The sequence below is a fragment of the Nomascus leucogenys genome, chromosome 18 (genome assembly GCF_006542625.1).
Source record: "Nomascus leucogenys isolate Asia chromosome 18, Asia_NLE_v1, whole genome shotgun sequence".
In the NCBI taxonomy this organism is placed as follows: Eukaryota; Metazoa; Chordata; class Mammalia; order Primates; family Hylobatidae; genus Nomascus; species Nomascus leucogenys.
In genome coordinates this window covers 33,210,133-33,354,311 of record NC_044398.1, presented here as the reverse complement: position 1 = coordinate 33,354,311, position 144,179 = coordinate 33,210,133, and positions in this window count along the sequence as shown.

Here is a 144,179-nt window from a genome sequence, read left to right as displayed (position 1 = left end):
TTAAATTTAATAAATTTTTTTATATAAAAAGTAACTACAGATTTTTTTCTCATTTCTAGGAAAATCGTTAGAGATGGACTCCATGAAGCAGTGTTTAGAAAGCACTGCTGTATGTTTTTAGGAATACATACAGAATTTGGTAGGAAGATTACATAAGTACACCTGCGCCATAGTATTTTGTCATCCACTCCCTTCTGATCCTCAGCCAGGCCAGGTGAGGGTCTCACACAAGCAAGGGAATTCCATACACTCCTGTCAATGTTAAGGATAATCAGGATTTCTCAATTTACTAGGACATGCTTTAGTTTCATTCTTTGGTTGTGAGAAAGAAGTCATCTGCATTTTTTTCCCAAAAGAGGATGTTGATTTTAAGGAAATGTGTGGGCTAAAACTAAAATTGATCTGGGAATCAGAAACTCTGTTTATTTCTTGGGCCCTTACTCATGATCTTTGTACTAAAAAAAGTAAACAAAAAAAATTTTAGCATGAAAATAAAAATAAAATATATTTACCTGAAATGTTTGCTATAGAAAGAGTCCATCCATCAGATGAACTGGGCTTTCAGAATAAAAAGTACACTGTTATTCTAATGAAAAAGAAAGTTATAAATGGCCTAATCGTTGGTAGAAAAACAGAAGTTGTGACTTATAATTATTATATCTATAAAGATCGTTATGTGTTATATCTCTGATTAGGGAATCAGAAATGTATAGGAAAGGGGCTCAAGACACTATTTATTTGGGGGGATAGTATTAGATAGGGTGTTCTTGTATTTTGAGGTTTATTCCTGAATTCAAAGTATATTTTTTATGATTACACTAAATAATAAACATACTTATTCATATGGAAGACGGCAAGGTGTCAGTCATGTATTTTCATATGTTTGTTGATCTCTCTACATGTGAACTAATTCTTTCAAACTTTTTTACTTCAAATTTCTGGAAGAAAACTGTGATTAACCATATTTACTTCTTCATGTCAAGTCAAAAATCACCATCCAGGCTTTATTTTACTACTTTTGCATGAAGTGCTCATCTTTGGTTCAAATAGCTATAAAAAGTGAAGGACATGGGTTGCATAGTAAAACAAAGGCCATCTACAGGCTGAAGGACTGGTAGATTCCTTAGAAGCGGGTGTGATGAGGAAAGTAGCTTAAATACTACAGTCTAGTACAATGGTCTTAGCCTTTGTTTTCAGCCATTGGCCTAAACTCTTTCAGTCATTAAGTATTCATGAAATCCATTATACCCTTAAGCAAATAAAAAATCTGTTAACCTACACTGTCAACCTGCCCCAGGCATATTTGGAGTCTCATGGGGGTATCTGGGAAGAAGATGAGCACAAGAAAGCCTAAGTTCAGTACACACAGTAGGACTGAATCAGGTATGCTTGACAGATTACATCAGAAAGACTTTAATCAATTTCCTTAAAGCAATTTTGATTAATCTAGGCTAATCAAGGTAGTGAATGGTAAATGAAGACATAAATAAACTCAGTAAATGAGATTTTCAAAGAATATGTAAATTGAGAAGGATGTGCTAATGATGTGATGTCTGTTCACTCATGTGTCAGTAGTTGTTAAAATATACTTTTATGCTTTTTTAAATTAGGATAGTAATTATTTTATTAGGCATCACAATAAAATCTCTCCCTTGTAAATGTTGAAACTAGTTGCCATAATGTCCCACCAGTGAAATTTGTGTGAGCTCCTCTTAAAATTTTAGAAGTTTGAAGAAGCAAGTACTAAAGACTTTTATGAGTTTATGTAGGTATTGAAGAAAGAACAGTGCTGTCCAATAATATGAAGGTCATGGCCCACAAGTGTTAACTATATTGAAAGAAAATGGGCTGGGAGTGGTAGCTCAAGCTTATAATCCCAACACTTTAGGAGGCTGAGGTGGATAGATTGCTTGAGTCCAGAAGTTCGAGATCAGCCTGGGCAACAAGGCAAACTCCTGGCTCTACAAAAAATACGAAAATTAGCTGGGCATGGTAGCATGCGACTATGGTCCCAGCTTCTTGGGAGGCTGAGGTGGAAAGATTGCTTGAACCGGAAAGGTTGAGGCTGCAGTGAGCCATGATCACGCCACTGCACTCCAGCCTAGGTGACAGAGCCAGACTCTGTCTCAAACAAACAAACAAACAAACACAGAAAAAAACAAGAAAAGATAATGTGTTATGGTCTTAAGTAAATAAATATTTGAGATTGACAGCAAAGGAGGCTTTAGCATGTTTCTGGATAGCTGTGTAAACTTAGCCAAGACACTTATCCTGAGTTTCCATTTTACAAGCACTGGAAACAGAAAAAACAAACCAACAAAGCTTTTTCAGATTGAACACGTTGTATAAAGAATATTCTTACACATTCTTAAAGGGGAGAAAATGAACAAAGTACATAAATAGACAAAGAATGGGAAAATTATTAAATTATGAATTGAATTGGATAATAAAGAAATGAAAGAGGAACAAAAAAAAAAAGGAAAGGAGAGAAAAATAGAGAACTGGTACTTTATATGTATTTGACTTTTACGAGACACAAAAGAGTGGGGAAGCTCAAGTCCAGGTATCATGGGGCAGATCCAGGCTTCTGTACTCGTCAGCTTTGTGACCACAACCAAGTTCCACTGGTGCCCCTGAGACGTCAGTCATCTCATTTATAAAAATAGTAGATGAGATGATTTGCAGGGTACCTTCCGGATTTATAACTTAGCTTGATATAATTGTAAAAGGAAAGGATTTCATTTTGCTTGTCTTAAACCGCCAGATACCAACTCTGCCTCTGCAGTACTGAGAGACAAATACACCCAAAATGCTTTCATGACATAAATATGCATATGCTCATGGATTGCCTTCAATATCTCGTGCAAGCTCATTCATTAAAAAATATCAAAAATCCCGTAATTACCCAGAATTTGCTTAACTGAAAATTACATTTGCCATGAAGGTACTGCCTGGACCTAGACATCAGGTGGACTCTGTAGGCAGCACCTAAGTTCATCCTGACCAAAGCTAGACCCTTGCCCCAGCTGCTCATGGCTGAAGTGTTAAAGCAAGTTCAGTGGAGTCACATGGCTGTGCCTCCTAGAGCTTTGGGGACTTTTGTGCCATATGGAAGGTCCTCCCTGTTGCTCCTAGTGCCTGGGGCAGGCGAGCAGACTATGCATCAGCAGCAGCGCTGAGACAGCAATTTGGCACTCATAGACAGATCTGGCTCAGCCTCCAGCAAACAACATCTGTCCTGCTGTTCAATTTTATGGGGGTTACCACTTTCATGTTTGAATATCTAACATGCTCCTTATAGAGCACATGGCAGAATGGAATGGGAGCTCATTTAGGGAAAATGACTGGGTTCAAACCTTAGTCATCACTCATGAGCTGGGGGACTATGAACTAATCTCTAGACATCTCCAAACCTCTCTCTTCATCTATCAAGCGGGAGTAACAATTTTAATTGCTTGATTTGTCTTTCAGAATTCTTACGGTCACAAAAGCCTCTCCTGAGGGTAAGAAATCAGCAAAAACTCCAAATCAGCAAAGGAAACAGACTTAAAATACATGCTCATTTCCAAAATGTTTATACGGAATCAACAATCCAGCCATGGCTGACCCTGTGAACACTAACATAAGATTTATGCATTATGTTCCTTTTCTCTCTATACTTGCAGTTTTTCATTCCAGTGCTTCTTTTAGTGTCTTCAAATCCACATTTACTCTTTTGTAATTTCTATTGCCTTAAGGCCTGTGTCAGGTATGGCTGAATGTTAACTGTGCAGAAGGTGTCTATGACCTACCCAACATCATCATTATAATATAATAATAGCTGACCTTGACCAGGTCTACTGTCTGTCTGCCATTGTGGCGAACGTTCATGTGGATGGTTCCTTATTTAATTTTATTGTCATTCCCAGGAGCAGTGCTTTATTAAATTTATCCATTTATAGATGAGGAAACTTGCCTACAATCACAAGTGCCTGACAATTTCCTCAAGCCTTTATCTATTCCTCCCTTCCTGTTCACTATTATTCTTTACCTCCATGGTTCCCAGACTCCTGACTCTATTTCAGCTCTATTACTTTTTCTTCTTTTCTTTGGGTTGGTTAATATCCACAGTCTTATTTGGTTTCTTGGCTTTTCTTTCAGGTCTGACTCCATTCTTCTTTTGGCCGATTTTCAGATCCCATATAATCTTGAATAGAAAAATGATCTATACTGCATCAGAATCATGGAACCTATTGGCAACGTTTTTGCATTATGTCCCTTCAATTGTAACTTCAACCTCATTGTCTAATAAATAATAACTACCACTTTTTGAGGGATCAATGTATATCAGGCAATTTGCTGAGAGGACTTAAACCTGCACCATTTCATTCAGACATTATAATAGCGATTAAACATTGCTAGCTCCATTAGCAAGATACTATTATTTTACTGAAGCCCCTTAACTCCAGTACATCCAGTATACGACAGAGCCAGAACCTCAATCAAGGTCCGTTTGTTGACACCAGATTCTAACTATAACCTTTACAATATGTTAACTTTAACTGTGCTTATTCTGATTGCTAATTTTATACCATCCCATGGTTCCTTGGTTTTATTCTAGATCTCATCTAGAATTGAAGCCAGGCACAAAGTTGCTCCTATTTGTTGAAGTTATACTTTGTTCATTTAATACCTTCATACTAATCCTTCCACTTATGCATATTAAAACCCTAAAAAGTGCAGCTCCAAAAAGTGCCTAGTAACAAGAACAACTATTTTCTAATATTCTGCAATATGAATGATGTCCCCTTGAGTTGTGCAGCAACTCGATGGGGCAGACCTGAGAGCATAAGCAGTGTGTCTGAAGTGACACATCATAATACAGTGCTATCCTAGTGTACTAGGAATAGGAGAAAACTACATAAAAAGCTTTTATTAGGAAAATTATCAAGGTTAGGCAGCTGCCTTTCTTCGTAGAGTGAAGGAACCATCTGCTACTGCTCATGCCACCGTGTTGCCTGATGAATTCTTATTGCCCACTGGTTGCGACCTCCGGTGTTTCTGTCGTGATAGACCAAGTAAGCGTGATATATAATTTATAAAGTCTTTTAATTTGGGATAAATCCAATGGATTTTGTATTACAATGTTGCCAAAGCCAAAAATTTAACTTTTTGAACTTTTGACCTCTGAAGGTTGAGATTTGATAAAAATTTTACAACCCCCTATTAGAAAACATCAACAAACCAGACATAGGAAATATGAACTAACCTACACCCAGAAACATAATAATTAAAGTGCTTAAAACCAGTGATAAAGATGAAATCTTAAGATAAGATAGAAAAAAAGACATTTGTACACAGAGGAACAGATATAAGGATTACTGCAGATTTCTTGTCAGAAAAAAAGTGCAAGCAAGAAGACTGGGTGATGTTATTTTTAAATTATCTTTATTATCCTTTTTAGCATCATCTTTTAAAAACATCACTTTTTAAACATCATCTTTCAAAACATCTTTAAAAAAATGAACATAGAATTATATATCCAGTGAAGATGCCTTTTTTTTTTTCCCTTTGAGACAGAGTCTTGCTCTGTCACCCAGGCTGGAGTGCAGTGGCGTGATCTCTGCTCATTGCAAGCTCCGCCTCTCGGGTTCATGCCATTCTCCTGCCTCAGCCTCCTGAGTAGCTGGGACTACAGGCGACTGCCACCACGCCCGGCTAATTTTTTGTATTTTTAGTAGAGACAGGGTTTCACCGTGTTAGCCAGGAAGGTCTCGATCTCCTGACCTTGTGATCTGCCTGCCTCAGCCTCCCAAAGTGCTGGGATTACAGGGAAGATGACTTTTAAAAACAAAGATGATTATTGCACACCTATTAGAATTACTGAAATCCAAAATACTGACAATGCCAATTTTGGGTCACAATGTGGAGCAATGGATGAGACCTTCATTCATTGCTGGTGCAAATGCAAATACAGTTTGCCAGTCTTTTACAAAGCTAAACATAGTCTTGCAATATGATCCAACATCTAGGTATTTACCCAACTGATTTGAACACTTAAGTTTACCAAAAAATCTTCATGGAGATGTTGAACTTTCATAGCCCTAAAAACTGGAAACAACCAAGATGTCCTTCATTAGGTGAATGGATAAACAGTTTCACATGCCTACAATATAATATGATTCAGGGATAAATAGAAATAAGTTTTCTAGCCACACAGAGACATAGATGAATCTTAAATGCATATTGCTGGCTGGGCATGGTGGCTTCTGCCTGTAATCTCAGCGTTTTGGGAGTCTGAGGCAGGAGAATCTCTTAATGCCAAGAGTTTGAGACCAGCATGGACAACAGTGAGACCATGTTCCTCTAAAAACAGTTAAAAGAAAAAATAAGCCAGTATGAAATATTCCTAAGTGAAATAAGCTGGTATGAAAAGGCTACGTACTATATGATTGAATTTGTATGACATTCTGGAAGAAGCATAATTATAGAGATGACAAATAGCCAGGGGTATGAGGGAAGAGTTGAACAGGTAGAACACAGGATTTTAGGAAAGTAAAACTATTGTGTATAATACTGTAATTGTATATACATAATGATACACACTTGTCAAAACCCATAGATTTTTACAACAAAAAATTTAATATATATCATTAAAATGTTAATGTGAAAAAATTAATATTTCCAAATGAAATTTTATTTTTGATTTTTGATGGAATTAGCAACAAAGAAATGCATGTCCCTGCAAAACACGTGATCTCATTCCTTTTTATGGCAGCATAGTATTCCATGGTGTATACGTACCACATTTTCTTTATCCAGTCTATGGCTCTTGGCATTTAGATTGATTCCATGTCTTTGCTATTGTGAATAGTGCTGCAGTGAACACACACATGCATGTATCTTTATAACAGAATGATTTATATTCCTTTTGGTATATACTCAGTAATGGGATTGCTGGGTCAAATGGTATTTCTTCCTCTAGGTCTTGAGGAATCACCACACTGTCTTCCACAATATTGAATTTATACCCTGAGCAACAGTGCAAAACATTCCTCTTTCTTTGCAACCTTGCCAGCATCTGTTGTCCTCAACAAATTAAAACAGGAACAGAAAACCAAATACTGCATGTTTTCACTTATAAATGGGAGCCTAATGATGAGAACACATGGACACATGGGTGGAGGGGAACAACACACACTGGGGTGGGAAGAAGGAGAGCGTCAGGAAGAATAGCGAATGGATGCTGGGCTTAATGGTGATGGGATGATCTGTGCAGCAAACCACCATGGCACACGTTTACCTATGTAACAAACCTGCACATTCTGCACATGTACCACTGAACTTGAAATAAAAGTTGGAAAAAATCCAACAAAAACAACAACAACAACAAGGAAATGTCTTTTGAGAGCCTATCCTAAGAATATCCCCGACCTAAGAATATCCCTTATGTAAAGCACTACCTCAGAATTGGATTTGGCATGCAGCGTTTTCTTTTTATGAGCTCATTACAAACTTATCAGTTGACTTTAAGTTCAACAGATGAAGAAGATGATCCTGGGTGGGTCTGGCCTAATTAGGTGAGTCATTTCTTCTGTATCTACCACAGAACTTAGCAAATTGATAAATTTAAATGGTTTGCAATATGAATAAAAAATGAATAAGCATAATTCATTATTTATTAAGGATGAATTAGGTGAGTCCTTTAAAAGAAGAAGAAGCCTCAGAAAGAAATTCCCATGCTTGCATGAAGGATGAAGTAATTACCCTGTTGTGAACAGAGGGTAGCACATGGCAAGGGCCTAAGGGCAGCCTGTAGGCCCCAAGAGCAGACCCTGGTGGACAGTTAGCATGAAAATAACAACAGCAGTCATACAGACACAATTAAGTTCTGTACTATTTAAATAGTCACCTTGTTATGCATATCATAATTAATATATAGTATTCCTTCTAAGCTGGATCCAGTTCAAAATCTTCTTACTCCCAGAAACTATTATTGATTTTGCCAATTCGAAAAGTATTTTTCCCTTTGAAACCCCAAAGCACTATCTATTCTTTTATTATTTAAAAAAAAAATAGCTAACAGAGGATAAATGCTTGAGGTGATGGATGCCCCATTAACCTTGATGTGATTATTACACATTGAATGCTTGTATCAAAATATCTCAGATACCCCATAATTATATACACCCACTATTTACCCCCCAAAGTTAAAAATTTTTTAAATTTTTAAAAGTTGCTAAGTTACTTTAGGTGAAGTCATTTAAACTTCAGTTCAAATGGCAATTCCTCCATTGTGTGAATTTATTCAATTTACCAGCTTCTTTGAGCCTACTTTACTCAAAGAGTGGAAGGATGTGGAAGGGTGCAGTGAGGTAATATATGAACCATGTGACAGCCATGTTGTCTTAGTCAGCTCGGGCCACTATAACAAAATACCATAAAGTGGGTGGCTTATAAAGAACAGAGATTTATTTCTCATTGCTCTGGAAGCTGGGAAGATCAAGATCAAGGTGCTGGCAGATGCAGTGTCCAGTGAGGGCCAACTCTTGCTATTATCTCACACGGTGGAAGGGAGGAGGGAGCCCTCTGAGGTCTTTTTTTAAAAGGGCACTTATGAAAAAGTGCCCTAATAAATAAATAAAAATTCTATTTATGAGGGCTCCCTCTCATGACATAATCTCTTATCAAAGGCCTCACCTCCTAATACCATCACATAAAGGGTTAGAATTTCAACATACAAATTTTGGGAGGGGGCACAATCATTCAGTCTATAGCACATGACTATCAGAGCAAGTGTTCGGTACACATTAGTTGTTATTTCCAAAGTGGATTTTAAATGGCTGTGGGCCAGTACATTACCTTCTACTTCTGTTTCTACCATAGCACTTAGCCAATTGAGGAACTTAAATGACTCTCAATATGGATAAAATAATGAATGAACATAAGTGTATTAGTTTCCTTTCTTAGCTGTTATTAATTATCACACAGTAACTTAATACAACACAAGCTTTTTATCTTACAGTTCTGGAAGTCAGAAGTCCAAAATGGATCACATAGGGTTAAAAACCAAGACATTGGCAGGGTTATATTCTTTGTGGAGTCCCTAGGAAAGACTCCATTTTTTTGCCTTTTTAGCTTCTGGAGGCTGCTTATATTCTTGGGCTTATGGCCTCTTTCATCTTCAAAGCCACAATGGCTGACTGCGTGTTTTCACATTGTTTCACTGACCTTCTGCCCCCCTCTTCCATGTTAAAGGACCTTTGTGATTACATAAGGCCCTCCGGATAATCCAGGATAATATTAAGGGCAACTGTATTCCTGAGCAACTTCAATTCCTTCTGCAACCTTAATTCTCCCTCACCATATAACAACATATTCATAGGTTCTGAAGATTAGGTTGTGGACGTCTTTGAGGGTCATTATTCTACCTACCACAATAAGTAATGGGGCTGGGGTTTAAAGGCATTGGACCATTCCTTTCTCTCTTTTATTTTTTTTTCAATGAATAAAGAATTTGTTTTTATATTGTTAAATTGAAAAAAAAATAATAAAGGCATTGGAGATAGGAAAGTTTAGGAAGGCCACTACTGCAAGAGGGAATGCCAAAGATTCATTTAGCAATGGTGGGTAGTATAATTATGGAGCTTGCCCAGGGGTCAGAGAGGGTATTGGCCAGAGATGAAGTTGGACCAACAAATCAGAGCTGGAGCATAGGCAGATGGTAAGGTGGCCATCAACTGTTTTTGTAGAAGGATCAGATCCATGAAATAAATACATTGTTGGTATTGTAGAAAAATCATGAGTCATGGACATGTGGGCAGGGAATGTTGAAATATTTTCACAGTAAGAAATGATGAGACACAGCCTTCGGATGATGATAGCAAAAAAGGAGACAAGAAAAAGAATTTGAAAGGCTTTTTGTAGATGAATGAGCAGACACTGCTGATCCTGTCTTTATGCTTTTCATATATCTAGCTACCAAGCAACATGACTGAGATTTCCAGGAGAAGTCATTGAAGGCAGGAGCTGAGGGATGAGAAGGCTGGGACACTGAGCAGGCAGTAAAATAGCTAGCTGGTGATTATAACAGTCAGGGCTATTCTCAACTCCCACCACATCACACCTCTCCAAGCTCCACAGACAGTTCCAGAGACAACTGTCTGTTTCCTTGATTAAACCTTTGAAGTAAGGTGCTTGTCTTTTAACATATCAGAATATTTTGCTAAATGTCCATTGCATTCTGCATTCAACTGCTTTATTCCACTGTCAGATAAAAACTAAAATTAATTTTTCAGGGGCAAGAACCTAGAAAGAAGATTTTAGACATAGCTCTAATGGTCACTTAATTAGTCTGCTCAGGTTGCCATAACAAAATACCACAATAGATATTTATTTCTCAGAATTCTGGAGGGTGAAAGACCAAGGTCAAGGTCCTGGCAGGGTAGATCTGATGCGTCATCTCTTGATTTGTAGGTGACTGCCATCCCACTCTGTGCTCACATGACCTGTTCTCTGTGTGTGCATGGGGGCAGAGAGAGAATCTCTGGTGTCTCTTCTTCTAAGGGCACTAATCCCATCATAAGAACCCCACCCTCATGACCTCATCTAACCTTAACTACCTTCTAAAGACTCCATCTCCAAATACAATCACATCGGGAGTTAAAGCTTCGACATACGAATTTTTGGGGGAACACAAGCATCCAGTTACAAGTCACATTATTTTCTCATGGATTTCAAAAATTCAGAAAATGTCTCTAATTATTATCCTCACCCCTTTCCCATATATATTCACAATTTATTGTCCCAATAATTCCTCATGACCAGCTAGTTGGCAGTGGAGAGTGTACATAGACAATTTCTTTATTTGCAAGACTCATAGTGAATCCAAAGCTTTGATTAGGCCTCTCTGCATCCTCAGTTTTCTTTGTGATCAACTGATTCATCAGTTATCCAGCAGAGGCAGAATATTTCTGGTTTTAGTGACCTTGTGAGGCCTTTCATAAAGACATCAACTTTCTTGCAACAAGATGCAACTGAAGTTTAAGTACTGCAAGGCTCTCCTTTGTTGAAATGCCTGCTTGAATTTCTGGTATAATGTTAGGAAGATAAACCACTCTGTTTCTCAAAAATCATTATCTCAAAACTTTATGATGTCCTTGGATACAGAATAGAATGTATCCAGGAGGGGCCCAGTTTAGCATCTTTCCTATGACCATAATAATCACATTTGTTTTTAAAGTTATTTTGTAATTAATTAATTTTTAGAGATAGGGTCTTACTCTGTCACCCAGGCTAGAGTGCAGTGGCGATCATATTTCACTGCAGCCTCAAACTGCTGGACTCAAGCCACCTTCCTGCCTCAGCCTCCCAAGTAGCTGGGACTATAGGCAGGCACACCATGCCCAGCTAATTTTCTTTTTAATTTTTTAGAGACACGGTCTTGCTATGTTGCCCAGGCTGACCTTGAACTCCTGAGTAAAGGAGGAGAATTGCTGGGATTACAGGTGTGAGCTGCTGCAACTGGCTTCAATAACCACATCCCTTAATGGACAATTGTGGCGCTATTAGGCAAGATAAAGTTATGAGCCAACCATCGCAGCTTTACTCACAGTCAGAGAGGTTGATCTGTGTTCATCTCTTTTCCTTGCACGGTTTCAACATTTTATGGTCTCTAGCCCTCTAATTACTCCTGTTTGATGCATCTATGGTCCACATTGGCATGATCTCAAATGGATTTCTTATCATATATTTTCTTCCAACACCCAGAATTTCTGCATCAAATTTGTGATCTTATGTAAATACCATGTGACTTATAGGTAGAATATATCTTTATGTAACCTGCTTGCCCATAATGTTATTAAAACAATCCAGAAGCTTCATGTTTGGCTGAGGAAATTGGAGGATAATGGAGGTCATTTATATGTGGTAATGGTCCTAGACAGTGACTGAAACCTAGCAGGTGTGTGGTTCATGCTGGTCTCCTTTTTTCTCTGGTATTACCATCCATGTTTTCTTCAGCTAGACCCACGTGTCAATTACTATATGAAAAATAAAGTTGCACAATCTCTTGGTAAAGAATCTATTCCTATTTTTCTGGTGCTTTGATTGATTCATTAGTACGGACTCACTTTTTCATCACTTCTTACCTAAACGCTCTGGCCAAATAATACTAAATACATAGTAGTAAACACAAAATGAGCAATTCTCCCAGTTTACAGAACAAAGCCAGCTTCTGCTATGGATATTTTTGTCTGCATTTGTCATATAAGAAATTCACTTAGAGAGACCAACTAAATTGTCAAGGTCACACAGCTCCTAAGTGTTGATGCCTCCAGGATTCAGTTTTCAGGTGAAATAGTTACAATTAAAATTTCTCTCCAAAACTTGACATTTTAATAGCCACCCCTTCAAGGTGGCCCAAATGACTCACATGACACCTAGAGAAATCAAAAAGTGCCTCAGTGCTGAGCTGCAAGGAAGAAGGCAGGTATAGATTAAAGTCATTGATCAACATCATAGAATTAAGTCTGCTGGTTGCCTCCACAATGAGGGAAGAGAAATTCGCATTTCTTATTTCTAGGGCAATAATTGTCCTGCTGTCAGAATGCTGTCACATGCCTGGTACTGATTTATAATGCTGAAGCAACATGACTCTTCCGCAGCTTCTCTGCAGAGCAGAGGGTAGCCTGCCATGTGTCCACCTTTGGAGGGAAGTGAATGCCACCAAGTTGGCCATGATTTATGGCCCAGAGTCAATGCTGTGTTTCTGAAAAACTGCATATTGGAAACGGCAAGGAGGGAGAGGTCAAAGAAGCTGGTGTTCAGTGAGGGATGTGGCCACTGTTACACTTGGAATGCATGATCTGCACACCTAGTAAGGACTATCGAAAACACAGCAGTTAGGGAGAGGCTTCAGGCCACACGTGGGCTACCCAAATGCAATGAAGAGAGAGAAAACTTCAAACATAGGGCCACTGAGAACCATGCAATTAAAAAGACCAGAGCATCAACTGATCCTTTAATTGCTGCAGATGTGTTCTCTGCAGGAATCCACACCCCTTAGGAAATGGCCATGCTATAGATGCATTTGTCATTATGCTACTTTCTGTGTATATCTCTGACCAGCTTTGCTTTTAGATCTGGTTTCACTATTAAATGGGAAAAAATGAGGTGTTCCTCATACCTAACAGTAGAGACACAGTAGAAAGTGAACAGAGCCTTCCAGTATCTGAATCCTAGCCACATGGCTTCTTCAGCTTTGTAACCTTGGGTACATTCAAAAAGTCTTGGTGCTCCCATTTATCCGTACAGCAAAGATTGGTGTAATTATTATAAAAGAAAATAAAGGAAAGCGCACATTCCAACTACTTTCCTTTCAGGATTAGCAGTTATTTCAACTGTTTCACTCCTCAAGAGCCAGAGACATATCTCGTTTCTCTGTTGTTTCTTCTGGAACGCTCATCGCAGCAGAGTGACCACCAAAGAGTGGACATTCCATCAGTATTAGCATGGAGGGTGACCAGGAATCAGGCAGTAGAAGGAGCACACAGCCACACCTATTCGGCAGATCACTGCTAGCTTTTCTGTGACCATCATGGATCTTATCATGAAGCTGGGATCGGATTCTTTATTTCTTCTGTTCTATGATTCAGAACATTGGTTGATTCAAAGAAATTGATAATATTGTTTATCAGACTAAGATTGACAACATGAATCTCTTAGTAAAGCAGGACTAGAAGAAGATAAGAAAGAAGTAATCACTTAAATAAGCACATGGCAGTATTATGTAGTCAAAGAAGATTACGTTCGAAGTCCAGCTTCAATAATCTGTGAAATTTTGAGTAAGCCCAGGTAACTTCTCTCCAAGTCTGTGTCCTACCTAAAAATATGATAGCCATTTTACAATCATGTAATAATATAGGTAACAAAAGTAGATGCTAAATATAGGGTAGTATTGATATCTGTTGTTATTGTTAATATCATTATCTTGATGACTAATTGTCAAGAATCAATCTAAACATTTTGTGTACATTAGACTTCCACCTGACTGTCACTGACTCTCAACTATGACATATTATTCTCTGTCAGCAATGTTTCCTAAATCTTCATGGCAATCTCCCAACCATCCATCCATCTATCCACCCATTTATCAAATAATTATTAAACTCCTACATTATCCTGGGGGTGTTATGAGGTCTGGATGCCATGGCATCCTACACTAATGATAATATCAGACTTCCTCAAGTGCTTACTACGTGCCAGGCACAGTGCTGAGTGCTTTGTACCTGCTAACTCATTTAGTCCTAAAGCAACCCTATGAGTTCTACTCTATTTTTATTTAAACTTTATAAATAAGGCAACCAAAGTCCAGTAAGTTAAATAGCATTCCCAGTGTCACAGAGCTGACCAGCATTGGTACCAGAATTATAATGCAGGAGGCACCTGGACTAACACATCTGTGTTCTTAACCACTACACTTATTCTCATGAAGCTATAGTCTGGAGAACACAAGCAATAAACAAGTCAACAAATGCATACCTAGTACAATTTCAGTGACCATTAAATCTTAGTAGAAAATAATGGAAGAGAATAGTCTATGAATAAGGAGTAGTTGCCTAAAAATCTGAATAACAAAAAGTAAAACCGTGTGTGGATCAAATGGGAGAATTCCCCAGGCAGCATAAACCATCCGTGCATTAGTGTATCTAACACAATGAGAGGGCCAGTGTGAATATCATGGTTCAATTAGCTTTGCTGCAGAGGTAAAAACAACCCCAAATCTCCAAGGCTTGCAAAATGTAACGTGGATTCCCTGCTAATGTTACAGTTTGTTGGCTGCCCCATATTGTGGGAGAGAGAAAAGAGCACACATTACCAGAACCATAAAACGTCTCATGAAACCTCTGCGTGACACAGTTGTCATCACATCTGCTCCCTTTCTGCTGGTCCAAGAATGTCTAGTCGCCAAACCTAATGATGGAGTGGGCCGAGGCTCCTGGCCAAGTCATGTGGCCAGAGCAGAGGTGAGGTTCTAGTGGGCCAGTTCCTATTCTCAGACACAGCAGAGATTGTCTCTGGGTTCGGAAAGAATGGATCCTAGTGTAAGAGACAAGTCTTCCTTAAGCACTGGAAAAGGCAGAGGCCTGACACTAGGCTGTGCTGATACTTGTCTGTAGGATTTTTCAAACCTGGGTCCCCAAACAAAGGGCACTCCTTAGTTTTCTCTGGTGTCCAAAGACTGAGAGAGGTGGTTCTCTGATGAAGAGAGTTCTGGCTACCGGTGAATTGTGGAGGAAGCAGGGTGAGAATGGGTAAGAATATGCTGTAAATACAAGGCTACCTTTCTCTGCACTTGAATTCTAGCCCTGGTATTGCAGAAAAATTACTTAACATTGGTGAGGTTCATATATTTTATCCGTAGAATGGGGACATCAAAGCAACCTCAGTGATGATTGTTTTAACAGGCACTAGGACTGAAAATACTATTTGTATTAGTTTGGCGGGGCTGTAATAAGAAAATACCACAGACTGCATGGCTTCAGCAACAGATATTTATTCATCCACAGTTCTGGAGGCTGGAAGTCCAAGATCAAGATGTTGGTAGAGTTCATTTCTTCTGAGGCCTCTCTTCTTGGCTTGCAGATGGCCGTCTTTTCTGTGTTCTCACTTGAGCTTTTCTTTGAGCACATTCTTAGTGTCTCTTTTTGTGTACGCATTTTGTTTTCTTATAAGAAAACCCATCAGATTGAATTAGAGTCCCCATTTTAATGGCTTCATATAGTCACATTCTGAGACACTGGGGGTTAGGACTTCAACTTGTGAATTTTGAGGAGACACAGTCCAGTTCATAACATTAGGCACACAAAAAATGATCCGTAGATTTTCCTTTCTGATTATAGGATCCTCCTTTCTCTGATGTCAGATTTTTTTCTTTCTCTAGGAGAGGTAGAGTATTAGGGTGTGTGATTTGATCTTACAGAAGTTTAAGGAAGTATAAAGATAAATGATTCAGGGTAAGTTGCATTTTTCCCATGCTGTGGTTTTGCAGGCGTACCCACCACTCTAGACTTTATCACAAGTGGCACTGGCTGTGTGGTGGTCCTTCATTACATCATGAAGAAAATGGGTCTCCCACCTTTCCACTACCAGGGAATCCTGGGGTTAGCATAGCCTTAATGTAAATCAAAACAGTGAAAAAGAGGCCCAGAGAAAGACAGAACTCTTCTTGCAATAAAATGCAGGATTCCGTAATAGAAACCTCAGAGGATACCGGCAGTGATCACATTAGAAACTCACCAGGCTCGCCATCTAATATGAACTTTAAATTTTCTTCACATCCTAGCATCTGGCCAAGGGTTGTCGCAGCCCCTGCAGATACAGAAACCTCAGCAGAAAGGGCATCAGAAAGGACAAAATTGCCACTGCAGTAAAGAAAACTGCTCTGCTTTGGAGAAAGACAAAACGTTATAAAAGGAAGAGGTTCAAATGGATTTCTCCTCTAAGGCTTTGAGAGACTTGAAAATGAAAGCTAGTAGAATTATCAGGTGAGGGGGACAGAGACTATTGATCTAGAGAAGAGAGAAGGAGAAAAAAACACCCAATGAAGTCACATTAAAGAAAAAAAAAAAAAAAAACACTGGTGTAAGACAAGACAGCAGGCAATTTTAGAAGTCCAGAGAAAGAAGGAAGATAATAAAAGATAATGAATGCCTTTTGCATCACAGAGAAGAGGAATATCTAAAAAAAACAGTAGCGTAAAAAGTGGTGAAGAGAAATGTAGATGCTTATAGCAGAACACTCTTCCTTATTCGTGGTGATACAGCTGGCCAGAGAGAGGTTTCCATGTGCTGATGAAATCCTAGTTATCAATAGTAAAACAGCCATCAAAACTCTGGTCTATACTATGTGACACAGGCTGAATTATCTGCCCACATTCAGTTTTATTTCCTTACTTAAATATTGATAATTCTGTTATCTATTCAACACATTTTTTGGAAAGAGTCTATTTTGTGCTAGGCAATGTGTGATGGAATCATAACAATATGTAAGTTATCAGAGTAACAGGATTAAAAGACGTAGAGACTACTGTGCATTCACACAGAATCATAACTGAGTCATCAAGTCTATACTATATTTTGAGCATTGTTACCTTATAGTATAACCTGATTTTTACACAAAAGCACATGAAATAGGTAAATATTTTGACCCCATTATACAGATGAGAAAAGAAGAGGCTATGTAATTTGCCCAAGGTCAAATCTGATATTAACCATATCAGAGCTAGGATTTGAAATAACGCAGTTTTGCTCCACTCTCCAATCTGCACTCTGCAATCCCCCATGTCACACCATCTATGAAAGGACACAGAGATAGAACTTTAGACTCAGAATCCTCAATAATAGCATAAGAAATGTTAGTTACTTTATTTACTATTCTTCATGACCTGACGGAACATGTGGCATTCAATATAGGCAAGATCTTAATATCAGATAGCCCAACCTGGAATGCAAAGCCAAAGCACTTTTTCTCAATGAGGAGGTTAAGTAGATGAGAAAAATCTGACTTCATTCTAAATATGTAAAAAATGAATGCAAAACAATTATTTAAAACAACGTATCTGAGCACTAAAGCAAAAAATAAATAAATAAAAAGAAATGCTCAATGCTACATGAAATGGAAACTCAAATCTAAAATAATGATCAGAAAGTGGAACTTAGCTGTGCACAGCAGTAAGAGGACCAAATGTATCCTAGAAGCTGAGGTTTTGATGCCTAATAAATACCAACCATGTATAAGCCAGAGATGGAACCAAGTTCCCTTCTTAAAGGTAGGAACCTGGATATGACATTTAATTATTGAAGGGAGACACAAAAAACCTACCCTGGCCAAGTGCAGTGGCTCACGCTTGTAATCCAAGCTCTTTAGGGGGCTGAGGCAAGAGGATTGCTTGAGCCTAGGACTTTGAGACCAGCCTGGGCAACATAGTGAGACCCCATCTTTATAAAACAAAACAAAAGCATATTAGATGGATATGGTGGTATGGGCCTATAGTCCCAGCTACTTTGGAGTCTGAGGCAGGAGAATTGCTTGAGCCCAGGAGTGGGAGGCTGCAGTGAGCTGTGATGGCACCACTGCACACTAGCCTGGGTGACAGAGTAAGAAGCACTATTTCTAAAGAAAAAGCATAAAAGCCCAACACACAAGAAAAACACCCACAACTTGGGAACTCAGCAGGAAAATAAGCAACCTGCCCAGAGCATGAACAATGCACTATATGTGTGTTTACCAGAAGAAGATAGGTCAAGTTTACATCCTGTTAGGAGGAGAAATTGGCATAAAAATTGTCCCCACGTTTGCCAAACGTTTAGGGTTCCAGCACAGGCAAGTATGAAATCTTAGAGTCATTTCTCTAAACCTTCCACTCAAAGAGCTGGGATTGTACTTTCTTTTCAAGAATAAATGGGCCGGGCGCAGTGGCTCACGCCTGTAATCCCAGCACTTTGGGAGGCCGAGGTGGGTGGATCATGAGGTCAGGAGATTGAGACCATCCTGGCTAACACGGTGAAACACCGTCTCTACTAAAAATACAAAAAATTAGCCAGGTGAGGTGGCGGGCGCCTGTAGTCCCAGCTACGCGGGAGGCTGAGGCAGGAGAATGGCATGAACCCCAGGGGGCAGAGCCTGCAGTGAGCCGAGATCGCGCGCTCCAGCCTGGGTGAAAGAGCAAGACTCCGTCTCACAAAAAAAAAAAAAAAAAAAAAAAAAGAATAAATGAAACATTTTCAAAACTAAGCACACATGAGGTCATAAAAGAAATATAAATAAAAATTAATAGCAAAAAAATCATCAAATATTGACAAAACACACCTCTGGATTATAACAGGTTAAACCAAAAATGAAAACAAAGTTTTTAAAGATGTTCTCTGGCAAAAAGATGTTGGAATAGGACTTTCTAGTGCCCATCTCCTTACAGAAACATCAATTTGAACAACTGTCCACATCCGAAAATACCTTTGCAAAAGGCAAGGAATCCAGGTTAGTGGTTAAAGCACCTGGGTGGAGCACAGCAATAAGATTCATTGAAGAGGGTAGGAAAGATTTCATATGGCCTGTATCACCTGCTCCCCAATCCCAGTGTGAAGAGAGACACCATCTGCTTAGGGGAAAAAGAGGGAAGTAAGCACTACACTTCTCCAGGGATCCCAGCTCCAGGACCGCCCCAGTCAACCCCGGTACTAGGCCAGCCCCAGTGGTCCCAAGCTCCAGGCAAGCATCTGTGGACTCAGCCTCCGGGCCCACACTAGCACCAGGCCAGCTCCTGCAGACTTAGGCCCCAGGCCTGTACCAGTGCCAGGCTGCCCCAGTAGCAGGTTGACCCTCAAATCCCCAGGCTCCAGGCACACCAAAGCCAGAATAGCCCCTCTGGCCCCAGGACCTAGGCTTGCCTGTGCAGACCCAAGCTCTAGGCTCATTTCTGTGAACCCAGGCTCCATGCCCACCTTAGCATCAGGCCAGATGCTGTGGCTGCAGGCACAAGATCAGCACCCATAAAACCAGGCATCAGGCCAGCCCCTGAGGCCCTAGGCTCCGGTGGGCCCAGGGTTCAGGCCCACTCCAGCAGATTCGAGGTAAAAGCCTATTCCAGTATATCTCAGTGCTGGGCCAGTCCCTGTGAATCAGGCTTCAGAACCACCTCTACAGATCTAGGCCAGCACCTGAGAACCCAGGACACAAGCCTGTTCGTATGGACTCAGGTTTCTGGCCCTCCCCAGCACCAGGCTGGCTTTGCAGACCCAGAATTCAGGACTGTCCCCCAGACCCAGGTGCCAAGGCCACCCTGGCACCAAGTAAGCCCCTGCACAACCAGGATCCAGGACTGACCTTAACAACCCAAGATCCAGGCCCACCACTTTGCCCTCAGGCTCCAGTCCTATCTCGGTGGACCCAGGCACCAGGCCTACCCACCTGCTCACCCAGGAACAAGGCCAGCCTGCCCAGAGACTCCAGCAGCAACCACCAGCCAGCCCACCCAGAATCTCTGGATGAGTTGACCAATGAAGTGCTTTCCTTGCCAAACCCAATCTATAAAGGCTAGAAGAGATGCCTACTTCTTCTTCACTAGCTAGTAACAAGCATACACCCTGTTCCTTTAATGGTGTAGTAGAAACCACATGAAGAGTCTGTCCTTTCACCCCAACCATAAATATACTCCTTCCTATTTCTGTTATTGAGCTTTCAGAAGAGTCCTGTTGGAGAGTCGGGACGTTCATCATTGCTAGCAGTAAGAAGCTCCCACCCCTTATGGTGTCAGTGGAGACCACGTGGGGAGCTAGAACTCCCATTCCTATCAAGAAGTAAGGAAAAGTCCCCTGATTTCCTGTCTATGGAGGCTGAGTGGGGTGCCTGGACTTTAGCTTCCACCTGGCATTAATAAAGTGACCTACTTTCTTTTTGTGTTGGGCTGACATCAAGGAAATGCAGCTAAAGTAGAAATCTTACATATGATTCACAGTCTCATATAACATAAAACAAAGTGTCCAGGTTTCAATCAAGTATCATTCATCATATTAAGTATCAGGAAGAGTTTAGACTTAATGAAAAAAAGAAATACAGAGATGTCAACAATGAGATGACAGAACTGTGAGAATAATCTGGTGACAATTTTCGAAGAAATCATGCTAAAATTGCTTAAGTGAGCAATATAAATACATTTGAAACAAATGAAAAACAGAAAGCCTAACATGGAAAGAGAGTAGAAGGTGGTTACCAAGGGTAGGAAAATAAGAGAAATGGGAGATGTATATTAAAGGGCACAAAGTTGCAGTTATGTGGGACAAATAAGTCTGGAGAGTCAATGAACAGTATAAAGACTAAAGTTAATAATATTGTATTGCATACTGAAAATTTGCTAAAAGAGTAGATTTAAGTCTGGGTGCGGTGGCTCACACCTGTAATCCCAGCAATGTGAGGGGCCGAGGCGGGCGGATCATGAGATCAGAAGATTGAGACCATCTTGGCTAACATGGTTAAACCTTGTCTCTACTAAAAATACAAAAAATTAGCCCGGCATTGTGGTGGGCACCTGTAGTCCCAGCTACTCTGGAGGCTGAGGCAAGGGAATGGTGTGAATCCAGGAGGCAGAGCTTGCAGTGAGCCAAGATCGCGCCACTGCACTCCAGCCTGGGCGACAAAGCAAGACTCCATCTCCAAAAAAAAAAAAAGAGTAGATTTAAGGTGGTTTCACCATAATTGTGTGAGATGATGGATATGTTAATTTGCATGACTGTGGTAATCATATTCTTAGGTATATAAAAAATCACTTGTACACCTTAAATATATTTAATAAAAGCCACTGAATTACCAAAAAGTTATAGTTACATCAAAATGGAATTTTAAAAAAGTTCAAGTAACCCGCAGAAAATGAGAAAATAAAATGGAGAAATAAAGACAGAATAAAAAGAAAGCAGAAAATTAAATGGCAAACTTCTGGTTTTCAGTCCAGTATGTAAGGAGTTCAAAAGTGGTTACCAGAGGCTGGTAAGGATGGGTAAAGAGGGAGATGAAGAGAGGCTGATTATAAACATGCAGTTAGATAAAAGTAATAAGACCCAGTTTTCAATAGATCAGTAGGGTGACTATAGTTTACTATAATCTATTTTATATTTTGAAATAGCTAGAAGAGAGTAATTTGAATGTTTCTAGCATAAAAAAGACGAATATTTAAGGCAATGGGTATTTCAATTACACTGACTTACAAATTATATGAACATATGAAATTATCACATGTACCCTCCAAATATGTACATCCATTATATATCTATTTTACAAAATTTAAAAACTGAAAAATCATCAGCTCTTCTTAGGTCCAGAAAAAAAGTGACACCAATAAAATCAATGTCTACAGCCAGACTAAGAAAAAAAGAGAAGACAAATTAAAATAATCAGAAATGAAAGAGGAGGCATTATTACAGACACAATGGACATTAAAATAATAATAAAGGAATATTTTATGCAATTATATGCTCACCAGTTAGATAAACTAAATGAAATGGACCAACTCCTTGAAAGATACAATCTGCCAAAACTCAGATAAGAACAAATAAACAGTTCTAATAGGCCTATAACTATTAATAACCTTCAGCCACAGAGTACACACCAGGCTTGCATGGGATTACTGGGAATTCTACCAAACATTTAAGGAAGCCATTTTACCAATTCTCCATAACATTTCCCAGAACATAGAAGCAGAGGGCTACTTCCTAATTGAATCTGTGTGGTTCACATTACCCTAACACTAAAACCAAAGACATTACAAGAAAAGAAAACTACAGACCAATGTCTCTCATGAACATAGATACAAAAATCCTCATCAAAATATTAGCAAACTGAATCCTTTAAGATATAAAAAGTGTACACACCATGACTCAGTGTGATTTATCCAGGTATGTAAGGCTGGTTCAACATTAGAAAAATCAATTAGCATAATTAATATAATCCACCATATCAGCAGACTAAAGAATAATCATGCTCATATCACTAGATGAAAAATATTTGACAAAATCCAAAATGCATTCATGATAAAAACTCTCACCAAACTAGGAATAGATAGGAACTTCATCAACTTGATAAACATCTACAAAAACCCCACAGTTAACATCATACTTAATGTTAAGAAACTGGAAGCTTTACTGCTAAGATCAGAACAAGGCAAAGATGTCCCTCTCACCACTGGATTTCAAAGTCATGCTAAAAATTCTGACTAATGCCTAAGACAAGAAAGGTAAATAAAGGCTTTCAGATTGGGAAAAATAACATAAAACTGTTTTTATTAACAGATGACACACATTAAAATATGTATAGAAAATGATCACCTGTACAGAAAATCCGAAAGAACTGACAAAAAATAAATAAACAACAAATTTCTGGTACTAATAAGCAGTTATAGTAAGATTGCAGGATACCAAGTTAATATACAAAATGTTAATTGTTTCCCTGTACACCAATGATAAATGAATAGAATTTGAAAGTAAAAACACATTACCAGTTAGATGAGCATCCCTAAACATTAAATACTTAGATATAAATCCAAGAAAATATTATAGGATTTATATGAGAAAAACTAAAAATCTGATATCTGATAAAAGGTATCAAAGAAGAACCAAATATATGGGATGAATTCTATGTTTATGGATAGGTAGACTCATTATGGTCAATACGTCAGTCTTTCCAACTTGATTTATAGATTCAATACAATTCCAACCAAAATCCCATCAAGCTATTTTGTGGATGTTGACAGTGGATTCTAAAGTTTAAACAGAGAGGCAAAATATCCAGAATAGTCAACTCAATACTGAAGAATAACAAAGTTTGAGGGCTGACACTACTCTACATCAAGAGTTTTTATAAAGCTACAGTAATTAAGGTGGTGTTATTGTTGAACATCCAGACAAATAGATCAACAGAACAGAGCCTAGAAATAGACCCACATAATATAGGCTCTAAACTTTGACAAAGAAACAAAGACAGTACAATCGACCAAAGATACTGTTTTCAATAAATGGTATTAGAACATCTGTACACCACACTCTGGAAAAAAATCTAGACACAAATGTACATTCTTCATAAAAATGAATTCATAAAGTGTTATAGACTTAAATGTAAAATTTGAAACTATAAAACTCCTGGGAAATAACAGGACAAACCCTACAAGTCCGAGGGTATGGTGATACATTTTTAGATATAACACCAAAGGCATGATCTATGGAAGAAAGATTTGATAAGCTGGACTTCATTAAATTTTTTGAAAGTCCCCTCTGTGAAGGACAAAGTCAAGAGAATTAGAAGATAAGTCATCGACAGAGAAAATATTTGCAAAAGACACATCTGATAAAGAACTGTTATCTAAAATATGCAAAGAACTCTTAAAACTCAACAAGAGACTTCTGGTTCCAAAATGGCAGCATAGAAGCCAGCTGACTTCCCTTTTCCTTCAAGAAAATTAAAACGAAGCACACAATGCCAAGATGATCACCAGTATTTTCCCAGAGAAGGCCTCACTGATATTGTGATATGTAAGGAAATGCAAAAAGGAGGAGAGGGAATGAGACGTAGATTTGGGGGAAATAATTTTCTAGACTGAGGGAATGGCCAGGACAAAGGCCCTAAGTCAGGAAAATAGCTGGTATATTCAAGAATCTTTAGAAGATCTCATGTAGCTAAGAAGAATAGAGAAGTAGGGGTGGTCTTTAGGATATTTATGATTTTTTGTTTGTTTTATAAAACTGCTGCAATGGACATATCTTTGTATGTTTTCTTTTTAAAAAAGGACTGTCTTTTTTTTTTTTTAAGAAAGGTAAATCTGTAGAATTAAAGTTCCTGAGTTTCAGGGTGTGCACATTTAAAATGCTGATACATATTCACAAACTGGCCCTCCAGAATCAATGTAACAATTTTACTCACCATCACTGTTTTCCTATCTTTGTCATTACAGAATAATATCAATTTTCTCATTTTTTCCAAAAATAAGAATCACAATGATAACAACAACAGTTGGCATTTGTTGAGCACAGATTATATGCCAGGCAAGTCAACAAGGGCATTATGAATATTAATGAAGTCTTTACATAAACACTATATGTTATCAGTGTTATTTCCCCAGTTCATATCTCTAAAGACATTGAGTCATAGCAAGGAGTGAGTCAGTGTAACTCCAGAGCCTGGACCATTAACTAATTAGCTATAATCAATTTAACAAGTAAAACGATTTCCTATTTGAGTTTGTTTTTTGGGTTATTAGTGAGATTATATGAACACATTTGTAATATTTCAGTCGAATATTTGAAGCTTTTAATGACACTTTCAAGACATTTCTCATTAAGCTGTTTTGTTCATTTTATACTGACTTCTAAGTTCTATACTATTTTGATGATATTAAATGGTAGAACTATGTAATCCTAGTTGTTCATTTGTCTTTTAAGCTTGTTATAATATCCTTTGTTGAAGAGGAATATTGTTTAATATAACAAATTATACATTTTCTATCAAAAGTTATTTTATGGTCAATATTGGTAGATATGTGCCTTTACAAATGAAACAAAAGGCAGTATTTAAAAATTTCTGGTAAATAAAATTAAGGATATATATAAAATTAAAAATAATACAGAGTATTATTATTGTACATCAGGAAAATTCAAAAGGATTAATTCAAAATAATTTGTTAACTTAAAGATGCTTTCACTGAAATAAAAAAACTACATGAGTATACAAGACTGCTATGTCCAGCTTTTACTCATGATGACTCTCAAATATCCAACAGCCAGATCACCACCCCAGAAGTTTCCTTCCCAGTAACTCCCCAGTAAATGCCCTTCCCAGTAAATGCCATCCTCTTTTTAATTGTATCACCATTAGATTAGTTCTGCAGGTTGTGTGTATATGTGTTTTAATTAGGTATAACTTTCATATGGCAAAATGGACAAAAATGTATAGCTTATATGCATACACCCATGTAAACATTATTCAACTCAAGATACAGAACATTTCCATCTACCCAGAAATCTCCTTTTGTCCCTTCTCAGTCAAGACCTCTTTGCAGATAACCAATATTTTGATTTCTATTGGCCTAGATTAGTTTTGCCTGTTTTTGACCTTCATGTGAGTAGACTTATAAAGGATCTTTTATTATTCAGCATCTTTCACTCAACATGTAGTTGAGTGATAACTAGTTACTTCTCTTTGTCAATTGCAGTATTCCATTGTATGAATACGTTAATTATTTATTTCTCTCTTGATTTACATTTGAATCGTTTCCAGTTTTGTACTATTACAAATACTGCTGCTATGAACATTTGTAATAGTAAGTTCATGGGGTTGGATTCCACCAATCTAGTAGGGATTTAGCTTAATTAAAGTGTTTGATTTGCATTCAAGTTTATGACTTTAATAAAGGAGCCAAAATAAAATAGATATAACAAAGATAAAAGCATCCCATTAAATCAGCAACAATAATGAAGATTCTATTTATAATAAAATTAAATTATCTAAAATAATTAGGGCTAAACCTAATATGAGGTACACTAGATCTTTGTAAAGGGAACTATAACATTTTATTGGGATAAATAAAGAGGCAGAATTGATGGAGACAAACCACATACTTTAATATTTCAGCTAAATATTATATAAATGTTTAATATTTCTAACTTACCTTATAAAATTAGCACAACTACAACTTAAATCCAAATATAGTTTTGAATTAAATAATTCTAAAATTAATTTGGGACAAAAGTAATGAGAGATAAAGAAGGATATTTTATCAATAATAGTGGCAATTGAAGGAGGCTGATGTTACTGAATCTGAAATATATAAAACAGTGGTAGAAAACTGAGAGTTGATAAAGAAACAAACCAAAATTCTTGATACGTGATAAGGTAAGCCTTTCCAAAATTGATTAAGATAGGGATATTTAACAAACAATATTGCTTATACCTTTGGAAATTGAACAGGTTGGTCCTCAGTTGTAGCTGATAATTAGTCTCTACCTGGCAAACAAATGGTATTTACAAAGATCCATGAAGATGGTAAGGCTGATGGGGTTTACAATGAAATTATGTATTTTTGCTTCACTATGCTGACGTATGAACTGTGAAAAGCAGATCCATTGGATAGATTCATTAGAAGCAGGAGAATCTTGATAGATGTAGCACCATGAAGTTGCTACATATATTAATCAGGGTAGATTATGCTACAGGAACAAAACCACATATTTGGGTGGCTTGATGCAATAACAGCTTTCTTCCCTTGCCCTCAAACTCTGCTGCAGGTCTGAGAGGCATTCCAGAGTTTCTGTCTTTCACATGGTACATACATTTCAAGATGCTTTGATCTTGCAGTGTCTCCGTCTAAACACAAGCCTTCTTCAATCCCTGCCGCAGAGAAAAGGAACATGAATAAAAATATACCAGCTAGTACCTGCCTAGGCTCACATTTCATTGACCAGAAGTACTTATGTGACTTTGCTTCATTTTGTTTGTTTTCTATCATCCTATCTCCTGGTATGTGGCCAGGAGAAGATAATTGGGTATTGATGAAAACTCCAGCACACTAGCCTACCAAATACAGGGATACTATACTAAAGGCATGCTTCTTGACTTTGTTCTCTCCAGACTTTGCGTTATAATGCCAGAGCTAAGATGGAGCCCTGTGGCTTCAATGGGAAGATCTTCCATCCTTGTCTATAGCTCTACAGTCTCCTCAGGGATTTGTAAAACCATTCATCTTCTCTCCGCTGAGAAAGAGAAAAGCCTTCCATGGCTTACGGAAATCTTCTGATGATATTCTAATCTGCAGTGAAAAGTCGATCTCAGATTTTTATGAGCACTTGATAAAAGTTTTCCTGAGTGAGTGCCTCAGAGCAGGCTTAGAGATCAGAAAGAATCAGCCATAGAGGGTGGATGGATACATTCCTGGGAGGAATTGGCTGTCAGTCTCTGGGCCATAAACTTTTATGGTGCTTAGCATGAGTTAAATGTATCACAAAAATATAGCCGAAAAAGAACACTGATTCCTGCAGACTATGCCAGCTCAAAACAACATTATCTTTTAGGGTGTCTTCTATGCTTCCAAGTTAATGCATATGAAACAATTCTCTTTTTCTGTCACTCAACAAGAATACACACAGATACAGAAGTCTTCTGATCCTAGGGGATGTGTTCCAAAGTCCCAGTTGATGCCTGAAATCACAGATAGCACCAAGCCCTATATATATATTATACTTTTTTTCTATACATACACACTTATGATAAAGTTTAATTTATTAATTAGGCACATTAAGAGATTAACAATATCTGTTAATAAAATGGAACAACTATAACAATATGCTGTAATAAAATGAGCATGTGGTCTGTGTCTCTCTGAAATTATCTTATTGTACAGTACTTATCCTTCTTGTAATGATGTGAGATGATATAATGCCTATGTGATGAGATGAAGGGAGGTGAATGATGTAGGCATTATGATGTAAATAAAAGAATTCCGGAAATAGAGAATTTATAAGTTTTAAATTGTGCACCCTTCTGAGTATAGCATAATGAAATATAACACCATCCTGTCTGTCCTGCCTGGATTGCTGTTAGTCACTTAGTAACTGTCTCAGTTATCAGACCAATGGTGGCAGTATCACAGTGCTCGTGTTCAAGTAACACTTATTTTACCTAATAATGGCCCCAAAGTTCAATGGTAGTGATGTAGTATTTTCCATTCTTTGTTGACCAACAGTAACTAAAACTGTGGAAAATAAAATTACAAATAAGGGAGACTACCGTATATCTTATTTATTTGCTGAAATTTTTTGTTTTTGTTCATAAATTCTGAAGACAAATTGGCTCATGACTGAAACCTAAAAGTAGTATCTAAACTTTTAGATCCCTTATTACATAAAAATGTATTACATATAAATGTACCTATTAAATACAGTACAGCTGAAAATTAGCCAATATAGACATAAGATAGTTAGGTGCAGAAGGAATTAAGCCTTAATGCCAGTTATATCATGCTCTGATTCTAAGGAACTCTCAGTGTCGCACTTCCTTCCTCCGTAAAACTAACAGGCAAAGTGAGAAAGCTACTTTAGCTGAAGTGATTTTATTTAAGATCCACTTCAGCTAATCCTTAAAGACATAGACTTTAGAATTTGGTAGATAGAACTAAGTTTGAATTCAAGCTCTGCTTATTACTAATCAAGGAATAACCATGGGACCTTGAGAAAATTATTTGACTTGTCCAAATGAGTTTCATTGTTAGTAAAACAGGGATAACAATACCTCCTTCATAAGATTGTTTTGAAGAGAAATAAAATAATGCATGCCATGGTACCACAGAGATCCTGGAATATGGGAGGTTTTTAATACATATTTGTTCCTTTCCCTTTAATAAGATATATCTAATGGGGGCTTTTATATATTGCTGTTCCATTTATGTTTGGTATTTAATCTTCTATGCTTAAGCCAATAACGCTATTATAAGAATTCTTATGAAATGTACTTTGTGTATGAATGTATACAAATAAACACATGCACACACACACAGATATATGTGATTCCTTGATTCTCATTTTTCTCCTAATTTTCCAAATTCAGCTTTGTGCAATTTATTTAACTGATTGCTCTGATAGTTTAGTGCTATGTAGCAGATCACTGTAAAACTTAGTGGCCTGAAATAGGATATAGTAAACTATTGCTCATGGGCCAAATCCAGCCTACATCCTGTTTCTGTGTGTCAATACGCTAGGAATATTTTGTTGTTTTTTTACTATTCTTGAACTTTTCTAAAAAAAAAAAAAAATACAACAGAGCCAGCGTGTGGCCTGCAAAGCTTGGAAAATTTGCCATTTGGCCTTTGCAGGGAAAGTTTGTCAATCCTTGGCTTAAAACAACAACGAACATTTATTTTGTTCACAAATTGGCAACTTGGGTATGGCTTGGTGGGGAAAGCTCATTGCTTCTCCACTTAATGTCAGTGGGGAAGGTTTGACTGAAGCTAGGGGATCTGCTTCCAGGATGGCTCATGCACATGACTGGTAAGTTGGTGCTGGCTATTGACTGGGATCCCTGCTGTACTGGAGGGCCAGGGGCTTTAGTTGGTCTCCATATGGTCTGGACTTCATAGCGTAGTGGCTGGATTCTTAGGGCAAGCGTTCTAAGAGAGAGCCAGGCAGGAGCTGTATTGAATTTATGATCTAGCTTCAGTGATCACACAGGTTCAGTTTCTCCATAAGCTATAAGTCAAGCAGGCACAAAGGCCCACCAGCAGATGGTCCCAGTCTATTACCAGATGCTTAGTTGCAGATGCATACAGGCAATAGTTACATAGGAACTCACTTCCCATCATCACCTACGCATCATCCCCTCATCATCCCCCACTGGCAGCTGGTCACATGTGGCTTCTTTGATTCTCTCAAGCTCTAACTTACCTCCTCACATCAATGCTTCAGGAGGACTGATTCATGTCTTATTCTTCTGATCCCTCAACTCTGCCTTCTAGACTATCATTTCCCCACCTCCTCTCAAAAGTTTGTAAGATCTAATTCCTATGACAGTTCTCTTATCCCATAGCACTTATAGTGGCTTTGATTCTCTGATCTCTAGTTGATTCAGTTATTAGTAGCGGAAGGAGTTTGAGAGAGACAGAACCTTTGTAAACCAAAAATAAAATTCTAAGCCCCCCAACTGACTGAATGTACCCCTCCCCCTCAGCCAAAGTGGGGATTTCTGTCAGGATTCCAAAGAAACCTGAAAAATTAATTCAGGCCTTGATGGGAAGATGGCCTGAGACAAGTTTCATTATACCCTCTCCTTTTTTGTTTTTTAGATCAACTGACCAGCATTAACATTGATCCTAAGACTGAGAGAACAGACTCTTTGTAGCAATAAGATACCAATTCCAACCTAACTCTGGAATAACATCACATGACAGGTAACATACCCTAAAGGAAATCAAAGTATTTTATCCCAAAATATATTTATTTGACATATTTTAGAATAATCTTGCAAAGCCATCTCTTGTGGGGAAAACTTATATTCTATAGAGAACCCCTTTCTCTTTCCAGATCATTTCCTGATGCAGGAAAGATTTAACTAGAGTCTGATACCTTTTAAGGTCTGATAAGGGACATTTACAATCTATTCTCTCTGAAGCCTGCTACCTGGAGGCTTCATCTGTGTAACAACAATCTTGGCTACCACAACCCCCCTCATCTTAATCCCAAGCATTTCTTTCTGCTGACTTCAACTTTTTTGGCAAAGCTTAATTCTTTCAACAAATCGTCAGTCAGGAAATTTTTGCATCCACATATAACCTGGAAGCTCCTATTTTGAGATACCCTGTCTTTCTGGGCTGAACCAACGTATACCTTAGATGTATTGATTTATGTCTTTGCCTGTAACTTCAGTCTCTCTAAAATGTATAAAATCAAGCTGTAAACAAACCATCTTGAGCACATGCTCTTAGGACCTCCTGAGGCTGTGTCACAGGTCATGGTCCTCACATTTGGCTCAGAAAACCTCTTGAAATGTTTTACAGTGTTTGAGTTTTTTCATCAACATCTTAGAGATACAAATCTGGATTGGTTCTCTTTTCTGACTAGATCTAGAGGCATTAATAACCCTGATGCTGGTAGTAAACGCATTGGCAGCCCATACCATGCTATGGCAAACACTTATTTAAACTGTCATCTGTGGTCACCAGGAATTAAGTGTCAATAAAGCTTTGAATGGCCAAATATTTAATGCCATAGGACATTTTATGGAAATGGAGTATTGGAACTGTGGATTGTTTGTTTGCCTCTACATTACTGAAAAATGTGCTGAAAGAAAACTTTGAGCTCAAGACTTTTTAACTCAAGTTCTAGGCAACAAACCAGAAAAAAAAAAATGCCCTATCTCTGTTAGCCACAGGATTGCAGTTTCTAAAAAGCACACATAAAGGTTAAACCTGTGGGTGGGTGGATTGCAATGTAAATGAATTCACAATCTTTGAAGGTCTCTTTTGGTAAAGTTAGGGCATTGATTATAAAGTATTGGGGCGCTGTCACCCAGGCTAGAGTGCAGTGTGCCATCACAGTTCACTGCAGCCTCAACTTCCTGGGCTTAAGCGATCCTCTCACCTTAGCCTCCTAAATATCTGAAACTACAGGTGTGTACCTCCACACCCAGGTAATTTTATTTTATGTAGAATCAGGGTCTCTCTTTGTCACCCAGGCTGGTTTCAAACTCCTGGGCTCAAGCAATCTTCCTGCCTCAGCCTTTCAAAGTGCTAGGGTTACAGGTATCAACAACTGCACCCAGCTTCTGGGCAGATTTTTATGATAAGAACTTTGATCTTCCAAATATTGCTGAGCTGTCTTTGCCAATAGAAACAGCAGCCCCTCACCCCATCAACACCCCTTTGACAAGAAAGCAAATGGTCTCTTCTAAGGTTGTCTTAAAGGAAACTACTGATATTTCTTAACACCTACGCCAAAGACTTCTACCAGAGGTCTTGCTCTTATTATAAACAGGTTTAATTCCAAACAGATCCCGAGAGTCAAGTACAAAGTGTGACTCATAAGTGCATGCCATAATTTACTCTGCCCAATGTTTCGCAAAATTTATCTAATTTATATTTATAGAAATCTAAAGAAGGTGTCTGGAAAACAATTCTAAGGACATAGAGTAAAGGTAGAATAAATGTAGTTACCATGGCATGAATTTGTTGACTTGGGTACTCTAAGCAGAGATTCTTAATTGATTGTATAAACTGATACTGGCTCTAAAAGTGTGCTTTGTTAGTTGGCTGAAACATGAACTTAAAGGTGGCCTACAATTATTGAAGAGAAAATACCAAAATTTGCTTAGTCTAGTACAGACAATTATCCAATTTAAAGGAAGTCGAGATGCTAGACTGAAATACTATGTTAGACCTGTTCATTTACTCCCTGTGTCTCACATGATGGTGTAGAAGACACTTTTTTCATCAAGCCTTTAAAAGTACATTAGTGAGGTGAGTACTGTCATTCTCTTGTTTAATTTTTATGGGTCTATAGTGGCTATTACCTAGGCCAAAAATGACAGTGGGAGATGTTGCTATTGAATTTGGCTTCCTGAATTCAATGAGGATGATGGTAACTCAGAGTGGCAGGGGCCAAATGGTTTCACATAAACACCAGAGACCTTACCTACAAAAGTATTAAACAAACAAGTAGCAAAATTATGGACCTAGACTAAACATATATATAATTATATTAAGTGTAAATGTACTAAAAATGCAAATAGAGAGAATTTTTCAGATAAGATGAAAAAAAAGCAAAGTCCTTCAACAACATATTCTCAACAGGAGATATGGTTTAATGATACAGGCCAGAAAAATTCAAAGTGAGAGGAAAAAGATGTACTATTAATGTATGCATAATAACATTCGAGTGGCTAGATTAATATTAAATGAAATAAACTTCAAAAAAGAAGTACTTCCAGACTTTAAAAAGATACTACACAATGATAAAAGAGGCAAGCTTCAGTCTGAGCACAGTGGCTTACACCTGTAATCCCAGCACTTTGGGAAGTTGAGGTGGAAGAATCACTTGAACCCAGGATTTTGAGGCTACAGTAAGCTATGATTGCACCACTGAACTCCAGCCTCGGTGACAGAGTGAGAATTTTCTCTTTAAAAAAAAAAAAAAGGAGAAGAGGCAAACTTTAAATGCCTGAAGCAAAAATAGCAAAAGAGAGATAAGTCTATACTTATTGTTGTTGATATTAACTCTCCTCTTTTAACAATTGATTTAAATATTAAATAAAAAACATTAGGAATATATAAAATCTGTAAAAGAATATGAACAGCAACATCCCTTTCAAATACACATGGAACCTTCACAAAGAAAGTGATATAATGATGACTGAATTGGTCTCAATAATTTTTAGAATTCAAAATCTTATGATTTCTTTTCTTATTCTAATATAATAAAACTTTTAAAAAGTAAGAAACCCAGAAAAATTACATATTTTGTTATATTAATATTACCCTTCTAAATAACATGTGTATCAGAAAAGAAATATAAGAAAACTAAAACATATTTTGAACTCACTAAAAATAACAACAAAATATTTAAAAATTGGTGGATATGACTAAAACAATGTTTAGAAGAAAATTTACAGACTAAAATGCTTATACTGGAAAAATAGAATGGTTTAAAATTAGCAAACTAAGTTTCCCCTTAAGAATATAGAAAAAAGGGGACAACTTAAACGTAAAATACAGAAAATGAAGTATATAAGATAAAAGCAAAAAGATAAAATAGAAAATGCATGACAATAAAGAAAATTAAGAAAGTCCAAGCTGGTCTCTAGAAAAATTAATGCAATTGATATAACCCTAGGAAGACTAATCAGAGGATACAGACATGCATGTCTACACACACACACACACAAACACACACACACACACTTAGACACACACACAGAGAGCAATAGAGAGAGAGGCAGAAGAGAGAGGAAGAGAAAGAGACAAAGACAGAATTATCAATATCAGAAATGAAAAAAGGGGCCATCATTAGAGATCCTACAGATATTACAAGTACAATAAGTTACTACCACAAAAAATTTTATGTTAAGATCCTAAAAATTTAGCTGAAATAGCCAAATTCTGAAAACAAAAACAAGGCACAGTCTATTAGGTATGCTAATCCCAGGAAGTTCAATTTGGTGATTGCCCATCAATAAATGTATTTCCTCTTTGCAATGATTACAACAGTAACAGATAATTGAAAAGACCTACAAAGCCATAAAACATATCTATATAAAGCAAAAATTAGGGTACAGCAGAATAAAGAGGAGAAAAAGTAGGCAGAAGGGAAGAACAAGAGAAAGACTGTGCAGACAAGCAAGAGATTTCCAGGCACAGCTCCCTAGGGTCTTTCGTATTTGCACAAGGTTGTCCTTCACCTCTAGATTCAACCACTAAAATTTGAGCAGTAACACTTTGCTTCAGGAGAATTCCCTAAATTTTCCAGCAGTGTTTTGGTGCCCCTCTGGCTATATGGCCAAAGAAGACTATATATATGTTTATGCCAAGTATACATCATTCATGTATGCTTGACATTGTATTTATTTATACAAAACAATACATTTATTGTATACATCACACAATAAACATTGTTTATCACACTGTCTATATCTCAGTCAAGAGTCAGTGCCAAACTTCCAAGCATCTATGCATGTAATTATAATATCCTAATCCAGCTGTAAAATCACTTTATCCTTTATACCCATATTAACATAACAAAGAAAAACAACATTATCTTATTAATGGAGGCATAGAAAGCATTTGGAGCACGACTTTTTATCCAAAATATATACAGAATGTCTACAAATCAATACTTTGAAAACATGCAAAAAATTGCAGTGGATGTGAACATAAGCTTTCATAAAATTTGAATAAATGCCCCAAATCACATTAGAAGGGATCAATACTGTTAGTTACTGGAAAAATCAAAATTAAAACCACTGTAAGATAATTCTTCCTACCACTATAATTTCTAAAATGTAATAAGCTGACAATCCCCAGTGTTGAATAATATGTGGAATAAATTGAACACCCATACATGTCACTGATTTAGGTCAGTAAAGTGATCCAATCACTTTAAAAAACTATTTGTTTTTTATAAGGGTAAATCTACATCTATCTGTTTACCTAGTAATTCTAGAAATTTATTCAAGAGAAATGAAGACCTATAGCCACAAATAGACTTACATAAAAATGTTTAAAGTAACTTTATTCATAATGATCAACTGCTAAAGAGAAAATCCTAATGTCCATTAATGGTAGCTAAATAATAAACATAATTTTAAAAAAACATTTTGCATAAACAATTTTTGCACAAAGAAATTATGATATATTGGTACTTGAAATATTTCTTAGGACTATGAAAGATTACACCCTTGATACATGCTATAACATTGATGAATCTACAAAATATTATGCCAAGTGAAAGAGGCTATACACTAAAAAATACACACTGTACAATTCCATTTATATGAAGCTAAAGAAGAGGCAAGAGTAATCTGCATAATGTAATTGAGAGAAGTAGTTGCCTAATGTTGCATTAGGGACCTTCCTGGGGCAATACATTATTCTGTCTTGATTGAGAAGAAGATTGGTTACACATTTGACAAAATTTATTGAAATTATACATTTAAGATCTGTGCATTTCACTGGTTGCAAAATTTATCTCAATATTAAGGAGCAAACATTGTAAAAGATAATAAATTGTAATATGTTAAAAGAAATAAGACAGATACAAATAATACTTCTATGGTTCTGTTTATGTAAAGAAATACGGGAAAAGATCATGGGGGAAAGTTTCTGGAATCATAGAAACAATGTTCTATATTTTGATTGTTATGGTGGCTATATGGATAAATAGATCTGCCAGTACTCATCATAATGTCCATTTAATATATGTAGCTTTTACTTATGTTAATTTTACCACAATACAAAGAAGAAAATCTTAACCTTAAATGTATATTAGAAAAGAGAGACTTAAAAACACTGTTTTGTGTACTGATATCAAGAAGTTAAAGAGCAGCAAATTAAATTCAAATGATATAGAAGGAAGAAAGTAAAGGAGATAAGAACAGAAATTAATGATGTAGAAAACAACTTGTGGTAGAGAGAATGAACAAAATCAATAGTTGTTTTTTTTTTGTTTTTTTTTTTAGTGAAAAAAGCCATTAAAATGACAAACCCCTGCCAAAAGTAATCAAGAAATAACAAGAAAAAGAAAACGATCAGTATCAGGAAAAAAGAGTTATATTAATATTGATCCTTCAGATATAAAAAAGAATCATAAGAGCATTATCCCAATACATTTTAAATGACTCGGTGTGCTATGTCCATGTCTTGAAAATCACACAATTAAACTGCAGGTTCAGTGCACTCTTCCCTTGTATAGCAGCAGATGTTTAAAAAAGTACATTCTGGCTAGAGTACACTGAATACAACTGGGGACTTATAATTTACTGATACTTTTGTATTGTTTTCATGTGTAAAACTGTTTTATTGAAATATACCATGTACATAGAAAAAGGGCACATTTTATCATCATATTACAAGATAAATTTTTACAAAATGATCACACCTAGCTGGAGATACAATAATGAGTAAGTTATGAATATTATTCTCCGGTCTGTGATACATTATTTAAATCTGTTTTTCCCCACGAATACTTTCTTGTTCCAGTGTCCTCAAGGCTTATACTTTGGTCTTTCCTTCTAATTCTTGTAAACTCATCTACTCTAAATAAAATACCATTTTCTAGCTATCTTCCTTTTTCTATGTAATTGGAGGAAATCAGTTGGTACCACTACATTCATGACCATTTTTCTCTACTCAATGATCTCTCCTAAGATTATTTCAAGTCTTCATATTTCTCAAAATCTTGATTCTCCTGTGTTCACCTTAATTCTCAGATGGAGGTTGAGGCGGGAGATCTTTAAATGGGACTCTCATTAATGTAAGCCATCAATCTGTAAACCAATCTCTACTTGTCATCTGCACCAGTTTCTCTCTCTCTCTCTCTCTCTTTCTAGGTGTGTCTCTCTCAGCCTCTCTCTCTCTCAGGAAATATCCATCCTTCTGCATATGGCTAGTTCATTATGCGTCTTTGTTCTGAGTCTTACTCTCTTTCTTCTCAGGAAAATTATACCTATATTATCCCTTCTCTTTCTTTTATTTTCATTTTGCCACACCATGCCAGATTGTAACATAAAACCAAATCAAAGCAAATATCTCTAGACTCCACTCCTTACTTTAGCTGCAGTTCTATCTCTCTCCTTCTATTCACAGATTTCTTAAAAGACAGAGGAATGCATTTTCTGTTTCCTCTCACTCTTAAATATCTTGTATTTTATTGAAACAAATATATGCCTGCACTCCACCAATTTTTTACTTGCTAAGGACATCAGTGAAATCTGTGCCTTGATGCCAGTAGATATATTTTAGTTCTCATCTTACTTAACCACTCATAGAATTTCATAAATTGAATATGATCCATTTATTTAAATTTGTTTCCCTTAACTTGAATAACTACCCTTTTAGTCTTTCTTGAATTACTGTGGACCCTCCCCAGAAACTTAAATCAGCAGATAGGAGTTTTGAAGATTAGAGTTATTCAGGGTTAGTGTTAGGGTCTATTTTCTTGTCAGTCTACTTCCCTTCCCCGAGATTAAAGGTTTCAATTGGTAACTTGTATGGTGTTATTTCACCAAGTTTTTATCACTAGACTAAGCTTGTTTTGCTCTGAACCACTAACTCATATACCCAAATACTTTCATGACATCTTCACTTAGAGATTTAACAAGAATCTGAGCAGTGGCGGGCGCCTGTAGTCCCAGCTACTCGGGGGGCTGAGGCAGGAGAATGGCGTGAACCTGGGAGGCGGAGCTTGCAGTGAGCCGAGATTGCGCCACTGCACTCCGGGCTGGGCGAAAGAGCGAGACTCCGTCTCAAAAAAAAAAAAAAAAAAAAAAAAGAATCTGAAAGTCAACATGTTCAAAACTGAACTCAAGCTCTCATGCCCCAACTTTGGTCCATCTCCTGCATCTCCTTTCTTAGTGAATTCCATCAGTCGATCCTCCTTTCTCTCACCTCCAATATGCAAAATCTGAACAACCTTACTTCCTAAGTATCTTTGGTAGTCGCTGAATAAATGACTCCAGTGATACACTGCACTAAAAGAGCCTGTAAGATGTTTGGGGCTGAAACAGGGGAATAGAATGTTGTGAACTCTGGCTTTGATATAAGTAAACATAGATGTTTTAAACTTTATTTTAAAAATCAGCTTTGGAAATGCTTACATTTTTGTCAGTTTTTTGGTTTTTGATTTTGTTTTCTTATTGGCAATGAGGTGGTTTAGTTCCTGAATCATGATCCAGTCTTCTAAATTGCTTGGCTGCTCAGGGGGTCAGTTCTGTGGCATTGTCTTTGATTTCCCTTACCGAACTTTTAGATTTTCTCATCCTGTGGAAATACATGATATTTGACCCATATATAGAATTCTGGATCAGAAACTTCATGAACTCAAAGATAGATTGTGGTTTCCAGGCAACCACAGCATATACTTACTTTAAAAAGTAATGGTTCAATGACAACTTGAATCATCTGATAGTTGAGTAGCTTATAGGGTTCTAAAGCTCTATACTTCTAAAAGTTCTCTCAAAAGAACTATGCTCTTTGATCTAAATGCTTATGCAATTGAATCCTGCTTAATGAGGCTTTCAGGGACATCAAAATTATGTTATATTTAAATCTTATAATGGAAACCAGTTGTAACAGTTTACTAAATATGTGCACCATGACTTATTCCAACTTCAAGTAACATATGTGAGACAATGTTTGTACACTCGTGTGTGTGTATATATATATGTCATATGACATATATGACAAGATAATTAGAATTATGTTTAAAGCTATGTATAAGGTTGTAAAACTCCTGCTTCTGTTCTTCTTTTCATAGAAAAATATCTCAAAAGCTTATTAATGTTAATGGCTTTAATATAAATAATAATAGCTAACATTTAATCAAATCCTACTACATACAAGGTACTTTGCTAATGGATTCCCATATATTACTTCATTTAGTTTTCACGAAACACCTGTGAAATAGGTGCTATTAATAACTTTATTTTCCTGATGAGAAAACTGAGGCTTAGCAAGGTGAAATAATGCTTCAACATTCAAAGGCTAATACATAAGTAGAACCATGATTTAAGTTTAGGAAAATACTCTGACTTCACAGTTTACAATCTTTACCTTTAGTCTATCTTACACGCAAAGAATTGCCCATTCAAGGTGTTGCTTCCTCATCATGCTTTCTTTCTTTCTCTCCTCTCTGGTTCATATTCATATAACTCCACTAAATCTGCTGTTTTAATGTTATCAATGAACCCTGTGTTGCCAAATGCAATGTCTTCCTCAAATTCCTCAACTTTAAGATAATTTATAATAAAATTCAAGATCTCCATTTATAGAAAGTACTCTTGCTTGACTTCTGTGATACAGCATACTATTTCGTTGTTCTTTCTTCTTTGCCTACATTTCTTCCTCTTTTACCTAAATTCTAAATGTTGTAATGGCTTTCTTCTTTTTAATTCAACACTCTCTTTTGGTGACTTTAATTCATATTGCTTACATAACATCTATATTCTGATAGATCCCAATCAATATCTCAGCCTTTACCTCATCTAGACTTTCTATGGAAGTCTAAATGTGTATATCCAAGTGCCTACATGACCTTTCCACTTAGAAAAGATAGAGATCTCAAACCTGACATATGTAAGCAGAACTTTGAATTCTGCTTCTGGTCTCACCCTCACATCTGCTTCATCTGCAGCCTTCTCCATCTCAATTCGTGGTAACATTTTCTTTCAAGTTTCTCAGGCGAAAACCTAGAATCTTCCTTGACTGCTATCTTTCATTTACACCCCACATCCAAAGTGTCAAGGAATCTTACTGGATTTACATTCAGAATGTATTCAGCATCTGACAACTTATTAGCACCTCCTCTGCTATCACTCTGACCCAAGCCAACATTATCGTTGTCCTGAATTTCTGCAGTTAGTGTGTAAATTGGTTTCATGCCTCCAACCTTTCCAACACAAGATCTATTCTAAACATAGCAACTGGAGTGAATCTTGTAAAAAGTCAGTCAAATAAAGTCATTCCCTGCTCAAATTCTCCTGACATTTTTCTGTCTTACTCAGAGTATGTGACAAAGTCTTTACAATAACCCTGTAGACTTGCAACTCTCAGACTTCCCTGAACTTATCATTATTCTCTCCTTCTGACTCTCTTCAGCCACATACACGTGCTACCATGCTATTTATTGAATATATCAAGCATGCTCATGCCTTATGGTCTTTGCACTGACTGTTCACCCTTCCTGGAACTCCCCTCCAAATCCAAATGATTTTCTCTCTCTTCCTTAGAGTATTTGTTCAGATTTCATCCTGTCAAAGAGGCCTACCCAGTCACCCTAATTAAAAGTGAAGCTTGCACCCCCACTCATATCTCTTCAGCCCCATGCTGCCCTATATCCCATAACACTTTTCAATTCCTAACATATCCTATAATTTATTATGTTTATTATTTATTTTCTAATGCCCTCTGCAAAAAAAGTAAGCTCCACAGGGGCAGAAAATTGTGTCTGTTTTGTTCACTACCGTACTCCAAGTGCCTGGAATAGTGTCTGGCATATAGTAGTGTGATTACAGCTGACCCTTAAACAACACAAGTTTGCGCTGGGCAGGTCCACTTACATGTCAATTTTCTTGTGCCCCTGCCATCGCTGAGATAGCAAGACCAACAACTCTTCTTCCTCCTCTCAGCCTACTCAAAGTGAAGACGGCTGGGATGAAGACCATAATTATGATCCGCTTAATTAATAGTAAATATATTTTTTCTTCTTATGGTTTTCATAGTTACATTTTCTTTTGTCTAGCTTGCCTTATTGTAGAAACACAGTATGTAATACATATAACATATAAAATACGTTAATCAACTATTTATGTTGTCAGTAAGGCTTCCGGTCAACAGTACTCCATGTTGTTCAAGGGCCAACTGTATTCACGTACACATATACATATACATAAATGTACATGTATATTTGCAAAAATTATATATAATTTATACCCTTGTTTCCTTATGCTGTTCCAATCACGTACATATATATATACTAAATAAATAACTGAATGAACTCATAAGGTAGAAGGAGAAAAAAGTCAGGGCCAAGAAAAATAAAAGAAAAATACAAATATATCAATATTATAGGCTCAAAGAACGTATTTTACCAGTTCTAAAGCAGTGGCACTGAAGACCTCAGGTACTCATGTGTGCATTTATCCTTTGTCTATTATCAAGATGCAGCTAAAGGACCATTGGAGCTTCGGTTTGAGTAACAGTCTACCACAGCGCTGATGCAGAGTTTGGCCTAAGAGTCGGTGAATCCAGTGTGTGAATATGCCGGTAGTATTAATAAATAATTCACCTGCTGGGAAACACACACACACACACACTGCACAGATTCCCACCCATATTCATAGTTCAAATAAAGTCTCCTAGTACACCTCTAGTGAGCAGAGTCATGTCACATCTGACTTGGTAATAAACTAGCACAAGCAAGTTCACTGTTACAAGAGAATTTGGATAACGTTTTAACTCTCCTGAGCTTCAGCTTTCTCAGTATTATTATAAAAGGGCAATAACAGTGATACCAAGACCATTAGAGGTTAGGAAGATTAAAGTAAATAACATGTAGGAAACAATATTTATGATATCTTAATATGAGGAATTCTCTTTAGGCTTAGGGTATCAGGCCAGTTAAAGGCTGAAAATACACACCTCGCTTGCACTGTCATCTTCCACCCCGAATCTCTGGAGCCCGGTGCTGTTCTTACAATGCTTCTTAACACAGTGGAGATAAACTCTGGAAACAATATACTATTTATTTTACAATGTTTTCAAAAGCTGATTCTGATATAGGTATGTAATTATGAACATTAAATAGCAATTTATGCTCTCCTTTTCTTATTCTCTAGTAATAGATCAAATCATTTAGTGTCCCATCAAATTAGGAAAAAAAAAAAAAGAACATTAAGTCCAGTCAAGTAAAATGGAAGGTTTTTAAGATCATGTCTTTTGCGGGAATATGGATGGAGCTGGAGGCTATTATCCTCAGCAAGTTAACGCAGGAACAGAAAACCAAATACCACATGTTCTCACTTATAAGCAGGAGGTAAATGATGAGAACTTGTGAACATGAAGAAGGAAATGATAGATATCGAGGTTTATTGGAGGGTGGGAGGAGAGAGAGGAGCAGAAAAAATAACTATTGGCTACTAGGCTTAATTCCTGGGGGATGAAATAATCTGTACAACAAACCCCTGGGACATGAGTTTACCTATGTAATACACCTTCACATATATCCTTGAACCTAAAATAAAAGTTAAAAAAATGGAAGACTTTTTATGTCAAGTTCCACATTGTCCTGCTATGATGATAAAGCTGATGAAGGTGAACCATGGATCTCCTGGTACCAGAGAGACGAGGGTTCTATTCCTGGCTCTCTGGTTATCATCTGTCTGATTTATGTAGGCTCCTTTACTTCTCAGATTTTCAACAATTTGTTGTCCTTTCTCAAAATGAGTTTTAATAATATCTGTTTCACAAAAAGTGTTGTGGATATTAAATGAACTATTGTATGTGAAAGTGCTCAGCACCTACTGTGAGACTATGAAGTGTTGAGTCTTTCCTTCCTCTCCTCATCTCTATTCTTTTTTCACTGCCTAGTCCTTCATATTTTAATGTACCTATGCCTATGATTGTATTTCTTATTCAGAAGTTGCTTTGGAGTGTTTGCCTTCTGGTTTGATTCTCTGTTACAGTTCTAGCCTCTGCTTTGTTGTAGGGATTGAGGAAAGCTCAGCCTTCCAGCCGCCCTGGATGTTAGGCTCGCTTTATTAACTGTCAACACTGCTGAGACAGAGACCCTTTAGATACAAATTCAGCTTTTCTACCTTCTTTCACCCCAGGCTTTAATTGGGTCTCAGTTTTATCGTCCAGTCTTTGTAAGTAAATGTCTAGCATCAAAGTGCACCTTTATCTGGCAAATGGGAAAAGATGAAGTCTTAATTTCCCACTCCGTTTTGTTTTTTAGGTTCCATGGAGACAGTTATTTCATAGCAATCTGAATCTATCCTCTGAGTAGATGAATTTTTGTGCTACCTTGAGCTGGACTATTGATGTATACTTAATTTTGAAAGAACACAAATATGGAAGGAGGATATGAAACCGAGAATTATGTGTGAACGTTAAGGCCCACCAAGCAGGTGGCTGAGAGATTGAACAGAATCATACAAGTTCAGAGAAAAATCCTGAAGTTGGCAAAGAAAACCAGAATTTAGGGGCCAGGTATTAATATTTCATGTATGAAAAGTTATGGAAAAATAACCTCGAAAAACTGTTTTATCCTTTAGGTTACTTTCACTGGTTGCCCAGGTTGTGCTGTAAGCCTGGCTTAGAGGGCCAGATATGATTTAGATGGCAATGGGATTAGCAACATCTCGTGAAGACAAAGATCATGTACATTCGCTCATTCACCCCTTCGTTCATTCAGTGAAAGGAACATGATCTAAGCCCCAAGAGATCAAGGACTTGCTCTGCTTTATTTTCTCCTATCTCCCCAGCTTCTACAAGAGTGCTGGACATGTTATAAATATGTGTTTAAGAAAAGAATACTTGTCCCAGAGGATTGATATTTTGGGGTTTCATCCTAAGTACAGGGAGAACCTTCTGTATAGGACTTTACCCTCCCTACTATATCTATTCCAAAATCACACATCCTGACAAGGTTGTGCCCCTCTCAGCACCTGCCACATCTTAGACAAAAGTCTTGACCGGGAAAACAAGCACATCATCCTCATTGAAAAGGGCTGGATGCTCTGATTACACACAGTTTTGTGACATTCTGGGGATAATGAAAGGCCAGGACCTCATGGCCACTGCTCAGCCAAAGGAAAAGGGCCTTGCAGACCCTTTGTGTGTCATTGACAGTGTGGTTGAACGTTACAAATCAGAATGAAGGGTTGCAAAGCACAGCTCAGAAATTTACAGGGTCTGCCTGGAAATGAGACAGACTTTCGGCAATTTATCATGGCACTCACTATGCTTGCTTCAAGGCAGAAGGAACCATAAATACAGAGGACGAGAGCGAATCTAAAGTTTGAGCATTTTAATTCAGAACAAATAAGCATGTGGGCCTTATAGAGGCCATTGTCTTCTGGTGATTTCTTTGATTGTCTTTTGTCATCTTTCTGGCAGCTAGTGTCGAGGCACAGCGCCGAGTCTGTATAGGGGTACAGAAGCAACCTTGCTCATAAATTTCAGTTGTACAAGACGCAGGAAAAAAGATCTTTGAGATCAACTTGCCCAGCCCCTGCTTTATTCAGGTAACATTAAATCATCGAGGATATTTGGTTTTCTGCTACTCAAATGACTCAAAATTCTCCTTATTCTTTATTCCACTGTAGTTTTGTTATGCTGTGCAGAAAGTTGAATTTGATATTTAATCATGGATTCTCTTGTTTCATTATAAAGATAGTTTTTGAAGGACATCAAATAAATTGCTTAACATCTTCCTGGGAATAGAGGTAGAAAGCATACACTTTTAAAGTTAGCAGTGATGCCATCTCTTATTTTTTGGCTTTTTTTAAAAAAACAAACAAACAAACGAACAAAAAATCTTCTATTCAGTAAACATAAAACATTACCATTTTCCAGATTGTATTTAGAAGACACAGTTCCATAATGAATCCATATGGTCTGTAGGTTCACAGTTTAGCTAGTCTAACCTTTTAGGAGAAATATACACAAAATCCAATAATACCAAAACATAAAAGAGTCATAAACAGGGATCTATGGAAGGTGGGAGAAGTAAACCATTGACCACTAATCCCTGGGAGGCTAGGAAGTGGTGGAAAAGTAGCACATTTCTATACAGCCACTTCGATATAGTTGAATTAATGGGGTTGTTTTGATCTTGCCACTATTCGATTGGCCAGCCTGATGCTTCAAAATGTAAAAATATTATTAAAATATTACCAAGAGTAGTTACAACAGATGTCGCTAAATCTCATATATGCTGAGTCTATCCATGACCATATCCTCACATGCCTCCTTCAGTGGTGGATAGTGACAAGGCTATGGGGTAGAGTTTGAGGATGGGCTGCCACGCCCATGAAGAGTAAGGATTTTGTGGCTCACGCCTGTAATCCCAGCACTTTAGAAGGCAGAGGCAGGCAGATCGCGAGGTCAGGAAATCGAGACCTTCCTGGCTAACATGGTGAAACCCCGTCTCTACTAAAAATATAAAAAAATTAGCCGGGCGTGGTAGCAGGCGCCTGCAGTCCCAGCTACTGGGGAGGCTGAGGCAGGAGAATGGCGTGAACCTGGGAGGCGGAGCTTACAGTGAGCCGAGATCGTGCCGCTGCACTCCAGCCTGGGCGACAGAGTGAGACTCGTCTCAAAAAAAAAAAAAAGAGTAAGGATTTTTGTGTTGCAAGCTCTCTCTCTCTCTCTCTATATATATATATACATATATGTATATGTGTATATATACAGTTTTTTGAGAAATAATTTACTACCATAAAGTTCACCCACTTAAAGTGTTCAATTCAGTTGTATTTAATATATTTATAAAGGTGTAAAACCAACACCATAGTCTTTTACCATAATTTTATCACCATAATTTTAGAACATTTTTATCACTCCAAAAATAATTATACCCATTAATAGTCACTCCCCTATCCTCCCACCCTACACACACACACACACACACACACACACACACAAACACAACTATCCTTCACCAGCCAGTAATCTCCTTTCTCTCCTTTCTGTCTCCATAGGTTTGCCTATTCTGGACGTATTACATAACGTGAACTTTTTCAACTGGCTTCTTTTTTCACCTAGCAGAATGTTTTTGAAGTTTATCTATGTTGCTGCACGTATCAGTATGTTATTTCTTTTTATTAGCAAATAATATTCCATTTTTTGAGTATATGACATTCGTTTATCCATTACTTGGTTAGTGGATGATTTGAGTTGTTTCTAGCGTTTGTCTGTTACGAATATGAATAATAATGAGTAATGCTGCTAACTAACGTTTATATGCAAGTTTTTGTAAAGATAGTTTTTATTTCTATTGGGAGTAAGAGTCAAATTTGTAGATCATATGTTAACTCTACGTTTAACATTTGAGAAAATAAAGTTACTATAGATATATATTTTTAATGCTGAAAGTATATAGGTTTTTGTTTTTAGGGTTTACTGAAATGTCCATGTAATGCAGCCAAGTAAATAAGCTATATGCTCATTGTATTGGGTCTTACAAATAAGTAAGAATCATGTTATTCAAAGGATGAATAAGACACAGTGCTTCCAAGAGAAAGCTCGTGGCTCAGAAGGGGAGACAGATCTTGACGTTGCAAGGTGTGAGGAAGCAGAAGAGAGAAGGCAGAGGGGACGTGGGCAGGAAGGCCAAGAAAAACATCTTGAGACAGAATATTGTCAGCAGTCAGAAACTGGTGGGGAAGGGGAAGAAAGCAAGACATCATTATATGCCAAGGCATGAATTGGGTGTAAAGGTGTGGTGTATTCACAGGAAATCAAAAAGCACAACAAGAATAGGAGACTAGTGTGGAAAAAGGTGGCAACTAATGAGTCTGAATAATCTCAAGCCTAGAAACATACCTTAAGGGAACTATTTTCCACTTTTTTTTCCTTTTATCCATGAAAGGAATAAGAAATGAAAACAACTACAAAGCACTTTGAAAAAAAGAACTGCCTATGAAAAAGTTTATATTAAAGTGTTAATGGAAAAAGCAATACCGTATTTTCAATTCAAACGATATTCCTTTACTTTTTATTCTTAAAAGTCATAAATGCCTATTGTAGGAAAACTGGAAAATACTAAAGAGTATAAAATAAAAATCAATAGTAATCTTACAATCCAGAAACAATCAATTTTAACATTTTAGAATCTACCTATATTTATTTTTATATTATAGCAGCTTATACAGTTAGAACTTTAAATGCAGTTACATTTATAGAGATTAAATTATAAAAATTGTTTTAGTTGCTGTTTACAATTAATACTAGCTTACAAGCATTTTTCTGATTTACATATTATCCAAGAACAAGATTATTAAGAAAACATAGAATTTCACTACAAGAAAAATTGATGAAATCTCTTATATGTGGTCATTTATGACATTCTTTTATCTCAACATAATCTATATATGTTTTTATATCAGAAATAATTCTTGACATAGTTAATTATTCACTAAAATGATTTCCAACTATATTAATTGAAGTAAGTATTAAAAAATAAAACTATTCTTCTAAAAGAGAAAAATATTTTCTATATTTATCTGGACCTTGCAGGAAAGAGACTTTCTAGGTATACATAAAAACAGTGAAGACAGTTGCAAAGTCAATAAATAATGACTTCGATTACATTAAAAAACGTAACAACAAAACATTCACAGAAAAATTAAAAATAAAGAAGATCCAAGGAGAGTATTCACAAAATATTCTGAAGAAGTATTGGTATGAAGTGTTGCTATTCTTAGTGTGTATGTACAGAACTCGTATGTATTACAAGTAGTGGTACAGAGCCACTAACATAGTAATAAAGTGGGCAAAGTGTATGAACTGTCATTTCTCAAAGAAAGTCAAAGAACTAATAAATATTTTAAAAATTGTTTTTTACTTGGTATCAAAGCAAGCATATCAATAGAAGTGGGATCTTATTATTTTGCATATGTAATTAGCAAATTTAAAATCCAATAATTTTTTACTCAACAAGGTGCTGCTAAAATGCGTATTTCCTGCTCTCTTAGTGTAATTGCAGTGGTCCAGGCTTTCTTGTAAGCAGTTTGACGACATGCAGTACACGTCTTTAAATTGTTTATGCTCATTGATGCAATCTAAGGATGTTTTTAGCATCTGAAACCAAAGATTGATGACCAAAGATATTCAAGTCTGGCATTTGTATATCATGTATTTTCATTATCACAAAATAATTACTATAAAGAATGCAAAACAAATCATGAAATGTATACATACATATATGTAATGCTATGTTGTTTTTCTATTAAAAGTGATACTTGAAAGAATATTTTCTAACATGGGCTAATTCATATTATATATGTGAAAAGACAGAATACAAAACTACTTATAAAGTGTTATACCAATTTTTCTCTATTTCTTAAATCCTGTTCTTCATCCTGGAAAGGTAAGAAGAGCGTATACCTTGGGAGCCTTGTGCAAGGAGATGCCCATAGAGTATGTCTGGAAATATATCAGGAATGTCTCCTTAATTCTTTGCTTTTCAGTGTTTGGCAGGTCCTGAATTTGCCATGCATCCTAAATGTGAGGATTATACTTTTGTCCTGTGTTGATCCCTGCTTGGTGGGGCATCCTGTCTACTTCATGGCAGCCTATCACCTAGGGTCAGAGCTTGTCCCCATGGTTTCAGTTGATACAATCCTGCCTAATATGGATAAGTTCCTTAAGACTGGGGATAGCCCCACAAAGTGGTCTGCTATCTTCATTTCCTGCTCCAGAGTGATTGTGTAATTGGGGGATGGGAGTTGTTGTGTCATATATCTTCCTGGATTTTAATTTTCATATATCTAAAGTGAATATTTTGGGAGACGTTTCAGGGCATTGAAAAAGTGTAGTGAATTGTGAGGTAATAAAAAAGGGGGGACTGTATTACAAAAAAACTTCTTAGTGTCAGACATAGTACTAAGACTTTTTAATTTGGGGTGATAATCCTGCTAATAGGTATTATGTCCATATAGAACACTGCATTTTTCATATAAGCTGTCATTCAATGATCATTGTAAACCTGGAGGTAAATGCTAGTTTCCCAAATTGCTTCTCAGTCCCCTAATGGCTGAATCTATTTCGTAATTATCTGTATCTCTATCACCTTGCTAATGCTTAGCCCTAAGTATCTGTGAAAAGTCCCAGGGATAGTAAGTGACAGGCTGTAACTTTAATGGTAGTCTGTATAATTTCGAAAGTAAAATGTTTAGACTTTTCTGTTTGGCCAAGGGGAGGTCATTTCTCAAAAACTGCCTCCTCACTGAAGAGCAAAGGACACTGGCTTTCTAACCTAATTGTGAATTAAAATCTGAGATCTTGCCACCAGCTGGATGAGTTGGAGTCCTTAGGGGGTGGAATGAAGACAAGCAGAGGAAGGGGATCAAAGTTCTGAACTTTTAAAACATTCCCTGGTGAGGTGGCAGCAGCTGATGAAACCACTGGCAGGCCAATCTCCTTGCACTTAACTGCAAAGTGCTCTGATGTGGTGATCTGAAGGAAGACCTTCTGCTATAATTGACACATAACCAGATGGAAAATAGTATCTATGTGATTTCAGGAAAATGTAGGGACACATTTTACCTTTAGAATTGTGCTATCTAATACAAATAGAATATGTGCCACATATGTAATTGTAAATTTTCTAGTAGTTACATTAAAAAGGTGAAAATAAAAAAGCAGGTGAAATAATTATTTTTAATAATATATTTTATTTAACTCAATACATCTAAAATTTTATCATTTCAACATGTAGTTGGTATAAAAATTATTGATGAATAATTTTACATTTTTTTCAGAGGAAGTATTTGGAATCTTGTGTGTGTTTTACACTTACGGTGCATCTCACTTTGAACCAGGCACATTTCAGGTGCTCCTATGTGGCAAGTGGCTCCTGTATTGTATGGTACAGATCAAGATTCCATGAATTTGCTCTTGAAATCTAAAGCCTGGGGCTCAGACTTGCTTGGGAACACAATATAGTTTGGGCTGTGAAAAAGCCCTCTATGGATGATGTACATTTTTGTGCTTTTAAACTTTGAAGTTCAAAAAGCTTTTTCATATACACTATGTCATTTAATCATCAGTCATTTAATCAGCCGTCAACTAAGTTTGTATTAGTTTCTTGGGGCTGCTGTAAAAAAGTTCTACAAACTGAATTGCTTAAAAAACAGCAATATAGTGTCTCGTAGTTCTGGAGGTCAGGAGTCTAAGATCAAGGTGTTCGCAGAGCCATGCTTCCTCTGAAGGTATAAATTCCATCCCACGCTCCAATCACACAATCACTCTGGAGTAGGAGACAGAGACTTGCTTCAGGTCTCTCTCCTAGCTTCTGGTAGTTTCTTGGCTTGTGGCAGCATGATTGTTATCTGCACATGGTGTTTTTGCTGTATGTGTGTCTGTATCCAAATTTTCCTGTGCTATAAGGACACTAGTCATATTGGATTAGGGGCCTACCCCACCCTAGTATAATATCATCTTAAGCTAACTAATTACGTCTGCTGAAAACCTATTACCAAATAAGGCACATTCTGAAGTACTGGGGTCAGAACTTCAACATGTGAATTTTGAAGGGACACATTCAACCCATAACACAGGCTTGAAGAAGCAATCGCCAATTACTCTGCCTTAGTCTGACTGATTTTGCACTACTAGCTGCACATGGTGTATGTGTTCACGTACATCTGGGTCTGAGTTTGTGTATATATATTTCTTCTCATTTTCTCGGGGACCTTCTCATGACCTCAGCTTCTATGCATTCTTCAGCACATAGTAGGCACTGAATACATGTTTGCTGAAAAATAGAATGAAAAAGCAGATTTGGGGCAAACTAAGACCCACATTTGTGGTGCTATTACCACATTAGGGAGGTATGTACCTTTTATGACATGTCTTTGCTTTGGCTGGAATCCCCTGTTTTCAGTGCTTTATAACATTTATTATAAATTCCATCTGAATGGAAACTTGGCTAAGCTTCTTGACTTTGAGCTTTTAATTGATAGTATGCTCATTGGAGAATGCAAAATACGAGTTCTAGTCTTTGTGATGCTCTTTTATGCCTGTATAATTTACAAATAGTGATGCCACAAAAGGCTCTTTCTGACTTCGTTATCAGTTTTTACAGAAATAAAATATAGATGCCCTAATGATAGACCTATAAAGTAAGAGCCAGACAGAGTAAAGCTGTGTGGTGGCAGTGTCTTGAACAACCAGTTGTCTTATTGTGGAAATGCGTTTTTTCAGGTACTCCTAATGAGAGCTCGCCTCCTGTCACAGGCTGAGCTAAAGACAGTTCACATCTACCTTCACAGGGCCTCTTTCTCATAAAGGGGATGCAGGCCACCCTCGAGCCGAGCACCACCTGTTTGTCCATATATATACTTCCAAATCTCAATCCAGCTGCTTGGATTTTATTTCAGATTCTACAGTGCGGATTACACATTACTGGCGTTAGAGATGCTAATGTGTGTTTTGTGAGTTTGCGATATAATGTATCTAAATTCATCTGTTTATTGAACTAATGTTTGTTGAGTACCTATTGTGTGCTCAGTGCTGGGGATATACACACATAAATGAGACTATATGTCTGCCCTTAAGACTCATGGTCTAATCAGTGAGAGATAGTGGACATTAACAATTCACACTGCAATGAGGAGAGGTCAATACTACAGTTAGGACAGGACACTTAGAGGACACAGAGAAGGAATTTTTCACGGTGAGCATTAAGTGAGGTGGAAGGCAACTCATCCTAGCTCTACATGAATTTCATACAGAGTAAGCTCACTGCTTTTGGCAAATGTTGGAAAATTAGTACAGATTAACATATTCTGTGAAGAGAGAGTTGCAACAACAACAACAATAACAAAACAGAAAAGGAAAAAAGATTAACATAAAGTGGAGAGTACCACAGAAAAATAATAATGACTTTTCTTGGATCTAATGGTGCACATTGAGAAGGCACTCTTTAAACCGCATGTAATGGCTTTCCAGTAACTGAGCCAGACCCTGTTTGGGCCACACAGCTCCCATGCTGACATCTAGAAGTCCCTCCTGCTTTCTCTCTTCTTCATCATGAAAATGATAACCAATATGTGCATGCTGTACACTGAACTCTAAAGCAATTTTCTGATTTTCTCATGTAATCATCATGATCCTATGTTGTTGTTTTTCCATATTCATCCTACAGACCAGAAAACTGAAGCTTGGGGAGATTACAAGACTTACCCAATATCACGTGGTGTTTTGTAGTTATATTTGCCATCTTTCTTGCTTTTGAAAATGATAGAAATCAAAATTGTAATTACCACAAATGGACTAGACAATTTATTGGTCAATTATCTAGAGAATGCAAGGGTAGATGTGGCGGTAGGATTGGAAACAGGGATGACAATGGCATTGGAATTTTCTCTACACTGAATCTGTCACTTTATAAATGTTGGCTTCATTTTCTCAAGCAAGTTTCTCCATGTGGTAGTGTACCCTTTCCCTGGCAATTTCAAGGGCACATTCTAGTAGATTTACTGCTAGGAAGTCACAGGGGTCTTTCCAACCACTGTCAGATACAAAATCCCACAGGAGGACTCTGATTGGCTCATTTTGGATAAGCCCACAGGTAACCTCTCACTACAACTGGGCCAAGGGTCACGATCAACAAAACCATATGTTTTGAAGCATTTCTTGGAGGAAAGATGATGTTGTTTAATGTAGCAAGAGTAACCAAAGTTTACCACAATGGTGAAGTTGGAACCGAAATCCATACTTTATGATTCCATACATTTTGATATTGAGAATGCCATAGTACTTTTCAAGTTGTATGTCTAAAGGACTTTCTGTCACTTGCACTTGGAGGTTTCGCAGGTACCTTGAACTCAACTGATTCAGAACCAACTTGCCCTGTGCTGCCATAGCCTCCAGCCCCACGCCCATCTGGTCTTCATCCGGTTTTGTTATATCACTGACAGTTGCTCCAGGGCTGCGTTATAACTTCCATGGGCCCTGGGCACTTTTGTTTCCTCCATAAGAATATTAAAAGTTATACTTTATTGCATTGGTATAAAGAAGAATATATTAATATTACATGTTTAATCAGTGTCTTTGCTAAAGCTCATTTTGCTCTTTGGATTAAAAGAAAATCAAAAAATTTCTTGACAACCCCGCTAAAAATTTTGTGGGCCCCAGGCACTGTGCCTGCTGAGCCTAATGAATAAGTTGACCCTGAATTGGTCTGATGGGTCTGAATCACGCAAGATACAAATTAGAGAATTATATTGAACATTTTCTCACCCCATCCCCACATCTTAATCACCATCTGTCATCAAATTTACAACCTAATTTTCTTCCCAATTCCAAATCCTCTTTGTTATTTTTTTTTTCTATGTTCACTTTCACCCTCCATGCTCTTGCCTCTTGACTGGTTTCCTTACATACACTGTTACATTTCTCTAAGCTATTATCATTAGCGCAGCCACAATTATCTTTTAAAAACAAATCTATGGCTAAAACCCTTCAAGTGCTTCCTCTTCTTCTTGGGACAATGAAAAAAAATAACTTTAACATAACCTGTAAGTTCTTGGAACAGCCAGTTCCTGCCTGCCTCATTAAACTGATCCCACAGGACTGTGGTTCACTCTTCCTGCCTTGGCCACACTGAGCTTCCCTCAGTCCTTTGAATGCAGCTTTAGCCTTTGCACCTCAGGACCTTGAAGCATATTCTTTCCTCTGGAATGTCCTTTCTTCTTCGAGACATGTCACATTAATTACCAAGTATTCCTTACATCTTGCCTCAAGTGTCACTTTATCAGGGAATCTTTCCCTAAGCTACCTCACACAGCTTAGATCAAATAATATGTTTCCTTGGAAAACTGTATTTCTTATTTGTAGTGCTTTTCAAAATCATAATTAAGTATCTAATTACATAAATAATAATTTAATGTCCATCTCACCCGCCAGAGGGTAAGTTTCATATCTAATTTCTTTATCATTGTGTCCCCATTGTGCCTTCTACACAAGACCTCAAAATCTGTTGTTTGAATGAATTAATTAAAAATGTGCTGTTATGTCCACAAATATTTCACATTTTTAAATTCACAGCAAAGGTTTTTTGGGGCCTACCCAATGCCAGGGACTCTAGTAGGCTCTGAAGACATAAGACATTCAAATCATTCCCCTTATGGAGTTCTCTTCTACATGGTGAGACACATAAAAATTAGGTCAATAACAAATTAGTTATGTTCTCTCTAGTTGTATTTAGTGTTCTAAAGGAATGAGCAGGATGCCGACTTAGCCTTTGAAAACTGCCTAATCTTAGATGCTGGAACAACATGGTTCTTAACTTTGGGAACATTTTTTCTTTTCTCTGCCTTGAATTCACTGTGAGATGTGCAGAGCGTAGAAGGGTTGAGGATTCTGTGGGCTCACTCCATTGCCTGCATTGACTCATACCTGCTGACTAGGACACTTAGTTGCACTGAACAAAAGGCCAGGTGGGAGTTTGAAGCTTTTTAATATTCATACTGATATTCTTCTGTTTCGTTGTTTTGGATTTTACCCTGATGGTGATTTAGCACTGATTGGCTTAGGTAGTTATTGAGAATGAAGCCCTGGAAAAGATAAACTGGATTTCTAAAAACAAATACAAGTATTGATAAATATATTACATGGTAAAACTAGTATGGAAAGTCAACAACTGAAGTGCTCTTTATTACTGATAGCATGGGCCTGTCATCTCCCAGAACTTATGAACCAGAAAGTATCTATGTATACTATAAATATGTTTGGAAAATTGGGTACAATCGCAGGAACATGAGCCAGTCCAAGAGTACACAGAGAAATTTGTTAATACTGGCCTCTCATGTAATAGTGACCATTCTCTATTTTATATACTGATTTATGGCATAAAGCATTGAATTAAAACCTTATTTTATGGTTGATGCATCAGAGACTCAATGAAATGTAATTTGCCTAGCATTGCAAAATTTCTTAGTGACACTACTCAGTCTAGGGTTTGACTAGATATTGTAATGTTCCTGCTTTAACACATTGCTTTGCCTCTTCCTTTATCAGTTGACTGACAATCAACTCTTACTAATTTGCATATGTGCTGAGCACATTGTAGTCTGCATAGACCAAATCATTTATAATAAAATTATATTATACTTATGTACTAGCATACCTCCTTTTCCTCGCTGTCAATTCCTCTGTGTTCAGAACTTTACATAATAATAACAGTCCGAGACAAACAAAAGTAGGAAAATAAGTAGGTGAAAAATATCTCCACTCAAGTATGGAGGAAGACTTACCATGTGCCGTAAGGTGGAGAGCCAAACATAATCAGTGAACATCCTTAAAACTATCACAGAAAAGCAAGGTTTTTGCAGTGAAGAGTTTGCTCTTTAGAGTTAGAAAGAATTAGAAATGTAACCACTCCTTATTTTGTTTGATGACCTTGGACAATTTAATTTACTACTTTAAGTCTTGGGTGTTTCTCCTTTAAACGTGAGATAATAAAACCTACTAGCATAGTCATTGTGTGAGTTTCTTCTTCTCTGTCCAAAAGCTGCTTGGAAGGGAAATGGGAATCTGCAGCATTGCCTCTTCACTCATCCATCCCCTCCTAATTCCGTTTGCAAAAAGGTAGCCATTTATAAAATGATCACTTAGCTTGTGAGATAATTATTGGGCCAGGAAGAAATCAATGTGCACTAAAATGCCCTAGAGTGTGTTTCAGCCTATTTGCCACTGCACAGAGCTCGTTGGAGAATGGTACCATTCCAAGATGTAGATACAGGGTTCAGAGACGTGGGACTCAGAGCTCAGAACCTAAACCCTAGGCTCCAACCCAGATTCACTAAATTGTCCTGCATTGCAGCATTAGTCACTGACCAGCTTTTAATAATGTGGTGCTTTTTCACATTTTCTCATCTGCAAAATATGAATGATAATAGTACAATAGTTTCCTCTTATCTGCAGTTTTACTTTCCACAATTTCAGTTACATGTGGTCAACCGTGTTCCAAAAATATTAAATCTAAAATTCCAGAAATGAACAATTCAAAAGTTTTAAATTGCATGCCATTCTAATGAACTCTCATGCCATCCAGAGGGACATGAATCCTCCATTTTTCCAGCATATCCACCTGGCATATTCCACCCACCCGAGTCATTTAGTAACCTTTGGTTATCAGATCGACTGTCACAGTGTTGCAGTGCTTAAGTTCAAGTAATGTTTATTTTACTTTAAAATAATCCTAAAGTACAAGAGTAGTTATACTGGCATACTTTTGTAATTGTTCTATTTTATTATTAGTTATTGTTGCTCATCTCTTACTGTGCTTAATTTATAAATTAAGCCGTATTATAGGTATGTACGCACAGTAGGAAAAAAAAATCTAGTATCCTTGGTTTCAGGTACTCACTAGGGGTCTTGGAATGTATTCCCTGTGGATAAAGGGGGGGTATTGTACCTGTATCAAAAGTAGTTGTTGGATAAATTGAGTTGAAGCAGGTAAGAGGCCTAAAGGAATGCCTGACTAGAGTCAGTGCTCAAAAAGCGTAGACTGAATGAACTACCTTATGAAGCGGATTATTACAATTCCTGTTTTAAAGATGAGGACACTGGAGGCCAGAGAGATTATGTCACAAGTAGAAGGTACTAGAGCCAGCATTTGAACCAGGCCAAGTGACTATAAATTGCATTAGCAAATGTTATGCACTTTTGAATAGGGAGGGTATAGAGAAAACAGGCTTTTGAACATTTACTTCCTCAATTCTCTGTTGCACAAATAAGAGGGGAGAAAAGGGGTGGCTTAACTTTCAGTAACACAGTGTGGCACATGCAGATTCATTTCTACATTCCGGTGAAATCAGTTGTCAAAAGACACAAAGAATTGAATGGGGTTTAGAGTGAAAACTGAGCCTGAAAGACTGGTAATGTTTATCTCTTATCTAGATAGTCACTGGCTGTTTCTCCCAAACTCCAGTTATATCAATAAAATAGGTAATTTGCTCTTCTTTGAAAGCGGGGAGGAGGAAATGAGTTTGGGAGCTTAAGAATTATGAAAGAAGCTACTAAGCCACTGTGGAGAGAAATCAAAGATTGCTTGGAATTTTGCAAAACATCCATGTCATCATTCATGGTGCAGACTCCAGTGAAAGGAAAAACATATAAAGAGGGACAAGAGAGAAAAGATGAGGGTGTGTGAGGGGGTGTGGAGAGAGAGAGAGACAGATTATGCAAAAAAGCCGTAAAATTTCCTTATGAAAACCTGCTTCCACTTCAGGAAAACGCATCAGATAAAAGATAAGCACTGAAGAGAATCTAAGCTCCATGTTTTCATTTTGTGTCCAGGGTTATACTTTAACTACTGATTGACAATTTGCCATGAGCTCAGACACAGGACACAGGTCAGCCTTCAGAGAGGCATTTTCTCCCAACTTCCCCACCTGAGGGATGCACCCACTTTCACTGTCTCCTGGCTAATATTGTGATTATTTAGCTTAGCCAAAACAGAACTGTACTTGACATTTTTCTAAAAGCCAGTTCCCATATAACTCGGTTATCCTTTTCTACAATTTGAAAGTATAATGTGGCCACGCCAGGGGAGAATTTTTAATTCCAATAATAGTACTTGATTCACATATAACACATGATTTTTTTTGTGTACATGAGTTGGGACTTTTGACTTAAAATAAGACGATCTTCCTCACTACCCTTCTAGCAGAAAACTCCAATGTCTTGAAATATGGTGATAGTGGGAAAGAGATGCAAGTGTGACCTATACCATGAAGCTATCTTCAGGACCTATAGTAGCGAAGCTCATACAGGCTTTCATTTAAAGACAGTATGAGAAAATTTATGTACATAATGTTAAACAGGCTCTGCTTATTCTGCCAGATGGAAGGGTAGTTCAAAGTAAATTCCAAGTTCCACCCTGTAGATTTTACAGGAGACTTCTTCTGATATAAGCCATTACACTTTTCCATTCTTTGTTCTTGCATGGTATACTGCTGCAGCAGCATATAGCACCAAAGAAACACACACGAATGCTGTTGAAATAGAAAGAAAAGAAAGAAAGAAAGAAAGAAAGAAAGAAAGAAAGAAAGAAAGAAAGAAAGAAAGAAAGAAAGAAAGAAAGAAAGGGAGAAAGAAAGAAAGAAAGAAAGAAAAGAAAGAAAGAAAGAAAGAAAAGAAAAGAAGGAAGAAAGAAAAGAAAGAATACTGTTTTTCTTTGGTTCTATGAATGAAGAAAGAAACACTTAAAACATAACTGAGATGCTGAATCAATCAAAATTCCAGGCAGCAGTAGTAGAAAGGCACTGGCTGAAGTCCTTATCAGAGAGGTGCCAAAATGAGACAACTGTGGTTTATGGTCAGGGCCTTACATTTTTGGTTCCAAAATTCATTTTTTTGTCAGCACACAGAGATCAGCATTGTTAATGACTTGAGGCACACTCACCAAACTCACGTGGGACTTCTGTATAAATTGGTTACTGACTTCACTGAAAAATAGAATGATATGAAAAGTTTATGCTCATATTAGCATGTTTGCCTGCTAGAAAACTACATGTGAAACCAATTCATTCATTTTCTGCTTGGGGAACACCTAAAGAAAGCAAGAAAGTTTAATTTTCCTTACAACCTCTGTCACAAAATAATAGTAGCATACACATTCATGATAATTAGCTATTAGTAATACTATGGATAACAAGAATAATGACAGTGATTAATACTATATATTATATAATAATAGTTATTCTTGTTAATTTTAGTATTATTCCTAGATAATTATAGTATGAAATAAGACTCCTTGCTTATTTCATTAACGTTTTAAGGAAAGGACTGTAAAATATCTGTGTCAGTTGATGGAATGTTTTCTTCCTTGGACATTCCTGAAGATAGTCACAAATCTTTGTTCTCTGGACATCCCTTTATCTGGACTTCTAATTTTATTATTCCCTTATATATATTAATTTTGTCAATGATGCAAAACTTTGCTATATTTCCTTGGTTGGATCCCGAATCTTCTTTATCGCTTTGACCACAGAGGTGACCAATCCCTGCAAAAAAATGTTGATTATTAAATTCTCCTTTGGTATTTTACTTCCTAGCTTTACTCTCAGAAGCCATCTTGTTTTCTGGGCCCCTAGTTATTGACTTCAACTGACTAAAAGTTTTTTCATCAAAAAATTTACAAAGCTCTAGCTGCTCCACAGAAAATACACAGACTGGAAAAAAAATAAGGAAAAAATATTAGTTATTTATAATCTTAAATACTTTGGCTTTGAAAATGAAAAATAGATACGATGTTCTTTTTTTGTCAAGTATATAATGAGAAAGGTTACATTAGTTATGCATACTGTTAATTCTTACATTGTTAATTCTTCACCACAGTAAAATGTAAAAGGCATTGGTAAATAAGTTTTGTCTTGATAATGAGTATTGGTAATAAGTTTTTAATTCCTAAGGAGAGTAACGTCAGCAAGGTGGTAGAGTAGGAGCATTCTACCTTATCCTCCTGCAAAAGCATCAATTTTGACAAACACCCAGGAATAAGAGTACCTTGGCAGGAATCTATGAGTCAACAGAGAAGTTCCAGTAGACCACTGAAGTAAAAAATCTAAGAATAGATTCATTGAAGGGGGTACAAAGGACATTTTCACTTGACCCATGTCGCCCTTCTCCTAATGTGGCACAGCTCTGTGCCAAGATAGACTCCCCTTGGCCCATGATTTCTCCCTCAGGGGAGAATAAAAATGTGGTGAATAAGTGTCTGGTTTTCCCATCCATGCAAGATGCTGCCAGTAGGCCCACTTCTTTCTTGCTCCACCCAGGATACAGAAGTGATGGACATAGCTAAGTGGTTGGAAGAAGCTGGGAACAGAAGACAGGCCATGGGCTCTACTAACTGCTCAGTGGACTCAATCAGGCAGCTCATCCATGAGTGGCTTAAAATATCTCACCTGTGGACTCCCCCACAACTGGCCCATAGGCAACTCGAATGCTCCATGCACCTCACCACTCTCCTCAGGCCAGCTCTCCAAGCATGCCCTTGCAGATGATGAGCACAAGACAGCTCTTGTAAAGACAGCTGGTTCGACTCTGTGGGACTGGGACAAGGCACACAAACTTGAGCATTTCAGGGCACTGTCCTAGGGAAAACACATGGGAGGCTCTCAGCACCTGATCTGGCTTTGCAGGATGGAGGAAAGGCATACGATCTTAAGAAACCGCACACCCCAAGAGGGAACAAGAGGTTTGGAGTGGGTATACCCATAGAAAAGGTCTGAGAGCCTCAGAATTCCTGGCTGAGATATTTGGTGAAGACATTTCTCTCCTGAAGCCAGTCAGTATAAACTAGAGGAAGTTACTGCTTCTTCAAATATAAAGATAGCAACACGAGACTTCAAGAAACTGAAATGATTAAAGAAACATGACATGACAAAAGGAATACAATAATATTTCAAGAAGTAGCCCTAAATAAATGAAGATCTGTGAACAGCCTAACAAGAAATTTAAAATAATTGTTTCAAAAATCAGTGAGCTATAAGACAACACAGACAATTCAACAGGATCAAATAAAACATGAAGAAAATAAAATGTTCAGTAAGGAGACAGAAAAAAAAAAGAATTACTGGAGCTAAATAATACAATGAGTGAAATGCAAAAATACGACAGAGAGAGAATCAACAGCAGACTTGATCAAGCAAAGGAAAGAATCTGTGAACTCAAAGACAGGACATTTGAAAATATGCAAAGAAAAAAAGTATGTGAAGAAATGCCTACAAGATTTATTGGACACCAGCATAAGAGCTAACTTTCACATTATGAGATTTCTAGCAGCAAGAGAGGGAGAGAAAGAGGCAGAAAACTTATTTAAATAAATAATGACTGAAAACTCTCCAAATCTGGGAAGAGATGTGGACATCAAGGTACTTAAGCTTGAAAGTCTCTAATAACATTCAACCCAAAGAAGACTTCACTAAGTTCTAAGTAATAAAACCAATTGTTCTTAAATCCTCAATTCAAATCCCAGCCCTGATACTTAGTAGCCGTGTAACAATGGTCAAGTAACTTATTATTTTTTCCTGTTATTTATTTTTATTTTTAATTGTGACAAAATATATATGACATAAAATTAAACATTTTAACCATTTTTCAGTGGACAATTCAGTATTATTAATTATACTTACATTGTAACATTATTCTCTTTGCCTTGGTTTTATTATTTAAAATAATTGGCATACTAATGATATCCTACTTCATTTGTGCTGCCATAACATAATATATGAAACTGGGCAATTTGTAAAGATCAGAAATTTATTTTCTCACAATTCTGTAGGCTGGGAAGCCCAAAGTCAAGGCACTGGTAGGTTCATCGGTGAGTGCTGCTTTCTCTGCTTCTAATATGGTGACTTGTTGCTATGAGAGGATGGAAGTTGTGTCTTCATATGGCAGAAAAGATGGAAGGGCAACAAAGGGGCCTAGCTAGTTTTCTCCAGCCCTTTTCTAAGGTTACTAATCTCATCTATGAACATGGAGCCTTCATGGTCTAAATATCTCCAAAAGGCCCCTCCTCTTAATACTATCACATTGGCAATTAAGTTAACACATATATTTTGGAGGACATTCAGGTCGGAATAAATGATGAGTTATTGTACTTGGTTGAACTTGGACACTTGATTTGTGGTCTCGAGATTAAGGGAGATGCAGAACTAGCTGTTCCCTTCATTGTACTTATGAACCCTCTTGCAGATGCTTTCTGTTACCACAACTTTGCCTTCTGCTAGTTAGTTTAGTACTGAAAAGAAGTTGCCCAGAAAAGGATTCTGGGATTGTTTTCACTTAGAGATGATACCATGATTTTTTGGGAATTTGAATTGCTTATTTTGGCAGAAGAGATGAGACTACTGTCTTTTATTTGGTTGAATGATATTTGCAACTTGTTAAGCATAAAAGTGTTAGTGTTTTAGTGTGGAAGTTTATGCGTATCTACAGGGGTATAAATGGATGCTGAGTAGGAAAATGTTGGACCATAACAGTGATTAATTTATCTCCCAGTTCCAAATCTTCTCATATATGTTTTCTTTTCTGATGTTGAATCTAAGACTCCGGAAACTGTTTCTCTTTTGCCATCTGTGTTAGTTATCTATTGCTGTGTAATAAATTACTCCCAAATTTATGGCTTAAAACAGATTTATTATCTGACAGTTTCTGTGGGTCATGGATATGGGTGCAGCTTAGCAAGGTGCTTCTGCCTCAAGGTCTTTTAAAGTTTTAATCAACATTTCAGCCAAGCCGCATTCTTATCTGAATGCTTGACTGAAAGAGGATCTCTTTCAAGCCCACTTACATGGTTGTTGGCAATTTTTTACGGGATGTTGGATATGACCCTCTCTATAGGCTGCTTGCATTGTCTTCTGACATGGGAGATAACTTTCTCCAGAATGTTTGTTTCAAGAGGGAGAGCAAGGAAAAAACTGTAGTACCTTTTATGACCTAGTCTTTAAGGTTGCACATTGTTCCCTATAGTTTATTCTATTTGTAAGACATGAGTCACTAAGTCCAGCCCACCACAAGGGGAGTAATCTTAGACTCCGCCTCATGAAGAAATGTATATTTAAAAATTTGAAGTCTAAAAATAAAACTACCATAGTGTACACTCTGGCTATTTGCATTCCCCTCATGTGCAAAATACACACACCCCCTTCTCAGGTCCCCAACATTCTAATATCAAAATCTCACTATCTAAACCAGATCCAGGTATGCTTGAGGCTCTTCTTTTCTTGAGAGGTAGTTTTTAAAATAGAGATTCTTGAGTGCACTTTCTCCAAGCCTGAAGACCTCCGAGAGGCAAATTTTCTACCTCACGTGTTCAGCATGCAACAGTGATGCAGGCATAGAATAGCTGCTGTACACATTCTTGTTCAAGAAGGGGAAGAATGCAAGGTTCAAAAGAGTCATTGGCCCATAGAAAATCTGAAATTCAGCTGGGCTAATACTAAAAGTTTTTCTTAGCCTGATCTTGCCCAAGAATACTTCTCCGTGACTTTTGGTTCTGCCCTCTGAGTCAGCCTTTCTTTTCTATGAAAAGTACTCAAAGTTGCACAGCATCATTTTCAGTTTATTTTATTTGTTAGGGGTGAGTCACTAAACTCAGTCTACACTGAAACAGAGGAGAATTAGCTTTCACTTTTTGAAGTAATTTCTGGTATATTTACAAATCACCACACTTCTTGTTTCTATTCCACCAATGAGCACTGGAGGACAATTGGAAGGCAGAGGAATAACAAGGGTTTTGTTTGCTTCTTGTCTGATTTCTATGCCTTTGTCCCAGTAGCAGCAGTCCCAGTAGCAGCAGTTGGTTCCAGCCTTCACCTACTTTCAGTACTTCCAGAATCAGCTTTATTTTTCTCTTTAATTGTACCAGCAACAAACGATTAAAATTCTCTCCACAGTGATCAGAGGCCTGGGTCTGCAGGAGTCCTCCATCATGCTCCTGGAGTACCAACACTAGTTTGGGGGAGAAGTTCTGAGAATCCTAGCCCCTACTCTTCGTCCTCCTTCCCTGGGTCATAAATGGCTTCCTGGAATTATTATCTCTTTCAGTTCCTCAACACCTGTGCAACCAATTTTATATTTATTCATTACACTCTGTTGAAACACCTAGTGTGGTTTCTTTTTGGACATCAAGAAATTTATCTTGTGTCTTTTCCTTATTTGTTATTTGCAAAATGTCTCTAACAGCTCAGATAATAGGCTTGGCTTGGCTGCTTCCCATTGGCTGGCTATTGGATAGGTCATTTTCTGTCTACTCCCAGAAGGGTCACTGGGCTAGGTCTGGGTTAGGGGGTCCTAAAGTTATACAAAAGCACATGTGAATGTCATATAATAAAAGAGCATCATAGTATTATGCCATTTTCAAAGATATCTGTAATTCCAAGATTAAGAGCCCTTAGTTGAGGTTCCCCAAACTAGCTATCATGAGAAATATTTGGGGATCTTTAGAAAACGCTGGTTTCCTGAGCCCATCTTGAACCAGCATGAGTCTGTGAATATTTATTTTTAAAAAAGTTCCCCAGGTGGTTCTGATGAATTGAATCTATGGAACACTAGACAAGCATATTGCTGACACTCCTTCTCTCTTTTCCTGTGATAACACTACTTCTGCTTATCTTGACAGGCAGTCATGAGGATGGCTGCACAAGGCCCTTTTGGTTCAAAAGAACAGGAGCTTATTCCAGATAACTCATGAAATAACTGCCTTAGTGGTTATTAGAAGGATGCTAGTGACATTTTACTGAATTCCAAAGACAGGAACAGCTTTATAAGACACAGCAGTTGGGAAGTTGCCTTATTTCTGTCTCCCATTCAGGGTCCTCACTGACTCATCTTTGCTTTTCTCTGAGCACCTGTTGTGATTTCCTTTTCCTGCTCCTGCTTGCCTTCTGTCTCTCAGACATATCAACTTTATAGCGAATTCTAATTTGTTCTTTTACTTCTCAGTTAAAATTCTGTATGAGGAATATGATTGGTGAAATAATAGCTATCATTTGACCAGAGAGTATTCTGCAGTCCATGTTCAGCATAAAGCTTACCTGAATTTATAAGTTTGCTCAAGTGAACTTGGTCTCTAAGAAGGTAGAGTCACATGAAAGTGAACACAAGGTTAAGGCTTGCTACAAGGGTGATTCAGCAGAGCAGATAAGATGAATAAATTGTCCTGAGTAAATAAGACACAATAAAGCTTAGGAAAGTATAATAAAAACTTTAAAATCATATAAAATTGATTTTTTTTTACTTCTAACTCACCCTAGAATTATGAGTGTTGCAAAAGGTCCATCTCATCTTTAACTTCTGTAAGAGCTAAGATGAGCTCTGAGAATCATTATTCTATCCATGAAACATTATATTTATTCTTACATAAATTTAAAGAACTATTTTTTATTACATTAGGGAAATAGCCTTCTGTCATTCCCTTGGGCTTCTGTTGTAGGAGCACAGGGCTCTAGGTGCTTCGACTGGTTGATAATCGTCCTTGAGTAGTAACATTGGTCAATCCGTCTGACACTTATGCCCATCTCTTCTCCATCTGAATTATGCATGACTCAAGAAAAAATCCTTAGCAACCTATAAAATCAATGGTTTTCTAATAAAAAGTTCTTCAAACTGTGAAAAATAATTCTCTACTGTGATATGCTGGCTTTGTCTTTCATTAAAAAATATCACCAGACATGAGTAGGTTTTCTAAATAAGGATAAAATTTCAATCCATAAAAAGGTTTAGTAAATGGCATAGTTTGGGTAATAGAATTTTCAGGAAAATTGGATTTAACAAGAAAAGCATGTTTTTCCCTTGTTAAAATGTTTTTCAAGCAGGTATAAAGGCTCCAATTCCCAGGCATTTGGCTACCCTAACAAACATTCAGTCTTGTCTAAAATAAGGCTCATAGACCTAATCATTCTTTTCTCCCTTCTAATAGCCATATTGGCCAATAGCAGCAAAGTTTGAGAAGGAGTGTTTTTGGAAATAAAGAAGTAACCAGTTCATCCCTTCTTCACTCTTTCATTCCCACCACTGCCTCACCCTACTTACCTAAGTTATTTGACAGTTTTTAATCTCTGAGCCTTTTGACCCTCTCTGGATTTTACATTCTGGTTTTCACAAAAGTGTATGGTTTGGGTTCAGGCTAGAAACTCTAACCCTATTCCATGAAATATACCCTTTGCATTGCCAAGGATTAATATTTTTTCAAGTATTTGGGTGATTCACCATAGTTAATTGGCTTACGTTCATTTACTTATTTATCTTTAAAATTGCTCCATAATTAGGTAGGCTGAGAGGGAGAAGACTGTTCATTTGGGGGCCGGCTGGGAGTCCAAAGTCCTAGCTGGAAAAAAATACAGAAAAATCGTCAACCTGAAAAGTGATTATGATGGAAATGATGGAAATTAAGGAGCTGTAGACAAAAATAAACAAGTGTTCAAAATACTATCTTTGTTCCTTTGTCAAATATCATTTGACTGTATTTGTGAGAGTCTATTTCTGTGCTCTCTATTCTGTTCCCTTGTTTTGTCTGTTCTTTTGCTATACTTCACTGTCTTCATTACTGTGGCTTCTTTTTTTATAAAAAATTATTTTCATAGGTTTTTTGGGGGACAGGTGGTACTTTGAACAAATGGTGCCAGAACCATGGGACTTTGCATGCAAAAATAATGAATCTAGACACAGATCTTACACCCTTCACAAAAATTAACTCCAGTGGACCACAGACCTAAATGTGTAAAATGCAAAATGATAAAACTCTTAGAAGATAACATAGGATAAAATTTAGGTGACCCTGGGTTTGGGGATGACTTTTTGTACACAATGCCCCAAAGCAGGATCCATGAAAAAAAAATTAAGTTGGACTTCATTAAAATTAAAACTTCTATCCTGCAAAGGATAGTTAAGAGAATGAAAAGACAAACCACCAACTGGGAAAAAATATTTATAAAACACTTATCTGATAAATGACTCATATCCAAAATATACTAAGAACTCTTAAAATTCAAAAATAAAGAAACAACCCAATTTTAAAATGAGCAAAAGATCTGAACAGATATCTCAGCCCCTCCAAAAAAAAATAATAGCTAGATAGATAGCAAGTAAGCATATGAAAAGATAATCAACATGGTATGTCATTAACGAATTGCAAATTGAAACAATTAAAACAAAAATACTATGGCACACCTATTAGAATGGATAAAATCCAAAACACTAACACCACCAAATGCTGGCAAGGATGTTGAACAACAGGAACTCTGATTCATCGCTGGTGGGAATGCATCATGATACAGCCACTTTGGAAGACAATTAAGAGTTTCTTACAGAACTAAACATGCTCTTACCATATGAACCACAATCACACTCCTTAGTATTTACACAAATGAGTTGAAAACATATTTACACAAAAACCTGTGCATAAATATTTAGAACAGCTTTATTCAAAATTGTCAAAACTGGGAAGAAAACATGTTCTTTAGTAGGTGAATGGATAAATAAATAGTGATACATCCAGAGAATGGACTATTACTCAGCACTAAAAAGCAATGATCTATCAAGCCATAGAAAGACAGAGAGGAAGCTTAAATGCATATTATTAAGTGAAAAAAGCCAACCTCTGCAGGCCACATGCTGTATTACTCCAAACATGACATCCTGGAAAAGGCAAAACTATGCAGCATAAGAAATTTTTAGGGCAGTGAAAAATTCTGTATGATTCTGTAATGGTGTATATACATCATTATGCATTTGCAAAACCCATAAAACATACGACCCAAGGAGTGAACCCTAACGTAAATAATGGATTTTGGTGAATGATAATGTACCAATATTGGCTTATTAATTCTAACATGTACCACACTAATGAAAGGTGTTCATGACAGAGAAATCTATGAGGGGGAGGGGTATGTGGAAACTGTACTTTCAGCTCAATTTTTCTATAAACCTAAAACTTGTCAAAAAAGGTATATTAATATTTTTTAATATCTTAACAGAGGATCAGAGTATGGGCAAACAAAGCCTGGGCAAAACATTGCAGAAAAAGAACAAAGTACAATAAAAAAAAGATTTTTTTTAAAAGAAGAAACAAGTGATTAGGAAAGTCTTATTCTATTATGACTTAAGCATGTTTATACACTGAAGAAGGCACAAGCAGAGAAGTCGCTAAGAGAGAAGATTGGAATGTAGTAAGATTTCCAAGGAGGATGTGATCTAAGGAAAGATGAAGCGGTTCACCTTGGACAAAAGGAGAGACAGCTAATTTCCTGGAACTACAGGGTGAAAGGAGAGAAGATTGGTAGTATAAAGCATGGAAGTGTGTAGGTGCAGGAAATCGGAGATGTTCAACTGGATGGACCCACTTTTCTCAGAGGAAAATCGGAGCAAAGTAAGAATCATGGAAGACAAAATGTTTTTATGCCCATCCTGCCTGGAACTGCTCAGTTTTCAATGGTCAGGTGAAAAAGAAGGACAAGAAAATGATTGTACTCAAAAAATATTTGCTGTGTAATAAATTCTTATTTAGGACACTGTTTGAAGCAATTTAGAAATAGTATCTTATCTTATTTAATACTTATAACTACTCTAGGTTGTAAGGTACCGTTGTTAACTCCACTTTATAGGTGAAAAAGCTAAGGCACAAAGAGAATAAGTAACTCGCTCAAAGTCACACAGCCAGTAGACGTAGAGCCAGAATTCCAACCCAAGCAGACTGATTTTATAGTTCCATTAAGTTGTGTAGTAGTAAAGTAAAAATAATGCTGCAATATGTTATCTGAGGTTTTACTAGGACAAGGTACAAGGTTTGGACCTTTATGTGAGTTGTATCTTAAAACTCTTTTTTCCGTTCTTTACATAAGTCAGCCCCTTTTTAGTTGACATTACATGGAACAGAAAGAATCAAAATATGCCAGACACTCCCAGAGTTGTCATTCAAAACAGTAATGTATTCACTTCTTGAATGTCTTAATCTGCTACTGCATTTTAATAAATAAATTCATCTTTCTTTATCCAAAGCTATAAATCAGCTTTTTAAAATTTCACTTGCCCTCCTACACTCTTTCCATCTACCTCCAAATATTATGATTTTACAGAGCCATCAATTTCAAGAGTGTGCTGATGGGCTTCTGCAGCTGGAAACCTGGAAAAACCAGTTCCTTTCCTTTGCTAAAAGAACAGAGTAACTTGACACCTTTTCTCCTCCCTGAAATGAAATCCCAGAAATTGGAGAAGGCTCTGGTGGCAATTGTATCTTGGATGGGTTTTAAAGGGCCTTTTGCCCAAGTTCTTTCCTGATCCCCATCTGGTTCACAGCCAGGCTGAGCCTGAATCCCTGGCTGGACATTGCTGGCCCTCAGGCTCCATAACACACTGCTGGGCAGTAGTATCAGCTGCAGTCTTTGTTTGGGAAGCATGAAAGAGAAAACAGGACTGACTGGCATTTAGGGAACTAATTTTCTCCAGCCTAATTGTGCTTGTTAATTAAAATTGCTCAAACTGTCACTATGGGCAATTCCAGGAAGGTCCTGGTTGCCAAGGAGGGGGAAATATTGCAGCATGATTGACTGATGTGCTGAGACATATTTGACAGGAACAATCTTCTGAAGTGGTTGTGGTTAAAAAAAAAAAGATTTTGGATTATGTTTTGTAATTAGCAAGAGCCAAATTACTTTGAGCCCTTTGTCTCTCTTTTGCCAAAGCAGCTTATATAAATATTCTGAGTTGTACAAGTGATGAAAGATGGCACGCACAGTTTGGAATTGTCATTCTATTTCTGTTGAAACCATTCAGTTGTTACCTGCTATGGTGTAAAATATGGACTGGGAATCCGATACGCCTGGGTTAAAAAGTCTGTCTATGAAGATTCCTAGACACATGGCTTAGAACAACCTATTTAGACTTTTCAAAATTTTGCACTTGAAATGCTAAAAATTGGGGGCATAATATTACATATCTCAGAATTTCTAGGACTCAGTAGGATAAGGTATATGATAAGCTTGTTTTGTAGTAAATATTTGATAATTGTTGCTTCTTTTTATCCTTCTTTTTTAGACTGGGTTATATTTTAGAGAAAGAAAAAACATTTAAAGTCAAGACTGATAAATTAGAAAAATTTTCTTTTCACTTCAAAAACAAATAGTAGCTATAGTAGGAGTAAGCACATACAATTTGACACATTCACATGACAGAATATTTTGAAACCATTAAAAAGTACATTTTAATAAATACTTAATAAAAAATGCTTATGTGAAAGTGTAAAAAATTTAAACTATCAAATTGTATGTTTTTATTTTTAAAAGAACATCAAAAAAGTCTATAATTACTATAAACAAGGTTAATACTACTTAATCCTTGCTGATGGGTTTGTAGAAAATGTTTATTTTCTTCACATATTCTCTTGTGTTTTAAATCAAAATATATAATTTTAAAAAAAGGGAAGTAAAAAACAAAAATGAGTCAACAATGAAAATGCAACCAAACACCAGTGCAATAACTTTGAGAAAGAACTTGTCCAAAGCTATTTAAGCAATGACAGTGCTATTTAAGCAAAGTAACTGCCATGAAAGAGTAGGTCATTTACACACAGCAGTTCTGATAGTTTTGATATAAAAATCCATCTTGTTATTTTATAATGGCCATTTACAAAACTCTAAGCAATGTGCAAAAAGGGGGAGAGTGTGTTCTGGAAAGGAGGACACATACATTTTCATTGGAAACTTCCTCCAGCTCTGCACTGTGCTGGGTAATTGACTTACTTTTCCACTTTATCCATCCAATTCTTGAGAAGAATCTATTGTCATACCAGTTTTAAAAGATGAGGAAACTCAGATTCAGCAATGTTCTGTAACTTGCCTAACTAGCTAGGATGAGGAAGAGTGGGGATGGAAAGGCCTCTCTAAGACTGTCCAAACCATTACCACACCATTGCCAGTAGGTGCTCCAGCTGCATTAGCCAATGCAGTAGCCATTGATCACATATAGTTATTTAAATTTAAATTAATTTGAAACAAAATTAAAAATGTGTTTCTCAGGCGTATGGCTAGTGACTGCATTTTTCACTACAAAAATATTGAACATGTGCATCATCTCAGAAGAGCCCTTTGTTCAGTACCAAAAGCTGAGAGCTTCATAGACCAAAGAGATAACGAAGGGTTGATGATGATGTTCAGAGAAAGCTCTGTGATTGAGGAAGCAAGAATCAGCCAGGGTCCAGGTGAGTAAGCTTTATTTTTTATTATTCCTGCCTCTTCTTTCAGATTCCTTCTCTAATCCTCATTCCTCACCAAGTACTCCAAGTCCTGATATTCACCACTGCCTTCTTTCCATGATTGCCTGCCCTGAGTTCTGCATTAGAGGCCCATACCCTGCTCCATTAATCTCAATTTTCCCTTCCAGAGAATCACAGGTTATTACAGATCTTGCCATAGAGTTCCACTGATAAAGCTGAGTGAAGATCATCTTCAAAGTTAATGAAAACCAGATAATGGATAGAATTGTCTCAATTATCAAACTTTGCCACCTATATGTGTCCTTAAACATTAATTCTTGCCCCTAATTTTCTGTTAGGAGTACTTGTAGTATGCAAAAGGAATAACATTTAAAGATTTCTCTTTGAACCAGGGTAAAGACTAAATCCTCTGTGTTTGTTCTCAGATCACTGTTCTTCCCACCCTCCATTTCAAGGACTGCATTTCCCAGGCTTTCAACACTGGGCTTCCAGCTGGGGTTTACCAATGGGAGATACCTTTAAGACTAAAGAGTAGTGGAAGGGTACTTATCTCTTTCTCTTTCTGCCTGTTGAGTCATTTCTGGTAGCAGCTGTGTGGTTCCAGCTCTTGCTAAAGAGGGCTTTTGCTGTGGTTTCTAATTTTATCACCTGATCTGAGCTCCGGGACTCTTGTAATATCACCTTTTCCATTTGCTTCTGCAGCCTACAAGGCAGAGAAGCTACCTGCTATTGCTAAGCTCTAGGGTCCCCTCTGTCTGCTATTTGGTTCACAGCCCTTCATCTCCAGTGAAATAAATTCTCTGTATTACTTTCTGCCCCATTTGGATTATTTAGAGTGGTTTCTGTTGTCTTGAATTGATGTCATTGAAGTACTTCATGGTCTGTTTCCTGCTGCCCTCCCTGGCTTCATGTGCCACCTTTTCTCTACAAATTTCTGAGCTATAATTATATTACTCTTTGCTATAGTTCCTAAATGTGTTCTCCTTCCCTTCATCTGGATAACTCTTACTGATCCACAAGAGCTTAACTTTCCCTCCAAAACAGCCATTCAACTCTCCTGGACTATCCTAGGAGCCTTGCTATTTTTCCCACGGAAGTCTCTCCTACCACCTGCCATATTTTAACACAGCTGCTGAATAAGAAAAGCAGCTCCATGAGGGTGTGTGCCATAACTCCTTTTCATCACTGTTCTCACAGCTTCTGGGGCAATGCCTGATACAGAAAGGATAGTCAAAAATATTTGAATGAATAAATAAGTGGAAAATATCAAGTGAATTTCAATGTAAACTGCTATGGTCTGTCTGAATGTTTATATCTCTCCAAAACCCAAATGTTGCAAATTAATCACCAAGGTGATGGTCATAAGAAGTGGGAGCCTTTGGGATTTGATTAGGTCATAAGGGTGGAGTTCTCATTAATGGAATTTATGCCCTAATAAAAGAGATTCAGAGAGCTGCCGCACCTTTACTACATGCGAGGACAAAGCTAGAAGACACCACCTAGAACCAGAAAGAAATCCACAACAGACACTGAATCTGCTGGCCCCTTGATCTTGGACTTCCCAGCCTCCAGAACTGTGAGAAGTAAATTTCTGTTCTTAATATGCTACTCAGTTTACGGTATTTTGCTGTGGGACTAATGCAGAAACCAATCCATGTTGGAGGCTGTAATTTTTTCTGCAAAAACAAAGGTTTTGTTTTAAACTTCTAAAATTATTCTTTGTATGGTGGATTAAAATTTGTAAATTTCATTTCATGGTATCCTACAGAGTACCGTGATCTACGTGTTCTGGCCCCCATGGATGCCTTAGGACTACTGCTGTCATTCATTTTTTATTTCCTCATTCCCTGTCTTGGGCTTTGTTTTACTGATCCTTACTTTGGTGACCCCCCCTTTTTTTTTTCCTTTTTCTCCCACTGGAAAGTATGCAGAGCAAATGGTAATCCATTTCTAATGGACCTTACATTAATGAACTGTTGAGCAGACGTGCAAAAGAACAAGGAACTTTTGGAGGCCATTCCTAATTCAAAAGTACCTGAGAAAGTAATGAGACTTGCAGGAACCAAAACACCAGCACTATTGAGAGTATATTTTGGGATAAAGAAAGCCTCTTGATCTCCCTTATCATATCACATAGATTACTCTTTCTGAACTGCTCCAGTGCTTAGGGGTGTGTGTCTGTGTGCATGTGACAGACAGAGCTAGAGACCAAAACAAAGGCAGAAAGACTGAGGGAGAGATAGGGTTATTATTATTATTATTTTACTGAATTTTATTCTTTAGATTTAGTATGCTCCTCTCTTGTGAAAAGAGATGGAGATAGTATAGTATAGTGCTAAGACTCTGAATTTTGGAAATAGGCAAAATGTTTTTGAATTTTATCTCCCTGCTAAACAATTAAGTGAACTGGTCAAAGTTACTAAACTGTGAGGCATTATTTATTCATACGTAAAATGGGAAGTGTAATAACTAACAGGGTTGTTATTAAACCATACAAAAGTTGTAGGCTGGGCACAGAGGCTGTAATCCCAGCACTTTGGGAGGCTGAGGAAGGCAGATTACCTGAGGTCAGGAGTTCAAGACCAGCCTGCCCAACACGCTGAAACCCCCCTCTCTACTGAAAATACAAAAATTAGCCAGGCATGGTGGTGGGCACCTGTAATCCCAGCTACTTGCTAGACTGAGGCAAGAGAATCACTTGAACCAGGGAGGCAAAGGTTGCAGTGAGCTGAGACCGCACCATTGCACTCCAGCGTGGGCAACAAGAGCAAAACTCCGCTCAAAAAATAAAAGGTTGTGATAAGTGATATCACACTTTAAAATGCCCTACAACATTAGTATGACTAAAAGAGACTCATTTAGAAAATAGTCCCATTTAAAGACTCAGGATGAGTAGCATGGAGAAAAGGTTGAATAGCTATTTCATTTATTGGCTGCCAAGGAATTAATGAAATTGGAAAAGCACCCAGCAAAGGAATTTCCACCTATGAGTTTTCAGACCATAATAACTTACACTACTGAAATTTATCTCAGGTGACAAATGTGCAAGTAACTTTACAGCATCTTTCATAGATATTGAAGAAGGATTGGGCTTGGTCTGTATGACTTTAAGAGGTAGTACTGGATCTGGGATATTTGGTGCAAGTGCAGATTCCAGAGGAACATGAGTAGAAGCTGGCAAAAGCATAACAGGGATGTTTTCTGTATGCTTAGAGCCCCTGTAAAGTTTACGCTCTCAGGAGCACTTCTATCCCTGGGTTTCTGTCAGTCTGTGCCCTGCCCACAGCAGCCACATGCTATGCTCTGATGTACGGATGGTATAGGATCCCCATGTTTTGGCTCAGAAAATCAGTGGTGGCTTGTCTGGGACAGAATGAGCCACTCATAACACTTCTAGGCACCAGAGTCTAAATTAATTATTTTATATTAATTTTCTGAGTGAAAGCTTACTGTTATAAGGCATAGTTTTGCGTCTTGATTCAAACTAAATTTTCTCCACTGAAAATTTGCTAGTGGAAGAACCATTTCATATTACATGCATACTGCCATTTTTCTAAAGCAGTGATATGAAGTTGGAGATAAGAGTTATCCCTTTATGAAAAGACATGCTGCCTTTTTTTTTTTTCAGCTATGGCAGTAGTTCATATTTTGATGTCTGGTTCGCTGCCTGGCATCATACCCCTGAGTCTCTTTAGTTTTGGGATGCTCAGCCTCAATCTCCTTTCTTTTTTTTTTTTTTTTTTTGAATTCTGGTGATATTTTATTTAGAAAAAGATAATCACTGATTTTAAGATCTTAATTTTTCTTTCTTCTAAATGCTACACTAATTAGACATGAGATAGTATTAGATAATAAAACTATTTACACATAATTTTTTTCTTCTGAAGATTAATTATTTCTTTCTGAGGCAGGGCTGTTTGGCTGATAAAGTATCCCATAGAGTTTATATTCATCTGCTATGGAGAAGGAGCCTAATAAAGCCTTGTTCTTCTTGTACAGAGAGCAAGAAGAGGCAGGAACATAAACCTCTCCCCCACCAATGTGCTCACAAAGTTTGAAGTCTCCATCTAACCAACTTACAAGGCAGCTAAATAAGATCAAAAGAGGAACTTAATTGAACCTTTTTAAGAATAATCACTTCCACTATGGCTAGATGGTATATGCATTGGCATCTCACAGTCCAGGCGTGCCATTCAGGGCCGGAGGAAGACCCCAGCCTTTCTAAAAGGAAATCTATCTATTAAAATTGGCCACACAATTATTACAAGATGGTAACAGAAATGATCTTAATGGTGCATTAAGTCTCAAATTATTTAAGGTTACTTATCAGAGCTCAGTTGTATGACTTTCACAGTGCAAGTTTCAGATTTCACACTCTCTGGGTTGGAGTGCCTTTTAGAATTCAAATTTTCTTACAGAAAATGCAAAAATCAACACAGATTCATACATGGCAATTTAGCAGCTAACCCTTTTCAGATTTCCAATTTGCTTTCTGCTCAATTCTCTGACAAACAAGGCCACTTGGAATGGAATCTGTAGTGATAACATCATTATTGTCATCATCATCACCACCACCACTGAATATTTTTATTATTGTCATCATTACTATTGTTATTTAGCCCAGGAATTAGCACTGCAAAAGGTTCATTCTAAAATGATAATAAGTCCACGAGGCAGGTGGAAATGACAGGACTCTGAAATGCACAGTTTGAAGCACTGTATTATAGATTAAGTCTTAGCAATCTGCAGCTTAACCATAAGGCTATACCTAGGAACTTAAGCTATCTGAAGGCAGAGTACAGTTTGCAGTGGGCATATAGAGGCCTGCATTCTTACTCCTGCTCAATAATAAAATGTGTGCATGCTCTACAAATCCTGATTTCCTCCTTTTATAGGCAGATGAATGTTGTGGTTAAAGACACAGGCCTTAGACTCAGATTCAGAAGTTTGTGTCTTGCTCCACCATTGACTTAAATTTTCTAATGTTCACTTTTCTTATCTGTCAAATGTAAATAACAAATAACATTGTTGGGAAGCATGAAGGAGGCAAAATACGCAAAAGTACTTTACATATTTCAGAGTAAATGCTTAATATATGTTAGTTCTTGGCTTTATTAAACTCATTGGGTGTGAGTGAGTGATATTGAACATTCTGTGAAGATTGGATGTATATTCTTATTGAATGTACTTAATGTGTATGTATCTCATAGATAGGATTTAACTTGTAATCAGATAAATTAAGATATAATATTCTCTTGATATTTAAAGCTGAGATCCTTAAAAATATATCAGCTGTAAATATCATGAGGGCAAACAGAAAACATACCAGGATTCTTGTCCATTAGTTTGCTTAAGATTTTGTGTGTGAGAAAACTGGAGTGAGTAGATTTTGAGAACTATAGCAGCCTGATACATTGAAGAGTCAGTCTGGTTTGGTGGTTTGAGGTAGGTCATACATTTATATTCTGTTCTGTTATTTACTAGCTCCATGACCCTGGGCAAATCATTTGGACTTTCTGAGCCCGTGCATTCTCATGAAAAAAAAAAAAAAAAACCTGCTTCATAGGAACTGGGATGACAAATAATTAGGTATTTGAATCCTGAGCCCCTGATGCAATGCTACACATCTTGTAGATGTACAAAAATATTCATGAACGAAGTCAAGGTTATTAGGAAGTGGGATATGGGAAATAACCTTTAAAAAACATCCTTAAGACAAATGGGGTTTAGAATCAGAGTGTGGGAAGGTAATAAGACAGATGCAAAAAACAAAGCTGTGCTGTCATTTGTGATTTTCTACTCAGTTCTTAATCCCACTAAATTGCCTTTCTCAACAACAGCAATAACAACTAAACAATTGCATCTTTGGTTTACATAATATATTTTGTTTTAATCTTTCATTTTTATTTGTTTAAGTAAGCCTGGTCATTAAAGTTTTTTAAATCTAAAAACATTGTATTATTTTAATCCTCTGACCCTTTAAAAAATTAAAAACAAGCAAGTTTGAGACATTCCTTTAACTCCAAATATTACTTAGAGTAATTTCCTGAGATCAGGTGAGATGGTTGCAGAGAGACAAATACTTAATATAAGACAGAAAAATTAGAATGTGTGTGGAATATTATCGAGAGGAGAATTCTGGAGTTGAGAACTCTAGCTGTGTCTCAATTGAATCGTAAGCAAAAATACCTACTGACCAATGGGAATTCAAACTCTCACCCACCATGAAATTCTAGGGTGCAGAACTGGGAATTGTCTATCACAGACATCATTTAAAATATGTTTGCTGAACCATGAATATACCTCAAACCATGCCAGAAGTTCAGCACAGTCCCATGAATTTCTGTTTCTTCTAGAAGCCAGAAAGTTAAGATGCCCAACCCAGATCACCCATAGAAATCGTAGAAACTGGTGCTGAGATAGCTAAGGGGAAGGATGTGGGGAATCAGCCCTTGATCTGCCCTCTGAGCAAGACCTTATAATTTGCCCAATATTTCAGAGGGTAATTCTTTTAAATATACTTTATTTTTTAGAGTAGTTTTAGGTCCAAAGCAAAACTGAGTGGAAGGTACAGAGATTTTTCATATATTCCCAGTGCCACACACACACAGCCTTCTCCATCATCAACATTCCCCAGAAGAGTGGTTCGTTTGTGATAATTGATGAGGCTACATTGATACATCATTAGAGCATGATGTGTTGATACTGGAAACTCATGGGACACCAGACCTAAGTTATTATATTGCTGTGTGAACTTGGGGAATCTATTTATCTTCTCTGAATGCTACTCTTCATCTGGAAAATGTAGCTAAATATTATTTATACACAGCATTGTTATTAAGTGGACTTGAATTATAAGCAATAAAGGAGATAGGTATTTGTTATTTTTAAACAGCCCTATCAGTAGAGTGGGTGTATGTAAAAGAGGGAATGGTGGTGGGTGTTTGCTGGTTTTGTGTTGTTTTGTTGGTTGCTGTGGATCCCGTGAGTGTAGGTGTTGGGTACTACGTAAGGTCAGCGCTCTTGCAGTGTGGGGACATATGTGAGTGAAAAGCTATCTGGTCTGGCTTCCCAGGAGCCCTAGTGTGTGATAGAGTTGAGGAGGAGCTTAGAGGAGGAATGGCCCACGATGCAAGCACCCATGATGATTAATTTTATGAGTCAATTAAGCACTCTGTGATAATTAATTTTATGTGTCAATGTCTAGCCAGATTTAACTAAACATTATTTCTGGCTGTCTTTTAGGGTGTTCTTAGTAAGCTTAGCATTGGAATTGGTGGCCTGAGTGAAGCAGAGGGCACTCCCCGGTGTGGGTGGACATCATCCAGTTTGGTCAGGTCACAAATAGAACACAAAGGCTGAAGAAGGGAGAATTTACTCTTTGCCTCTGCCTAACTGATTGAGGCAGGCTGTCAGTCTTCTCCTGCCCTTGGATTAGAACTCATACCATAGGCTGTCGAGTTCTCAGGTATTTGGACTTAGACTGGAACTATAGCAACTACTCTCCTGAGTCTCCAGCTTGCCGCCTGCAGATTATGGGACCTGTCAGTTTCCACAAATGTGTGAGCCAATTTATTTACACACACACACACACACACACACTCCCTTGCTGTCAATATTACTAGTACCACTGACGCTACTTTTAAAAATCAAGTAAATTCTTGAAGACTATATACCATAGTCTTTATACTAGAGATTATACACCATATTTTTTACACTATAGTGTCTAGAATACACAATAGTGTAAAGCATAATACATTCTTATATAACTTCAAGTGTCTCCCTATGATAAGTAAGATGCTGCCATTTTACTGAAATATTCTGTACATTCATAATTCTTCATGCACATGTCTCTTCCACTCTGTATCTGCCCTGTATCCTGAATAAGTTATGGATAATGTCTCTGAAATTTCCTCTGACTTAACACTTATCACGATGTCATTTCCTTTTTTCTTCATGTATATATACATATTTTTGAATTCAATCTTGATTTTACCTCTTTTAGGCCTGCTTCTTCTATTACTCTGATGTGTGTCTGAAATATGAGAACAGAAATCTTGTTTGTCTCCTCCCCTCTACCTCCGTGGCCTCAGCGACCATATGGGACATAAGGAAGGCCCACAGGGAGTGTGTGTCAACTTGCTTTCCATAATGGGTGTATTACGGTTCTTCAGAGGAACGGGACCAATTAAAAATATATTTAACATATAATTATATATATCACTATATATTATACATATATCATATATACTACATACTATATTATATATAATGATTATATATTATTTATAGGTAAGAGGAGACTTATTACATTAATTGGCTCACATAATTATAGACTGAGAAGTCCCACAGTCTGCCATCTGCAAGCTGCAGACCCAGAAAAGCCAGTGATGTGATTCAGTCTGAGTCTCAAGGCTTAAGAACCAAAGGAGACAATCTGAGGGTAAGATGAGATGATATGAGATGTTCCAGCTCAAGCAGAGAGGCAGAGAAAAAGGGGCGAACTCCTCCTTCCTCCACCTTTTGTTCTATGTAGGCCTTCAATGAATTGGATGATGCCATTCCACACTGGGGAGGGCAATCTGCTTTCCTGGGTCTACTAATTCAAATGCTCATTCTCTTTGGGAAACACCATCACAGATACACTGAGAAAGGATATTTAATGGGGGCTCCCTGTGATACCCATGTAAATCTATAAATTTAACTATTGCTGCTGTAGCCACTGCTTCTGAAGGTGAGGCATGGTTAAAGGCATCAGCCTCAGTCCATAGAGGAAGGGTTATTCAGAACCATAAAGCACCAAGGGTCGATAATGACAGCTCGGGTAACACTTATTTCCATTCCACAGCTGAAGGAGGATGTGAAGCAGGACTAATTTTTATTTACATTGCCTGTTTTGGGAGTGCTTTTTTTGATGGGGCCACTGATAAGTACAATTCAGTGGCTAAAGCTGCCTCCATCCCAAGCCAGCCTTAAGAACTGCCACTGTTTACATCCTGCAGAGGCAATTGTGAGCAGCAAACAAATAGGCAAGATTTGATTAGAGGGCAACACAGAGAGATACTGTGGACTGAAGCATTATTATACTAAAATTTAAGAAACAAATGATATTTTCGAAAATGTTAAATAAATTTCTAATTATAAAATGTTAAACTACATATATATATTAAAATTACTTAGGCACTAAAATTAATTGTTCCAAGAAATATTTCACTCATTCAACATTTATTAACTTCCAATGTGCTAGGTTTTGGTGGTTTCACAATGGGCAAAAAAAGGCAAGACTATGCAATATTGTGAAAAAAAACCATTATACAATAGTAAGTGGTTTATTAGCATACTTAAAATTGGCAGGTAGCACAGATAAAATCAACAAAAAAGTTTTTAATATTATATCTATGGCAGTCTTTGGAAGGGTGTAGTGGAACAGAAAGTGTGACCTTAATACACCAGATATTGTGAGAATTCCTCAAGAAACAGTAGGCAGATAAGATTCTATTGAAGAAAAAAATAGCCTGTAACAGACTCAAGGAAGAATTAGCTCAAAAGAATACAAAGGCAGTCAAGGCTTTTCAAGTGAAGAAATGGAAGGATCACAGGGGCCAGAAAGAAATCATGAACTACTCAGGGCTGGGTGGTTACAATATCACATCTGCTTGTTGAGGCTACTTGATCTCTTGCCTTTCATGCCTTTTGTGCAAAGCTCAGGGTATCAGAAGCATCTGTACCAGACAATCAGAGAAAATGAAGATGTGAGGCCTGAAAGACAGTGCAGTGCCCTGGAAGGCTGGAAATTCCAGGTGGTATGGTCATCACTATCTACTGAAAATGAGTATTTCTGTGCATTGCTGATTATTGCCTTCTACTGCTTCTCCATGGTTGGTGGCATAAAGGAGGGTGGCAATATTAAATTATAGCATTCACACACGTGCTTACAGGGATCTAGAAACACAGATGACAACCCATACAAAAGACTAGAAAACACCTGAGAAAAACTTATAGAATTAAAAAGAGGCATCATCAATCCTAACAAGCAGATTTAATACAATAATAAAGAGGCTTTCAATAACAGATCTTTAAGAAATGATACTGTGTCATAAAATATATCTATCTTATCATTAACCAAAGTCACTTAAAAATACTAATTGTATAGATTAAAAAATTAATAATAGAATATATAGCAAAAACACCACTGAAGAGCAAATTGGAGAATCTGGAAACCTTAAATTAAAAAAATGGAAAAACAAGGTGCTGTATATCCATTTATTAGAAGTTCCAGAAGGAAAGACTAGGGACACAGGAAGGAAATAAATAATCAGTAAAATATTTCATAGATCCCCCCACTGCCCAAAAAAGATCTTTAAATTGACAGCCCTCACTGAATGATAAGCAGGGTAAAGAAAAATGTAACCTCACATTGGGAAATTTAAACAATTGTAGAATAAGCCTGAAGGAACTTTCTAGACAACAAAAATTAAAAATTAAATTAAATTAAAAAACACATAAACCTCAAAGCAACACAAAATAGTTTCACATACCACAATATTGATGCACGAAGCAAATGAAATAATAGTTTCATATTGCTGTTCTGACAGGTTTACAGGTGTGGTAGTTTTACCAGGGCCAGGAAAGCTGTGAAAAACAGCAGATGTTTTTGAAGGTTGACTTCCTTTGGAGCAGAGTCAGCAATATGCTATGTTTCTGGGTATGAAACAGTGGTGATCTCAATGGCAAAAGCATAGGTGAGGCCACCATTGCAACCTAAAGTTGCAATATTAGTTGAGTTAAGCAAGATTGACAGACAAACCATAAATTTGACAAGGAAATCAGAGGATTGAGATAGCCATAGTATGCCTTCTCGAGTTCTGACATAGTCCTGGCAGACTAGAAGGCAGTATTCACTTGCAAGACTGTTTATATGCACAGGATAGAATGAGGAGAGCCCTCTCTGTTTATACTCCCTTGGATAAATATGAGGTCTTCCATACATGCACAGGAGACATGAGGAGGCCAAGGGGAAAACAAACAAAACAAAACAAAACTGAGGTATATTTGTAAACTTTTAAAACTTTGAATATATTGCATAACATACATTCATTGAAAACAAATGTGGAAAGACTTATCAGCTCAAGGTTTCAGGGCAAAACACCTGGCCAGCCAGTGGCTCTTTATTAAAATACGCTGACTTAGGTGTGAGCTTTAGGAAGCTATGCTTAAAAATAAAAACAGGAACAAATTAGAATGAGCAGATATCTCAGGAGCTGTACACTGTGGAAGTAACAGACAGGAGAATGAGACCAGGCAGGTCACAGAAAAAGAAACAAACAAACAGAACAGAACAGAACAGAACAGTAAAAAAAAAAACCTTGTAGGAAAACCAGAATCAATGATTTCTTTAATATATTATCTAACAAGATGCCTGGTTTTCCACAAAATAATGTATGAGACATGTCAAGTAACAAGAAAGTAACAAGTGTAACTCATACATAGAAAAAATTCAATCAATAAAAAGTATCTCTGATGGAGAGCAGATACTGTGCCTAGCAGATACAAATGGTTACTACATAAGTTTGAAAAACTTAAGAAAATCATGACTAAAGAATTTTTAAAAACGTATGACAATAATGAGTGGGAGAATATCAATAAAGTGTTAGAGATTTTAGAAAAAGAATTCAGTGGAAATTTTGGAGTTAAAATATATTATAACTTAAATTTTTAAAGTGTATTAGAGAAAATTTATCATGAGAAAAATATAGTGAAGAAACAGTGAACTTAAAAATAGATCAATAGAAATTATACAGTCTGAAGAAGAGTAAGTAAAGAATATGAGGAAAAAAGGATTGAACCTCAGAGACCTGTGAAACAACATCAAATTTATTAGCATATGTGCAAGGAGAGTCCCAGAAAAAGAAGAGCAGGAATGAGACAGAAAAATTACTTGAAAATAAAACGGCTTTAAACTTCCCAAATTAGTTGCAAAATATTTATTTTTTGCACTCAAGAATTTCAAGGAAATGCAAGTTGGATAAATTAAGAGATACATACTTAGACATTATATTCAAACTATTGACAGACAAAGACAAAGATAAAATATTAAATGAAGCAATAGAAGAAAAACAAAAGGCTCATCACACACAGACAACAACAATGTGATTAACAGCTGACTTCCCATCAGTGACAATGGAGGGCAGAAAACAATGGATGACATATCCAAAGTGCCAAAAGAAAAAAATTCAACCAAGATACACATGTACACATCCATAAAAACTACCATTCAAAAGTGAACGTGAAATAGACATTTTCTGAAAAACAAAAACTGATAGCATGTATTCCTAGTAGACCTTCCTTAGGAGAAATAATAGTCTTTTAGGCCAAAGTCAAAGGAGATATTATCTCCAATTCACATGAATAAATAGAGATCACTAAAAAACACAATTATATAGGCAAATATAAAAGCCTGTGTAAATATATATTTTTCCCTTTTTCTTAACTGATTTAATAGATGATCACATGTAACAATAAGTATGAAATTGTATAAAGATTTCATATGCTATAAAATATAAGTCATATGCATGTATATATAGCATAAAGAAGAGATAAGAAATTGAGTTATGTTGAGGCAAATATTTTGTATTTTAATGAAATTAAATACTAATCTGAAATTAATTGTGATAAGAGACAGTGTATATTGTAATTCCTAGAGCAATACTAAGAAAATAACTTAAAAATATGCAAAACTTTTTAACAACCTGATATTTTGAAAGCAATAAATACATTAATTAAAGTATGCAATAAAATAAAACAACAAACAAATTAAAATGGTATAACATAAAATATCTATTTAACATTAGACAAAGTAGCAAATGAGGACCAAAAGTATAAAAAGAAATGACAAATCTTTGGCTAGATTCACCAAAAAATAAACTAAGAAAACACGTGTTTTAAAAATCATTCATAAAATAGAGGACATCACTACTAATCCTATAAAAATTAGAAGTATTATTAATGGACACCATTAAATTTATGCCAACAAATTAGGCATTTTAGTTGAAATAGACAAATTCTTAGAAATATAGAAATTATCAAAAATGACTCAAGATAAAATACACAATCTGAATAGACATATACATATAATGTGCAAAGAATTTGAATTAATAATTACAAATCTTCCCACACACAAAATTCCATGTTTGATATGTTCACTGGAAAAATCTATGAAATAGAGAAGAAATAATAGTACTCCTTCACAAACTCATCCACAAGAAGTGTAAGTTGAAAAAAAAGGAAAAAACAGAAGGAAAGGGAATCTGCCTAACTCATTCTAAGGGGACAGTATTTGTGTTATATACCAGAGTAAAATATATCGTAACAAAGGAAAACTATAGACCAATACCCTTCAGGAATATAAATACAAAAATTTTCAACAAAGTATTAGCAACCAAATCCAGCTATAGATAAATGGGATTATACACCATAAACAAATGAGGTTTATCCCAGGAATAGAAGCTTGATTTAATATAAAAAATAGCAATTAACATAATTTACAATATTAATAAGCTAAAAGACAATATTGCATAATTATCTCAGCAGATTAAAAAACGAGACAAAGCCAAAATAATAAAATTTTTCAACAAATAATGATAGAATAGAATGGTACTCTTAAAAAGTCATCTACGAAAAATCTACATCTAACTTAGCGAAAGACTGCATTTCCTCTAAGGTTGTAAAAAAGGCAAGGATGTCCTTTCTTTCCATTTTGATTCAGCCTCATAGTAGAGGTTGTAGACTATGCAATAAAGAGAAGAAATGGAACTCGGGATGAAAGGTAAGAGGTAGAACAGACTTTATTCATAGATAGCATGATCTTGTATGTAAAAAATCCTGAGGAATTCTTAATGCACTTACTAGAACTAATAAATATATTCAGCAAAGTTGCAGGGTCAAAATACAAAATTCAGTAGTTTATTTCTACATGCAATGAATAGTCAAAGATGAAATTATAAAAACAATTTCAAATATAATAGCATCAATAAGATAAAAATATTTTAAAAATTTAAATGCAATGCAATCCATATAAAATTCACTTCAGGCTTTTTTTTATCTTTTTATTTTTATTTTTTTTTGCAGAAATTAACAAGGAGATGTTAAAATATATGTGAGTATGCAAAGGACCTAGAACAGCCAAACAGGTTTGAAAAAGATAAACCAAGTCATAGAACTTACACTTTTTTATTTCAAAGGGTTTGGCCCATAATCCCAAAAGACACAATCCCTAATGCCATAATTCCAAAAGATTAAAATCTCTAGAGTTTAAAATTCTGAAAACCATAATCCTGAAAGACCAAAATCCTGAAAATGTAATTCTAAAAATGTTTTAAAGATATTTACTTACATTTTTAAAGGGGTATTTATCTGAGAAACATAAAAAAATCATAGAACATAGGCCACTTTACATGATAAAATAGGCAATAATTACATATTTTATAAACATAACCGCTCAGTTATACTAATTACAATTAAATGGATATAACAGTTATGGGCAAATAAACTGTACTCATGAAGAAACAGGTCAAAAAGCAAAATGTATAAATGAATATCACTATGATTGGTAATTGTGTGCACCCAGCTTTATAACTGCAGTTATTTGAAATACTGTGGACAACCTAAGTCTTTTTTTGTTTTTTGTTTTGTTTTGTTTTTGAGACAGAGTCTTGCTCTGTCTCCCAGGCAGGAGGGCAGTGGTGCAATCTTGGCTCACTGCAACCTCTGCCCCGCACCGGGTTCAAGCGATTCTCTTGCCTTAGCCTCCCAAGTAGTTGGGATTACAGGCATGCACCACCACGCCCAGCTAATTTTTCTATTTTTAGTAGAGATACGGTTTTGCCATGTTGGCCAGGCTAGTTTCTAACTGCTGACCTCAAGTGATCCGCCTGCTTGGTCTCCCAAAGTGCTGGGATTACAGGCGTGAGCCACTGCACCTGGCCGACAACCTAAGTCTTTTGATGAGCTGGATCAAAAACACAATGGGTCACCACTATGTATGCAGTCACCCAAAGAGTTGAAATCTCAAGAAATTTTATCATTAACAAACGTTATGCAGATGTATAAAAAGGACATCCCTTTATTTAGTGAGGAAGTATCCACATTTTTACATGAATACACAATGCTTACACACAATGTCCATGTTGTGGTAATGCACTTTTGTTGAGTCAAATTTGCAAAAAGTGCACAAAATGAATTAGAGTGCTCTAAAAGTCTTTCCACATTTTATATCTTCAGTATTGAAAATTATGTGAAGATAAAATGCATAGCATAGCAAATTGGTGCTATGGATGAAGGGGCAGATGTCGTACATGATTGAACAATTTGGCAGGGAAAATTTCTTGTATTTTTTGCATGTGTTTTCACTTCTATGATCTTTGAAACACTCATTGCATTTGTATTTGGGGAGTCATTGTGATGTATAAATTGTGTAAGCATCCTTTTAAAAGTTTGATTATCGCTGGGCCGTTGCAAGTAAGCAATTTTCTGCTTTTGTAGAACGAATAATAATTAGCTTTTAAACTTTTGTCTTTCACCATTAAGTAGCCTTGTACCCTTAACTTATCAAAGCCATTTTGTGAGGGAAGAATTTCACAGATCTCGTCCACTGTGTTGTAAGGAATACAGTAAGAGGAAATGATATTCAGCTTCCCCAGTACCAAACCTGTGTTAGTCAGGATTCTTCAGAGATACAGAGCCAATAGGTCATGGAGATAGATATATCAGAGGAGGTTTATTAGGGGAATTGGCTTACACAGTTATGGAGGCTGAGATGTCCCACCGCAGGCTGTTGGCAAGCTGGAGACCTTGAGATGCCAGTTGAGTGGCTCAGTCCAAGTCCGAAGGCCTCAGAACCAGGAAAGCTGATGACGTAACTCTTAAGTTTGCACACCAAATCCTCAGGACCTGGGGGGTGGCTGGGGTGGAAGTCCTGGAATCCAAAGGCCAGCAAGCCTAGAGTTATGATGCCCAAGGCAGCAGAAGAAAAGTCTGTCCCACCTCTCAGAGAGAGATCAAATTGGCTTATGTATTTGTTCTCTCCAGGACCCTGGCCCATTAGATGGAGCCTGCCAACACTGAGGGCAGATCTTCCCCACCTAGTCCTCTCAGACTTATACACTAGTCTTCTCTGAAAACACCAGCACAGACACACCTTAAATGATGCTTTACTGGGTTTCTAGGTATCCCTTAATCCAGTTGACACCTAAAATTAAGTCGACAAATCTATCCTTTGACAACCTGTCAACCATTCACATCTTCTTAAGTTATACTTAATTTCCAAATAAATACAATAACAAGGTGATAGTTCCACTTAACATGATGCAACTATACTGTGCACAACTAAAAATGTACTAAAACCTTCCCCAGAATTTGGCTTTAAGAATTTCAACATTTGGGATTTTAATCTTTCAGAATTATCATTTTTGGGATTTTAGATGTTAGGAATTTTTAGACTTTAAGGAGTTTGATTTTTAGAGTTCGCAGTATTTGAGACTATGGTGTTTGGGATTGTATCTTATGAGATTATGATCTGCACCAGCTTTCAAAATGTGCTATAAAGCTAGAGTAATAAAGACACTGTGGCATGGCATAAGATACAGACATACAATCAATGGAACAGTATTAAAAGTTCAAAACTAAGCCCTAACATTTATGGTCAATTGATTTTTAAAAAAGATTTGCTAACACAATTCAAAGGGGAAAGGACATTCTTTTCATCAAATGGATATTCTCAAGAAAATAAAGCTGTTTTAAAGACTTTAGAAATTGAACAAGATGTATAAATACAAAGCTAACTAAAAACAGAAAAAGAACAAATAGAGATATTTCCAAAACAAACTACAGGTAGATAAAAGAACCAAGAGAGACATTTTATGGTGACAAAATATACAATCTATCAAGGCTACCTTATAACCATAATATCATAATGATAAAATGCATACTACAGAATCTGTTAGAAATGTAAAAGTAAGCTTACAAGTCAATAATCAGAGTAAGTTTTTTAATGCACTTCTCTCAAAATTAATAGGTTATATAGATAAAATAAGGCAGAATATTGAGGACTTGAATAATGTTGTTAAGATTTATCTAATAGATAAAATAGTATTTTTACAGGTAAGACATAGAGAATAAATTTTTTCCAAACATTTCAGAAATTCACTAATATTCAGCATATTTTAGGTCACAGAGGAAGTCTCACAATTTTTAAAAATTATGTTTATATATGGCTGCAAAATATTATATATAGCTGCATTTATTGCATAAAGTGAACAAGATTAAGAATTATAAAAGTATTATACTCAGGGCCGGGTGCTGTGGCTCATGCCTGTAATCCCAGCACTTTGGGAAGCCGAGGCGGGTGGATAACCTGAGGACAGGAGCTCGAGACCAGCCTGATCAATATAGTGAAAGCCTGTCTCTACTAAAAATACAAAAATTAGCCGGGCATCATGGCAGGTGCCTTGTAGTCCCAGCTACCCAGGAGGCTGAGACAGGACAATTGCTTGAAGCGGGGAGGTGGAGGTTGTAGTGAGCCGAGATCGTGCCACTGCACTCCAGCCTGGGTGACAGAGTGAGACTCGGTCTCCAAAAAAAATAAAAATAAAAAAGTATCATACTCAGATCTATACACTTCAGTATTAAACAACCAACCACAGACCATCTGTGCCCAGTGCTTCTAACTAATTATTTTTCACAAATATATGTAAGAGATGAAGAGCTGAATGACATGTTTGGCATCATTTTCTCAAAGAACATCACCAAAATAACAGTAAGGTGAGTTTTAATTTTATCATTTGAGAAATAAAGCCACAGGACAAAGATAAGTAGAAAGAAGACATGGGGATGGAGGAGGAAATTGAAAAACACACTGCTTACACGTAATATGTGGAAAGCCATAATAGAATGTCTTCCTTACTGTAGTAATTATAACTAACCAGATGACATACAAAATGACAATTATTTTATGTCCATGAGAAAGCAGAGATCACAAAGTAACCTAATGAAAAAAAATTCAGAAATTACCAGCCTTTTCTTGCCAGGTTGGGATTCTAATTTCATCTTTGGCAGAGTAACATGAGAAGGTGGAAGCCACCACAGACACGGGTGAATGTGGCTGTAATTGAATTTTTAATAAAAAATTTAAAGGCTTACTGTGGTCTGGACTGATTGGTATCTTGGAGGGCCCCAGACACAAAGGAACCTATAACTACCTATTATCTCTTTTGCACGGACCTTATTAAGTGCTCTCTTGAAAGAGTAAAGGTAGGGACCCCTATCTGAGATACAGGTATGCTACATCTGCTATTGTCTAAGGTCAGAGGAGAACTAGATAAACCCACTTGAGCTCTGCACTTATATAGTTTAGGAGACAGATAGAGTCTGTCATAGGCAGCTTCTAGGATGTTCTTAGTGATCCCTGCCTTATGATATTCACGCCTTTGAGTGATCTTCTCCCCTTGACTTTGGGCTGGGCATATTAACTAGATTGTAATGAATGGAAGGTGGCAAAAGTGACATTACTTCTGAGGTTACATATGAAAGTCTGTCTTCCTTCTTTGCCATGGCTCTCTCTCACTCTCTCTAGGTTGCTAATGAGACTGCACTGTAGACAGACCCATGTAAATGAAATTGGAAGTTCTTTTGAGAGATTAGAAGTCTCTTTCCTCAGTCATATCCTGAGATATCTCCCAACTCAGCCATATCTTGATTGCAGTCCTGTGAGAGGCTCTAAAGCCAGACTCTAGCTAAGTGGCTCCCAGACTTCTGACTCAGAGAAATTCTCAGAAAATGAATCTTTGACGTTTTAAGCCATTAAGTTTTGGAGAGTGTTGTGAAGCAATAGCTAAGCAATACATAGACCTTTGCTGGAGGGAAGACATCAGAGAGAAATCTATTTATCTGCCTAAATATGGGGAAGAGATAGAGAACCAGTACTCTGGGTCTTATGCGAAAACCAAAAATAAAGAGAAAGCCTTGAAAGTAGCCAGGGAAAGCAAAACACATTAAATAGAGAAAACAATAGTAAGAATGATGGCTGACTTCTCATCAGAAAACAGCAATGGAGACTATAAGACAACGGAATAACATATTTAAAGCCCATTTTTTTTAAAGAAAAAAAGAAAAGTCAAACTAGAATCCTATATCCTGCAAGTCAACACATAGAAAATGAGATGACAATGTGAGAGAAAAGATAAATTACAGAACCCATCTAGGAGGTCCAGTAACCTAGTATTTAACCCTAGAAATGAGTTCCTGAGAGAAGAAAGAAAAGGGAGGAAAGGAAATTATTGACAAAATAATGGAAAATATTTTCCCAGAAATTAAAAAGAAGTGTTTAAGAAGTGAACAGGCTCTATCCACCTAATATATTGAGTGAAAAGAGACCTACAAGAAAACATCTTATGTGATTATGGGGGCAGAATATATATATATGTATATATACATTATGTATATATACATATGTATATATATAATGCACACACACACACACACACACACAGAATCAAGAATCAGAGGTTCGATAGTCATTATATACCTCAATCACACCCCTGGAAACTAGAAAACAATGTAGAAATTTCTTCAAAATTATTTCTAACTGAGAATCTATTCCCAATCAAATTAATTGTGGGAGTTAATTAAGAAATTATCAAAACTGAATATTTTAAAACTTTACCTATAACACGCTCTTTCTCAGGAAACCACTATAGGATATGTCCCACCAAATCGGTGGAGTAAATCAAGGAGAACAATAAGGAATCCAAGAAACAGAGGATCCAAAGCAACAGAAGCAAATGGAATCCTCAGGATGATGGTAAGATTCTGAAAGGACAGGTACCCAGCAGGCCAGGAATCCCTTCTGTCCAGCCTGAGGCATCTAAGAAAAGCTATAAGGGTCTCATCAAGCAGGTAACAGTGGCAGCATACCTAATGTGTCTCAACTTCTTGTAATGAGAATTTCACCACTGAAAAAGTTTGGTTGTGAAGTAATGAGCTCACAGAAAATAAGCTATAAGAAAATAGTATGTTGTTCAGGCAACAATATAATCAATTGTGGCTAATATGTATGGACATACTGAAGTAGGCATGACTACCAATCTAGCCAAAATTAAAGTAATTTGGGAAAAGTGTGGGGGTGTTAGGATGGGTGGGAGTGGTGTTGCAAAGAATCGGTAAAAAATAGCTAAGAATCCATATTATATTTGGAGAAGTCAATATATAATTTTTAAGACTAGAGGTTTTTAACAATCTAAGCATATTCTTTAGATACATTAAGTCAAATAATAGAAGATACGGCTCACTGACTTTAAATTAGTTACTTAAAAGGAATGAGAAATATGGTGAGATTTCTATAACAAATGCTGTAAAACTATTTGATCTTTTAAATTATGGAACATAAGACTAGAAATATATGAGATCAAAAAGAACAAAGAATAAAAAACCAATATTAAAAATTCTTTAGAGTTAAATGACAATTACAGTACCACATACGTTTTTAGTAAAAGTACACACACATATGCAGGCATACAAACACAAACATGAATGCACATACATACCCAGACACAAGTGTACACATACCTATATTTGAATATACAAAGACACATGCGCATACTGATAAACACAGAAAATCTTCTCTATTTGTACATGCCCTGTGTACATGGCTTTATAAGAAGAGAAGAGTCCTGAGCTAACATAGGTCATGTACAAATATATAAATGATTATACACATGTACATATAAAACATACATATATACACATGCACACATGTACATATGACACACATACATGCACAGATGTGCACATCTGTCCAAATGTATGTGCACATATACTCACAGATACACATCTTTACACATATATATACACAGATGCTCACAGAAACATATACAAACTTACATAAAATTCTAAACATAAAAATAAATGTATTTAAATGTGTCTATATATAGAAAAATTACTGGATGGAAATAATAAAAATATTAGCAATAGTGTTACAAAAATCTCGTCTAAGTGCTGTGAGACTGGGATGTATTTATTTTCTAAATTATTTGTTCATATTTTCTATAATTGTATTTAGAAAAATATTTTGAGTAGAAATCATGTAGCAATATAATTTATTCTTCTAGCACAATGATTTGGTCTACATCACTGTTTCTTAATCTTAATCTTAAGTAGAAAACGTTAGTTTTCTATGAATATTATTCTACAAATATAATTACCCAGAATGGCTTTCTATAGTCTCTACATTCTGTGCCTTTCTCCACAGTCTTTGAACATTTCTCTCTTTGAAAGGAAATATACATTTTCTTTTCAATTTTTTAATCTATTAAATAATAAATTCAAAGAGTGTTGTAAAAAATGAAGCTAAGGGATTAGGTACAAATAATTCAAATCATGTTTTTTGTAATTTTGAACTTTTTTCTGTTAAAAAAATTTTGACTATATTATTTGTAATTTAATTTTAAAATTGGACTTAACTGGTTCAATATCTTTGTCAATTATTCACAGAAGCGTCTGAGGGAAGGGATCTTTAGGAAGAAAGGGAGTCAGAATAAAAAGGGAAAGTTTTGAGTGTGGTGTAGGCCCTTTGCCTTCTTCATCTCACCTAATTTAAATTATAAAGAGACCTCACTGAGTGATGTAGAAAGAAATGTGGCTTATATACATAGGTATGTTTAACTTAGAGGCTGCTCTGCAAACTCTCTCCAAGGAATTATTTAACTTCAGAAAACTATTTTCTGTATTCATCTACAAAACCCGAGTGTATTTTGAGAGAAAATCGATTTTAAAATGTGTTTTCTTAGTTAAATGAAACATGAGCTCTGTAAAGAGTGGTGGCTCAATCCCCCAGGGTGATAAGACCTTGAGCTTGTTGGTGTTTGTCTCTGGGGAAGGCAGCTTGGCCCAAGTGATCACCTGTATGCCCTGGGCCTGGGTGACCTATTAAAGAGGCTGGCACACAGATCCACCATATGTGATGTATTAACCAGCCAAAGACAGGCAAGGCAGCAGGGTGATGTGGCTGCCTGCCTCCTTCTCTAAGTGTCTAAAAGGCTCTGCCAGCACATTGGTATCTGTATTTCTTAGTCTGTTGTTGCTTATAACAGAATACCTGAAATTGGGTAATGTATTTGAAAAAATTGTTTCTTACAGCTATGAAGAAAGAGAGGTTTTACATTGAGGGAGCTGCATTTTGTTAGCATGTTCTTGCTGGTGGGGACTCTCTGAAGAGTCCAGAGGCAGCACAGGGTGTCTGTTGGTGAGGGGTCTGAACTTGTTAGCTCAGGACTCTACTACTCTTCTTTTAAAGCCACCAGTCCCACTCCTGTGATAACTCTTTAATCCATTAACCATTTAATCAATTAATCCATGAGTGGGTTAATCCATTCAAGAAGACAGAGCTTTCATGATCCAATCACCTCTTAAAGATCCCACCTCTCAATATAGCCACATAGGGAATTAAGTTCCAACAGAGTTTTGGAGGGGACATTCAAGCCATGGCAATATCTTGGAGGTAAAGTTAGAAATGGATTTAAAAGTGTGTGCCACTTCCTATCAATTGACTGGTGACTACTGAGACAGCTCTATGTTTGTTTTGCACACTCAATGTGGAGAGGGAGTTCTCAAAGCATTCCAGCCTTGGCACAAGAGCCTATTGGTTAATTAGCTATGTTTTATGGATGCAAAGTACAGGGGCTTTGATATCAGAAGCACTAATCGTCATTAGTTCACTGAGTACTTGGTCAAGACATTTGACTTTCTTCAGCCCCAATTTCATCAAAAAAGCCTTACCTCATAAGGTTGCTGGAAAGATAAAATGAGATAATGAATATAAAACAATGCTGTCTGATTATTGTTCAATAAGCATACTTTTTCCTTCATTGGATTTATTTATTTGTTTTTAAGTGATTTGCTATATGCAATAGTCCCCCTTTATCCATGAGGAATATACCAAGACTCCAGTGGAAGCCTGAAATTTGAATAGTACTCACTCCTATGTACACCATGTTTTGTCCTATACATACACACCTATGATAAACTTTTATTTATAGATTAGGCACAGTAAGAGATTAACAATAATAACTAACAATAGAAAGAAGTACCAAGATGGCTGACCAGAAGCAGCTAGCGTGCCATGCTCTGACAGAGAAGAGACAGGGTGCCGGGTAAACACTAGCTTTTCAGGTGGATTGTCTACGAAGGGAAATTGGGATTCATCAAGGAAGCAACAGCAATCCACGGAAAGCAGAGAGGACTGAGGCAGGGCAACAGCCCACCTGGGATTTGCCCAAGGACAGGGGAGGCTCTCTACCATGAGGAAAAGGTGAGTAATTGAGAGCCCCTGGGACTCATACTTCTGCCACAAACCTTTGCAATCCTGGGGAACACAAGAGATCATCTCTGTATAGCCCCCCACCCCCGGGGCCTGCAGACTGACACAGCAAGCTGCCTGGAGTCTGGGAAGAGCCACACTCAGGCCCGTGGGGAGCCCTATGGGTCTTGGATCCTTGGACACCCCGTTGTCACTTGCTGTAGCCCCACCAGTAAGGGAAGCCAAGCTCTTTCATGAACCCCCAGGATAGGGGCTGTGTCCACGGTGCTGAGGAGCAAATGGATTGCAGACCCTGTCTCTGCTGCATGTTACCAAGCAAAGCCCACTGGCCTGGGACCCCAGTGCAGCCACTCCACTTTTGCCTGAGCACTCTGACAGGTCACAGAACTCCCAGAGGTAATCCCCAGGCCCACAACAATTGCCTCTGCTGTTATCCTTGCCCCTACTTGCCTTCACGATGGGAAGGGAGTGAAGAGCCTGAGAACTGTCATGGGCCTCTAGCATGCTGCTGCTGCCATATGGAAAAGTAGCAAGACTGTTTTCCACATGGATCCCTGACCCTACTACTAGTCACTGGACAGGGCTTGCTGGCCTGGGCTCCCAGCACAGCTGCCCTACCCCTGCCTAATCAGTTCAATCAGTGGCAGCCATGCATTTCTCTGGGGTAGAGCTCCTAGAGACTGCCAGCAGGCTCTCTGCCACTGCCACCACAGCAGTATCCACCCTTGCTCCCCTAGGCTCGGGAGGAAACAAAGAATCTGATTGCTTGTCTGTCTGCTTCTACAGCATACAGCAGCCATACTGTGGGGAGGAGGACAGGCTGTCTTCCCTGTGAGACCCCAACCCCCTGCTCTTCACCAGAAGCCCCAATACTCTCCAGCTTGGGCCTTCAGCATAGCTACTCGACTCCAAGTTGAACATTCTGATTGGAAGTGGCTCTGCATTTCTTTGGAGTGGTGCTCCCAGAGGCAACTGACAGCTCCTCTGACACTGCCACCATCCCCAGGGTTAGGGAAGGAACGAAGAATCTGATTGCTCTGTTCCTACCTCCAGCATGCCATGGCCACATTACAGAGAGGAGGCCAGACAGTCTTCCCTGTGACTGTCTTCCCAGTGAGCCCCACTCCCACTCTTCTCTAGGAAGCTCCTCTTCCCAACTCTGGCACAGAGTGCCAGGGCAGCTACTCCACCCCTCGCTAATCATTCCAATTGACAGGAGCTCTGTGTTTCTCTGGGGTGGAGCTCACAGAGACAAGTGACAGGTCCTCTGCCATTGCCAATGCCTAGGTCTGTGCCCCTGCTGCCCCTAAGCTGGGGAGGGAACAAAAAGCTTGAGCACTCCCTGGGGCTGCGGTGCACATACAGCTCAGGAATGCCAACCTGAGATTGGTGCCTGACACTCAAGCAGGAGCAAAGCCCACACTCTCTGATGTGGTTTGGCTCTGTGTCCCCACCCAAATGTCATCTTGAATTATAATCTCCATGTGTCAAAGGAGGGACCTAGTGGAAGGTGATTGGATCACAGGGGCAGTTTCCCCCATGCTATTCTCATGGTAGTGAGTTCTCACAAGATCTGATGGTTTTATAAGAGGCTCTTCCCTCTTCGCTCTTGTTCTCTTTCCTGCCACTTTGTGAAGAAGTTACTTGACTCCACCTTCTGCCATGATTGTAAGTTTCCTGAGGCCTCCCCAGCCATGTGGAACTGTGAATCAATTAAACCTCCTTCAGCCTCAGGAAGTATCTTTATAGCAGTGTGAGAATGGATTAATACACTCCCAGAGCACTGAGGGGGGGAGTTGCATGGTTTGTGGGCTGCTGCAGGGCTGCCTCCCTCCACAGGGCTGGCCAAGAAAAGGTGTGGCCTATCTCCTTTCCATGACCTCTGCCCAAGGGAGCCCTGCAGCCCAGAACACCTAACAAAAGAAACAAAGGTGCAGTGCCAGTGATCTGAGGGGTCTCCCTCAAAGCACAGGAGTGGATCTGGTGAGGAAGTCACCTCTCCTCAGTCTCACTGCAGAACATGGCTGCAAACAGGAGGAAATACAATGGAGTCACGTGGCACTGAGCCTGTTTACCAGCCATTATTCTTAGGAGCCATGTACTGGATTTCAGCCCACACTACAGTGTCAAAAATACTTTGCTAATATATGCCCCTGTGAAACCAATGGCAAGAATTCAGCCACAAATAAAGACTCTGCACAGGGCTTGGCCCTCTTGGAACATCTATGAAGCCACCTGATTATACTTAAATTATACCACAGTGAAAGGAACACTAATCCTCCCAGATGAGAAAGAACCAGCATAAGAACTCTGGCAATTCAAAAAGTCAGTGTCCCCTTACCATCAAATGTGTCCACTAGCTCCCCAGCAATGGTTTTTAATCAGTCTGAAATTACTAAAATGGCAGACATAGAATTCAGAATCTGGATGGCAAAGAAACTCATTGAGAAAGTTGAAATTCAATCCAAGGAATTTAAGGAATCCAGTAAAATGATCCAAGAGCTTAAAGGAGCCACTTTAAGAAAGAACCAAAATGAACTTCTAGAGCTAAACGAATTCACTACAAGAATCTCATAATACAATCAAGAGTATTAACAGTAGAATATATTACGCTGAGGAAAGAATCTCTGAGTTCAACAACTAGTTCTTCAAATCAACTCAGTCAGACAAAAATAAAGAAAAAAATGTAAACAAAATCTCTGAGAAATATGGTACTATGTAAATAGACTACATCTATGACTCAATGGCATTCCTGAGAGAGAAGGAGACAGAATAAACAACTTGGAAAATATACTTGAGGATCTAGTCTGTGAAAATTTTCCTAATCTTACTAGAGAGGTTAGCATGCAAATACAAGAATTACAGACAACCCCAGCGAGATACTATACAATATGACCACCCCCAAGGTGGTCATTCATCAAGATCAATACACACACACACAAAAAAAAAAATCTCAAAGGCACGCAGAGAGAGGGGTCAAGTCACATACGAAGGGAACCTCATTAGGCTAGCAGCAGACCTCTCAGAAGAAATCTTGCAAGGCAGAAGAGACTAGGGGCCTATTTTCAGCATCTTAAAAAAAAGAATTCCAACCAAAAATTTCATATCCCACCAAACTAAGTTTCATAAGTGAAAGAGAAATAAAATCCTTATAAGACATGCAAACACTGAAAAAATACATTTCAATTAGACCAGTTATAAGAGGTCCTTAAGAGAGTGCTAAACATGGAACTGTTTAGCTACCACAAAAACACACTTAAGGACATAGCCCACAGGCATTATAAAGCAATCACGCAATCAGGTCTATATAACAACCAGCTAGCAACACAATCACAGGATCAAAATCTCAGATATCAATACTAATCCTGAATGTAAATGGGTTAAATTCCCTCACTTAAAAGACATAGAATGGCAACCTGGATGAAAAGACAAGACCCAACCCTCTACTGTCTTCAAGGGACCCATTTAACATGTAATAAGACCCATAAGCTCAAAATAAAAGGATGATGTAAGATCTACTATGCAAATTGGAAACAAAAAGAGCAGAAGTCACTATTCTTATGTCAGACAAAACAGATTTTAAACCAATAAAAAATAAGAAGAACAAAGAAAGACATTACATCATAATAAAGGGTACAATCCAACAAGAAGCTTTAACCATCCTAAATAAATATGTTCCCAACATTGGAGCATGCAGATTCATAAAACAAGTTGTTATTGGCCTATGAAAAGGCTTAGACAACCACACAATAATAGTGGGAGACTTCAACACCCCATTGACAGCATTAGACAGATCACTGAGTCAGAAAACTATTCTAAAATGCATATGGAACCAAAAAACAACCCAAATAACCAAAGCAATCTTAAGCAAAAAGAACATTCTGGAGGCATCACACTACTTGACTTCAAACTATACTATAAGGCTATAGTAATCAAAACAGCATGGTACTGGTACAAGAATAGATACCTAGTACAACGGCACAGAATAAAAAAACTCAGAAATATAGTCACATACTTACAACCATCTGATCTTCAACAAAGCTAGCAAAAAAAACAAGCAATGAAGAAAGAAATCCCTATTCAATAAAATGGTGTTGGGATAATTGGCTAGCCATATGCAGAAGAATGAAAGTGGCCCTTTACTTTTCACCATGTAAAAATTTACTCAAGATAGATTAAAAATTTAAATGTAATACCCCAAACTATAAAAATCCTAGAAGAAAACCTGGGAAATACACTTTGTGACATCAGCCTAGACAAATAATTTTTGGCTAAGGTCCAAAGAGCAATTACAACAAAAACAAAATTGGCAAGTGGGATCTAATTAAACTAAAGAGCTTCTGCACAGCAAAAGGAACAATCAACAGAATATATAGACAACCTACAGAATGGGAGAAAATATTCCCAAGCTATGCATCTGACAAAGGTCTAATATCTAGAATTTATGAGGAACTTAAACAACCCAACAAATGAAAAACAAATAGCCCCATTAAAAAATGGCAAAGGAGGCCAGGTGCGGTGGCTCACACTTATAATCCCAGCACTTTGGGAGGCCAAGGCGGGTGGATCACCTGAGGTCAGGAGTTTGCGACCAGCCTGGCCAACGTGGCAAAACCCCATCTCTACTAAAAATACAAAAATTAGCTGGGCATGGTGGCACATACCTGTAGTCCCAGCTATTCGGGAGGCTGAGGCAGGAGAATCTCTTGAACCCAGGGGGGCAGAGGTTGCAGTGAGCTGAGATCTCACCACTGCACTCCAGCCTGGGTGACAGAGCAAGACATCATCTCAAAAAAAATAAATAAATAAAGAATAGGCAAAGGATAGGAACAGACACTTCTCAAAAGATTTCCAAGTGACAGAGAAGCATATGAAAAAATGCTCAATATTAGTCATCTTCAGAGAAATGCAAATCAAACCACAATGAGATTCATCTCACACCAGTCAGAATGGCTATTATTGAAAAGACAAAAAAACAACAGATGCTGGCTAGGATGCAGAGAAAAGGGAATGCTTATACACTGTTTATGGGAATATAAATTAGTTCAGCCACTGTGGAAAGCAGTTTGGAGATTTCTCAAAGAATTTAAAGCAGAGCTACTATTTGACCCAGCAATCTCATTACCAGGTATATACCTCAAAAATAGATCATTAGACTAGAAAAACACATGCACCTGTATATTGCTGCACTATTCACAATAGCAAAGACATGGAATTATCTTAGGTGCCCATACGTTCTTGGTTGGGTAAAGAAAATGTAGTACATATACATCATGGAATACTACACAGCTATAAACAAGAATGAAATCATGTCCTTTGCAGCAACATGGATGCAGTTCGAGGCCATAATCCCAAGTGAATTACTGCAGGTACAGAACACCAAATGCTGCATGTTCACACTTATAAGTGGGAGCTAAACATTGAGCACCCATGGCCATAAACAAGGGAACAATAGATACTGCAGACTACTGGGGGTGGGGGGAAGGAAGAGGGGAATGGGTCGAAATATTATCTATTCGAGTACTATTCTCACTACCTTGGTGCAATATGCTCATGTAACAAATCTGCACATATATTCACTGTACCTAAAATAAAAGTTAAAAACAAAAACAAAACAAAATAATGACTAAAGAAATAAAATAAAATAACATTTTAAAATTTAACATTTTGATGCAAATAATAAAATATCTCCCAAAGTGCTGGGATTACAAGCGTGAGCCACCGCACCTGGCCTAAAATATCTCATACTTTTCTAATCTCCATATCTGTGGCTTAATCACATTAATCATTCCTGCTATGTATTTATTATCATTCTTATTCTTTATACTTGATTAGATACTCTAGTGGTTTTTTAAACCAATTATTTAAAGACAAAGTACTTGAAATTATTATGAAATTTTTTTCATTTTTAGTTCAGTACTGTTTACTTTTAACTATATTGACATAATTTATGTATATTACTGTATTTATCCTACTTTGTTATTCTTCTTTGTCATTTATGTATCATTTTAAGTTGAATGATTATCTATTTTTTAATAAAGCAAAAGTCTGTGCATTTGGCTATTAATGGAGATTAAAATGTATTAGAAAAAACTAATAATAAAATAGGACAATTCTAACAATATACTGTAGTAAAATTTATGTGAATGTGGTCTGTCTCACACACATACATACTCTCTTTCAAAATATCTTATTTTACTATACTCACCTATTTCAGACCTTGATTGACCACAGATAACTGAAACTAGAAAAAGCAGAAAAGTGGTTACAGCTAAGAGGAAACAACCATAAAACATTGTAGCTCGAGCCACCATTTAGATGTTTGTTTCCAAATCTAGCATAGAATAATAGAAAAAGAAGTCACATTTTTCTAATCACCAGAATTTTTCTTGGAACAAAAATATAGGGAATGCTATAGAATGCTGAGAACAAAGAAATGTACATCCATGACAATTACATGCATGTGGAATTGACACTTCTAGACCTGTAATATAAGCTGGTGCATACAATTAATAGCAGAAATTCCAGCATAGTTAAAAATTTATAACACATGGCCAAATGCACAGATAATTTTTGATCTTTGAATGGAGACCAGGTTCCATATACCCAACTTATTTTGTAGGGCCACTAGACACAACATTCCAGCCATTCACATGAACAATCAGACAAAGGACAAAACATTCAACTTTCTTGAACTGTGATAGGTGTGACTTTAGTAGAATTTTACTCATCAGGAGTGGAAGAAAATAGCTAAGAGTTGTGGAAAAGAATTTGAAGAATATGAAATTTGAGATTAAACAGATCTAAGTTTGAATCTCCGCTCGCTTTTTTGGCCATGAGCCATTGAAAAAATATTGAGAATCCCTGGGTCTTAGTTCCTCATTTGTAAAATGCAACTGATAATAAATATCTTTTAGGGTCACTGTGGAAAATATAGTAATGTATGTATAGCACTTGGCACAATCCTGGCATACACTAGGTGTTCATGAAATGGAGAAATACAACTGTATGGATCTAAGGTACTAGAGTATTTTGTGAGTTTCTTATTTTTATTTTGTGTAAACTTGAGTTTCATATTATATATTATCATTCTTTGGAACAACCTTTTCATGCTGAAATTTCATTACATATGTAAATCTAAGTTATTTTTCTCTGCCTCCCAACATGATTAGTGCTTTGCCAAGTCACTAATTACAGAATTAGCAAAAACAGCTGGTTTAAATCAAATCATCAATGGAAGTTAAGGTGAGGAATAGCAATGTCAGAACAGCATTGATTTGAACAACACACAAGCATGCCGTGTTTAACCTTCAAGCTCAGATCACACCCTTAGAAAATCCACCATTGATGCTAATTGGGAAGAGGAGAAAATCAAATAATGCATTTGCTGAGTGGAAAAAAAAATAGATCAGCATTATTGGGCAATGACCCTCTTCAAATAAATTGTGTTAACACTATTTAGAGTCTATGAAGCCAAAAGCTCAAGGTCTTTAAGAGGTGAACAGTTACTCTCAAACAATCAAACTGGGCATATAACCAACTACAACTGAGTCTCTACTAATTGCAGGTCCTGTCAACTGTGTGATGGGAAGGCACCTGGGAGCCTGATCTCTAGAGATGCTAGGATAGTGTCAAGCTTGTTATTTTATTGGCTATGGAGAAGAAAGACACCATTTTTTTCTAGTTCATAGAAATACAGGAGAAAGACTTGAGGCAATTAATTCTTAAATGACAAAAGATCTAGTTTTATTTTTATATTCTTTCTCGTGGACTTTTGTTCCTCCTCCTATTTACCCTTAGATTGAAGAAGTCTTTCCTCTCCAAATGAGCCTAGAAATAAATGACAATAACTCTGCATTTAGCAGGATGTTGGGAAAGTAAACCAGAAGAATAACAGATTAAGAAGCTGTCCTTAATGACAGGGCCTCAAGAATACACTGATATGACTAGAGACGGGTAGCTGTCAGATGAATTTGGGGCTCAGTACCAGAGACAGTTCATGGAGACTAGATCAGTTGGTTAGAGATACACTTGAGAATTTCTTCTATGATGTAGACTCCTGAAGAGTTGTAACACAATGCTTGAATCTGGAGTGAAAAGTTTGTGGTGATGAATTTTACGTGTCAGCTTGACTGGACCATAGGATAACCAGGCATTTAGCAAAGCATTATTCTGGGTGTGTTTGTGAGGGTATTTCTGAATAAGATTAACATTTTAATTGATGGCCTGCATAAAGGAGATTGCCCACTCTAATGTGGGTTGGCCTTATCCAGTCCATGGAGGGTGTGAATAGAACAAAAAGGCTGACCCTATAAGTAAAGAAAAACTCCTCCCTGACTGCTCGAGGTAGGCCATTGGTTTTTCTCTTGCTTTCAGACTTAGATTGAAACTTGCCCTTCTTGGATCTTGAGCTCTAAAGCTTTCAGGCTGGGACTTACACCATTAGCTCTCTTGGTTCTCAGGCCTTTGGACTCAGACTGAAACTACATCATCATCTCTTGTGGTTCTCCAGCTTGGCGAGTGAGAATCTTGAGAATTTTTAGCCACCATATTCACTTGGGCAAATTCCTTATAATAAAATCTGTATATGTGTGTGTGTGTGTGTGTGTGTGTGTGTGTGTGTGTGTGTGTGATCTATCAATTGATCTTTCTCTTTCTTTCTTCTTTCTTTCTCTTTCTTTCTTTTCTTTCCTTTCTTTCTTTTCTTTCCTTTCTTTCTTTCTTCTTTCTTTCTTCTCTTTCTTCATCTCTCTACCTACCAACCTGTCTATCATCTATGTGTCTATCTATCTATTTTATTTGGAGAACCCTGACTAATGCAATGACTCCCTTAGTTACCTATATAAGAGCCAATCCTAAAATAATACTAATACCATTTCTTCCATGCCATCTTTCCTTTACACCATGGTGGGTTACACCTACAATATCTCATAATCTTCATAACTATCATGTGAAATAGTTGCTACTGTCACTTGCAAGTGGGAAAGTAGAAGTCCAAGGGGTTACTTGACTTCCCAGAACCACATAGCTGCTAAGCAAGAGTAAAGATTCAAGTCCTTGGCCATAGATTTTATTTTGCTGCCCTCAACATTAACAGTTAGCCCACAAATGGCCTTCTGCCCTCTCTTTCCTCTGCCCTACCATTTCTTTATTTTTCAAAATTGATTATTTTTAAAAATAATCAAATCTGTAACTGTTCTTAAGATTTTTTAACTTTCAGAAATCAATTCTTCCCAAATTTTTCCTCTAAGTGCTTTTGGCAGTACTGAGCTCTGTAAATGATGTCATTATAGTGGACATTATTACATTCCACCCATATCCTTTTTCAAGACTGAAAGACTTATTTTTCCCTCTGCAGGAAAGGCACCTTCTCATAGGCAGTGCTCAGCATCCACACTTTTTGGGAATTGACTTACCTAAGGAGAGTTGACTTCCATGGTTGTACCTTCTTCTCATGGTAGCCTGCATGGAGTAACTGGTTCATATAAAGGTATAAGGGTTTGAGTCTTCTGTTCCAGTGCAGGACAATTCTGAAGCACAGGCCATTTTTCGAGATCTGAGTGAAATAAGCTGAGACCTTGATTGAGACTTCACTGTAGCCCAACTTCTCTCTTCTCCCAACTGGCTTCTTTCCCTTCCATAGGTATCAATCCCAAGAACACATTGTAGTGAACCTCCTATATTTTAATCTCCATCTAGGAGTTTATTTTCCAGGGAACACAACCTGCAAGAGTCATGGTGATATAAATTGATCAAATAGGAAAAGCTATTATCCTCGGGGTTTCCTCAGTTTAATGCTCTGTATAGAGCATGTCATATGATGTAGAAATTGAGAATCTTGAAAGAACAGAGAGCAGGTGAAGGCACAGGGCTACGTTTGTTGACAGACCTCTGTAGCACGTGGTTGGGAACAACATAACTACTATTTCTACATATTCAGAATTTTTATTTATGTTAGAATTATTATTTTTTATTTTGAGAAAAGTCTTGCTCTGTCACCCAGGCTGGAGTACAGTGGCATGATCTTGGCTCACTGCAACCTCCACTTCCCAGGTTCAAGGGATTCTCCTGTCTCAGCCTCCCAGGTATCTGGGACTGCAGGCATGCATCACCAGGCCCAGCTAATTGTTTTGTACTTTTAGTAGAGATGGGGTTTCACCATGTTGGTCAGGCTGGTTTTGAGCTCCTGACCTCAAATGATCCTCCCACCTCGCCCTCCTAAAGTGCTGGGATTACAGGTGTGAGCCACAGCACCAGTCTATGTTAGAATATTTAATTTCCAAAGTAACTCTGTATAGCAGTTATAAGTCTACTTGTATTACAGACAAAGAGACAGAGACTTAGGGACAAAATATTTCACTTAAATCAGACATTGGTTATGCTGTGCATATTATGCAATTGATCACCCAACCCCCACTTTGAGTTATGCACAGATAATGAAAGGGGAAAATGTAGTTACTCGTTAGTCTTCCATCATAGGTTTTGGCTACTGTTTTTTTTTTTTTTTTTTTTGTGCCTCCGAATCCTTGATTAATACATAAGCCAGGTGATGACAGAAATGAAGACGGTGGAGAAAACATCTATCATCTAGTGAGAAGAGGGCTGAGACAAACAAGGAGTCCCTTTTGTTTATCTTCCAGAACAATTAACTATAATCTATTTTAGATTGTTGAAAAACAGATTTATGTTTTGTTTCATTTTCTTTGTATCTTTTTAAGAGCCCACTTAGTAAGACAAAAGCCAGACTAGAACTCCAATTGTACACACACACACGCAAAAGAGGGAGATAGATTTGGAATGTGTGTGTGTGTATACAAATGCATATGCACAATTTGGCAAATATGCACACACACTTGTCAGAGAGGCACAGCTTGGTAAACATTTGGGACCGCAGGCACTACTAAGGGCAGTCAATGTGCTGACGACAAAAGATGAAAAGGACAGAATCTGCTCCTAAATACAACGCTACGAGAAAGATGGCTAACCCCCATCTTTGTGTCTCAATTGCTCCATTAGAAGTATGTTCAGATTGTTGTGGGATGATTAAATCTAATTTGGAAAATTGAAAAAGCACTACTAAGAAGAGGACATTTAAATTGGATCTTGGGAGATGACAAGGAGTTTCCCAGATGAAGAATAACGTAAACACCATTTCGGAGAGAAAAAAATCATAGCAATAATCGCCTAGAGAAGGAGATGGGTCAGACTGTGGCGTGCCATTTATAATACAATGAGTTGGATTCTAGACTGAAGGCAACAGGGTTTCCTCAAAAGTAATCTTTTTCCACTATCTCACCCAAGACCTAGCATGAGAAGATCTTGTTTTAGAATGACGGTTTTAGCAATAGAGTGGAGGAAAGGTTATATATTGGGGATTATGGAGAAAGATCATAGAGTTTTCTAAGAATTCTAATTTACTGCTCTTTGCTTTATGTTCCTAACACAACTCAAGTCTGCAGCGTGACAGTGGCAGAAAAATTACAACAGCAACTTGTAAGGGTTGAAACAAATCAAATTCTTGTGCCACACAAAACTTGAGGCAGCTATCTCCTTTTGTTCTCTCTATATTACTAACATCAAAACTTGATGCTGTTTTGTTGCAACTGCAGTTAAGCATGGTAGAGTTTGAACATGCTGGGACATTTACCCTTAACAGAATCATTTAGCCTTGATGATGGTGGAATTTCAGGGTAGGAATAGCCCCAGTGCTTCAGTATTTAAATTATTTCTGTAGCATCCCTAACAAGTGTATTGTGCTGGATGAGATACAAGGAGAGCTCCTCCTTATTTCCCCAGAAAGTCCATTTACTCACCGAACTCCAAGTGCTGAAAGTCGCTGTCTCACCTTGAACCAGCATCTTTAAATGTATAGTTTCTAGTTCTACATCTTGGAGACAAACAGTTCAGAGGAATTTCAAATTCTCACATAATAGCATCTGGGGTACCAACTGTCCTTGGCTCTCTTCTCTTTCCACATGTTTTTTCCCTCCAGGCTTATGCACACTTATGGTCCTACATTCTGCACTAGATTATGATTACCAATCCACATCTCCAACCGGGCCCTCTTTCTGATCTCCAACATACTATATCCAATTCTCCTCTGTAATCTTCTGCTTGAATGTCTCCTATATAAGTTCCAAATGTTCAAAAGTGGGCCACTTTTTCCCCTTCCTCAATGTGTTCATGTACCTCTTTGCCTTACCTTAGTGGATGGTCACCCAAACTACACCCAGTCATCTATTTGGTGACCTGATCTACAAATCTGGCACATATCACTGATGGATGCTCTTTCAACTTTAATGTGCATAAAAATCTGGGTGCCAATACTTTTAAAAATGTTAATTATGACATAGTTGCTTTCATTTATATTGACCTTCTGGATGATGCTGATGTTCCTCAGACCATATCTTGAGTAGCAAGGTCCTAGACATATCCTTGTCTTTTAGTCGTACATAGATCTTAGTAGCTGGTGAAGAAATCACAGACTTTGGAATTGGATAGCTATGAGTTTAAATTATGAATCTGATCAATAATAGTAATGTGTCCACGAAAAAACCATTTAACCTCTGTGCTGCAGACTTCCACTTAAAATGAGGATGATCTGTCTCATAGTGTTCTTAAATTATGTGAAGTAGGTAAAATGCGTAGCTCAGCATCTGTCATGCTGTAGAGACTAAAACATGCAAATTTCATGTGCTTTTCAAATCTGTAGCTTAATAAAAATAAATTGCTATTTATTAGGTGGCAAGATTCCCTTAAGGGAAAGAGGCTTAGTCTTTATTAAAATGAACTCCAGGCTGTACTGAATTGAGGTTTCAGTGACCTGATTAGAAGAGGAACTCAGATCAGGTAACATTCTGTGATCCAGGACACAAGTTGAGCTGCCTACAAGAGAAGTAGTTTCCCTCTGAGAAGGAGCACTGTGACCCCATTCTTGAATCAACTCTGTATGTGCTCTTAAAAGCTAATGGCCATTGTGTTAAATCTGTGGGTTTCTGTGGCCATTGTCCTGATTAGGAAGGAAACTCTGAGGTCCCACCTGATGATCTCTCCACGACTCCCACAGAGGTATGTGGTGCCCTGGTGGCTGGACTGTGAAGAAGGCCAATCAGGAGAGAAGAAACTGAAGCTAGTTGAAAGTTTGAGTGAGGATCAAAATCTAAGCCTTCATAAGCAGCATAGATTAGTGTTTACAACCATGAAATTAACAGTCCATTGAAATAACTGGACAAGTAACAGAATTTCAACATAGATGGAGCTAAAAGGTGGTAGCACATAGGAACCACATATAACACAATATTAGGTGATAAGAGAAAGTTTTCTGAAGGAAAGGATGGTATGTCATTCAGCAGTATTTCATCTAAAATGTGTTCATGTTAATATATAGATATCATAAACTTTATTTATATCTGTTGCAAAGCATTCCATGATAAAGATATATCATAGTTTATTCAATGTTGTTCCATCAGTGGAATTTTATAAAATTTTCAAAATATTTTATCATAAGCAATGCTGCCCTAAACAATTTTGCACTCCTCCATGTGGATCTGTGCAAGTGTTTCTTTAGGAGTATACAGTAGATTTGAAAGAACTAAAGTGTGAATTTCATTTTTAATTAACACAAAATGGAAATCTAAAATTCGGTTATGAGTATTATTTTTTACCATGCCATCTCTTTATATTATAAATACTTTTTAAATATTTGATAATCTAATTAATAAATATATCTCTCCTTTTTATTTTCCTTTATAAATTCCTTGTTGATATCCCTTGCCTATTGTTTGGTATACTTTAGGCATTCAAGATACTATTTTCTTGTCCATTATACTTGTTGATTGGTTCTATCAAAGCTTTTTCTATTAAAGTTTTTGCTTTTCAGAAAAGGGACTTTTGATATTATTGATGGATTCTACCTTTTATTTTCCATTTTGTTATTTTTTGCTAATATTTTATCACTAATTTCCGTTATCTAATATTTGTTGTTCATTTTGTTGCTGTTTTTCTATCTTATCAAGCTAAAAAATAGTTACTTCACTTTTTATATTCTCTTTCTAGTGAATATGTCATTTTGGTTGTTTCTATATAGTATAGTTACTTTTATCAATTTAAAACCAGTTTTAATTTCTATTTGATTTCAAATTTAACTTAATTATTTAAATGATTTAAAAAATGTGTTCTAGGATAATAGATGTTTTGGCTCTTCTTTTTCATTTACTATTTAATTAACAACATCTTGACATTTTCTTCAGTAAACTGGTTTATTTTATATCTACTTGGAAATTACCACGCCTAATGCATGGTCAATTCTTTTCAACAATTCAAGCTTTTTAAAAATTGTGTTCTTTGTAAAATAAAAAGATCAATATTTATTGAATCAAGCATATCTACTGTATTATTCAAATCTTTTTTTAAGAAAGCCTGCTTAAATTTGCCATTTATTTTATTTTTTACATGTATAGATTTAGGGGGTACAAATGCAGTTTTGTCACGTGGATATTGCATCATGGTAAAGTCTGGGCTTTTAGTGTAGCCATCACTCAAATAGTGTATATTGTACCCATTAAGTAATTTCTTATCATTCATTTGCCTATATCTACCCATTATTTAGCTCCCACTTAAAAGTGAGAACATGCAGTACTTGACTTTTGGTTTCTGAGTTATAATATGGTGTGATAAAAATCATACCTATTATAAGTTTGCAAATGTCTTAATGTATTTCTCAGTTTTGCTATTTATAAAGTACATTATCAATTGTAATTGTGTAGCGATTTTTATTACATATCTCTTAATTTTTACTTTTTCACTATGATAGATGTCCTTTTGGTCTTTTTGTTTTGTACTATATTTTGTCTTAAATTCATATTACTGTACCTGCTATATTTTGGTTGAGTCTATCTCTTACACTTTTCAGCATTTCCAAGTTCTTTCCTTTTAGGCATAATTCTTTTTAAATGACTACTTATGTAGCTTTTTTAAAAAACAAGAAAAGTAATTTCCTTGTTGATATGTCTTTAGATGGATATTTAATACATTTAGATTTATTGCTATTACTGACACTTTTTGAAGTTTCTTGCCATTTTACTCAGCATTAACTATTTCACTGTTATGAAATGTATAAGGATATGGATATCACAAGAAATTCATAAAAAAGAATAAAAAGGAGAGATATATTTACTCATTAGATTATCAAATATTTTAAAGGGTTAAAGATATAAAAAAGTATGGTATCATATAAGGAAAACATATGTTTTATGAAGCAAATAAAGATAAGCTGTGGTTAGCCGCAGCTAACTCAGTATTGAGCTGGTAAATGTTTGACAATCAGTTCTATGAAATAAAACAAAAATCCCTGATTGTGGAGTTTGTCAGTTTATGTGGTATCTCACCACAGTGGATTTCAAACTTCCAACACAACGAATGTGGATTTGGGTAGTGACCATTTCATAGTATTTTCACCACACAGTAAAATCAGCAAATGACCTCAAGAACATAGATAATCTTAAAATAATAAAAACATGATTAATTTGGAGTTTTTAATCATTATTTTAATATAGTTATTTATTCGTAAGCTTCTGAAATTGTGTCTTAATAATGGTTGCATTTAACAACTGGCTAGCAAAAATTCCTGAAAATTTAGGCTCTCATAAACTAGTTTATCAGAGCTTCTGTATCCCACTGAATGCAAATTATGAAGACTTTCTTAGTGTCAGTAGGTATGGAGGAGGTAGATCCTTAGAGAGGAAGCTAAAGTGAAAGACAGACTCTAGGTCAATAAAAAAAATTCTTTATTAATATTTAGGCTTCAGTCACTGGGGAAGCTAGATTTACATTTCAGGGTGGTGGATGTTAAAAGGATATCAAGCATGTGGAGTAAGGTGAGAAAGTGCTGAAAATCATGTCTTCCCCTAGGACCTCCATTTGAGCAAGTTTGTCTAGATCCATGTTACTCTGGTTATTTCTCTCAATATGTCTCAATTTTTAGTGGTCGCCTTAGAGTTTGCAATATACATTTACAGCTAATCCAAGTCCACTTTTAAATAACACTATACCACTTCACGGGTATCACAAGTAACTTATAAAAGAGTATTTCTAATTCCTCTCTTTTATTCCTTATAATACTGCTGTTATTCAGTATTGCCATTATTATTAATATTTTGAACAAACTCTTATCTGTTAGAGCAATTGAGAGTAATAAAAAAAGTAAAATATTTTATTTTGCCTTTACTTACTCTTTTTTTAGTTCTCTCTTTTTTTTTTTTTTTTTTTTTTTTGAGATGAAGTCTCACTCTGTTGCCCAAGCTGGAGTGTGGTGGCACAATCTCAGTTCACTGCAACCTCCATCTCCTGGGTTCAAGTGATTCTCCTGCCTCAGCCTGAGTAGCTGGGATTACACGCATGCACCACTGCACCCGGCTAATCTTTGTAATTTTAGTAGAGACAGGGTTTCACCATGTTGGTCGGGCTGGTCTCGAAATCCTGACCTCGTGATCAGCCCGCCTTGGCCTCCCAAAGTGCTGAGATTACAGGCATGAGCCACCGCACCTGGCATATTTCTTTCTTTATTTAGGTATGAACTTCTGATCTATATCATGTTCTTTCTTTATGAATAAATTCTTTTAACATTTTTTTTGCAAGACATGACTGATCTCAACAAATTTCCCCAATTTTTGCTTCGTATGGTCTTTGTTTCTCCTTGACTTTTGAAGGATAGTTTGTTGGACACAAAATTCTATGTTGGTGGTTCTCTTCTTTCAACACTTTACATATTTCATTCTACTCTCTTCTTATTTGTGTGGTCTCTGAAGAAAAGTCTGACATAATTCTTATTTTTGCTTCACTATAGATTAGGTGTTGTATTCTCTGGCTTGTTTCCAGATTTTTTCTTTGTCTTTGATTTTCTGCAGTTTGACTATGATATGCCTGGATGTGGATCTTTTAGTATTTATCCTGCCTCATGTTCTCGGATCTCCCTGCATCTGTACTTTGGTGTCTACCATTAATTTTGTTTAATTCTCTGTCATTATTTCTTAAAATTCTTCTTCTCTTCTTTTTTTCTTTCTGGTGCTTCCAACAGACATGTTACATCTTTTTTAATTGTCTCATAATTCTTGGATATTCATTTCTGTCTTTTTTATCCTTTTTCGGTTCTGTTTGCATTTCAGATTTAGGAGTTTCTATTGACGTTTCTTCAAGCTCACTGAATCTTTTCCAGTGATGCCCATTCTATTAATGAGTTCATCAAAGGCATTCTTTATTTCTAATACAGTAGTTTTATTTTCCAGAATTTCCTTTTGATTCTTTCTTAGGGTTTTATCTCTCTGTTTACGTTGCCCATTTGTTCTGGCATGGTATCTGTTTTTTCATTAAAGCCCTTACTTAGCATATTAATCATAAATGTTTTAAATACCTAATGTGATACTTCTGCCACATCTGACTGTGATTCTGACGCTTTGCTCTCTTCAAACTGTGCTTTTTGTCTTTTAATTTGCCTTGTAATTTTTTGGAAAGCCTGATATGATGTACTGTGTAAAAGGGGCTGAAGTAAATAGGCCTTTATGTGAGGTTTCACGTGTATTAATCTAGGACTTAGTCTACGTTTATTATTTTTTGTAGCTGTAGGTGTCATCGGCTCGAGTTTCATCTTGTGAACTTGTTTTTCTCTCTTCTATTGTTATTTTGTTTTTTAGAGAGCCATTCTTAAATAAGCTGATTCATGTAGTTCTTTCGGTTGTATTCCCCTTTTATTATATAGGAGTCCTATTGATGTGGTGGTAAGATGTGGGTGGAGAGGAGGTGTTTTGTATTTACTTGGTTAGGTATTAGTCTTTTAGTGAGCTTGTGCCCCTGGGCTGTGACCTTTGTTAGTGCTTCTCAGTTTTATTTTGTTAGTCTTTGGTGAAAGAGAAAAGCAAGAGGACATTGGAATTGTGTATTTCCCTTCCCCCAAGTAGGTTATGCTTTGGCAAAACCCCAATCGGTTAGGATCTGGTAAAATAATTTCTCTTGAATATAGACCTGTTAACTTTTAAACTTGTCCACATTGAACCCCCAGCAATTTCTTAATTGTAGGTTAAGTTTTTCTTCCAGTTATTGGTACCCACAGAGTTTTCTACTCCTGGGCTTCTGCTCCAGTAAGTTATGATTCTCTAACTCTTGTCTCTCCAGTTTTGAAAAGCAGTGGTTTGTCCTGTGACATAGATTTTCTGTTGTATCTAAGAAGAGTCGTTAATTTTTATTTAGCTTTTATTTTTTGTCGTGAGGATGGGAGTAAAGACTTCCAAGATCCCTTCCTGCCAGACTGGAAATCACACTTATAATGCTTTTATATATTTGCGTCTAATGTTTGCTTCTTTTCACATGTTTCTTAGATGCAAATGTAACTAAAGAGATAGCTGGAACTTTTCTGTCTCTTAATATATAAATTGCATTGGTTCAAACTCCCATTCTACAACTTGTGAAAATTCCAATTTCCATCCAATGACTTTTAACTTTTTAAGAGACTTACATTTCATGGCCTCTAGCTCGTGTTTTCTGCTTCCTCTATTCAGTTACTGTACGAATCCGCTCAAAGCTCTGTGTATATGGTCCTACTTGTTACACTAAAACAAACTAACAAAAATCCCTACTAACCAAAGACCTTTTGATGTGTAGTAGATCTTAGTAGTGTTTAAAGAGGAAACTTCAAACATCTAATCAACAACTGGGTATGAGACATTTCTGGCCTTTCAAAAAATTCCTAAATTGTTTTCATGAACTAGGGTCCCAGCCTCCTACCAAGTGACTTAGTCCACTTCCTTTCTTTTCTCTTACATCCTTTGAAGGAAGTAAAATAAACAAAACTAATGAAAGTAATTTTATTTAACATGTATGGCAATTCAATATCCTATTAATCTCCCACACCAATCCACATCTCACTTGTTCTACCACATCAAAAGATGAGGTCTTCACATTCCTGGCTTTCCAGACCCTTTCTACTCAAAGTATAATGTGTGGTAGCATTGGTAGCCCCTGGTTGTTTGTCAGACATGAGAAATATTAGGCTCCTTTCTAGACTTGACAAGTCAGAATCTGCAATTTAATAAAACCCTTAGGTAATTCCTATGTATATTACATTTAAAGAAGCTGGGTTCAAAAGCACTTGCAAGTTTCACAAATCATGCCCTGGGAATCAAAGGGCAAAACTGCCTCCACGGGAAAGATGTTATATATCTCCAGTGTCTCTACTACTCAACTTCCTACCTTACTCCCTGGTATTGATAAAAGGGAGGTGTTAAGAACTCTACATCTCTCCTCTACCTTCACTTCTCCCTCATAGCCTATTTCTAACATCAGAAGAATTTTATATCTTATTTTCCTGTCAAATGGTAATGTCCTTAAGCCTTGTTATCCATTTCCCCTGCTCAATCCATATTCTCTCTTTTGTGTGGCAAATATATGTGGTTGGGATATAAGGACCAGTGTTATAATGGCTCAAGGAAAACAGGGCTGAGGTTTGACGTTTCTTTTGCTCTTCCTTTCATGGTCTTATTAGATTGTCTGTTCTAGCCTATCATTTCGACCCTTTTCTAGGCAGGGTAAAGAAGGTGCGGGATAGAGGATTAGGTGGTGACTGGGTGAGAAAAGCATAGCCTTTCTCATAAACTCCAGAGACCTTTCCTTGTGTCTCATTGCCTAGAATCACGACACATGGCCAACTCTGCCTAAAACATGCATTATTGAAAGGTCTAGTTGCAGTTTTGGCTTTCTAGAAAATATAGTAGTACATGGTTGCAATGGCTAATTTTATGTGTCAACTTGATTGGGGTAAGGAATCCCTAGGTAGCTGGTAAAACATTTCCAGTTGTGTCTTTGAGGGTGTCTCTGAAAGAGATCAGCATTGGAATAAGTAGACTGAGTAAAAAACGTAACTCTTGGCCAGGCATAACGGCTCACTCCTATAACCCCAGGGTTTTGGGAAGCTGAGTCAGGAGAATTGCTTGTGGCCAGTTTTTCAAGGTTACAGTGAGCTATGATGGTTCCATTGAATTCCAGCCTGGGTGAAAGAATGTGATCCTGTCTCCAAAAACAGAAAGTAAAGAAAAAGATCACTCTCACCAACGTGGGTATCATCAATCCATTGAAGGCTGGAATAGAACAAAAAGATGCAGAAAAGGCAAATTCACTACTCTCTCTGCTTGAGCTGAGACATCCATCTTCTCCTGTCCTTGAACATTGGCACTTCTGGTTTGCAGGCTTTTGGACTCGGACTGGGACTTACACCGTCTGCCCCCTGATTCTTAGGACTCTGGACTCAGACTGAATTATAATTATACCACTGGCCTTCCTGGTTCTCTTGTGTGTGTGTGTGTGTGTGTGTGTGTGTGTGTGTGTGTGGTGTATGTTCTCTCTCTCTCTCTTTATTTTCTCTTTCCCTTCCTATATATATATATTTATTCTATTTCTCTGGAAAACCATGACTAATACAACGGTCCTGCAGAGATATTTAGAATGGGGATTAAGTGAACCAAACTTATGGAATCTGCCACAGTTATTACATTCCTCTTTTGAAGATGATGAAATTAAATTAATAGAATTGGTGGCTTTCCTGAATTTCCATGTGCGGTGTTTTAGAATCAGAAATTGAATTCAAACTCAACATACTGCAACATCATAGCTGCCTCTGATTTTCTTAGATGTTGATAATGAAAACCACCTGTGAATGTTAGGTAATGAAGACAAAAAATATAAAATAAAAACCTTACCAAAAATAAAACCTTACAAAATTGCTTTTCTTTTTCACTGTCACTTTGAACTCTTGTGAATAACTCTTTATAAGAAGAATGTTTATTTCTATTACCCCTTCATTCTCTGCTATGCCTGCTCACCAGTTTCCTGTACACTGAAATGCAGAGGGTCAGATTAGAGAGCTCTTGGAAGTTGGACTGAGCTGGGGGAAATGCTGACTGACTTCAGATGAAGACAGGGCTGACGAAGCCATCAACAGAGCTGTACCATGGCCAGATGACCTTGTATTAACAAGAGTGGGGAATAGATTTTCCGTAATGCCATTAAACATGAAAATCAGCTGCTTTTGGGAATAAATGGCAGGGTGCTGTCCTCACAAAATCGATAACTCTTTGGAAGCTCATCAGTTTATTGCATGTTATGGTGGGGCAGAGTGAGGAGGATGTGTGTTTGTGTGTGTGTGTGTGTGTGTGCGCATGCATGTATGTGTTTTAGTTGTAGAGCAGAAGACGGCTCACTGTCTCCACAGATATGAAGAACTAAGTTGTCTTAAGGTGTCGGAGACAAAAGAAAAGCTTGTTTCTAAAAATATCTGTCACACTTGTTTTTCTTTGAGGCAGGTATTTCCAGTATATTCTCCTTGTCTTTGGCTCACTTGCCACCTAGCAAGGTCTATTGAAGAAAGTAAAGGTGACTTAATCGTGACCTCAAGTTCTTGACATCTTGTCAAACAGCAAATGGTGGCCAGCTGCCACCTATCATCATATTAGGCACACATGTTTTTTTCTCTCACAAGAGACAAGGAAAAATGAATAAGTTTAAAATACTTTCTTCTTATATGCAGAGACAATTCTATTTTACAATTCATTCAACCCCCCAAAATACTGATGGTATTTATATTGGAATTTCCCATAATGTCATACTAGACACTAGTCTCATGAGACATTTTATACAAAAAGATGACATGAGTAAAAGACATGTCACGTGTCATATTCTTCTTTAGAAAATTCATGGAGTATATCATACATCAGTATGCAAAAGGCTCTGTGCAATGCTGCCGTGAAGAAAATCCACTTAATTTTGTTTAACTCAGTAATTCCCAAACTTATTTGATATTAGATTCTGTTTTTACAATTAACACATTTAAATTCAGTAGTAAAGTTCTAATAGACATCCTGCATGTATGTACTCAGGGGGGAAGGAAACCTGGTTTGTGACAGGTCTGAAACTGTGGGTGAGGAAGGGGAGTTAGCATAGCCCCATCCCATTCTCAGAATTGCTAGATTAAAAGCTACCTTATTTTTTCCTCCTGGAGAATCGGAAGTTGCCAGACTTAGAGAACAAATCTACATTAACTAGATTTATAGAGATAGAAGAATAAACCAGATTTAAAGATACAGATTTTCAATCAAATATCATCATTTTAGTTATCAAAAACATTTGTTCTCAACCCAGGGCACTTTTTCCTCAGTCTTAGTGATAGCACTAGGAGGCTGAATATTGCTGAATGAACATGAAATCAAAGTGCAATTTCAGGGAAGCATAAGAGATATATCACTGAGGCCACTTTCAGTTCCTGTGAATCAGAACTGCATATGCAACGTATGACACCATTTTAATGATTGGGATAAAATTGCTCACTCATGCAGTGTCTTTTTATTTGTTTATTTTGTAGTGCTTAAAGATATTGAAAAATATATTTAATAATGAAAATTGTGTTCATGTTCTTTCCTCTTCAAATTAATTAATGTTATTATTTTGCCATTTTTGCTTTAGATAAGAATATATATATATAATGATATGTATTTTAATAAAAGTCAAGGATAAAAGCAAAGTTTTCATTATTGACTCCTATCCATTTGCTTCCTTCCCTCCTCAGAAGCATCTACTAACCCAAAGTCCGCTTCACATTTTAACAGAAATTTTAACCTATGGCATACTTTCTGAGTGTTTTGAGACTTAATTACTCTATTAGTCAGGGTTCTTTAGAAAAACAGTACCAATAGGTGATATCTATTTATCAATTAATGAATCAGTCTATTTCTGTTTATATCTTTGTATCTATATATATGTCTATATATCTATACAGAGATATTTATTTTAAGGAATTGGCCTGTGATACTGGAGGCTGGCAAGTCCAAGATTTGCAGGGTAGTCTGGTAGGCTGGAGACCTAGTGAAGAGTTGGTGTTTAGTTCAAGGCTAATGGAAGTCTATCAGCAGAACTCCTTTTAGCTCAGGGGAGGTCAGTCTTTTTTCTGTTAAGACTTTCAGCTGATTGGATAAAACAAACCTAATCCAATTAGAAAAAATGCTTTACTAAAAAAGTCTACCGATTTAAATGCTAATCTTATTTGAAAAATACCTTCATAGAAATGTCTAGAATAACCTTTGACCAAATATCTGCCTGAATACCATAACCTAGAAAAATTGACACATAAAATAAACCATCACATATACTGTATATTTTAATGCTATATTTGGGAAGAGTTAACAATATATATATAGCTTTCTGTATTTCTGTTTACAAACTTCCAGGATGTTATTCTTTATGCAACCTTCATTTCTAGCTTAACATCAGATTTTCAACCTCTTTCCATGCTGCTGTATATGATCAAGTCCACTGATTTTAAATGCTACATCATATTTCAACATGTGAATATGCAAGTTTGCTATTTTATTGATGGTCATTTAATTGCTATTGATTTTTATTACCTTGCTACAACAAAGATCCTTATCATTTTGCGTGTTGTCCATCTATGAGAATTTCTCTAGAGTACACACCAAAAGTAGGATTGAGGAGTAACTACGAAGACACAGTGAAGTTTTAAACTTTACTAGATACTGACCAAATATTCTCCACAGTGCTTTTTCCATTGTAAATTTTTATGAGTTGGGGGGTAGGTTTCCTTTGTGCTTAAAATCTTGGCCAGTATTAGGTACACCAGACTTTTTATTTTCTACTCTGAGAATTATTTATTTATTTCTTATTATTTTGAGACAGAGTCTCACTCTGTCTCCCAGGCTGGAGTGCAGTGGTGCAATCTCCGCTCACTGCAAGCTCTGCCTCCTGGGTTCACGTCATTCTCCTGCCTCAGCCTCCCGAGTAGCTGGGACTACAGGTGCCTGCCACCATGCCCTGCTAATTTTTTTTTTTTTTTTTTAACTAGAGATGGGGTTTCATAGTGTTAGCCAGGATGGTCTTGGTCTCCTGACCTCATGATCCACCTGCCTTGGCCTCCCAAAGTGCTGGGATTACAGGCGTGAGCCACCGTGCCCAGCTTAGAATTATTTTTTTAAAAAGCAACTTTAAAAAATTGGTTTTCTTCTCATCTTGGTGTAATTAAGTTTCGTGTTTTTTGGTAATTTGGTTGATTGTTTTGTGAGTTGCTTTTCATATCATATGCAGCATCTCCAAGTGATACAAACATCAATATAATATTTGTCTTTTTAGATTTAAATCTAAAAGTTATTTTATATATTTTAATAACTGATATATACACACATATATTGCAAATACCTTCTTCAAATATATTTCTTATCTTTTTATTTTGCCTTTGTTATTGCAAAAGTTTTTGTTTTGTTAATTTTCTCTCATTGTCGTGTGTGTGTCTTTTCCACCTGTAAAACACAAAAATATTCTCTTACACATTTTTCTAAGAGTTTCAAAAGTTATTTTTATTTGATATTGTCATAGGAAATCCAGATATTCCATTTTTTGGAGTTATTCTTTTGGAATTTACTTATAAAACGATGTCTATAAGGAGAAATTTCATTATCTACATTTCTAATTTTAAAAGAATACACAATATGTTTTATATTGGTTGAGATATTTTTGACAAGATAGGTGAGTATGTAATCAGCAAACTCAGTATCACAAAATGTGTGAGAGTAAGCACTTCCATGGAAACAGTTCACAGCTCTATGTGGACAAACACATTTTCCTATAACAAACACTCTGACATGTAATTTTTATATTAAATATTAATAATTACAAAATTGGAAGAAAACAGTTCTTGGCATTTTAAAAAAACTTTATGATATTAGGAAAGTTATTTGCCTCTTTTAATAAACATATCTGAGACAAGTCTCAGTTAATTTAGAAAGTTTATTTTGCCAAGGTTGAGGACACCTGCATGTGACACAGCCTCAGGAGGTCCTGATGACATGTGCCCAAGGTGGTCAGAGCTCAGTTTGGTTTTACGCATTTTAGGGAGACATAAGACATCAATCAACATATGTAAGATGAACACTGGTTCCATTAGAAAAGGCAGGACAACTCAAAGTGGGGAGGGGACTTCTGGGTGGTAGGTAGATAAGAGAGAAATGGTTGCATTGTTTTGAGTTTCTGATTAGCCTCTCCAAAGGAGCCAATCAGATATGCATTCATGTCAGTGAGTAGATGGGTGACTTTGAATACAATGGGAAGGAGATTTGCCCTAAGCAGTTCTCAGCTTGACATTTCCCTTTAGATTGGTGATTTTGGGGCCCTAAGATTTATTTTCCTTTCACAGGCAGAAACTAAACTTTATGATAACAAAAACCAATAAATTCTATGGTAACTAATACATATATAACCACTCCTCTTTTATTCTTTTTTTTCTTTCATTTTTATTTTATGTAGAGACGGGATTTTACTTTGTTTCCCAGGCTGGTCTCAAACTCCTGGAATCCAGTGATCCTCCCACAACGCTGGGATGACAGGTGTGACCCACCGGCCTAGTCTTTCTTATTAACTCAAGCAAAGACTAATGGCCAATCCAGGGCTTCATATTTGCTAAAGTTGTATAGACTCTCAGGGTTCCTGAAAACAAATTCTGTGTTCTTTGGTCAACTAAGGTTTAATTAGTACTAAATTTAAAATATTGAAGTTTTTATTTTTCACATCTTTATTTCATTTGAATTGTTTTAGCTATGGTATAAAATGGCAGACATCTTAACCTATAAAATAAAATAAGGGTTCATTTGATTTTAATCACCATCATCATTTGTGGCATGAAGGTCTAAAGCCAGTTGTCTGAATACAACTCTGACACCAAAATTAAAAAAAAAATCTTCCATTTCCCCAAAGATTTAAATGTCTATTTTTACTATGGTTAAAGAAAAAAAAATCCTAATTTTTATCAAAAATAGCAAGACAAGTTTTATACAACACTATCACAACAGGGGAGAAACTATTGCAGTAGGGTAGAAAGAATGAACTCAACTCCAAATACAAGAAGAATCAATGGAGATTTATAGCTAGTGGGCAGGGTGAGGGAGAAGAGGAACTTGATTACATATCAAGGGTTATATCTAATTCTTAATAAACTAGAATAGCAATATTCTTTGCTAAAACTAGGCTCAGCTGGCCAAGAATGAAGGTGAATAGGGAAAGGGACTCGGAGGAGCCTAACTAAAGTTTGGTCAAGAAGAGAGGCTTTGTCACCATCACCAAATTTCCACATATATATGCCCATTTCTAGGCCTATTTTATTGCATTGTTCAGTTTTTTCATTTGCTGTGGCAATACTCCACTGTCTACATTACCATAATAATATTTATAAGGGAAGATCCTTTTTTTTCTTTTTAGAGAAAAATAGATTATCTATTTTTGGTTCTTATTAATAAATTAACTTTAGAATCAGTTTGTCTAATTCTATGGAAATACCATTGAAAGGTTTATTAGAATCCTATTGTTGTTAGAGATTACTTTGGAAAGAATTGGATTTTTTAGGATATTAATTCTATCCATTAAAACAGTAAATCTATTTCTTTAGCTATTCTTTTCTAATTCTAGGACATTTTATAACACTTATACATTTATTCCTTGGTATCTTAGAGTGGTATCTTAGAGTGTGTTGCAATTGTAAATGGTATGTTTTTCTCTATTACACGTTCTACTTGGTATTTGATAATACACTGTTGATATGTTGCTCCATTTCCTTAAACACTTAAATGTATAATTTCTTTAAAAAAAGACATTTTCTTTTATACCACAGTGTAATTTAAAGTTTAGAAAATTCATATCGATGAATTAAATTATTGATTCCTATTGACCTTACTCAAACATTGTCAATTGCCTTAATCATGTGTTCTATACACAAAGCTGCAGGAAGGGGGGCATTAAATAACTTTTTTTTCCAAGTTCTAGTGACACTCCAAGATCACACATTGCATTTAGTTGTTATGTCCCTTTAGACTCATTTAATCTAGAGTAGGTCATTAGTTTTCCTTAATTTTTATGAGGTTGACATTTAAAAAATTAATTTAAAATATTTAATTGTCAAATAAATATTGTATATATTTAAGGTGTACAGTGTGATGGTTAGATATACATTGTGTAGCAATTATCATAAATAAATTAATTGACCCATTCATCATTACCCATACTCTACATTAGATTCTCAGAATTTGTTCATCTTATGGAAGCAGCTTTGCTGTCTGGGGAAATACCTGTGGTTCGTCATCTCGTGCTATGAAGATTAACAACATGAACTCACACACATGGAGTGGGTTAAGGAGAGGAAAATTTTCTTTTTAGAGAAAAATAGATTATTTTTTCTTCTTAATAATAAATTAATAAATATTAATATTTAAACAATAAATATTAATATTTATTAATAAATTAATAAATATTAATAATAATTACTATTATAGTATACTATATATTATATTATATATTATCTTATATATTATATATTATATATTATATTATGTTATATATTATATATATTGTATATAATTATATATTATATTTATAATATATAATATAATTATATATTATAAATATATAATTATATTATATAATTATATATTATATATATATTATATTATATATTATTATAATTATATATTATATTTATAATATATATATATATTATAAATATATATTATATATTATATACATATAATTATATATTATATATAGTATATAATTATATATTATATATAATATATTATTATGTACATATAATTATATATTATATATAATATATTATTATGTATATAATTATATATTATATATAATATATTATTATGTTATATTATATATTATATATTATTATGTATATAATTATATATTATATATTATATATTATGTATATAATTATATATTATATATAATATATAATGTATATAATTATATATTATATATAATATATAATATTATGTATATAATTATATATTATATATATATATTATTATATATATATATATATATTATTAATTATATAATATATAATATATATTAGTATATAATTATATATATATAATATATAATATTATGTATATAATTATATATAATATATAATATTATGTATATAATTATATATTATATAATATATAATATTATGTATATAATTATATATAATATATAATATATAATATTATGTATATAATTATATATAATATATAATATACAATATTATGTATATAATTATATAATATATAATATTATGCATATAATTATATATAATATATAATATTATGCATATAATTATATATATATAATATTATGATATATTATATATTATATAATATTATGCATATAATTATATATATTATATATAATATTATGCATATAACTATATATAATATATAATATTATGCATATAATTATATATATTATATATAATATTATGCATATAATTATATATATTATATATAATATTATGCATATAATTATATATATTATATATAATATTATGTATATAATTATATATTATATATAATATTATGTATATAATTATATATTATATATAATATGTAATATTATGTATATAATTATATATATTATATATAATATTATTATATATAATATATATAATATCATTATAATATATAATTAATAATAATAGGCAGGAAAGAAGAGAATACCTCCCCTACAAAGGGAGAGGAGGCCTCCCAGTGGAAAACCCCACTTGCAGCTGAGAGCTGTAGGTTATATTGGGAAGCTTCAGGAGACGTGTCTGTTTGCATAGGGCCCAGGGGATTGGTTTGACCAGGTGTGCCATTTACACAGCCGACAGAGACTGGCCCTCACACCCTAATCTTTTATTATGCAAATGTGGCCTCTGCCTGCACCCATGACACCTGCACACATGGCTTTACCTGGCTGGTATCATGAAACCTGCACATGTGGTGACGAAGAAAAGGGAGTGGGAATCACCATATTGGGTGAACCTGGCTTTTAGTACAGCTGCCTGCATTTACATATGTAAGCTTCCAGCTAATCTATGCTTGCAGCTCAACTTTTCAGGCTGCTTTTTGTTAGAAAAGAAATGGTTTGGGGGCTGATTTTATTAAAAGAAAAAACCTTACCGAGGCCCTTTTACCTTCGTTAACTGCTAAAATAATTTCTTAATAACTCCTATATTATTTGTGAAAGTTTGTGCCCTATGATCACAATCTTCCCATAAACCCATCCCCAGCCCATAGCAACCATCATTCTACTCTCTGAATAGGTTCTTTTTTACATTCTAAATATATAAGATCAGTATTTGTTTGTTCTGTGTTTGGCTTATTTCGCTTAGCATAATGTCCTCTAGGTTTATCCATATTGTCACAAATGGCAGGATTTTCTTCTTTTTATGGCTGAATAATATTCTATTGTATGTAAGCACCACATTTTATTTATCCAGTCTTTCCTTCAGACCATGTGTTTTGTGAAACATACCTCATTTTTATTTTGTTTCTTCATGACTAAATTAAAATTATTTATTTTTGGCAGGAGTATCATAGTAGTGATGTAATAAATACAGATGATCCTCTACATATGATAATGTTACATCTGGAAAAACCCATTGTAAGTTGAAAATATCATAAGTCAAAAATGCATTTAATACACCTAACTTACCAAACATCATAGCTGAGCCTAGCCTACCTTAAACATGCTCAGAACACCTACATTTGGGCAACATCATCTATAACAAAGACTATTTTATGATAAGATGCTGCATATTTTATATAATTTATTGAACAGCGTACTAAAGTATGGTTTCTTCTGAATGCGTGTCAGTTTTACACTATTGGAAAGTCAAAAAAAATTGTTAAACCAAACCATCTTAAGTTGGGGATTGTCTGTATACTTTTCACTGTGTCACACCAGTAAGAACACGCTGTCAACTCATCCCATTACTGCTGATAACTTTGATATTTGGTTAACGTGTCTCCCAGATTTCTCAACATAAAATCATTATTTTTCCATTTGTAAATAACAAACTTATTTTATAGAGTTTATTAATTACAAATGGAAAAAGACCATGTAAGTATTTAAGACCATGTAAATATTCTAATTCTCATCACATTTTCACTCACAAGTTTTAGAACCTATTGATGATTCACGCTTTGCTAAATTAATTATGATTGTTATCAAAAGATGAATTTTTAATTTCATTATTCCTTCTACATTTATTAATTGGCATTCTAGTGAAAGGAATAGATTCCCCTTATATCTAAGTTATTTCTATATATATGAATTTGTTCATTTTTATCACCACAGTCTCATGAGTTTTTATTTTATTCAATAAATCATAACCTATTACCATTATTTTATGCTTAAATTTTTCCTCATTTGGCCAGTGGGAGGCCCTCCGATATGGCTTCTGTGTTGTACTGACATTGCCCCACTATTCTTTGACCATTTTCTTATTTTTTGGTACAAGGTATCTCAGATTCATCTGAAAATTTTCCATCCAGTCTGAAGTCAGCAATTTTTGGAAAGATTCCAGGTTTCTTGTATTATAGAATAGTATTTAGGAAACTAAGAACTAGGTGCTAGCTGTGCTCATTGTCAGGCCTCTGAGCCCAAGCCAAGCCATAGCATCCCCTGTAACTTGCACTTATATATCCAGATGGCCTGAAGTAACTGAAGAATTACAAAAGAAGTGAAAAGGCCCTGCCCTGCCATAACTGATGACATGGCACCACAAAAGAAGTGTAAATGGCCTGTCCTTGCCTTAAGTGATGACATTACCTTGTGAAAGTCCTTTTCCTGGCTCATCCTGGCTCAAAAAGCTCCCCCACTGAGCACCTTGTGACCCCCACTCCTGCCCGCCAGAGAACAAACCCCCTTTGACTGTAACTTTCCTTTACCTACCCAAATCCTATAAAACGGCCCCACGCTTATCTCCCTTCGCTGACTCTCTTTTCGGATTCAGCCCGCCTGCACCCAGGTGAAATAAACAGCCATGTTGCTCTCACAAAGCCTGTTTGGTGGTCTCTTCACACGGACACGCATGAAACTCATTACTACCGGAGTGTCCTCATGGTTAGGCACCCTCTTTAACAGACTGAACCATGAAACATACCCATACACAAACCCACCTATTTTATACTTAGGAACTGCTATGTACTGAATTGTGTCACCTCCCAAATTCATATGTTGATGCCTTAACTCCTGCCACGGTGGTATTTGAAGATTGGGTCTTTGGAGGGTAATTAGGTTTGGATGAGGTAATGAGGGTAGGCACCTCATGATGAAATTAGTGCCTTTAAAAGAACGGAGCTCACTCTCTCTCTCCCCCATATGAAGACACAGTGAGAAGGTGGCTATCTATAAACTAGGAAGGGAGCCCTCACCAGCAGCCTGCCATGCTAGGACCCTCAACTCAGACTTCCAGTTTCCAGAACTGTGAGAAAATAAATTTCTGTTGTTTAAGCCACCTAGTCTATGGCATTTTGTTATGGTAGCCTGAACTAAGACATGAATGAATCATCTATATTAAAATTCTAAATTTTTACTGATCCCTCCATTTCTAATACAATACTATAGTATTCACTTTAGCTTTCCACCTTTCCATATTGGTAACTCCCTCCTTTTCTCTCCTTGGGCATGCTAATGGCTTGAATATTAAACTTTTTGATATTTTCCCATAAGTTCTTGAGTCTCTGTTATTTTTTCTGTTTTATCTCCCTGTTGTTTTACTGGGTCTCTTTAATATCTTTTTTTTTTTTTTTTTTTTTTGCTATCATTTTGCCATTGAGCAACTATGCAGATTTTAAAATTCACTGTATTACAATTTTCAGCTCCTGTATTTGGTTTTCTTTTTCACAACCATGATTTCTCTTTTTTTGACAGTATTCGAAAACCACCTTTATAAAAACTGGACCATCAAAGTAAAGATAAGTTTCACAATTCTTTTGAAAAAATATTTTGCATTACTTGGAAACTTAAGTATCATTTTATAGAAGAGATTTATGTCAATGTCCTAATTTCCTTAAGACTTTATATATCTAATAGATATAGATATTAATCACACATATATGCAGAGGAAAAATTTACAAATGTCAATTTTAATGTTATCTCCAGAGTAACAGTTTATCAAGTTAGGGCAGGTTAAATTGCTGTAACAAAGAAATCCCAAGATATGCAATGGCTCAACGACAATGGAATGAGACTTCTCATCTGTGTAATTGTCCTGGCCAATGGGATGCAGGTGTTTGTTCTCCAGAAGGTGGCTCCGGAACCTAGGCTCTTCCATATTGTGGCTCTAAATTCGGTCTCATTGTCTTCAGCCAGATGGCAAAAGTGGAAAAAGGGGATGCAGGGTATATATTTATTTCTGTAAAGTCACTTCCACTCAAGCCATCAGTTAAATTCAGTTGCATAGTCACATCTAACTGTAAGGAAGGCTGGGAAATGGAGTCTAACTGTGCCATTAAGGAGGGTAAAATAAATTATGAATTATAGCCATTAATACTATTTATTTGTTGGGAAGTTTTATTTTTCCATTTTTTCTAACAACTATCATCCTTACATCATGGAACATAGGGTGGCTTCCTTATTTGTTTTTATTTCTTAACCAGCTTGCTTTATCAAATATGATAGCTTCTCTAAATTCTTTTTTCATAATTTTAGCAGTTGTGTCATCTTAGGGTTTGCACCTGCTGAATATTAGGTTTTCCTTATTCATTGTATAATGAGTAATTTGGGATTATGTCCTGGATACTTTGAATAATATGCTATGAGACCCTGGGTCCTTTAAAAACTCTTCTGGAGAATATTGATTTTGGTTTGTTTTAGCAAATTGTCAATCTGGAGGAGACAGTGTCCTGAGCCCTGACCTATCAGTATTGATGGTGGTAGGGAGGGTATCTTGGTAAACTGGTGTCCAGGGACTTGCTAGCTTAGAGAAGTCAAGACAGCCCCACCCATAAATGATTCTCTCTAAGAACTGAACTGTTATCTCTGTGTGCTGATTAGCTCAATCTAGAAAGAAACTAGATTAATCCAGCCTGAGTCAGGGCCCCTCCATCTAGGCATGTGTATCAGGAGTTGGGATGTTATTCTCCATAGCCTTCTCTGTGGATGTAGGAGAGGATGCTCTGAGAAGGGCCAGCCACCTTGGTGTATATGTTCACAAAACCTCTTCCACTTGCTGTGTTGCTTTCCTTGTCTTGCCTGGCTATCCTCTCTTCCCATTGCCTGCCACGCCACTACATTGGCATTAATCTTTTCTGACTGAATCTTCTAAAATGTCTTATAAACCCAGAACAGTTATCAACAGGCTTTACCCTTGTTTGCTGGATTTTTGTCAGTTTCATCTGTGTAGCAAATCTACCCATAAAACAATGATTTTGAAATGATAGGCTGCATCTCCTGCATCAAACGTTTTTCAAATTAACTTTTTAATGGTAAATTTTACATAAAATAAAGGCACCCATTTGCTGTATACAGTCGGTACGTTTTTTGTTTGTTTGTTGAGACAGGGTCTCACTATACCTCCCAGGCTGGAGTGCAATGGCAATTCACCTGCGTGTTCACACCTCATTGCAGCCTCAAATTCCCAGGCTCAAGTGATTCTCAGTTCGGCAAGTTTTGACAAGCGTAGACACCAACTTAAATAAGATAGAACTGTTTCCATCATCCAAAAGAAATGCTGGTGTCGCCTGAGTGGCGGCGGCAGGGAGGAGTCTGAGGGACCTGCTTGATGAGGGCTCCGCAGGCCCCAGGCTGGGCTCGCCCTTGCCCTTGACCCCTGGCGCATTTTCTTCGCCCCCTTTGCTGGCGCGCTCTTTCTATGTCACGCGTCCAGTGGTGCGTCACAAGCATGCGACAGACAGTGCACGCTGGCGTCGGAGGAGGAGAGGGCAGCTGGGATACCTCTGCGAGTTTCCCTCAGCACTCCGAGAGCCGCGGAATGTGCAAACTGCTCTCACGGGTGACCTCCCCAGTAAGCTGAGCCTCTGCCGTGCCTTCTCCCTGCTTGTTGTGTTCCGTGGTCTGGCCCGCATCACCCCGCTGCCCTGAGCCGAGCCTGCCCTCTGCCCTTTCACCAACGGTTAAACCTGGGTCCTGAGTCTACACGTTCTAGGTTTGGCTTCACCCCTGAAAGCAGTGTCCCATGCAGCGGGCTCAGTGCTCCTCTCCGGGGAGCCTTCCTTTGGTGTCCTGGGGCCTCTCTCACAAGAAGCTGGCGCTGTCTGTTGGCAACAAGATTCTTTGCCACTCAGAAACAATCAAGATTCCTCCTCCAGGGCACGAATGGACTTGACTGTTTTTGCCTGGTGAACTGTCATCCAGGATCCCCCACCCACACATTTTTGACCATTCAAAAATGAGCTGAGAGCTCTAGGAGAGTGCCAGGAAGGCCTAGCAAAAGAGGAGGACGGTAAGAGAAGCAGCCCCACATACAGTGGGAGTGTACCATTATCATTTAGGCCTCTGGACACCACCGGAGTCCTCACTTTCTTCAGCGTAATTTTGAGCCTCTGACGGGAAATCTCAATTCCAAATTCCCAGAAGACAGCGTTGGTAAGAAAGGAGTGCTGGATGAAGACTGTGGGCCCAGGAGCTCCTTCACCAAAGGCGGCACAATCACCAGCTCATACAGCCCTGCTGGAGGTGTTCTGTGCATTTGCAGAGTGATCCAGGTGCAGCAGGGCTCTCTGCCTATGGCATCACGCTCCCTGCTGCTCAAGAGATGGGCACAGGAAGTGCTAGATGTAGGCCATGGGTCCAGCTCCCCAGCCTTGCTGAGCCAGGGAAGAAGATGCAGAGAAAAAAGCTTCCAAAGACACGGTCAAGGTAAAAACCCTCAGAGATGATTGTGAAGATCTCTATGCACACAAACTAGAAAACCTAGAAGAAATGGATACATTCCTGGAAACATAAAACCTCCCAAGTTTGAACCAGGAAGAAATTGAAACCCTAAACAAAGACTCTATCAAGGAAGATTCTCCACCCACATCTTGAGTTGAAGGCCTTGTAAATGGAAAATGTCAAGGTTGTTAATGCTGACCGGGCTGCCGCTGTCTGCCACTGCTCCTTTGCCGTAAGTGCTTTTGTATAGTTGTTGCTGGGACCTGAGCTTCAAGAAGAAAGCTGAGTACCAATGGAAAATTACCCCTTGGAGGATAAAACTAAGTCCATCTTGGACTACAGTGCCACTCAGACCCCTGTGCTTTCTCTCTGTCTTCAGAAGAGACTGCAGACTCCCTGCCCTCAGCCACTTTCATTTGCAGATTCCAGCTGTAGGCACATTCTCAATTACTGACTTGCCTGACCTGCTTGCCAGGCCCCAGTCCTGTCTGCCTCTCTACCTACCCCCACACCAGATATCGATTGTGTAATAAAATGCGCAATTCCTAACTTTCCTTCTCTTGTTCTCCCCGTGGATCTCTTTCTTTAAGTTCAAGCCCATATTTGGGAAATTCACTTAGGAACAAGCATCGAAGCCCTTTGCATTCTGTTTTTCCAGTTATACATACTGGGTCTTCTGATTTTGACTTCCTTGTACCTTCAGCACCTCAACCCTTCCTTCAAGTCTTTGACAGCAAAGAGTCACCTACACCTATGTGTGTGGATTCTCCCCCTTACTCATGCAGACCCCTCCACCAGACTTCTGCCAGTATCCCTTACTTTACCAGCCATTCCATCTCTGCTTTCCCAGTCACTTCTACCCCTGCAGCCAGCGCATCTGCAAACTTGACCCACCAGCCAGCCTTGGACATTGGTGTGACTAGCATGAACACCATTCCCCCCTAAGCTGCTTCTTCAGGTCTCCCTCAGGCTCTGGGATGAACTTGGGCTCCCTCCCATTTGACCAGGTCATTTGTAATGTGGAGCAGATATCCCCAGCTTATATGCATTCATGGTCAACAGCCCCACCCCAACTTGCAGCCTTTTCTTTGGCACAGGAGTCACCCTTCAGCCCATATTTGGGTTCCCTGATGGGGGCTAGTCAGGAGCCATTCTCCCCAGTGACCCTATCTGTACTGGCCTACTTAGCACAGCTTTCCAGAAGCCTCCACTCCAGTATTCAGCACCTCTGTAGATTCTACATCCAAGCCTGCCTTTGATGCTGATGGAACTGATATACATACCATGCCCTCTCCCCAGATTTCCCTTTTCCCATCATATCTTCTGCAGTCTTCAGTGAGAGCTTCTTTCCATTTTCCATGGTGCTTCCTTGTTCTGAGAACATGCCACCCAGTATCAGCATTACTTCAGCCTTAGCACCCACCAGCTGCCTGTACAGTCAGTCAGTGGCCCAGCTGCAAGTTTTAGCTTTTCCTTTGCTCCAGGAGCCACCTCTCAGCCCACAGTTGGGTCCCCTAGTAAGTTGCAGCCTGAAGCCACCAGCTCTGATGGCTCTTTCTCAACAAAAGCTTCAGACTTAACCTCCTTGCAGCACAGCCACCCACTGGTCACATAACTCCATCTGATGGTTTGCCTTCCCAATATTCCACCTTTGGCATACCTGACATTACCTAGCTGGCATTTGGTGACATCCCAGATATTTTCCCCATTGGCTTAGTTACTACTTCTAGCTCTAGAGCCTAATCAGGATGCCTAGCAGTCGCCTTTAGCCAATACCACTGCAGACCCATTTACTTTTACAGGATCCATATCCCCTGTGGGTAGTGGCAGCTTTGGGGTAAGCGTGGCTGCCTCGTGCTCCAGCTCTGCATCTGGAGCACTCAGCTTGCTTGAGGACTGAGGAGGACACCCAGCACTACTACTCTTGTTGATGAGGCTTAACTTGAGCGTCATGGTCTATCCCCTGTTACAGTTGGAAAGGCCAACTCTATGGAAAGCAAATCTGCCCTGGGGGACCGTTTTCTTCCTGCTTATGGTTAGAAGCTCCTTCCCTAACATTCAAAGCATACCTGTTACTATGGGAGAAGACAATAACACTAAGAAAAAACAGGTGCCAGAGGAGACAATGCTGTTTCTCCTTGTCTCAGATCACTGGGGACATTTGTGATCAGAGCACATCTACAGCTAGAAGGGACACCACCATACTGGTATTTGGAAATACTTATCTTCCCACTTTTTGTTGGAATACCTGAGGATCCCTGGTTAATGCCTGAGTAGAACATATCTGACCCTGTACATATGCTTGAAGATACCACTATTCTTGCGTACACTCAGAGCACCCGGGGTTCACCTATCCAGAGCACAGGTAGTGAATAGGAACAGTCAGCACCACACCTGTGCTGGGAGATACTACTGTTCCCGGCAACATTCAGAGCATGTGGAGAGCTTATGGCCAGAGCACATCTGTTGCAGTCATAGGAGAAAATGCCCTACAGTTTTAGGGGATTCTTCTGGTCTCACCTAGGTCAGAACATCGGGAGCTCACCCACCCAATGTACCCTCTTTGACTTTGGAGGAGCCAGCACCATTGAGAAAAATACCTGTGTGGGAGGCATTTTTGCCACTACCTTTGGTCAGAGCAACTGTGCTTCCTGTGTACACAAGCAAGCATCAAACTTGCTTTTAGGTTACCCTTGTCATCTACCCAAGGCTTAACTGGAGACAAATGTTGGGCCACAAACCCATTCATTATCTTCCAGTGCAAGACCCAGGATCTCAGCAATTAAGGGAAAACTTCTACAAACAGCAGGTCACCACGGTTCCCCAAAAATGGACCTTACTCTGCTGGAGAGAGGCTCAATCTCTTCTACTTGTGTCAAACAAACTTCAGTTGCTCCCTGTCTTCCTCCATCAAGCTGAAGGCTCAAACCTTTGTGTGTGTGTGTGTGTGTGTGTGTTAGAGATGTGAGACAGATGAGGCTGGTCAAATGTCAACATACTGAAGGAGTACAACTGTGGAGAGTAGAAGAGTGATCTGCACACATTGTCAATGGTGCCATCCCTGGCTTTCACTGTTGGTCTGGCATAGCCTTCTCTGGAACAGTTTTCCTCTGGTCTTGGAACTGGCAGGATGCCCACAGCTGCCTACAGCTGTCTCTTTTCCACTTGCCTCAATGAGCTCTTATCTTTCTTTTCACTATTAAAAATCATAAATCTTTTTTTTTTTTCTGTTAATTTGTCCTGTGCTCACAAGTCTTTTACTCTGTGACTCGACTGTGAAGGAAGAATTGACTTGTATTAAGTGGTGATGTGTTGAACCAGACTTAAATGTGCAACATTTTCTATGGTCCAGTGAATAAGATGTGGAATTAATCATGCTTAATCACTGCTCATGGTGACTTCTGCAGTCTCTGTGTTTTGAGTGTAAAGATGGTGACCCAAGAGGAAGGAAGATCTAGAGGAGAGAGAGACAGTGTGAGTGGCCCTTGCCTCTCCTTTCTGGGCTTCTCTTCCACCATCTGACCTCACTGAAAGCCAGTCTATCCCCAATTGTAAACCACACTTTACAATTTTAGTTGTTGTAAATACTTCCATGTTCTTTTTATGCTGTTTTCATTAATTAAACTTAGGCCAATCCCCACACATTTCCATTTCAACCAGAGAGTATAGCTTTGGCATCCATGCTCTTGAGCCTGGAAGTATGAGGAAAGAAAAAGTTCACATCTGCTCTGCAGTTACTGAGATTTTTAAGTCTAGGATGTAACATATTACTTGACATTGTCATCATGATGCTTAAAATATCAGGAAATACCTGGACATGGCCTATTTGGAAACATAACCTGTCTGGCTCTAGTCCAAACCACTGAAATATCAAATTGCAAAAGTTACAATTTCACCCAGATTCAGCTGACCCTAGAGTACCGCTGTCTCCACTAGACTTAGTTGCTGAAAATGCAATCTTTTCTAATACAGTTTACAACCCAGGAAAATCATTTTAAGATGGGGGAAAGAGAAAATTACCTCTTACCCCAGAGGAATTTACAAGCTAGTGTGGGAGACAGATGAATAAACCAAAAATTACAACTGGAGAGGCAAATGCTAGGGTGATGGGAGCAGGTAAGAAGGACACAAGACTATGTTTGGGAAATGACTTCTGTTCTGTGCCAGAGAGGAGATGGTGGCATGTGGTGGCATGCATTTAAAAACTCCAGGTGCCCTTAAAGTGGTTGTATAAGGAGAGGCCTTGAATTAACTCCAGAAATGTTCTGCATAAAACTCTGAGATATCATATAGCTTCTCCCAATCTTTCCTTCCTTACCTGCAAAATGTAAAAATACTCCCTGCCTCCTAAAGCAGGTAGGTGACATGCATGTGATTTGGGAGATGTAAAAAAAAAAAAAGATAATAAACCAGAGAGGCTGAGTTTAAATACTGCCTTTAGCACTCAATAGTTGTGTGATCCTGGTGAGGTACTTAATCTTTCTACAAAATAGAACTAAAAATAGTGACAAAGTCATTAAGTTCTGAGAATTAAAATAATTATAATACATTAGGCATTTAAAACACTGCTTGGTACACAGAAGGTGAAATATAGGGGTTTGTCACTTATTTCAAAATGTTAATTATTCATAGAATTACTAACATATGTTTTATTAATATATAATCTCTTCAAGATTGATATTATGGTACTGTAAGCCTGAGATCCTAGTAAAGATTTAATCAGCTAGTCTGAGAATGTTTTTGGGGGAAATAAATTGTTGATCTTTATCACTTTCTTTTCTATAATTGCCAACTCCATTAGACTCTCCAGGGAGCAGAATAATTAAGATTGTTAAGAGGTGTCAGGGAGCTAAATATTATCGCACTTTGAAATACTCTGATACGGAGAATTCCAACTCCAGCTGAGTTTGTACACGCAGTTTGAGAGAAGCCTACCTGCATATATGCCTGAAATGGCACCCAATTTTGTATCCTGAGGCCTCAGGGATGGGGCACCCACAGTGTAGAAGTTGGAGCAGTAGGAGTAAATTTAGTTTTTCTTCTACAGGAGGTGCTTGTCAACAGAGCTACATGCTTTTCACTGAAAGGTTAAGGGCAGACAGACAGATTTGACAGAACAGAGGGCTTCCACATTAAAGGCTTTGAGTAGAAATGTCTGTCACTTCCCTCAATAGTTACCAGTAGCCATATGGTGCTGCAGTGGCAGGTCTGGGAATTTCAGAGCAAGTTGTAGGCTGCACTCGAGGAGCCTTCTGGGGTCAGCGGATGGGGGACAGGTTAAAGGAAAATAACAACTTTTACTTTTATTCAATAAATGGACATACGTTGTTTGACCCCACTCTGTCTTCCCTCTCAGTGATCACTGACAAAATGAAGAAAGCAATGTTAAAAAATTGGGATGCAACAAAGGACCTTGGTGGGTGGTAGGATGGAATTGGCTTACTCTTTCTTTTTCTAGGTGTTCTTTCTACCTTTAACTTCAGGACTATATGATGGTACTCTCTCTTGAGATGTGTCTTCATTGAATTATATTGTCTAGTCCAGTTCATTAGGACAGAGGAGTGACATGGTAGCTAGTTTGCAAAGATGGTCTTCCAGTGAAACACACCATTTAGTATCCATGTTCTCTGTAGTCCCTCCCACATTGTAGGTTTTGGGCAAGGGAGACGAAGTTCTCAGAAGCTGAAGTAGTCAGAAAATTGAGGCACTAAAGTAGAAGAAGACAAGGGTGATGTAAGAAAAATTGTAGAATTAGAAGCAGAGTGGTCACAGGAAGACAGAAAAATGCACAGGTGTAGGCATATTAGTTCAGGTGAATCATATGAATAAATTATGCATTATTATGATCTTTTTGTGTCTGGTTTAGTGCAGTGGTTCTAAAAGAACAATATCAGCCTTAACTGAGAACTCATTAGAAATGCACATCCGGGGGCTCTGTCTGAAACCACTTGAATTACATACTCAGAGAATGGGGCCCAGCAATCTGTTTTAACAACCTACAAGTGATTGTGATGCTCACTAAACTTTGAGAATCAGTGGCTTAGAGATTTGATATGCAAAGGGTGATCCAAAGAGCTTGTTAAAAATGCAGACTTGGTCTGAATAAGAATCTGCTTGTTAACAATATTCTCAGATAATTCTTGTGTACCTAATGTTTGAGAAGCACTGGCTTAGAATACTTATGCCAGACTGTAGATAGTACCCCCAAGCATTAAGTGTTTGCAAAGCAGACAATATGGAGAACTTGTATATCTTTCCCTCTCAAGAGGACTCAACCCTGAACAGAACTGAGCCGTGGTTGAGTTGGTGTTTGAACCTCCTGCCTGGAAAACCATACCTAGAAACACCTACGGTCTCTACCCTTCCCTAGGATATAAATAAGACTTGGGCTTGGAACACTGAAATGGCCTGAAGACTCCTGAGCAATAATGTCTTTTCAACCTTAGAAGGAAGCTTCCTTCTCATTGCTGGACTTGCTATAGCCTCATGGTAACAAGTGAGGCTTCTTAGCAGAAATTCTCAACAACGTGTTAGAAATTGGCTGAGGGACTAGCAAGTCAGTTCTTCATTTATCCATCCTGTGAGCCTTTCTTACAGCTGTTTTATCAGTAAAATTAGCCCCTTTTGTCCTGAGGAAAGGGTAAAGAAAACTTTCATTTGCTTAGCTCTGTATGTGTGATGCATTAATGCTCTTTCGTGCCTCATAACCTTATTCCACACAACCGTCCTATGAAGTGGGTATTACATTTTAACTAATTTATATAAGATTCAATAGTTTATATAAGGTTTAAGAGTTTGTACATGTTCTTATCATTTGAAGCAGCTTTTCCACAGTCTTACCTTCTGCCATGACTCCAAGATATTTCCATCATTAGATAACTCAGAGTGACTGGAAGCATACAGCCTAGAAGGTAGGGCAATAGAAAATTATACCCTTTCTATTAAGATATTTTATCTTTTTGGGCCAGAAGCAGTGGCTCACGCCTGTAATCTCAGCACTTTGGGAGGCCTAGGCAGGCGGATTACCTGAGGCCAGTAGTTTGAGACCATCCTGACCGACATGGTGAAATCCCGTCTCTACTAAAAATGCAAAAATTAGCTGAGCGTGGTGGCACACGCCTGTAATCCCAGCTCCTCGGGAGGCTGAGGCAGGAGAATTGCTTGAGCCCGGGAGGCAGAGGTTCCAGTGAGCCAAGATCATGCCACTGCACTCCAGCCTGGCCGACAGAGCGAGACTCTAACTTTAAAAAAAAAAAAGAAGATATTTTATCTTTTCAAGGAACATCTAAAAGGAAAAAATAATGATCCACAGCCCTCTTGAGATGGATCTAATAGGCCTTTAGATTGGTATATTCTGATAACATAGGCTTTTGAAAGATAACTGTTAAGCATATATTAACCAAGTGTCTTTATTGGTGGGGGTGGGGTAGGGAGAAGCAGCATGGAATAAGAAGAAAGTATTGAGTTTGGATTAGATTTATGTTTCAGGCTGTGTCCCAGTTTCTCAATTTATTAGAATAGTGACCTTGGTCAATGTCAAGGCCAACTTCCTTGAGCCTCAGCTTTTTATTCCACACCAAGTGACTGAGACATATTAGGCTCTAAAAAAAGTTAGCCTTCTCCCATTTTTTCTGTGGTTTTTTCATGTTTTATCCTCTAGAATGGGCCCTAGAGCAAAAATGTGATAAAAACTTCAGTTTGACCTCACTCTTTTCTGATAAATTGTTGGGTTCGAGTAGCCAAGGGACTTGAGACAGCAACACTAACTTTCTTTTCATATGGTCCTCTATGGTATATAGTGCAACCTACACACATACTTATTCTTCTTTTCATGCATTCATTCATTCCTATGAAATGAGCTGTACTATACTTAAGGATATAATGGTAAGCAGAAACAGACCCCAAGAAGCTATAGTCAATAGTGTTGGTAGACATTTAGCAAATAATCATGCAACATGTATAATTATAGACTAGGATAAATGTGGAGAAAATGTAAAAAACACTCTAAAGATGTTTAACACAGGAATCTCATCTTGTCTGTGTAGTCAGAGAGGGCTTCCTTGAGAGAGTGACATATGACCTGAAGAGTAATGAATAATTAAGATTAAAACATAATTGGACCCTTAGAGGAAAACATAGCAGGAAAGCCTCATGACCTTGGGTAGGCAAAGAGCTCTTAGAGACAACACCAAAATAATGATTGATTTTTAAAAATGATAAAATGGAATCAAAATCATCAAAACTAAAAACTTTTGCTCTTTTAAAGACCCTGTTAGAAAATAAGCCACAAATTGGAAAAAAATACTTGCAACACATATCAAAATATATAAAGAACTATAAAATCTCCACAATAAAAAGGACCCAATAAAATATGTCAAAATATTTGGATAGATGATTCACCAAGAAGTTATAGGTGGCAAATGAACACATTAAAGTATGCTCAACATTAGTCATTAGGGAAATTCAAATTTAAATCACAGTGAGATACGATTACACATATTAGAATGACTTAAAAAAATACCTTGCTGGTGGGAGTAAAAAATGGTATGGTAGTCAGTTCAGAAAAGTTTGGCAGTTTCCCACCTAGTTACATCTACACCTAGCATATGACCCAGCAGTCCTAATTCTAGGTAATTATACTAGAGCAATAAAAGCTTATGCTCACACAAAAACCTGTACACAGATGCTTTTAGTAATATTATATATAATCACCAGAAACTGAAAACACACCAAATGACCTTCAGTGGGTAAATGAATAAACGAACTGTGGTACAAATAACAATGACATACTACCCAGATATGCAAATGAACAAACTATTTATACATGTGACAACTTGGCTGAATCTTAAATGCATTATGCTAAATGAAAGAACCTAGTCTCAAAAGGTTATGTGCCATATGATTCCATTTACATGACATTCTGAAATAAGCAAAAATAATGTATTCTGGCATATCTTTCTAAGAATTAAAATAAGGTGAATATGGTAGAATGGCAGAAATAAAGAGGAAAGAGATGTAGGATAAAAGTATAAGCAAGTACATATAGAACTAAATAATAATAAATGACTGTTTTAAAACTTTTACTCTGTGCTAAGCACTTTACATGGATTATGTTATTTAACCTGTGCCAAGAAATTTTCAAAAATAATATTAATATATAATAAAAGAAAAACTGTGTTTTTTAGATGAAACATTTAGGCTAAGACAAATAACTAACTTATCAAGTTAAGGACTGGTCAATAGGTAAACCAGGATTTTAAGCTAACAGTCAAACTTCAGAGTTGACTATATTAAGAATGGTACTGCTACACGGGCACATTTGTAAGTCTCGATGAGAGTTATATTTTAATCCTAAAGTAAACAGAAACCATGGAAAAGCTCTATGTGCATCCATTGTTCATTAAATTTCCATTTCCTTAAAGATCACCCTGAGTACAACTTGGAGTAAAGACTGGTGGAGATGGGTTGACAGGTGGAATAGAGTGGGACATGGGCTATCTGGCTGTTATGGGCTGAATTGTGTCCCCTCAAAATTGATATGTTGAAGCCCTAACCCCCAGTACCTCAGAATGTGACTGTATTTGGAGACAGGACTTCTAAAGCAGTAAGTTAAACTGAGCTTGTTAGGATAGGGTCTAATTCAATTTGACTTCGATATTTATAAGAATGGCAAATTTGGAAACAAGACAAGACATTAGGAATGCATGTGAGACACTAGGGATGACCATGTGAGGTTACAGAGAGAAGAGTGCCACCTCCAAGCCAAGGAGAGAAGCTTCAGAAGAAACTAAGCCTACCAACACCTTGATGTTGGACTTCTAGCCTTCAGAACTGTGAGAAAATAAATCTCTATTGTTTAGGCCATCTAGTCTGTAGTATTTTGCTATAGCAGCCCTAGCAAACTAACACAATGGCTATTGTACAGGGAAGATGTAACACTCCAGAGTGGTAGGAAAAAAAAATGTAGAGAAGTGAATACATTTGAGATATTCACAGCTGAGATTAAATAAGTAGAACTTGATTTTCAACATAGTGAAGGACTGAAGGAATAGGAGGTAAGAATTTCATACTTACACAGCAACTATTCACTGCAGTAGAAAGACTTTCCAAGGTCTAGATATTTACTGGGGGGAGTAGAAGCAAGGTCACGAGTTAGGACTTGATCATGTTGAATTGGAAGTGATGAGACAAACAGAGTTAAATATTTGGGTCTGGAGATCAAAGGAAAGGTCTGATCTGGAAATAAAAAGTTGTGATTCATCAGCACATAGGTAACAACTAAAGCTATAGGTTTGCAACAATTTAATAGGCTCTTCTTGTCTACTGCCCAGAAAAGCCAATGCACTGGGAGCAGTAGGTTTTGTAGCAAAGAAAGAGTTAAATAATTGCAGGGTCCGCCAAGCAGAGAGACAGGAAATATTTGTGAAATCTGCCTTCTGGAGAATTCTGAGGTGAGGGTTTTTCAAGTATAGTTTGGCAGGCAGGGCACTAGGGGATGGGGAAGGTTAATTGGCTAGGTCAGGGATAAAATAATAAGGGGTCAAAGCTCTTGTATTCTGCTGAGTCAGTTCCTGGGATGGGGGCATCACAAGATCAGGTAAGTGGCCAGGCGCAGTGGCTCACGCTTGTAATCCCAGCACTTTGGGAGGCTGAGGCGGGCGGATCACGAGGTCAGGAGATCAAGACCACGGTGAAACCCCGTCTCTACTAAAAATACAAAAAATTAGCTGGGCGTGGTGGTGGGCGCCTGTAGTCCCAGCTACTCGGAGAGGCTGAGGCAGGAGAATGGCATGAACCCGGGAGGCGGAGCTTGCAGTGAGCCGAGATTGCGCCACTGCACTCCAGCCTGGGCGACAGAGCGAGACTCCATCTCAAAAAAAAAAAAATGATCAGGTAAGTCAGTTTCTTGGTATGGTTTACTGCTCCAAGTGGCACCAGCTTGTCCATCAGAATTCAGGGCCTGAAAAATATCTGAAACACCAATCATAGGTTTTACAATAGTGATGCTATCTGTAGGAGCAATTGGGAAAGTTGTAAATCTTGTAGCCTCCATAAGCCCTAAACCATGGTTTTATTAAATAAATAAATAAGTAAATTAAAAAATTATGAGGCATACAAAGGAACAAGACATTATGACCTATAGATAGGAAAAATGTAAGTAACAGAAACTGCCCGTGAAAGCAATAAGATATTGAACTTAAAGATTTCTAAGTAGCCATTACAATATATCCAGAGAACTAAAAGAAAGCCTAATAAAAAATAAGGAAAGCTAGGATAACAATATCACACCAAAGAGAAAATATCTGATGTGCTTTTTATTTGTGTCCCCACCCAAATCTTATGTCAAATTATAATCCCTAATGTTGGAGATGGGGCCAGGTGAGAGATGATTGGATGATGTAAGCGGATTTCCTCCTTGCTGTTCTCATGATATTGAGTGAGGTCTCATGAGATCTGGTTGTTTAAAAGTGTGTGTCACCTCCTCACCCCTTTCTCCTGCTCCAGTCATGCAGGACATGAATGCTTTCTCTTCATCTTCTGCCACGATTGTAAGTTTCCTGAAGTGTCCCTAGCCATGCTTCCTGTACAGCCTGTGGAACTATTAGTCCATTAAACCTCTTTTCTTTATAAATTACCCAGTCTCAGGTAGTCCTTTATAACAATGCAAGAATGAACAAATACAATATTAGTAAAGGAAAATTATTTTTAAAAATGAAAATTCTTGTCTTTAAAAGTATAATTACTGAAATAAAAAATAATACTAGAGAGGCTCAACAGTAGATTTGGCCTGGCCAAAGAAAGAGTTAACTGATTTAAAGATAGGTCAGTAGAGACTATGTAAGCCAAGGCAATTGAACAAAAATGATGAAGAAAAATGAAATAACAGCCTCAGAGAAATGTCAGAGAAAATTAAGTGTACCAACAATGCATAATGAGAGTACCAGGAAAGAAGAGAAAAGACAAGAAAAATATTCAAAGAAATAATGGATGAAAACTTCCCAAATTTATTATACAACAATAACCTACATATCCAGGAAGCTCAATAAAATCCAAGTAGAACAAATGCAAAGAGACCCACAAATAGACATATTGTACTAAAAATGCTGAAAGTCAAAGCTAGGGAGAATATCTTGAAAGCAGCAAGAGAAAATGCATCACTTACACAGGAACCTCAATAAAATTAACAGCTGACATCTCTGCAGAAACAATAGAAAGCAGTGGGATAACATATTCAAAATGCTCAAAGAAATATTCTGTGCATGAATAATCCTCTATTCAGCAAAGCTCCCTTTCAGAAATGAAAGCGAAATGAAAAAGACTTTTCCAGATAAACAAATGCTGAGATAATTTATTTCTAGCAGACCTTACAAGAAAAACTAGAGGAAGTTCTTCAGACTGAAAGCAAAGGAGCCCAGATGGTAATTATAACCCAAACACACACAAAATGATAAAAGTTATTATGTAATTATAAAAGACAGTAAAAATGTATGCTTTTCTTCACTTAACTGATTTAAAAATTGATTGTATAAAATAATATGAATATAAAGTATTGTTTAGCCTCCAACATATAAAAATGTAATCTATGTTAATGTATTTGCCAGTAATACCACAAAGAGGACAGGTGAAAACAAAACTTTAATAAGCTGAAAAATGACTGCAGATGCTAAAATAATAATTATAACAATGTATTGTTGAGTTTGCAACATTGATAGCTGTAATATACATAAAAGTAATACCATAGAAAGGTAGAAAAGGGAATAGACAGTAGTATTAGATTACACTTGAATTGAGCTATTACAAATATGAGGGTGATTCTGGTAAGATGTATGTAGTAAAACCTAGAGCAACCACTAAAAAAAGAACTCAAAAACTGTAGGGGAAATATCATTAATTAAATTAAAATAGTACATCAGAGTTTTTTTCTTTTCTTTTTTTTTTTTTTTTTTGAGACTGAGTTTTGCTCTTATTGCCCAGGCTGGAGTACAATTGTGCAATGTCGGCTCACCACAACCTCTGCCTCCTGGGTTCAAGCGATTCTCTTGCCTCAGCCTCCCAAGTAGCTGGGATTACAGGCATACACCACCACGTCTGGCTAATTTTGTATTATTAGTAGCGATGGGATTTCTCCATGTTGGTCAGGCTGGTCTCAAACTCCCAATCTCAGGTAATCCACTTGCCTCGGCCTCTGAAAGTGCCAGAAAATATTTTCTTAATGCAAATAAACCAGTAAAGGAGGAATAGAGAAACCAAAAATACATAATCTTCTATATAAAAAATTTCATGAATCTACTGAAAAACTAAGAATTAAAAATGTGGCTTATAATCCCAGCACTTTGAAAGGCCCAGGTGGGTGGATTACCTGAGGTCAGGAGTTCGACACCAGCCTGACCAACATGGAGAAAACTCATCTCTACTAAAAATACAAAATTAGGCGTGGTGGCGCATGCCTGTAATTTCAGCTACTTGGCAGGCTGAGGCAGAAGAATTTCTTGAACCCAGCAGGCAGAGGTTGTGGTGAGCCGAGATTGTGCCATTGCACTCCAGCCTGGGCAACAAGAGCGAAACCCTGCCTCAAAAAAAAAAAACAAACAAACAAAAAAAAAGTGTTCAGCAAGGTTGAAGCATAAAAGGTTAATGGCCAGAATTATTTATCTATTGTATTTCTATACATTGGCAAGACACAATCTGAAAATGAAATTAGAAAAACAATGTAATTCACAATAGTATCAAAATGAATAAAATATTTAAGATTAAATTTAACAAAAGATGTTCAAAACTTATAATCTAAATAATATAAAAACATTATTTAAAAGTTAATGAAAATTTAAATAAAATATGCTCTTGAGTTAGAAGAATTAACCTTGTTAAGATGGCAATACTTTTCCAAACATTCTACAAATTTTGACATCATCACTACCAGAATCCCAGTTAACTTCTCTGTAAAAAATTAAAAGGTGATTCTAAAATTCAAATGGACTTGGCAAGGAACCTGGAATAGCTAAAACAATTCTAAAAAAGAATGATGTGGGAGGACTCAGGCTTTCTGATTTCAAAACTTTCTACTAAGCAATGATAATCAAGAAAGTATGCATGAACAAAGTATTTGCATTAAGAAAATATCTTCTGGCACTTTCGGAGGCTGAGGTGGGCAGATCACCTGAGGTTTGAAGTTTGAGACCAGCCTGACCAACATGGAGAAACCCCATCTCTACTAAAAATACAAAATTAGCCAGATGTGGTGGCGCATGCCTGTAATCCCAACTACTTGGGAGGCTGAGGCAAGAAAATTGCTTGAACTCAGGGGGCCGAGGTTGTTGTGAGCCGAGATTGCACCATTGCACTCCAGCCTGGGCAACAAGAGCAAAACTCAGCGTCAAGAAAAAAAAAAGAGAGAGAAGAAAAAATTCTGATGTACTATTTTAATTTAAATAATTAAATTAAATGTCTATCTTTAACTGGTGTAAAGATAGACATATAGATACATGGAATAGAATTGAGAGTCCAAAAATAAATCCATATATTAATGGTCAATTGATTTTCAACAAGGGCAGCAAGACTATTATTTGGAAAAGACTAGCCTTTTCAACATAATAATGGGACAACTGGATAGTCACATGCAAAATAAAAAGAATGAAGATGGACCCTTACTTTGCATACTATACAAAAACTAAAATCAATCAAGAACTAAATGTGGGAGCTAAAACTCTAGAGCTATTGGTAGAAAACAGGGCTAAATACACATGACATTAAATTTGGTAAATGAGTCTTAGATATGACACCAAAAACATGAGCATCAAAAATAGATAAACTGAACTTCATCAATATTAAAAACTTAGTCCTTCAAAGCATATTGTCAAGAAACTGAAAAATAAAACTTACAGAATGGGAGAATTTTTTTTCAAATCAGGTATCTAATAATGGACTTGTATCCAAAATATATAATGAGCTCTTAGAAATCAGTAATGAAAAAGCAAGTAACCCAACTAAAAATGGTCAAAGCATCTGAATAGAAAGCTGTTTCTCCAAAAAAAAATAAGAATGGTAAATAAGCACATAAACAGATGCCCATTTTAATTAGTCATCATTTGGGAATAGCAAATCAAAATCACAGTGAGACACTCCTTCACAATCATTAGGACAGCTGGAATGAACAAGTCAGATTACAAAAAGTTTTGGTGAGGATGTGGAGAAATCAGAACCTTCGTATGCTGCTGGTCAGAATGTAAAATGGTGCAACTACTTTGGAAAACAGTCTAGCTATTAAAAAGTCAGTTTATCAAACATAGTGTTATATCATCTATCAATTTTACTCCTAGGTATATTCCTGAGATAAATGAAAACATACA